At 43.8% G+C, this 144,179-nt stretch overlaps 1 protein-coding gene across 1 annotated transcript; it reads right to left on the reverse strand.

Annotated features, from left to right (window-relative positions):
* Positions 1-16,258: 16,258 nt before the first annotated feature.
* EMB (embigin) lies at positions 16,259-81,430 on the reverse strand. Its single transcript, XM_075575919.1, has 9 exons — positions 81,262-81,430; positions 69,157-69,243; positions 68,014-68,206; positions 42,218-42,306; positions 28,040-28,167; positions 26,815-27,097; positions 20,917-20,950; positions 20,751-20,828; positions 16,259-16,947 (listed from the first exon to the last, which is right to left on the reverse strand). Exons 1-8 carry the CDS (start codon positions 81,350-81,352, stop codon positions 20,771-20,773), a joined length of 963 nt encoding a protein of 320 aa, XP_075432034.1. The 5' UTR covers positions 81,353-81,430; the 3' UTR covers positions 16,259-16,947; positions 20,751-20,770.
* Between the last annotated feature and the right edge of the window lie 62,749 nt (positions 81,431-144,179).

Genomic DNA, 144,179 nt, shown 5'->3' on the forward strand with positions numbered 1-144,179 from the left:
TCACACACTGCATGTGTTGTCTTGTTGAGTCACAGCCACATTCAGGTGTGCCACATCTTCGATTAATGTACCACACATATCCTCTACCAAAAACAACACTTTTTGCAATATGACCACCTTCATGATAACCATTGTGAATGGTCATCTCATGATAGTTATGTACATTATGATACTGATATCACTACACAACATATGATTTTTATGTACTAATTTAATCTATTTATCCTCACGCATTACTGCAGAAACATAGTATGTTGTATGTTAGGGAACTCAAAACTTCTAAGTACACAGGCATGTACAGTGTTATTACAACTATTTATGTTCACTTTCACACACATTTTCGGTTAAGGAACTGATGTTGTTAGTTAATCATAAATACAGAACATACAATAAGTGTTTGTTCAATATTTACACATGTAAATGTAAAACTTATGTTATTGTTATATATAGTTGCCCCTGGAGGACATGTGTCACCTGAGATGGAACAAGTGTCTTCACCTGGGTCAGCCAGCTCAACACAACTAGGAGGTGAGTGTATCATTTGCTGGCCATATAATATGTGCTCTTCTATATGTTATGTTGTCATGTTCATTATTTGTTTTGCACATCTTCTTTAAATAGGATTACTTAGTGTCAGTGCAAATTAAGTGTAAGGCAACATGTATTGTGTTAGTGATGTGAACTATCATGTAGGACTTCTGAGTTTAGAGCAACTTTTCATTCATTCATATTTCATACTGAGTCCAAACATTATTCGTAAGTCAAGGTAGTTTTTAATGTGAGGTTATAAAACGTATGCTAACATGTTAGGTGTTACTTAGGACACAGTACAATTACATAGTAACACAGCATACATTAACATTCCATTTAATAATGTGTACATTTCTTTTTAGAACATCATGGTGATGAGGATGATGAGTATGATGAGGATGACGCCGCAGAAGAGACTGAAATACAATCATGTGACCATGAAGAGGTGCCAATAGAAACTGTTGTACCGCCAAATCGTCCATCAACTTCCACATACGATGCAATTGTAGCTTCAGAGGGAAAAATAGTGGACGCAGAAAATCGTTGCCATTCAGACATGATGACAGTGCTGGAAAGGATGATTGGACTGCAGGAAGAAACAGTATCACAATTGGCACATCTCCACAGAGTCTTCATTGAAGTGCCTAAACAGTTGCAAAAAATCAACACCTCATTCGAAGCATTAGTTGTTCAGCAAACACAAGCTAATTACTGGAGAATGACTAATGTACCACAATTCAACACCTCACAGCCAGGATCTGTTCATGCAGGTCAGTTTTCACCACATTCATCTGATATTCATTCACCAGGCCCAAATGTTACCGGTCAAGTAGCAGACATTGCTGTGCAGGTTCCTGACGACATCCTACCGCTGCCATCTGTACAAATTCAGCAGCTGACACCTACAAAGGAGGCCACAAAAAGAAAACACAAGCAGTTACTACTGACCAGTTTTTGGTCAAAAACAAAAAAAGACTCACATGAAACAGACCGACCATCACTTGTGCAGTGTCTACCAACTTGCTCACATGTGTCAGTGGGCACAAGCTCTGTCGGTGAGTCACTTGCCACAAGCCCTGTCCGTGAACAGTCAGTACCCACAAGCCCTGTAGGTGAGTCACTGCCCAAAAGCCCTGTAGGTGAATCGCTGCCCAAAAGCCCTGTAGGTGAATCGCTGCCCAAAAGCCCTGTAGGTGAATCACTGCCCAAAAGCCCTGTAGGTGAGTCACTGGCCACAAGCCCTGTAGGTGAGTCACTGGCCACAAGCCCTGCCCGTGAAGTGCCAGAGGCCACTCAAAGTGGCTCTGTTGTGCCTAAAGTTGGTGGCAAAAGAAAAAGGAAAATTCAAGAGACAACAAGCAGGCCTGTTACTCGCTCGCAAAAGGAACAAAAAAAATAAATGTTATAATTCAGAAAATATGTCTTTGGCCTTGTTTTGTTGACTTCAGATTATCTAATTACTATTGTATGTATGCTGAAGACTGTGTTGTTTCCAAACTTTCAACTATGTTCTTGTACACGTGAAGTTTTTGAAATGTTAACACTCATAATTAATTGTGTTATAAATATTTATGTTTTAATCGTCTGTTCAGTAATGGTCCACCAGGAGCCAGTTGCTAAGTTTAGAGAAGCTGCCATTGACTTTGCAGCAAAACATTGCATTTGGGTGTGTTAATTGATGTAAGAATTGCATATGCATATTAGTCACATGCAATTATAAAAACACCTAAGTAACTGCAAACATCTTTCTTGTACGTGTACAGCAGGATTATGTGTAAATTATTACTTACCTTTGCCTTGCTTGGCCATTGTAATTTTGTCCTTTAATCATTTGTGTGTTCTTGTTTCAATAACATCTCAGAATGTATAATAATATATATATATACACACACACACACACTCACACACACTCTGAGTGTGTGTGTGTGTGTGTGTGTGTGTGTGTGTGTGTGTATATATATATATATATATATATATATATATATATATATATATATATATATATATATATATATATATATATATATATATAGTACTATATAAACTGGTATACATGTATTTTACAAACTAATACACTTCATGCTTCCTTGTGAAAACACTATTTTAATAATACAGGCCTAATGTTTGAGAAATATCCTAAGTATGAGAATCTAACAGTATTGTGCTTAAACAAATGTTTATTACTTAATTCAATCATGTTTCTCACCATTTAAATAGGTTTCATACAAGGTATACTTAATGCCATCAATGTTGTGTGTACTCCTGCAATATTAAAAAAAATAAAATATAATATATAAATATATATATATTTTTATAAGAGAGATATATTTATATATATATATATATACACACGTATTTAAACTCATGCAGACAGGGAGTTAACCAGACTTTCACATACACACAGAAATGTAAGCGGGGAAAAAACATTTCTTTTTGCAGGTGTGTGTTTTTACTGATATGCCTGGCTAAGAAATATTTTCACACAGTGGTCTTTGTTAGTTTTCAAAAAAACACTATGTGAACGCATTCAAAGTCTAGGGATGTTTTTCACAAACGAGATAAAAGAAGGAGAAATGTTTCTCCCACAGTCCCATATCACGAACCACAACTGTTAACCCAATTAGACAAACAAATCCAATTGGCGTTTGAAATAAGGAGTCAAAGTAGTTAGTTTTGTTGACCTTGACAAGGAAAAACAGGAGTTTGTTAGCCATTCAGCACATTCATTTTGATGAGCAAATAACACAGACCTGCACACAGCTTTTGTGCTACTCAGACATGGCTGATGAATTCGTTAACAATATTAATCCCCTTTTAGGGTATAAGTACATGATCTGTGAAGCCATCTTGAACAGTCGCGGACAGAAAGCAAGCACACGCCAAATCGATGATTTCATTCGAGCAAAATATCCTTATTACCAAGACCGTAAGCATGCACGGAATTTTAATTCCTCAATAAGATTCACTTTATCAAGTAATGACTTTTTTGAACGTGACCAGGATAAGCTACAACACACCTATGGTTTCTGGAAGATTGCCCCGGAAAAACAATTTCTCCTGAAAGACGGCACTTATATTGTCGTGAAAGGCATATTTATTCCTAATGGCAATAGCAATGTATCCGCTACTACTGATCCGTTTGAATCGATACGTGCAGCAATATCTGCAGCCTCCATTCCTGAAACCCACATTGTACAAGAACAAAAGTACTATGATTATGTACCAAGCCTTTCAGCTGAAAATGCATTGGAATGGGAACCCGAAGAAATGAACCTACCTCCCGACCAATTATTTGAAGAAAGCAGTGGCGATTCCTATGAGCGCATCCTGGAGGAGATATGTGTCATACTGGATTCAGCGGTTGGGTCAAGCGTGGATGAAAATGCCTTGCATTTCTGGAGCGACCAGTTGCAGCCAGGCGAAGAGTTAATTCTAGAAGAATGGTAAATATAACAATCGTTATGCGTTGACTCTGCGTTTAAATTTTTTTTTTTTTTGTAACCACCATTTTCACTTTCAATGCGTGGATACAGCGTAACATTGCAGACTGCATAACATGTAGCGATCACAAACAAATTGTTTCCTAATACAATATAGTAGAACCTGAAAGAGTAGTACACATTGCTGACGGAATAAATATACGTACTTTCCTATCCCTTTAAACATATGAGCAACATTTTTCCATTACTCTAACACATACCTGTTTTGTTATCATGCAACATCTACAACATTGAAAACCGGGTCCACCACGTATGACGTGGGACCCTTGTCATGGGCCAAGGCGTCCTTAAAAAGGATTACTGATGTAAGTCCCGCCCCCAAGCGACGTGCGCGCCTCAAAGCCTATTGGCTGTCATGTTTTGTTATAGTAACGGTAACTGCAGTGTGTGATGCGTGCGGCTCAGTGTTTGTAGGCGTACCCTGGGCGTTAGCCGAATGTTAATTGAGTGGGAGGAGTGTTAGCGTGCGTTTCACGCTGGCTTAACATGACGTCACACGTATTGCATTTGCGCATTGTGTTATCGGCCGTGCTTTCTGTTCAAACACGTCTGTTTAAAAAGAATACAGATGTACTCGTTTAGAACGAATGTAGTTTCGTCTTCATTGTATTTGAAATAAAGATGTTATGTTTACTGGTATTTTCAACATGTATTGAACGCACAACGTACGCTTTGTTTTGCGCATGCGCTAACAGTTAGTGGAGCCAAGCGTGAAGTGCGTGCGCACACAAAGATGTGCGCGCACATCTTTCAGTATACAGGCAACGTTCACTTCATATACATAGTTATGCCTGCTACAAATTTAAAGAAACATTACATACTGATGAACACTTTTACTTCTAACATATAAGTGACTGACGTGTGTATCTACACAATCATATAGAGCTGCGTAACGCGTTGTCACGGATACATATCTAGTAAGGTGCCATCTTTGACCATCATGTGTTTGCTGTATTTCAGAGATGTCGGGGAAGATACAATCGGATGAATGTATGATTTCAGAAGAGTCTACCTTTATATGAGATGATTGTGAGGAGGAGCCACCGACTACTATACTACATATGGAACTAATTTTATATTGCTTGCAGCGCTTATTAACAAACAATTAAAAAAGTGATACCCTTATGCCTATATTGCATAAGCACTTAATTAACATAATGATGTTGCAAAATAGTGCCTCTTGAATTTTTCCTGAGTGTTCTTTAATGACTACTAACATTTTATGACATGGTGTGTTTTTTATATAACAACCATTCCCACTCTGCTAACACATTTGTGTATTCTATTGTGTAATGGAACGTATGACTGTCGAAACTATGTAACAATAATAATAATAATAATATGAGCATGTTCATGTACAGGGCTGCTAGTTGTACGCAGCGATTTACAGACACATGTTTCAGCCTGAGGTCCCTGGCCCGTGGAACGTACAAATGTTTTTTTGCCGCATGAGGCACAGGGAGATCAAGTGACTTGGCCAAGGTCACAAGGAGCCCACACCGGGAATTGAACCAGACTCCCCTGCTTCCAACTATCAGTGCCAGTGTGTGTCTTTACTCACTGAGCCACTCCTTCTCCCAATGTAAAGGACACTTACAACCAAGTAGCCATTTATTTTTAAAATCTCTTGTTACATGGGTATGTAGATAAAATGGTTTGGGACTGTAGCAAATAATGTTACTGGCCAGATGTTATGGTCCCCTCCAATGCATGATGTTCTGAATATGACATCACCATCATGTTATGAAGTACGTTTCTGTGTATATTTCATTAACCTAACTAACTATAGTTTACGGTGTTTATTAATCGTTTAAAAATACATAGTACAGTCAATATGATGATATAAGCTACCATAATAAAGCTGGTGTTATCTTTTGTCGGTGTTATACATGGATCCTACACCAATTGATAGAGACACAAACAGTTGTCTTAAAAAGTGTGTCTATGCTAGTGATGAATGTGCTCCCGTAAGTAAACAAATAAGTATAGTTATCCCCTTTTCTCCAAACACCTCTATATTACATTAATGGAAATTATAAGGAAACATACATAAAATGTGATGAAATGTGAGTAATCATTTTCTAATACAATGCACATGAAACCTCAAGAGTAGCTAAATGCATATACAGTACATGATACAGAAAGTACATATATGTAACATTTGTGTTTAAACCAATATGTTGGGTTTTTATTTCCAATAATTATAGGAAGATTGAGGTAGCCACATCTTATGAGAGATGTCAGCAAATATACATACCATGATCAGTCATACTGCAAATATACCTATAATGCAAAGGAAAAATATATAAATTGCAAACATTGACATGCCATCTTCAGTACCGTAAAGAACACATCAAAGTGTGTATTTGGTGTTACATGTGCAACACCATGTATATTTAATGACATTCAAAATGTAAATCAGCCTGGTGTACACATCATCTGGATGTACATGTTACACTGCACCAATAACATAGTATGTAAGCATACTAGAAGCATGAATGATTATGGGCATAATATGTGTTTTGTCTTAGCATAAGGAATAACACAATGCTAAAATATTATTGCTTTGTTACCCCACTTGTATTGACATACACACAACTAAAGTACAATTGAAGAGGGATTCTATAACCTGTGCAACAATAACATACCGGTGCCACATCCCTTTGTGCACACAGCAGAGAAAAGAAAGGTGTGCAACCCATATTCATCTGTGTCCTACCAGAAGGGTATATAAAAACACATTATTGTTAAGATAACATAATGTAAGTATAAAAGTAGAACTTGGAACATATCTGTTTGTACTTACAAGAAAAAAATGAATTGATGAGATTCTGTCGTGTCTGGCCACCACTGGCTGTTTGTTCATTTTCAGCAGCTACATGGGTGGGATGCTCGTCTACCAAAGCCTCAGCTAGGTCTGACTGTACATTGTGCCTGAGTGCAACATTGTGCAAAATGCAACAGGCAAGGATAATATCAGACACTTTTTGAGGCTTGTATAGAAGAGCCCCACCAGTTCTGTCCAGACACCTAAACCTGGTCTTGAGTAGGCCAAATGTCCTCTCTATAACAGATCTTGTAGATATATGGGCTGCATTGTACCTCTCCTCTGCTTCAGTTTGAGGGTTTAGCACCGGAGTCAAGAGCCACGGCCTAATTCCGTATCCTGAGTCACCTATAATGAATGGAGCACACATAAGCTGACATTAGTGATGAAATTGTACAATGCCAACATTCCTAAATACAAATGTGTTTTGTGTTAGAACATGTAAATGTGTACTCACCCAGCAGCCAACCAGGTTCAAAATGTCCCTCTTCGAACGCATGGAAGACTGAAGAGCTCCTCAGGATAGAGGAATCGTGACTGGAACCAGGGAACTTGGGTACCACATGCATTATCCTCATCGTGGCATCACATACCACCTGTACATTGAGTGAATGGTAGTGCTTCCGATTGCGGTACACATGCTCACTCTGACTAGGTGCAATCAAAGCAACATGTGTGCAATCGATTGCACCCAGCACAGATGGTATCCCTGCTATATTATAAAAGCCAGTCCTGACTTCCAGCCACTCTGTTGCCTCTGTAGGAAAATGAATATAATTCCTAGCGCGTCTATTGAGTGCATAGAGAAACTGGGACAAGGCCCGCGAGAATGTAGATTGCGAGACCCCGCCCACTATGCCCACAGTTGTCTGGTATGACGCGGAAGCAAGATAATGTAATGAGCACAGCATTTTAACAAGCCCAGGGACTGCACGACCTCTGGCTGTGAAAAAATCTAAATCCCCCCTTATCTCCTCATAAAGAGATAAGATTGCTGCTGAACTCAAACGATAGCGACTTACAATCTCCTCCTCACTCATCACATCTAACAGGGTTCTCTCCCTGTACAGACGCGGACGAGGCACAAGTTGTCTCCTCTGTCTTCTCCTCTGATCTCCTGTCCCTCTACCTGTCCCTCGGCCTGTCCCTCTCCCTGTCCCTGTCGTATCCGCGTCACTGTCACTGTCCCTCGGTGTGTCCCTACCTTGCCCTATATCATTCTCTTGATCAGCAAGCATGTCATAGAAAAGAATGTTCCTGCGTCTCCTAAACATTCGCAACATTTTGAAATGAGTAGCTGTGAATGAGCAGGTAATGTGCGTCCTTTAAATAGGTATGTGATGATGTCAGGTGACATAGTAAAATGCAAGGTGTTACATTAACATAATAAAGTACTTCTGTGGCAAGCTGTGTGCACTTGTTGTTCTAAGTATTTGTTGTGTGTATTCTGCAGGGAATGATGATATTTGGCAATGATGTGACGTGAAGTTTTGTACAAAGATTGCTTGCAAATAAATAGTTGCATGTGCAATGCATGTAACACTTGTGAACGCAAGAGTCAGTCATGTAATGAGACAAAAAGGCTGAGATTGACGTGGGAAAAGTTTTGTGTAACATGTGTAATTAGCCATGTTATTGTCACATGTTGCCAACAATGAATAGTCGTGTGCATATGCATGCATTTCTGTAAGGAGGATAGTTGCTATAGAATGAGTTTACAAGGTGTCCCAATGATGAATTACTGTACATGTGTGTATAAGTTAGGTTGAAGTGCTTGTAATGCAACGGTTACAATGTAAACATGCAATGTGATTGAGCGTCCAATAAGTGACGTCATGAAAATAGGGAGGACCCAAACGTAGATGTAAACATGAGAATTTAGATGTACATGAAGGTTTAAAGATGCGTGACACATTACAAGCATTGTGTAATGTAAAGGAACATGAATATACGGTGTATGTGTGACATGTGTGACATGTGTGACATCATGTAAATAATTGTCGCTGAGTTGAGTAAAATGTGTGATATGATGTGAGGTTCTCCTTTAAGAGTGGAGTATAGTATTTTCCCTTGCCACATCATCACATGATGAGTAATGTGACCCGCAAATGCTGAAAACATGTAAAAGTCGAATGTTATGCAAATAAGACACATCAGCTGTGACACAATGCAGGGAATGCCCCCACACTGTAATGCAAATCCCCCTTGTATTGTGAGCAATGAAACGTAAACAGTACTATACTGTTATACGTCCCCGCTCCATTGACTTCCATTGATGTACAGAAGATGTTTTTTTTCTAAGTGCCGTTCCGGCAGCCTTAGCGATCGTTCTCCCGTCCAAACTGCCAACTTTAGTTGGCGGGAGAAATCGGCCATAACATCTCAATTTCGTAGTGCCGATCAGCCCCGATAAGCTGTTTTTTTTTGTTGAATCCAGCCGATTTAAAAAAGTGGCGATCAGTGTCGAAAACAGGCTTATCGGCAGGCGACTGGCCATAACCAAATTATCGGCTCCGAAACCTGGCGATATGAAGCACTTATCGGCGCTTACTGAATCTCAAACCCAATTTTGGCTATAAAATGGCCATATTTCCCTTATCAACGCTTACTGCATGAGGCCCTAAGTCTCCAATACATATAGAGTTGCAATGGAAATAGAAGAGAGAAAAGATCATGGCACAATACTGTACATTTATTACAAAAGTCTAGATTAAGAACAATATTGCACTTACAGCCAGTATCATCAAAAGCAGCATTTTTGGATAGCTTCCCAGCGTGTGGTAGTAACTCTTTGCTTGGATGGTAATGTTGCTCACATATTGTAGAGTCCACTGTCCCCTTCCGGTGTGTGTCCGCTGCGCCCGTTACATCCGATTTCCTTGAGGGGGACACTGCACCTCTGCTACTCCCCTGTACCTTGCGAAAAGTCAGGGGTGCTGGGAGGAAATGTTACAGCAGCATTCTCATTCACACTCGTATTTGCATACAAGTAATTGCAGGGCCAGCAGCCAGTAGCTTCAGCAAAGGGGAATCCTCACCACACGTCACACGTTGTAGGGAGCTATGGTGGCTCAGTAAGTCCAAAAATCTAACATGTTTCACCAATGCTTCATCAAAGATATATCTTGGGGCAGGACCACCAGATGTGAGATATGTACCCCACCTGGCCACATCTTCTCCAGCAAAGATTTGGGGATCTCGTGAAGATGTTATGTAACTGGCTGGTGTTACAATAGGAACCACCTAAAGAGGATTTTAAAAATATTCTCTTTAGTGACTGTACATAGCGAGGTTTTTGAGGCAGCCTCCCAGATCTCATCCAAGTTGCCCTGGTCTATTTCTACTTGGAGATGCCTCTCCCATTTCCCCTTATATTCAAGGTCCATGGAAGGGGACCAGGCTTCCAGGTATTTATAAATAGTTGAAATCAGCCCTTTCTGGTACACCCTATTTCTGCACAGGGATTCAAATCTTGTAGAGAGAGGGAAGATCGGGGATAGACACATATGAAGGAAAAAGTGCCTAAAGTGAAGATGCCTAGAAAGCTTACTTCCTGGGAGAGTGTGTTTGAGACATAATTCGTCAAACTTGATGACCTAATCCGTCAATACCAGGTTACCATATTCGAACACCCCCTCTCTCTGCAAATATTGTATGCTTTGGATGCTATCCCAGGAGGGAATACAGGATTATCGAACAATGGCTCCAGTATAGAGGGTGATGCAATCAATTTGTATTTAGATTTTGCGGTGTACCAAACACTTAGAATGAAGTTGATCACTCCCAAATTTTGAGGATGACATATATTTTCCTGATATTCTTGCTTTCTTTTTCTACCAGATACATTGAAAATTTGAGTTTTGTAAATCTTTCAACTGTCTAAGTAGGATCGGGACTGGTAACTTAAGAAAATGATATAGCAATCTTGGCAGAATATTCATTTTTCAGGAGGCTAAAGGACCCAACCAGGAAATCTGAAAATCATTCCATCTTGTCAGAGCTTTTTTGATCTGGGAGAACAGATCTTGATAGTTGTATCTATACAGAGATTTGTAGTTCTTGGTTAGGTGATTCACAGATATTACATAGTTACATAGTTACATGAGCTTATTCAACATAATTATCTTTTCATTTATAGTTGAAATTGAGCTGTAATCATTTTAGTTCATGCTTGGGTAACGTGAGATGTATGTATGCATGTATGTCTTTATTTATATAGCGCCATTAATGTACATAGCGCTTCACAGCAGTAATATACGTGACAATCATAACCCCTGGGACTCGTGGCCTCCACAAATCAGGAAACTCGACAACCAGGCACCCAGCCCCCATCATCCCCAAGACCACAGCCAGCCCAGGAGAAATCCCCCCCTAACCCAGATGGGTGTGTGGGCAACTCTGTGTTGCAGCGAGCTATTAAAGCATGAGCAGGCTTAGTCCTAGTTTGAGGGGCCTCATGTATCTACAGTCTTGAAAGGTGGGTGAAATATTTCTATATACCCTTACTAGTGGCCCTTTTTGTGCTGTGTGTCGGCTCAATAAATCTTCCTGAGTCACCAGGCCAGGTCGCTCCCATTCCATTGAGCCCCATGAACAGTACTTTCTATAAATCCGGGAAGACCGTGGGTCGGCTGGACCCCTGGACTAAACTGCGGTACTCCATGGGCCAGAGTATAGCAGCTGTGGCCACCATCTCACCCCACCCCCCCTCCGCCGCCATAGGAATAGTGTCTTTTGCTGCTGCAGGGGTCGGGCTGGCTAGGATACTTAACGGGCCAGGGAGACCAGGAAGGCCCCCCAGCCCTACCTCATCTCTAGCAGGCAAGTTCCGGGATCGGATTGTGTACGTTTCAGTACAGTATACATTTTACTTACTGTATATAGGAAAATCTTAAACAGAAGTATTTTGATCTCTACTTGTCTTTTAAAACATATTATGTATGCACATACATTACTTGTGAATTACAACATCGTAACTTATGTATTAATGCGCCAATATGTTCCACAGCACAGTAGAAAGGGGGTGAACTACAACAGAATAACATAGAATAACTCAATTGGTGAGCTTACAATCTAAGAGATATATAGGGGAAGGAGGATACAAGGGGTTCAGTGGGGAGAAGATGCTACTGTTTTTAAGATGTACGGAATAATATTATCTTATCCTTTTGTCCATTACTAAAACGATATCAGGAAGCTATTGGATAAGCCTCTTTGTTTGAAGAAAGTAATTATTAGGGAACTTTTTAATGTTTGCAGGGTAAGGTAGAGAGTCTTTGCGTGCGTGGCAGTGAGTTCCATATGTGGAGCATGGTCCAGTCTACGTCTTAAAGGTAGCAAGGGAGGTAGTTATGAGGGAACAGATCATGGGCAGATAACGTGGGGAGGTGTAATTAGAGACAAGTGCAGTGAAATGTACAGTAAGTAGTATAGTGCTGTGACGAGCTTTAATAAGATAGAGAAGGAATCTTGAATATACACTCAGATAATCATTCTGTTTGTAATACTGCATAGGTTTAGATTTATTTCTTAAATAATAACAAAAAATGTTGCATAATTGGGCACAATTCAAATACAAAATATTTAGAACCGTTATTCATTTTACACAATTTGACAACACAATAAGGCAATTTATTATACTGCATCTATCAGAAAATGCTTCACAGCCACATCACCTTAAGTTAGATGTAAAAACACCAAACTGCAAAAGCAGAAACATGATACAGTATCTTGAGATTGTATATTCTAAAACCTCGAGCCAGTTATATGTATATGACGTTAAAAAAACTTAGTATTGACCAGTGGTGCCATAAATCACTGAGCTGCATCTCCCATTAGTCCATGAGGTGGTCCAGCATGCACAGCCTGTCTGTCCGCAAATACATTTGATACTACAATTCAATAGGAACTGTGGAACAGCTGGAATTTTCCAGAGTTTATCTCACCAACTATTCCATCCATGGACAAGAGGGAGAAAGGTCGGACCCTGCAGAGTATTTGGGTTGTTATCTTTTAGCTGTCCACTGACATCTATATCTGGGTGCAGAAGCCCTCTCAGCAGCAGTTCTCATGTGACATCTCTCTCAGCTCTACTGCTGCTGTCTGCTCTTCTTGACTGATGCTGCTGCCTGCTCCCCCTGCTTATTTCTACTGTCAATGAGACCTTGCTGGGTAGCTGGGAAATGAGTGAGCAACTCTCAGAACAGACAGTGTCAGACATTTCAACCCTAAACATAGTGTGTTGAAAAGAGAAGCACAGACTCAATCTAAACCTAATGCCAGAGGACGACAACTGAGAGCCAGATCCTGAGTTCTGCATTATGGATATGGGATAATTCCGCCCAAAATATGTCCTGTGAGGCTGTGACCGCATCAGTAATCCTTTAACAGATCTTCAAGTCTGTGCACTATACCTGTCCAAAGAACGTCTGCCTGATTTCCACAATGGAGATCAACACACATTCATAACGACATTATTGGAAGCGTTTATTCTTCAAAAATTTTAATTTTTCTACTTGTAGCCCTGTTTCCTAGTGAACACAGACTGCTACCATATGCTGTATGACCTGCAGGCTCACAGGGCCTGAGCCTCCGCCACGGAGAGCCTGGGGCACGCAATATAATAGCTAATACCTGATACTTGGTGCAGCGCCTCCACCTGCGACAGCTCCCGCCAGAGGGGGAGTGGTTCTTCGCAGGACACTTATGTACATCAACACACACAGCAGTATAACCAACCAAATAACTTTACTAGCATGAACGGGTTTGCGTGTCTCTCACGTATGAACAGGTGTCCCTCCCTAGAGGGGCACTATCTACGGCGTCTCACAGGACGTTAACTTCCCTCCTTCACCGGGTGATCCCACTCTGTTTCCAATTTCCCCTCAGTCCAATATATATTGCCCCACCCTCAAGTGAGATACTGAGCCTATATGTGTGACTGCGCAGCCACTGTGTCCTGAATAAGAGGTGATATCGTTGGTGCACTTGTGGTTTACCTGCCGGGCACTCCAGTACCCGGGCCTGCAAGGGTCTTCACAAAGGATCAGTGGGGCCGAGGTGACGTCGGCAGTAGACGTCCGGGGCGATCCCACCCAGACGTGCGGCAGCACGGTAGCAGGGTCTGAGCCCAATCCTCCTGCTAGATACACATTGTCTCTTTAAGTAATCACTGAACAGCACAATAAGGGAACCGGAACCTGTCTAGGGCCAGTCCCTATCTCTGCTTCGCACTACAGTGACTCAGGGCCTAACTTGGCCTGGGGTATAAGGCCTAGGTAGGGGCTGAATGAGTCCCTACACCTGGAGCTCAGTCTCCTTCCTCCTCCCGCTAGCTCTGAGCAACGTGCGCGCCCTCCGACCCCTATATCCTCCTTCCTTCCTTCCTCCCAACCACCCGATTGGTCCCCTGGCGTCACCTGGTCCCACGGGGCTGCTGGGACTCGTAGTTCCCTATGCTCCCCCCTATGGGAGCTACTCCTCCTTCGCGGGCTTTGGCTGCTCTGCCCGCGCATGCGCGACCTCCTGCTCCACAACTACTGTGCCTGCGCCAACTCCCAACATGGCGGCGCCCTAACGCGGAACCTCCGATATACTGGAGCGTTCCCTGCCCTGCTGCAACCCTCCCACCCGAAAACTACAAACGCGGGCGAGGGGAGCCCGGCTACATACTCAAGACCAATTCTAAATGAACCTGCTTCAGCTTATGTTGAAGAAACTCAGCGGGAGGAGGTTAGGAATCTTGGAAACAGACGTGGCTATTTTAAAATAGATGCAAATTCTTCCTGTTCCTGCTGCACTAGGCTGACGTGAGTTATCAAGGTAGGCAGTGCTTCCTGCATTTTGTAGGCACACCGTCAGAGTCAATCAGTGCTGGCACTGAGGATCCGCTAAAATGTTAATGAAAGTTTAGTAAATTGAGTTCTATTAGTTTTTACCTAAAAGTACTTGCTAAGCTTTCTTTGTTAACGCCATTAGCAAGGTAACTACCCTCCTAAAAGTTTGCAATGAGATCAAGTGTTGAATGGAACTGGGACAACTCACTGGTACAATATTCCTAGATTTTGCAAAGGCTTTTGATACTGTTGATCTTGTTATCTTGCTAAACAAACTCAAGTTCTCTGGAGTAGGGAAGCAGGCTTTAAACTGGTTTAATTCCTACCTATCAGTAGATCACAACGTGTCTATCTCAGGCACTAACTCCAATCCCTTGGATGTCACCTGTGGTGTCCCGCAAGGCTCTGCTCTGGGGCCCCTACTTTTCTCAGTGTTCATTCATGATCTTCCAACAGCTTGCAAGGGAGCCTCAATATACATGTATGTAGTTGACAGAATCTTATATGCACACAGCCCTAACCTCTCTGGCCTTGGACACATACTTCAATCTGACTTTATGAGACTTGAAAATTGGATTTCCCAAAACAAACTGTTTCTAAACACTGACAAGACTGTAACAATGGTATTTGGGACCAAGGCTAAATTTCTAAAGCTTCCAATGAAGGAGCTACAGATCGCAACCAACTCTAATACTATCCAAGCCCCTGTTACTAATTTCAAATATTTGGGCATATGGTTTGACTCCCATTAAACATTTCGGTTGCCCATTGGTACCCTGACATCCAAAACCTATGCCAAACTAGATGTACTATATAGGAACAAATCCTCCCTAAATCAGCTGGTGAGAAAGCGCATCGGTGACAGTGCAAGCTGAAACCTGACTCCTCAGTAACAGTATTGCTTTTTTATTGCTTATCTATTAAAGGCCCAGATTCATTACCCTAGGCTATTTAACATGACCCTAAATGAGTTAAAGGAGAGAGAGGAGAGGAGAGAAGAGAAGAGAGGAGAAGAGAGTAGAAGAGAGGAGAGGAGGGAGGAAAAAGGAGAGTATTTTTCAAACTTTAAAACAATGTTTGGTGTCTTTTTTTTTCAGTAGTTCTGCGTAAGTTTGAACATGCAAAAAAACATAACACTGTTTGAGCTGAATTTGAACTTTGGAGACACTATTCTAAGCTCCAACATTTACACACTGATTTCATTGCTTTATGCATACTGTATCATACAGAACTGTTCTTGCTCAGCAGCGGGGGAAAGGACACACTAAATATAATTTCTGTACAGTACAGTGGATGATCCACAAAACCACCTGACTGCAGCAATTTGAATTGCCTTTTTTATCATCTTGTCTTAGGACAATTACATTTTCATCAGAGTAATACAATAGTATATTTTATATCCAAAATTATACACATATCCTAGACAAGATAACATCCTAAGAACACAGAAATAAAGTTATTATTTTTATAATTCATTTCCACCAACATTCTAAATATTTCACCTTCATGGCAAATATTATAGGTCAATAAGTGTCTTATTTTGTATATTTATTTATATAGCGCCAACTATGTACTCGTGTTTTAGACAGATATTATAGGACACATAATACAGGAAAAAATAAAACAAACTGGAAAACATCTGTAAATACAAAAATATGCATAAATAAGTATATGCCCAAAACGTTTCCAACCTGAGAGGCATGTTGAGAAAATAGACAGGCGTAAAAACAAGAGCGTAGTTTATAGGACATGATCAAGATGGTGTGTATGTGTGTGTGTGTATGCACTGCGTAATGTGTTCATACAGTATTATAAAGATACTGTATACTGTAGAAATGTTTCCATAGACTGGTCTTGGCAGTAGAGAGAAAGGAATATGGTGAACGCTGTTTCAAAGGGTGTGAGATAAAAGGATTTCAGGTGGGCCAGAGAAGTATAGATGTGATGGACAGAGAGAACAGCATTGACAAGAGCACAAGAGGTAAAGAGATGTAGGCCCATCTTTATTAAACGGTACTACAGTATGCCCCCTTAATACCTTTCCGGTGCCAGAAAACAGCATACAACCCTTTCACTTGGATGGGCTGTATTGTGAGTTGCAGTGCTAGGAGATGTCTTATAACATAGAACAGCTATTAAATATAGGTTGTAAGGAGGATCAGAGGAGTGAACATCCTTTGCGAAGAGGATAATTTTGCAGGTAATATACAATGCATAACATACAGTAGAACGCTGAACTTCGGCCATGTTTTTCCTGCAAAACAATAATTTTCAACTTGTTTAATAATGTTATTTACAATTCAAGAAAAAGGTTAAAAAAAACTGTACTGTTATTTGTTTCAACGTGTAAAGTTAAATCCCTCTGAAACATTCCTAATTCATGTATCAAATAACAGTTTGGTAAGTCTATGTGAAATAAATATCTGTTCATAATATAAGTTCTGTACTAGGGCTTTAAGGGCATATTTACCAAGAATTGGTCCGGAAGGTGTCATATGGTGCAGTATGGCCAACTTGTATGGTATTACATGCTATGCTGCTGTATTTACTAGGTTTTTTAGTGAACCAAACAATGTATTATGGAAATTAGTTCAAGCTTCCGAAAGACGGGCTGTGGCATCTTCAAACATCTTTGACGTATGACATCTTCTGCGTGATGCCTTCTGAAAATCTCCTACTTGTATGTATGTATGTATGTATCTATAAAGTGCCATTAATGTATATAGCACTTTACAGTAGTAATACACGTGACAATCATATAAATGACAAATAATACAAACAACAGATCATGGGAATAAGTGCTTCAGACATAAAAGTAACATTTAGGTTAGAGGAGTCCCTACTCCGAAGAGCTTACAATCTAATTGGTAGGTAGGAAGAACGTACAGAGACAGTAGGAGGGCATTTTGGTAAGTGCGTCTGCAGGTGGCCAAGCTTTATGTATCATGTGTATAGTATTAGCCACAGTGCTACTCATATGCTTCTTTAAGCAAGTGTGTCTTAAGGTGGGTCGTAAAGGTGGATAGAGAGCGTGCTAGTCGGATATAGAGGGAAAGGGCATTCCAGAGGTGTGGGGCAGTCAGTGAGAAAGGTTTAAGATGGGAGAAGGCTTTAGATAAAAAGGGGGGAAGAGAGAAGACATCCTTGAGCAGAACGCAAGAGTCTGGATGGTGCATACTGTAGCGAGAAATTAGTGTTGAGATGTAAGGGGGGGCAGAAGAGTGTAAAGCTTTAAAAGTGAGGAGGGGAATTGAGTGCGAGATGCGGGATTTGATAGGAAGCCAGGAGAGTGATTTCAGCAGGGGAGACGCTGAGACAGATTTAGGAAAGAGTAGAGTGATTCTGGCAGCTTTTAGGATAGAGAGATCGACCGAGGAAGAGGAGGAGGTGTTAGCAGAAGAGACACTTTAAATACGATGGGAGAGGTAAGAGGAGATCCAGGAGAGAGTTTTGTTACGAATACCAAGAGTATGAAGAATGTGAAGGAGAAGAGGGTGGTCCACGGTATCAAATGCTGCAAAGAGGTTGAGTAATATGAGCAGAGTGTAATGACCTCTGTCTTTGGCAGCATGGTGGTCATTAGTTATTTTAGTGAGAGCTATTTCAGTGGAGTGAGCAGTGTGGAAGCCAGATTGTAGAGGGTCTAGGAGAAAATAGGTGTTGAGAAAATGGAGCAAGCAAGAGAAAACAAGACGATCAAGGAGTTTAGAGGCAAAAGGCAGGAGGGAGACAGGTCGATAGTTAGAAAGACAGGTAGGGTCAAGCTTGCTGTTTTTGAGTAATGGTATAACTGCTGCACATTTGAAGGATGAGGGAAATGTACCAGAGTAGAGGGAGGAGTTAAAATGTGTGTGAGCATAGGGAATATAGTAGGAGCAAGAGGTTTTAGGAGATGGGAGGGAATGGGGTCAAGAGGGCAACAGTGACACATCCTCCTCTGAGACAGCGGAAAAAGAGTCCTGGAAGGCAGGAGGAGAGTTAGGAAGCGGTGTTGGATGGGAGAAGGAAACAGAGGGGATGTTCCGATGTATGGATTCCACCTTTTCCTTAAAATAGTCAGCAAAGTCCTGAGGTGAGATGGAGGAAGAAGAAGAGGCAGCTGAGGATGGTATGAGTAGAAAGTCAAAGACAGAGAAGAGTTGGCGTGGGTTAGACTTGTGCATGTTGATTAGTGAAAAAAAGTAGGTTTGTTTAGCCTGAGAGAGGGCAGAGTTAAAACAGGATAGCATACATTTGTAGTGAAGGAAGTCTGCAAGAGTGTGAGAGGGGAACAAGTGGAGGAACGCAGCATGCACGTCTGGGAATTTAGCCAGAGTCTGGGGTTAGAAGGGCGAGGACAGCAGAGAGAAAGCAGGGCATGTAGATCAAGAGAGGAGGATAAGGCAGAGTTGTAGTTCCTGACCAGGTTGTCAGGGTCTGTAGCAGAACTGAGAGAGGAGAGGGAGGAGCGTAAAGTGGAATCAAAAGCTAGTAGGTTAATAGAGTGCAGGTTTCTGCAGAAACGAGGGGTAGATGGAGAAGGGGTGAAGCGAGAGAGAGAGAAAATGAGATGAGGTGATGGTCAGAGAGAGTAAAGGGGGAAATGGAGAAATCAGAGAGAGAAAAGTTTTTAGTGAAAACCAGGTCTATGTAGTGGCCATCCTTGTGGGTGCTGACTGTAGTCCACTGTTGAAGGCCAAAAGAAGAGGTTAGAGAGAGAAAACAGGAAGCCCAAGGGAGAGAGGGGTCATCAATGTGGCAATTGAAGTCCCCAAGGAGAAGAACAGGGGAGCCTGAGGAGAGAAATAAAGAGAGCCAGGATTCAAAGTGTGAGAGAAAGGTAGAAGGGGAATGAGTAGAGGTAGGTGGGCGATAGATGACCGCTACATGGTCAGGGAGAGGAGAGAAGTTCTGGACATTGTGAGCCTCAAAGGAGGGAAAAACAAGAGAGGGAGGAATAGGGATGGAATGGTAATGGGCGAGAGAGGAGAGGAAGAGCCCCACGCCTCCACCACTGCCATCAGGATGTGGAGTCTAGCAGCTTCCAGAGCAGAGTCAGACTGAGTGAGCCAGGTCTCGGTTATAGCAAAGAGGAGCAGAGAGTGAGAGAAAAATAAGTCATGCACAGAGAGAAACATGTTAGAGAGGGAGCGAGCATTCCAAAGGGCACAGGAGAAATGGAGAGAGGAGGAAGGGTGTCAGGGGATGCAACATGTGTAGTTGCCTGTCTTTCTCTGTCTGCACAATTGTACGCAGTGATCCTATTAGAGTTATGATAGCAAAGATTGTGGGCTGGAATTTAGTAAATATGTCTGGAATTTAAAGACTTCACTAATGATCTTATTATCATGTGCATACTGTGTAACCATTAGCCAAAGGGGCCATATTTACTAAGCAGTGCTAGTCCACCGAATGTAAGGTGTCTCCTGACACCAGATGGTGCATTATGGAATAGCATCACTTAATAAATATGGGCCAAGATGTCTCCTTCAGCGCCTCTTATGGAACCATGATACTACTGTTATGTTTTATGGACCTTTAACAAATAGGGTTCTAGCCAAAGTTGGCCTCACAGAGCCAGAAGGGGAGGTATGATCCATTTAGTAATTCTGCCTATTTGTCACAATAGTAATTATTGAAAAGAAAAGCCCTTGTACAAAGGAAAATGCAGGCATTCCTCCCTTATCCGCTGGAATCTGTCCCGCAAACCGCCGTCGGATAACGGACCGTTGTATTGCGGGTCCATGTTAATCTGTGCCGGCGAACGTCAGATAAGCCGTTCCGACGTCAGATAATGCGTCCAGCGGACTGCATTATGCAGCGTCAGATAAGTCGTTTTGATGGCTAACGGACCGTTGGATATAGCGAGGACCACCTGTACACATATCTGCATTGTGTCAGTTAATCGTCTGTATACTACAGTAAATGTAAAAAAAATGTGTTATTGCAATATGCAATAATATATAAAAACACAGCACATTATTGTCATTCATATTGAATGTTTGTGTCTGCATAGTTAAAGATGCAGGACTGAGTCATTTTATGATTTCTGTGTGAAATGGAACACGGTCACATTACCTTTTTCACTTTGTTAGCTCTTAAACCTTACGTTGCCTTGTGGTGTTATTTTCCTGACTGTCACTGGCTTCAGACTTTCTGAAATTAAACAAGACCAAAGGTAAATCAAACTGAAAAAAAAAAGAAAGTATTAATTTAGAGTGCCAGATTTAAAATGAACACTTACAGATTCTCAGTTTGTTCAATGTCCTTTTTATCATCTGAAAAAGAAACAAATACAGACATTTATGTAGATAGCTATTGCAGAATGTTACTGGGGATGTTATTTAATTCAAAATGCAAATGAGCCTTACATGTAAAAACATTGTTAGAAAAGTAAGTTTTACATATACAAACATTATTCGAAAGGTAAGCTTTAATAGAGAGCTAGTCTGTACAAATTGTAAGGAGAGAGGTTTTCTAAAGGAAATCCCATTTTCTATTTCAAAATAAAATCGATGTTTGTATTGTATATAGCCATGGCTGGTCCAGGCTATCTTTCTGCCTTCCTGTCACGTTAGTTCTGAAAGCTACAGACAGTGGCAGGTTATCCTGTGTGTTTACCCGTCCTCATGCGGCCTCTCTGAGTGAAATGGGGTGAAGGTGAACAGGAATCTGTGTACAGCCAATCATGGTGCAGACAAGGCCTCAATATTACCTGTCGGCCAGCACTATCCGGGGTCTGGGACCCATTCTCCACTATGATGCAATCGCTGTGATACCACCAGCAGTGGCTGCACCAATAAAGACCCTTTTTATATACATCTGCTTAAGTCGCAGTCTATTGGGCAGAGTTATAGGAGAAAAGACTGTCATGGTAGGGACTGCCTTCAGCTCTGCTAGAGCCTATTGTGACTTTAGGCGCTGACACCGATGAAGAGAACCTGAGGATCACAAAAGCCTGTCCTGTTCCCCATAACATCGCGGAAGCTCATCTCTTCTGGACCCTCACAGGTAACCAGCACAACACGGACCTGTAGCCTAGGCAAGATCTCCTGGAGGGGGAGGGGGAGGGGGAGGAGGAGGGGGGGGGGAGGAAGCAGCGCTACATGTAAATAAAATAGTAGTGGTATTCTGGTTGTGAAAATAAATCAGTTGCATTACTCCATACTCCTAGCACCATCGCATGTAAACCACTGGTTAGAGAAGTGAAGATGGGACTTTTTTAAATTGTTAATCTACTAATACAAGATATTGTCTTCCGCAACTTTTTACCTCAGAAACAGCAACAACAAAAAAGTCTTCTAAGATTTGGGGTAAAAAACAAATTTGATCATCCCTAGTACTAGTAACAGAGACGTACATGTATCCCTGTGGTTGTGTCTAGCAGTAGAAAATGCTATACATAGCCTATTTAAAAGCGTTATTACAGGGTTTACTTCCAACTTGTCCAAGTATCCCATACTTATTTTAATACCCATTAACATCCTTCAGGGTGAGCACATTATCTTGATTGCCAGGAACAAGATCAGCCAGCTGTTATATGACTCTTAGAAGAAGTATATAGAGGCATTACAGTATAAGACTAGATGATGATCACCTTAACGTTTCGGCTTTAATACTAGTTTAATAGAATACTGATTTAATCTCTATTCCATGTACTGTAGAGTAGGACATGGTGATCCTCTTTAAATTCTGATCTAATCTACAACAAGAACAGCTTTTGTACATGCATGGGACATATAATACTGTACATCTCTAAAAGTCCACATATGTGAGCATGATACTAAATATGTTGGCATGTACCAACTAGAGCCAGGGTGGGCAACCCTTTCGCCATTCGCCACTTGTGGTGTATTGGGAGTCAAAGTATGGCGAATTGAGTAACCATAATATAAGGGCCGCCCTCCCCGATCTGCCCACTCTCCCCCTTCCCGATCAGCCCGCTCTCCCCCCTCCCCGATCAGCCCGCACTCCCCCCATCCCGATCAGGCCGCTCTACCCCCTCCCCGATCAGCCCGCTCCCCCCCCTCCCCGATCATCCCGCTCTCCTCCCTTCCCGATCAGCCCGCTCTCCCCCCTCCCCGATCAGCCCGCTCTCCCCCCTCCCCGATCAGCCCGCTCTCCCCCCTCCCCGATCAGCCCGCTCTCCCCCTCCCCGATCAGCCCGCTCTCCCCCCTCGCCAATCAGCTCGCTCAGAGAACTGCAGGCAGCAGCGCGCTCTAGCATTGAGGCATTTCCGTGCCTGCTAGAGTGTGCGCGTGCAGTCCTGCCTTCACTGGCGACTCCTCCGAGCAAACCGAGGTAGAGAGGGAGGGGGTGTCATTGGAGGTGCAGGGGGGGGTGTCATTGGAGGTGCAGGGGGGGTGTCATTGGAGGTGCAGGGGGGGTGTCATTGGAGGTGCAGAGGGGGGTGATTGGAGGTAGGGGGTGATTGGAGGTGTGGGGTGATGTGAGGTGTGGGGGTGATGTGAGGTGCAGGGAGGGAGAGTGATGTGAGGTGCAGGGAGGGAGAATGATGTGAGGTGCAGGGGGGAGAATGATGTGAGGTGCAGGGGGGAGAATTATGTGAGGTGCAGGGTGGAGAATGATGTGAGGTGCAGGGGGGAGAATGATGTGAGGTGCAGGGGGGGTGAGTGATGTGGGGTGCAAGGATGGAGAGTGATGTGAGGTGCAGGGGGGGAGAATGATGTGAGGTGCAGGGAGGGAGAGTGATGTGAGGTGCAGGGAGGGAGAATGATGTGAGGTGCAGGGGGGGAGAGTGATGTGAGGTGCAGGGGGGGAGAATGATGTGAGGTGCAGGGGGGGGAGAGTGATGTGAGGTGCAGGGGGGGAGAATGATGTGAGGTGCAGGGGGGGGAAATTATGTGAGGTGCAGGGGGGGAGAGTGATGTGAGGTGCAGGGGGGAGAGTGATGTGAGGTGCACGGGGGGAGAGTGATGTGAGGTGCACGGGGGGAGAGTGATGTGAGGTGCACGGGGGGAGAAGGATGTGAGGTGCAGGGGGGGTGGGATGTCTGTGGTGTGCAGGGGGGTATTGTGTGTTTGATGTGGAGAGGGAGTATTGTGTGTGTGGGTGAGGGGGAGAGATGGGGATATGAGATATAGGTGGCTGAGTATCGGAAAGGTTGATAGTGAGGGTACTGGGGGAGATATATGAGGATGATGATGATGATGATGATGATGAGAGGTGCTGGAGGAGAGATGATGATGATGATGATGATTTTTCCCGCGTGGCCCAAATTTTTTTTCCTTGGAGCAGTTTGGCCCGTCTCGCTTTACGAGTTGTGCAGGCCTGCCTTACTTGGTAGGGATGGAGCGCGCTTCGGCTGTGTGGCACGCTCCCCTTCAGTGGTGTGACGCGCTTCCTCCCCTCCAGCACCAGAAGTTGATGCGCTGACACGCTCCTCCCCATCCCCTCCCTCCCCTGGCCAGGCCCGCCACCACCGCTTCCTTCCCTTTCTTTCTCAGCCGCCGCGATCTGGTTAGGAGACGGGGCTGATGCCTGATGCAGAGGACAGGGGCTGATGCCTGATACGGGGGCGACGGGGGCGACGGGGGCTGATGCCTGATATGGGGGCAACGGGGGCTGATGCCTGGGATGGGGGGGAAGGGGGCTGATGCCTGGGATGGGGGGTAGAGGGGCTGATGCCTGGGACGGGGGGAGGGGGGGCTGATGCCTGGGATGGGGGACAGGGGCTGATGCCTGATACAGGGGAGGGGAGCTGATGCCTGATGAGGGGGACGGGGGCTGATGCCTGATACAGGGAAGGGGAGCTGATGCCTGATGAGGGAGATGGGGGCTGATGCCTGATACGGGGGACGGGGGCTGATACTTGATACAGGGGATGGGTGGGGGCTGATGCCTGGGACGGGCGGTAGAGGGCTGCTGCTGCCTGCTGGGGCAGATGATGAAGGGTGCTGTGGCAGATGATGAAGGGTGCTGGGGGAGATGATGAAGGGTGCTGGGGCAGATGATGAAGGGTGCTGGGGCAGATGATGAAGGGTGCTGGGGGAGATGATGAAGGGTGCTGGGGCAGATGATGAAGGGTGCTGGGGGAGATGATGAAGGGTGCTGTGGGAGATGTGGGGGTTTACATGAGATGATGATGGGGGAAATGAGATGAGGAGGAAGATAGTGTGGTGGCATGAGGGCGTGAGAGGAGGAGGGGGTGAGGGAGCTTGAGGGCGTGAGAGGAGGAGGGGGGTGAGGGAGCTTGAGGGGGGTTATGGTCTGAGAATTTATAAACTTTTTCAAACCGTGTGTTTAAAATTTTCGCATGCGCAACATAATACCTACATTTTTACATGGTGTGGCTATTTTCACTTCTAATTCGCCACACTTGTGGCTACATTGAAAAATAGGTTGCCCACCCCTGAACAAGAGATAGGCACATTTTTGCCAAAATTCAAATCCGCCATGGATTGGTAAGTTCCTTTCAGCCGCAGATTTCTGCAAACCAGTCTCAAAAAGGCAGATTCGTTTTCCTTTCGTGGAGGAGTATGCTGTGACATCAGTGCTACCCATCACCTGATTTAGCACACACTGCTAAAGCTGCTGCCCAGAATAGGCCCAGTACCCCATGCCTCACAAGTTAACGTGGATTTGTCAACACAATATCGTTCCTATGGAAATCCTTTTAGGAAGTGTAGGATGTGACTCGTTTAAACATACTTTGCATATTCACTTAGCATATCCCTCAGGTATGCTCCTTTTTTAGCACAGGTTTCTCTCCCTGTGCTATTTGGAGGGAGGATTCAGCTCCCTCTCCCTCGTTACAAAACAAACATCTGCATCTGCAATTTACACAAACAGACTGCACACTCAAAAGTTCTATAAATAATATATAACACAAAGGGAGGGTACCCAGCACTAAAACAAAATAATCAAAGAAAGCTGAAATGTCAAAAAGCAATTTTACTAGAGTATAGCCACAAAATACCAGGGCATGTAGCGTCTAATTTTATGTTACTCAGAGAAGTGTAAATAGCAAAAAGTCAGTTTACAGATATACAGTATACAGATATAGTACAAATATACAATTGATGTGCACAAAGTGGAATTGGAAAACAAATGGTAATAAAGGGAAGGAAATGGAAGAGGAAAAGACAAGGGAAAAGAAAGGAGGAACAAGACAAAGATAAGGGGGGCACCAATTCGGGGCATAATGCCCCTTCTTCTGGCCCATTCCCCAAGATTACAGTGATAAAGGGTACTTCTCCTATGTCTTATAAGGACCGTATCCCTCAACAAGTAAAACATGCAATGGCAAAGAGGTTGAAATGAGTATACATATGGCCAAAGGATAACAATGCAATATCCAAGCTAATGACTAGCAACAGTGCTAATTTGAGTAAAGGCCAATGGGGCAAATGGCTATAAGGTAAGTCAAAAGATGTACCTATGGCAGAAAGGATAATAATGCAATACCAGGCCTAATGACTAGCAGCAGAGCTGATAAGAAAAACACAGATAGTGCTTAGAAACTGTAGAGCTGAGAAGAAAAACACAGCTAGTGCTTAGAAACTCCTGTATTAGGCTGCGTCCATAGCAAGGGAAGACACGCTGAGCCGCCGGACGCTTTGCACTGAGCCCCTGAATCCTCAATGAGGATGTCTTTAGAGGGGGCTCACACGAGCGTCCGCAGGCGTGCTGAGGTGTTGGGATTTTCAGCAGACAGCAGAGCCTGTTTCTCAGCGCGCTGTCGGCTGAAAACCTCCAATCACAGCAAAGCAGCGTCAACGTCACGACGCCATGACGTCTGCGCCATGATGTTGACATCGGTGCGTCATGGGCTATTGGCCCAGCGACGTCACTGCCCCGCCTCCCCCCGCCTCCCGATCGCGCACGCTGGCTAGCCTGCCAGTCCATGGGATCGCTCCTGACCGGGTAGACGAGCCTCAGCGTCAGCGCAGAAGAGCCAAAGCTCAAAGTATAAGCTGCTGTGATCTGCAAAAGCCAATAATGGTGTAACAAAGTCTGTCACGTTCAGGAGTATTGCGTGCACCCAAATCCAGAAATGTCTTTGGCAGCAGCACTAGGAACTCTGCCGGTTTGCACCACAGTCATTTATCTTCATTACACTATTAAAGTGCTGTTTAATCTATATACTTTCTATAAATGATAGTTATACAAATATCTTACCTGAGTCAGTTTGTTTCTTTTTAGTTTGCATCTCATAGATAAGAATAACAGCTACCAGGATAACAACCTCCGCAGCTATTGCAAAGAAAACCTTAAGTGGCACCATGTAACTGAGAACATTAAGTTGAACTCGTCCTTCACGTTCTCCTATTTTAAAAATCGCCGTGCACAAGTAAATCCCGCTGTCATTTTCAGATAGGTCTGATATGTGCAGCTTTGTTTCATTGGCTTGTTTTTGGATAACTTCATATTTAGGTGGTACCAAAGAGTAATTTAGAAGTACCTGTGAGGCAACAGGGAGATCATTTAAAGTAAAGTGATAGAAAAAGACAGATGCTAAATATTGTAATATAAAAACCAAAAGGGATATATGTAAAGACTAGCTTGTATCTAATCCTGAAGTATAAGAAACTAGGGTATATGTACTGAACATTGTTTGTTAGACCTACTAAACAAAATGGCCTGAAACTGTTTAGAATAGCTAACACAAATGTCTGAATGACTCCATAGGAGTCTTAAATAATAACAAGAGCAAAATTACAAGATGTTGATAGCACTAAAGCAGGGGTGCCCAAATCCAGTCCTCAAGTGCCGACAACAGGTCAAGTTTTAAGGATATCCCTGTTTCAGCACAGGCGGCTCAATCAGTGGCTCAGTCGTTGACTGAGCCACCTTTGCTGATGCAGGGATATTCTGAAAACCTGATCTGTTGGTGACCCTAGAGAACTGGAGTTGGCCACTCCTGCACTAAGGTCTACTACAGTAGCTAGTTAATAACTTGACTTAGAAGTTTTAGACTGCTATCTTATCTTTTAGCAGGGAAAATGCAAAAATAGTAATTGTCAAAACAAGCATGGGTTATGCTGTATACAAGGGCAAAATAAGTTTTAGCACAAAACTAAGTCAACCTGCATACAAATTAGTAGAGGCCCTGTTATGCCTGTAAACTAAAGTTTATAGCTCTGGGGTTGTCATAATTTCAAGACTACAGTAGTTTATGCAGGTCAATTCACCGAGAAGAAACTAAGATAAAGGTTAATTATATAAAATGCAAGTTAATTTACTCGTTAAAATGGAAGACTACTCTTCAAGTTAAAAGCATCGTAAATGTCTGTTTCTCATTAGTTAATGAGGGCATTGCGAGTAAAACCTGTGCACACCTGTGCACACCTGTTAAATAAAACCATGTCTTAAAAAAATAAAATAAACCCCCCACACTTGTTACCTGGTCACTTCCATTTGTTTTATACCAAATCCATTCTATGGGATTATACTTGGAGCTATCGCATTTCATGACAATGGAGTCGCTGTTATAACTAACAAGGGGCTTGTCTCCACTCTTAACAGCAGGAACTAAAACGAGAAAGCAAAGTAGAAAACACGTACAGTACCATAGGATATAGGAAATATACCTGTACAAATGGAAAGATACCATCACTTAATGCATTATGTTATTGTTAAAAAGTATTTGGAGTTTGTAATTTTGGTATTTCTCTGTAAACCTGGAGACTTTCTTACTGGTTATGTTCAATGTTTTGGTAATCATATAATAAGCCACTCAAAACAGAACCCCACTGTAATATATTAAATATATGAATTAAATTGGGTGCTGGATGTTGAAACAATTTCAACTGATATATTTCTTGTACAATCAAGATATAAAGGGATTTGTTTTTCATGTTAATTAAAATTATTTCAATTAGGATCTGTAATGCATACTTTGTAGCCACATACAAGAAGTGATTAACAACATTTTAATATTACAGACTTCTAAATATTTTTAAATTGGTTTTATTATTATTATTATTATGTATTTGTGTATAAATAAATTCCTTTTTGATACCCTGAGCAAACCCTTGAAGCCCTTGTAGTTTGTGGGAGCTTTTCTGCCTAGTATTAGGTTTATTTGTTTGGCAGACTTCAAAATCTGTCTCAGTGTATTATAGTGGTTTTGTGTTATACAGTACTTGAAAGCCCAGTATCCAACTCCATCCCACACATTCCACTTTATCCTGTAAAAAGCATCTGCTGTTTGTCATAAAAAGAGCATCAATTCTGTAATGCCGCAAGAAAAACCTGGTAATGGAATCCATGAAATGATCTGTCATATATGGTGTGCTGGTTTGCATGTCATTTCCCAGAATCCCTGGCTGCAGTGGAAGCCCTGTGTGCTAAGAGATAATGGTGAATAGCCGGGTGGCAGACCTGTCTGAGATGTGATTGTGCTCAAAAGTGATATTTGTATTTGCTGTAATCTATTTTGGAAGTTTCCTAATTACAAAGTGATTTGATATCTATGTGGTATATCAATGTTCTCATTATTATTATTTTACTATATGACTCTCCTCTGCTGCTATTTCTAGGCTCTTAGTACTGTACACTGCATCCTGATGGCAAACAACCTGAAGCAGAACTTGTAACGTCATCATTACTGTAGGAGTATGAACATTAAGCTGGATCCACAACAGGAATGGGCATCACGGGGTAGATCCACAGAACTCTGATGTTTTTGCGCTAATGATGTGACGTTGCAAAAATTCGGAACAGACGTTATTTTATTCTTTAATAACGCGTATTCTCAAAGCTAATGAGATGCAAAAATGACGCCCGTTAGCAAAAAAAACATTGTCACGTTATCCTGGATAAACAGGGATTGTTATAGCGCTGAGATGCGTGACAAAATACAGTGCGCATGCGCATTGGAAAAGTTAGTGATGTGTTACTTATTTTTCAGGACCATCACACAGATGGTATTTGGCGGCAGTGGCAAAGTTTGCTGCAGCACAGACTGTGTCCGAGGCTCCCGAGCCTGTGGTTGAGGAAGAGCTGAATGTGACCCTCTTCCTCCTCCTCACAGAGGAGGGCACAGACCATGCTCCAGCTGTCCCAGCTGCTCCCCCTAGCTGCCCCATCCATCCACCACTCCAGCTATACTGAAGAGCCAGAGCGTGAGAGCATAAAATATAAAATTTGCATACAGTCTGCACTATGTTTGGCTCTTTTGTCTAATACTAAGGTTACCAGAGTGTATATCCTCATTAAGAATCTACCATCTACACCGCAACTGGCGGATCATCATCCAAAGATACCATTATGTGTACATATTCCATCTCACATTTGTGAGTATTCTATACATCGATTCTAGAACAAACGTATTCACTTTAATTTAACAATATTGCACAATCAGAATATTTTTTCTGTTTCCACATGTTTGCGCTTCCCAACGATCAACTCTTCATCATGCACAACACGACCAGTAATGACAGAATCTCCCATAGGGTGGGGGAAACACAGTTACAAATGTATGGAGATTTACGGGGGTTATTAATTACACTGCTATAGTAACAAACAGGGCACAGTCTTAAATCAATGGGAGTTTCTGTGCAATAAGACCCCAATCAGCACTACCACAGTTTACTGAATATCCCTCTATGTAAAGTATCAAACGCTGATATTTGTGCAGTCAAATACTCATATTTGAGTATGCATGAAATGTATGAATGCTGTAAATCACATTTTGTACATCGACAATTCATTCTTTGTATCTCAAGACAGACAGAAAGAAAAATAAAAGCTTTGCCAATGAGACACAACATGTAAGTAATCTCATTAAGATATTTAACTATATTTACTAAGCAGTACTATGGAAAAACAATACCAGCGCAAATTTTCATAAAATATATTTTAGTAAAAAAGCATATTGAAATATAAAAATCAACATAATACGAGTGTTGAATAAACACAAAATAAACATCAGTGATACAGTGTTACCGATTCATATTGGCATCAAAAGGTAAGTATTAGTCTCAACCGAGAAACCAGGATTTTGGCAGTGTCCACAGAATGATGTCAGTAGGGAAGGCACCCGCTCCCATCTGCATCAAAACAAACGGTCCCGTTTGAAATAGGAGGAAAGGAGCAATTCTCCTCGGCGTAGCACACACTACTGGTCACCACAGCAGATCCACAGCAGATATATGCACACAGCGCAGTGAGGGCAAATCAGCTCAGGTAGGGACTGCATCCGCTCCAGGTCGCAAGAGGAAAAATTTGCAAGCCTCCATCAGCTGGTACATGGGTGCAATGGAGGCACACTTCACATGTCTCCGTCAGCTAGTTGCAGGTGAATGATTGCCAAATCACCTGAGTTGGTATACAGCTGCAGTTCTTGCAGCAAGCAGTGTCGCAGCTTTGAAATGCTTGTAGCTAATTAAATACGACTCAAAGAACATAGGGAGAGTGAAAATAACACAGAACTTTGACAAGGGTCCAGGTTAAAAAGTAAAAGAATAGCACACAATCTATTCCAACACGTTTTATGGCTGTTTCTACTTCATCAGGGTGGCCCTGATAGATGCACACAGCGCAGTTACACAGAGCTATATTTTCGTACCTCTGTTAAATCCAAAGTGCAAAATCTGGCAGAAATACTCGCAAATGTGATTGCCCCAATAGAAGCGAGACTGGCTGTTTTTGCTCTGTTGGTCAGAAACTCATTCATGTAATGATTTTAATTACATTTTCATGCACTTTTCTAACTTCACCCTGTACTGTCTACCTCAGCGGTGCGCAAACTGGGGGCACGAGACCTTTTTTTTGAGGGGGGGGTGCGTCTCACTTACTCGGCGTCCGTGTCCCTCATGTCCATGACAACACGCTGTCAAAATGACGCCGCAGGGCCATGTGCCATGACGTCACATGACCCCGCGTGTCATTTGACGGTCGTTGCCATGGAGACGCGGCGTCAAATGACGCTGTGGGTCACGTGGCGTCACATGACCTGAGTCGTCATTTGACGTTGCAGGGGAGGCGTGACACAGGGGAAGAGCAGGCGGGGGGCGCAGCGCAGGAAGTTTGCGAACCCTTCATCTACCTGATTAAGTATATTGCAGTACTACAACCCTGTACTACAAGCCATGTCTGGAGGAGTTCAAGGGCCAATGCAAAGCTGAGGGCCTTTAACCCAGTCAGGGTATTAGTGGTCAGTAATTCCCTTTTCTATGTGGATTATTAATATAATAGTTTAAATGTATGTGTATGATTTCTTTCTAACAATAATGAGGAAAACTACCTGCTGTATAGAATCTATCTATCTATCGCCGTGTCCCCCCCTGGGCCCCCTTACCACTGGGAGTGTGCGGAGGCGACTTAGTCACTGGTGGCTCCCCTTGCAGGGCGCCGCCATGTATAGAGTGATCGCGCATGCGCAGAGTAGACGGCCATCCCAGGAAAGGTACCGGTGGGGACTACAGCCTCCCACATGCCCAGGGGTAGAGACCATGTGAATCAGCACAGCCAATGGGGCTACCACCTTCCCCCTGCACACATATAGATACTATTTTCGTGCTTGGAACACGCCAGTCAGAGCTGGAACGAGGAAGGGGTAGGGTGTGCATGTGCAGGGAGGCTGTGACCCCTGCACTAGGCCAGATATCCCTTAGGCCCCAGCTAAGATCCGACTACCACATAGATTGTGTCTGCACTAGGGACATTGCCCTTAGATAGGGACATTGCCCGCTTAGCATTTCAGATAGGGATAAAGTCAGGACGCGGCTGCGGACTGATGCTGCGGCAGTCTGGGATCAGGCCACCATACTGAGAGACACTATCCAAGGTGGAACCCTCCCACCAGAAACCACCCAACGTAGAGGCGGACTTGTCACTGACCGTGTGGGACCGAAGGCCTCTATCTACCGTTGGCTTCACCGGGTGTCGGAGCACCCGGCAGGTACAACAACTATACACACATTAGTGGGGAAGCGCTGTCCACACATTTGGGTGGGAGTTGCTTCTGTGGACACCGGGGTGGTTGGGTGCCCAGGGGCCCCTCAGGACTGTGGAGGAAGGAAGGAGGACTATATCGCCAGTGTGTGGACACCAAGTTGGAGGGTTGTTGGGGAGGGCACTGTCGTGCTTGAACTGGTGAGTGGAACTGTGTACATATATATGTTCAGTATTCTTTTACCTGCAGTAAAACTGTTATACGTACTGTACAAGTGTGTGTTTTATTGCATGGGGTTCCTGTAACGGGGTTATCCCACATAGTATAAAATAAATAAATAAATAGTAGGATCCCGTACAGGTGGAGGCGCTATCAAGTGATTACTCAAGTACACCCCAGGCTCCAAGCAGCGGAAGCTCAGGCCTCCTGTGAGCCGCAGGTGCAGCAACACATCTCCCAGTAGCCACGCAGTAGCCACCATATCTCCCAAAGCGTGGGGGAACATGCGCTACATATATATATATATATATATATATATATATATATATATATATATATATATATATATACTGAGTTAAGTTATGGTGAGTAAAAAAAGTGACAAAAACCCTCCACAGGAAAGCAAATATGCAAATATAGCTGTATGCTCATCTGCATGTCTTAGGCAGGTCTGCAACCCCGCCTTTCCCCATTATCACCCAGCATACAGCACTTCCACTGCAGCAAGGGATTCTGGGAAATGACATGCAAATGAGCACACAGTGTCACTTTTTGCCTCAATAACCATTTTTAACATGGTTCCCTATATGCTTAAGCTTGCTGCATGGTCAACCCCACACTGATGAGACCCATCAAGGTCGAAACAGCTGTCTGTGGGTGGTTTTCTGGGTATGCACCTTAACCCTGGCTGTGCTCAAAGCTGTGACCATGCAGCAAGCTTAAGCCTATAGGGAACCATGTTAAAAATGGTTATTGAGGCAAAAAGTGACACTGTGTGCTCATTTGCATGTCATTTCCCAGAATCCCTTGCTGCAGTGGAAGTGCTGTATGCTGGGTGATAATGGGGAAAGGCGGGGTTGCAGACCTGCCTAAGACATGCAGATGAGCATACAGCTATATTTGCATATATATATATATATATATATATATATATATATATATATATATATATATATATATATATATATATATATACAATTAAGGTCTGCGCTCGTGTGTGAATAGCCAGGAGTCACGGAGGGATTACAGCAGCAAAGCAGCGTTTCCTGGTCCTAGGAGCATGAGTATATCTCATACAATGCTTTTAATTGTTTTATGTTTGTGAGTTCATTTTTATTGAGACTTTTGGGAATTAAATATATCGATTTTTGCACAGTAATGCACTAGGATTTGGCGCTTTTTTTTTTTTTTTCCTTTTATCTTTATATATATATATACAGAACACCTACAAGCTCATATTGAACCCCCAAAATACCCACAACATATATATAAGCATATAAGTTTCACAGAGGAGTGCTACTGAGCATGTTCTGTATGTTTTATAATTCTTGTTCAGCTAGTCTTAGCTGATTGGAGGGTGGCAACCTCCTACCTAATTGAAGCTAACTCCCTCCCACATTTAAATGGTTAAAAGCTCACTCCATGGCATCTCCCACTCTCAGGGGAACTTGCCTGCTTACAGTGTGATTGTGACAAATCTATTACAGAGTGCTTTTCCTGGTAATGTACAGGTTAATAAAAGCTTCAATCAGACTTAGAACTTTTGCAACTAATATTGACAGATTTATTATAAATCATTCTTCCTGGCAAAGCACAGGTTATTAAGAATCTATATTAGTGTAGGGACCCTTGAAACGTGGTCTGCCGTGCAGTTGGCTCAAGGGCTTACAACAATTTGGCCAAAATGTTAAACTAAATGACCATTTTATTTATTAGTTATTTATACATGTATATTTAGGCACTGTACCATATATAAGTTTTTCTGGATGTGCACTGAGCTTTGTCTGTGTTTTATGTTATGTTTCTGGTTTTAAATATATATATATATATATATATATATATATATATATATATATATATATATATATATATACACAGTATATACTTAGTTAAGTTATGGTGGGTAAAAAAAGTGACAAAAACCCTCCACAGTAAAGCATGTAGCAAATGGAAATATTACTTTATGCTCATTTGCATGTCTTAGACAGGTTTGCAGGCCTGCCTTTTACCATTATCACCCAGCACACAGTGCTTCCACTGCAGCAAGAGATTCTAGGAAGTGACACGCAAATGAGCACACAGTGCCACCTTTAGCTTCAAAACCATATAACATGGTTATAGCTTATAGCTTATGCTTGCTGAATTTCACAGCTTTTGAGCACAGCCAGGGTTAAGATGCATAGCCAGGAAACCCACCCACAGACAGCTTTTTTTTTGTTTTGAAAATTCTTTTATTATGCAGTGAATCTTTACAACAAGATTATACAATACATAAATAATTTTCCTAACGGAAAAAAAAACTGCAACGTAAACAACTGCACAATGCATCACCCATACATCTCTCATACTTTTTATTACTGTTTCCCAAAAGTAAAAAAAAAAAAATATGTAGGACACACCAAGACCCTTATGGGTAAGAATATTGGAACATTTAGGAAACATAAAGAAAGGTGTATTGACACATTATGTCTCGAAACATTATCATTTGTTTCACAACTCGGATCCTACTTCATTCATTTACAAGGGCATTGAGCATGTTCCCATCAACTGGAGAGGGGGAGACATGATTAGGCAATTAGCTCAAAGAGAAACATATTGGATACACAAAATGAATACATTGGTCCCTTATGGACTTAATGTTGGCATTGATATCGGGGCTTCTGTTTAATTTCCATATGTTATTATTCAGTCTCTCATATCCTCCACCCATCTCACCAGATGGATGTGTATCTGTTCAATGTCATTAGTAAATAAAGTACAGGTGCCATGTGTTTCTTTCTCTTCTGCCTTCTGCCTAGGTTCATTCATTCACTTATAGATGCATCATATTTTTATTTTGTTTTATGCATTTTATTAAAAATGTATGTAAGTAATATGTTATAAATAGTATATCATAGAGATTACTCTTAGAACATCATGCAGTCTGTCCATATACATTTTTGGGTCATCACTGTGTTGTGAGTGGTGTTCATAAATAAATATCACCATAAGCATACATTGACTAAGAGATAATTTTAACACTGTGTATAATAACCAGTGCGGTATCTACACTTTAATACATCATTAAGTAGAAAGTGTGGTTAATGTGTTTTGTGATATACAGTTCAGATTAGATGATTGATTTGCACCACGCAATTAAATCATCATGAATGTGCCTATATAAACCACAATATGGAACTGAAAGAACAGGATCCTGAGGAAGTCGGTCACGCCGAAACGCGTTGAATCCAGTCCACTGCTGATTACAAGAGATCCTGCCAGCCAGAGTCACAGCCTGATAGCACGTCCGCCTTAAATTCGTCAATGCCGGAAGTGACGCACACAGGAGATCCCAATACACAGGCCTGTATAGAGAACGTTAAGGAAATCGGGATTTCATACCATTCACTGATTTTAAGTGTAAAATGTGAGTGCATTTAAATTTATGTGCCAATGTTCATGAATATATAGCTTTAGAATATACTACTCTATAAGACTCTCTCTCTTTTGTATGGATACGTTCTGGAGAAGAATTTACCTCGTCTCTAGGATCTACATTGAGAGTCTGCAATCATCATTTGCTCCAATCAGAGAGAGACAGAGTGTAAGGAATCAGGGAACATGTCCCCTGCGGAGTGTTCCCTCCTTACCTCCTGCTGCACAGCATCCCGCTGCAAGTGGTCAGAGAGCGCTTTCCTCGCGGCGCGCTTCCTCCTTGCCTCCTGCTGTACAGCCTCCCCCGCACCTTACAGAGCACGTGCGCCCACGGAGGGCTTTCAAGGATCACACGGAGCTTGGCTCCAACCCTCCGCTGGTACTGCACGGATGCCCCACGCGGCGCGCTCCGCTCCCTAGCTGCGCGTCAACACTAATCTCTCTCCCAGCTGTCTCCTGCACCTTGCAGCCTATCCCTGCTTCTGCGGAGGCCGTGCCTCCGCTCCTCCCCTCAGTCCTATTCGTCCAGCTCTCCTATATATGCTCAGCCTTTCCTTTCATTCTTTGGCTGAGCATAGTTCATGGTAGTCTTGTGTTCCACGTCCCTGCCTTGCCTTGTTCCTGTTGTGCTTTAACCCTCTGCTGCTTATCTCTTCTGTGTACCGACCCGGCTTGACTTTAGGACCTCTCTCTGGATTACCGACCCCGGCTTGCCTCTGACCATCTGCTATTCTCCATCCCTGACCATGGCTTTCGAACCAACTACCTTCCAAATGGCTCCAACCCCAGACCACTGCACTCCGGACACTGACTACTCTCCTGGCACCTACCTATGACCTCGGCAAGTATTAAGACTAACCCACTCTCTCCAGCCCAGACCTGGCGATCTTGACTATCTACCCTCCAGGCGTGCCTCCACTGCTGTGGGTGCGCAGTTTCATACTTTCCCACCTCAGTACCGGGGTCCCACCTTGTTTGTGGTGAGTGCGTTACAGTATGCTCAGCCTAACGAACGTGGACCCCACTGAGATGGGCCGAGCAAGCCCTCTAGACCATCTCTATTGGTTAGAGGCGCAGGTCAGCTCTCTAAACCAGGATTTTGCAAACTTTCTCTGCAGCAGCAGCAAAATAGACCTACGAGACTGGCAGTGACTTTCTCACCCTCTTCGGAACTAACCATGTCTGCTGAACCACGTCTCCCTACTATTAACCGCTATGCTAGTGACCCCTATGAATGCAGAGGTTTTCTTAACCAATGTGGAATTCAATTCGAATTATCCCCTTCTCGTTTACCCTCTGCAAGGTCGAAAGTAGCTTATATCATCGCCCTGCAGACCGGTGATGCCCTGGCCTGGGCATCCTCCATTTGGGAACAAAGACTACTCTCGCTTTATAAAAGAATTCAAGCAAGTCTTTGACACCCCGGGTCACAAGATCATGGCAGCATCCTCTCTCTTTCAGATTTCTCAAGGTCTCCGGCCAGTAGCTAAGTACGCTCTTGAGCTCCGGACCATCGCAGCAGAGACAGCCTGGAATGATGAGGCATTGTCTGCGGCCTTCTGCAGGGGTTAGCGCAACTCCTCAAGGATCAACTGGCTGCTCAGGAAAGACTTACTAAATTAGAGGATCTCAGTGTGGTATGTATCCGTGTTGACCAGCGTCTAAAGGAGAGAAAGGTTGAACGCTCTTACTCTCGGCCTCTTCCGACCAGACACTCTAGCCACAATCTTGTTCCTATAGATCCTTTACATTCAGACGATGCTGAACCTATGCAACTGGGAAGCTACCGACTATCTTTCACTGAGAAACAGCACTGGCAGGACAGGGACCTCTGTCACTATTGCGGTCACCCTGGTCATCAATGTACACTAGCGACACACTTTATTCGAGCTCGGCTAGTCCCACGAATTCGGGTATACTCGGGTGTATTGAGGTTTGTGACTGTTTTCTGCCCGAGTGCATTGCGTTATTTTCCAGGCAGGGATTGAAGCATTTTATTCCCGCTGGCTGCAATACTGCACAGTATATATATATATATAATGCATTACAATTCATGAATTTATGCCATCTGGTAGACACGCGAAGCATTGCAGCCTATTAAATCCTAATCATTATCATTTAACAGATCAGCCGCCCGTCAGCCAGGCATGAACCATGGCTGGGAAGGCAAACGCAACGGGGCTTGTCAGAGGTGAGGAGCGGCACATTCCAGGTATCTGCCAGGTACATACTGGGTATTTGCTCGAATAAAGTGTGTCGCAGCAGTACCAAGTCTTGTATCAGTCCGAGACAACAAATCTGCGGTTTAAAGGTTCCTAAAGAAGACAAAACTACTCTTCCTGAAGTTTATGCTGAGTTCAAAGATGTCTTCGACAAGGTACGCTCCGAGGTTCTTCCCCCTCATCGGCCTTTTGATTGCCTGATTGATCGTTTCCCAGACTCTGTTCTTCCCAAAGCCAGATCTTACCCTCTTTCTCTTCCTGAGATCAAAGCTATGTCTGAATATATTAAAAAAAACCTGAAGAGGGGATTTATTCGGAATTCTTCGTACCCAGCTGGGGCTGGCTTTTTCTTTGTTAAAAAGTAAGACGGGTCTCTCCGCCCTTGTATAGACTACAGGGGACTTAATAAGATCACTGTGAAGAACCGTTACCTCCTACCGCTCATCTCTGAGCTTTTTTATCACTTACAAGGGTCCACTATCTTTTCCAAATTGGACCTTCGAGGAGCATATAATCTTGTCTGTATATGCCAAGGCGATGAATGGAAGACGGCCTTCAACACTCGTGATGGGCATTACGAATATTTAGTCATGCCCTTTGGCCTATGTAATGCTCCGGAAGTATTCCAAGAATTCGTAAATTAGATTTTTCGAGATCTTCTCAATCTTTTTGTTATAGTCTATCTTGACGACATTCTCATCTTCTCTAAATCTCTCTCAGAACACATCCATCACACTAAGCTGGTCTTGTCTCGCCTTCGGGAGAATCTCCAATACGCCAAACTAGAGTAGTGCCTATTTCACCAGAATTCCATTTCTTTCCTGGGCTATATTATTTCGGACACCGGATTCTCCATGGACCCTGCCAAACACAAGGTCAGTGCTAGAATGGCCACAGCTGACCTCCTTGAAAGCAATTCAACGATTCTTAGGATTTGCTAATTATTATCGCAAATTCATAAAAAAAAATATTCTACTGTAGCTCCTATCACGGCCTTGACAAAGAAAGGAGCAAACACCTCTTCCTGGCCACCTGCAGCACTTCAAGCCTTCAAATCTCTCAAGAAGCTTTTGGCTCTGCACCTATCCTGTGTCACTCCGATCCCAAACTACCTTTTACTCTGGAGGTAGACGCATCTGACGTTGGCGCAGGCGCTATTCTTTCCCAAAGGCAATTCCTTAGGCCAAGTTTCACCCCTGCGGTTTCTTATCTAAGAAGTTTTACTCGGCGGAACAGAATTCTCTAGATTCAATTATCTTATTTCTTATATTCCCGGATCTAAAAACCTGAAAGCTGATGCACTGTCCCGCCAGTTCGTAGTCGAAGATAAGTCTGAAGATATATCAGAGACTATCCTTTCTTCCAAATAAGTTATTTCTGCCAATTCTTTTGACGTCCTGGATGACATTTTGGCTACTCATACACGCATGCCCGATGGTCTTGAGGTACCCGGATGCTGCTCCTCAATCTCCATCCCTAACCATGGCTATCGGACCAACTACCTTCCTACTGGCTCCAAACCCAGACCACGCCACTCCAGACACTGACTGGCACCTACCTACGACACTGCCTGCTAGAGAACCATGTGGGTAATATACTCCAGGCCTTCGGTTTGGACGATGTATGTTTTTATAAATATATATATTTGTTTTTATTGATTTATCTCATATACGTGCACACACAAATTTACTATTATATATCTCTGTTTTTTTGTATTATTGTATATGCGTTTCGACTCAAACTAACTATTCGCAAGTCTTGAGAAAGGTTCTTGTTTGAGATGAAACATTGATGTGTTAAATATGTAATGGTGCTTACCCCACCCTCTGGGAGATTTGACCATTACTAAACGTGTGGTGCATGATACCTACTGGTAACAGGAGGGCTGAGCTGTCCGCCGGTGGTAGTGGGGACACAGGATCAGGTTTCTGGAGTACTGTCACGCTGTGGTGCCCGCAGACAAGACTGAGGTGGAGAGTGAGTAGCCACGCGCCCGCAGTAGTGAGGGCGTGCCCGGAGTGTGGATTGGTAGAGTGGCCAAGGCCAGGGGTACAAGGGATTGCCGTAGTACTTGCCAGATCCGGGCATAGAGAAGGTACCGTAGTGAAGTCCAAAGCCAAGGGTCGAGGAAAGGAGAGGTCCGAGTCTTAGGGGTCCGTGAGCCGAGTTCGTGGGGTCCGGTAGGTAAGCGAGGTCGAGAGGAAGCCGGGGTCGAGGAGCCAGAGATTGAAGGAAGACAAGCGGGTTCGGTAACAAGATCTGAAACGTAAGAAGGAGCTGGGCACAGAATCCAACAACACAAGGCAAACGAAACTATGCAGAGCGAGGTTGCACAGGAGCCAGAGGGATAATAAAGTGTGGTGGACCAATCAGAGGAGAAGGCAGGGAGAAGGTGAGCAGAGGAGACTCTTGTGATAGGTCAGGGGATGATGAACTCTTTTTCTGCAGCTGGACGGCTGGGGGGGGTGCGCCAGGGTCCTGAGACATCCAGTGGGCGGAGCCAGCCGCCGGGTGCAGTGCATAAATTAACTTCTGTGGAGCGCACCCTGTAAGCGGAACTAGCGTGCCTATTGATAGAGACGGCGGCGTGTGAGAGAGCCGCGGGGGAACGGGGAGGCGGTGCGTGCCGGCATCCGCTGCGTGGAGCAGGAGCAGAGGGACCCGCGGCCGGGCGGGGAGGTAAGGAAGGGCAGCGCCGGGGGCGGTGTGTGCCCTGATTCCTCACAGGTACATTACCCACATGGTTCTCTAGCAGTGCAGTGCCTCCATCTGCTGTAGGCTCCAGATAGATACTTGCCTCTGACCATCTGCTATTTTCCATCCTGACCACGGCAATCGGACAATTGCCTTCCTACTGGCTCCAAACCCAGACCGCGGCACTCTGGAAACTGACTGCTCTCCTGGCACCTACCTATGACCACGGCAAGTATTAACACTAACCCACTCTCTCCAGCCCAGATCCGGCGATCTTGATTATCCACCCTCCAGGCGAGCCTCCGCTGCTGTGGGTGCGCAGTTTCATACTTTCCCACCTCAGTACCGGGGTCCCGCCTTGTTCGTGGTGAGCGCAAGCGTTACTTGAAGAAGACTTGAGAATAGTTATTGTTTGAGTCGAAACGCAAATACAATAATATAAAAAAACAGCGGCACATCACCAGAGATATATAATAGTAAATATGTGTGTGCACGTATATGAGATAAATCAATAAAAACAAATATATATTTATAAAAACATACATCGTCCAAACCGAAGGCCTGAAATAAACTTCCTGTATAGACTGAATTTGGAATTTAATATACGTGTGTGTGTGTATGTATATGTATATGTATATATATATATATACAAGTTTTTTTTATGTGTGTGTGTGTGTGTGTGTACCCACAAAAGTAGAAAACGTTCACAGCACTCCTGTTGAAGTAAAATCAATTAATTTTACTTAATACATAAAAGTACACAACAGTACGTAATGTGCTAAACCAGGTTTATTTGCTAGGAATGTGTGATTTCAATAGATGTGATTAAAGAAGAGCAAAATCGTATAGAATATGGTGAGATCAGAAACAGATTTCCGCTACTTAATGCCTTGTCAAATCCTGTCATCTGACATGTACAATACCGCAGCTACTAGAATAGGCGCCAAGTACATTTCCAAATAGGTCAACTCTAAACCACTGATACTAAGAGCTGATACACAATGAATTTAAGAGAAGGAAATTGCCTAATTTGTCAGAAAAAGAGTTCAATCCTACTTCAGTTTGCAATGTGTTATACATAGTTCTCTAAATTAAAAGGGTGTATTTTATGATTTATAAACTTGATTCTTACCGTCAAAATGAAATTCTGCACTTACTTCTGTTGTACCTTTGAAAACGCAAGTGTAGTTTCCCAAATTGCTCTGGTCTTTCATTACAAATCTACATTAAAAATGAGTAAAGTACTGTTAGGAAATAATAAATGGAAATGTGAATATTATACAGGCTAAGTTGCCCTACTGCATACTCGAGATCAATGTGTAAGTATACTCAAACTTAATGTAAATAATGGGGATAGGTCACAACTGGAAGGGAGATTTATAATTGTGTTAGCGCAGATAAAGCAATGCAAAAGCTGAACTTTCAAGTTTATCACAATTTACAAAACTCGGCTTTTGTGTATTTGTTTACCAATGAAAAATGATATAATGAATATCTAAACATTCATAGTATACCAAGCAACACCTACTTTTCTCTTTGGTCTAGAATGGCAGATTGTGGCTTAGATGTATTCAATGATATTAAGATTCAGTGGGGGCGATTCACTAAGCAGTGATAACTTGTTTTAAGTACGAAAAATTGCTTTTAAGATCGATACTGCCTGCTGCGCGATTCACAAAGCAGTGATAACAGTGCTTTATTGGCCATAAAAGAAATGTTTCAGCCAAAAAAAAATACGTCCAATCAAGAAAAAAACGGTAAAAGTGCAGTTTTTTGCAAGTCAGCGTGATTCACTAAGCAGTGATAAGTGAATCGTACTTTAAAAGCACGCCAGATTTTTGCACCAGCTAAAGGCTGGCGCAAAAGAAATGGATCCATTGTTTACGTTTTTTTCACCACACAATTAATACAACAGGCTGGTGAGTGTCCCCGTGTGATCCCCGCGGGAGTCTGGGGCCCTCGGTGATCCCAGCGGGAGTCTGGGGCCCTCGGGTGATCCCTGCTGGAGTCTGGGGCCCTCGAGTGATCCCCGCGGAAGTCTGGGGCCCTCGGGTGATCCCCGCAGGAGTCCGGTGTCCTCGCTGGCCTGCGGTACCAATCGTGTGCCAAAAAAAATAATATCCAATACTTTGCATTCATACAACCCCTGGCCTCTAACATATACAGTACAACAATGGTCAAAATATTATCCAGATATGGATAATAGTGCATTTGTCCATTACAAATAAAACATTAAGCTGCAGAAATAAAATAAATAAAACTTGCTCTCACCCCTGCCAGGCTGCCACGATAAAGGCCGTCCTCATCCTCATCACTGTCCATGTCCTATTACTAATGCCAATCAAACAATTGAATGGCACAGTGGGTACATCACATGTGACAGATTTTTGGAGGAAAGGATGTGACGGACGTCATCCAAAGGGAGTCACATGGTCTACAACAACCAATCAAATTGGGGATACAGTTCCCACAATCTGATTGACTGAAGTACCATGTGACGGCAGCCATGTTGCTTTTGGTGATGTCATGTTAATGGAAAGGAAGCCAACCATTCTGATTGGCTGGGTTCACTTCCTTTACATGATGTCACCAAATAAAACACATGGTTTTCACAGCCAATCAAAGGCGTGTGAACCATTTGCACTCAAATGTGATGTCACAGGCCTATAAAAGCCTTTGCAACCTCATTTGACGGCAGGAAGCTGAGGAGGGAGGACCTCCTCCTCCAGTAGAATTACAAGGGCGTGGAAGAAGATGAAGAAGAAGAAGCCAAAATTGGATTATAATTTACTGATGAAGGTAAAGAAAGAAGAAAAGGACTTTGGATTTTTTTTTACCTGTGGCCCATTGCTGTTTGGGATCGTGGATTCGTTCGAGAGCTTTCGGTAACCACGGGAATCGGAGGGTGAAGAATCAAAGGTAAGGAAAAAGAATGTATGTTATTTTTCTTTTACAGGTTTTTTTATTTTATTTTATTGGTGATTGCATTTTTTTTTCACGCATGTTCTGTATTCCAAATGTATTTATGTATGGCCCTTTAGGGCTATACATACATACATACAGTAAGAAGCAATGGTAGTTTTGGCAAATGCTTGCTTGTATGTATTTTAAATGTATATTGGTTCTTTGATTTTAAATTTGTATGCTATTTAAATTGCATATTGATGTAGGGTTCAGGCATTTTTGCTGGTGTTTTAAATTGTTTATTTCTGGCTTTTGATTGGTGTTTGCTTTTTAATGTTGGATTTTTTTTGACTTTTGATTTTGAATGATGCAGTTTATTTAGATATTTATTTTATTTATTCATGGTTTTATTTTGGTGGTTTAATTGTTTATTCTGGTCTTTTTTTGGATTGGATTAATTGATTGGTGGTAATTTTGTTCGGTTTACTTCTTTATTTGTTTTTAGTTTGAGATTGTTTTGAATGCATTGGATCTTATTTGTGATTGTTTTTTTAGGTAGACCATTGACTGACATAGTGTTAAATCATGGCCATATTATATGGGCATGATATACCCACTGTGCCATTCAATTGTTTGATTGTCATTAGTAATAAGTTCATTTTGCAATGTAATGTTGTTTTATTTGGGCCTGTTTTTTTTAATTCCTTCACCATTTCTTCCTATAGTGGTAACAGGCCCATATTATATGAGCATGATGTATCCACTGTACCAATGAATGGGTGAAGGGTGGGGGTAGTTGCCCGGGGAGGGTGGTTAGGCCTCCTGGGTTGGCAGTGGGAGAGGGTGGGTTAACCCCTAAATTACTATAGTGGTTACTAACCGCTAAGGTGATTAAGGGGTTAGGGGACATTAGATTGTATTTTTGATTGTACTGCATTGTTTGTGGCAACGGAGGACATGGACGGTGATGAGGATGAGGACAGCCTTCATCGTGGCAGCCTGGCAGTGGTGAGTGCTTTAAAAGTACGATTTTAAACCTGTCGTGCTTTTAAAGTACGATTCACTTATCACTGATTAGTGAATCATGCTGACTTTCAAAAGCGGCGCATTTGTCGTTTTTTTGCTTGATCGGACGTATTTTTTTGGGGGGTTGAACAAATGCCTTTTACGGCCGATAAAGCACTGTTATCACTGCTTAGTGAATCGCGCAGCAGGCAGTATCGGTCTTAAAGGCCATTTATCATACTTAAAAGCAGTTTTCACTGCTCAGTGAATCGCCCCCTGTGTGTGAAACTGAAATCTGGTAAACAGATACTAATTAAACCTGCTAAACACATGCCCTGTACATGTCTACTAAACATTTATAATAAGCATAGAGTACCTATCGTGTGGCCCATTCACTTTAAGGAGAGCTAAATTAGTTAATCTACTTAATATAGGCATTAATGGTTAGTGAAGTCCTTAAAAACACACTATATGACTATTTATTGTATGTTGCAGGTAAAATTTTGAATAAGAAATGAAATTGCAGCAGGAAATACATTGGGTCTCAAGTTGAATTCGGATAAAATTATAAATAACATTTCATGTAAAAAAATAGAAAAAGTGATAGTCTATTCAGAACCAAAATAATCACGAGGCAAATACATTATGAAAAATTACACAGCAAAGGCAAGGAAACAAGTATATCATCTATGTAACCTTTAGACATCAGCAGTGTAGTGTGTGGCTAATGATAGATCAAAATCAAATTAAGATGGCTTAAGATAGATTCTGACATTGTCCTCTAGTAAAACTGTTAAGTTATTGATATTATTTCTTTCAAAATAATTCATTGCAAAATCTATATTCTATGCAGCAGTGTATGAAAGGGCATTTTCATGTTGTTCCATTTATGTCAGAGAGATATATGGTTTGTGGTTATTTTATGCTATAAATTGGACGTTAGAGGAGGAGATATGTGGCATGATACATCTAACAATGTTAGCATTTATAGCTATTTATAGCTATAATTTGTTATTTCTGTACGTCTCTGTTGATTAAACAGATGTTGAACTATTAGACCTGATCTCAACATACTGTAAATATCATCTGTCAAAGAGACCTGCACTGTGTTCAATTTTAAAATAAGTGTGTTGTTTTTAGAAACAGATGACAATTTTAAATAATTTATATAATGAAGATGAAATAAAGATTATGATTATCTGATTACAAAATGCATGTGACAACTAATAGAAAGAAATTCCAGTGTGTCATGTCAGAAATCATGTGAATACAAAACAACGATAAGGTTGTGTCCCTCAATATTGTAGTATACAAAACAATTCATTAACAAACTGTGATGGTAGAGCCAGCATGGCACAGTATGTTAAAGGTTAATCCCACTGATTCCCCCTACGCATCAAGATCGCGACCCATGTATTGGGTCAGAAGGGCTATCTAAGTACCGACAAAATGGCTGCCATCCTTGTTACTGTGTGCCATTCATTTAGTCATCTATAACAGACAGTTTATTTTCAAGGTTGTGCTTACTGTGTGTATTTGGTGGGACTCAATGTGTGCTGGGCCTGTAATTCACTTAACGAGGCTAGCATATAATGAATCCAAGGACTACCCGTTGTTCAGGGCCAGGAGGTTTATCCTCTCCCCGGCAGTGATATGTCTCACCCTGTGGGAGGTATGGAGCTGAAACCAGGGGGCAATGCCTGGGTCCCAGCCCTGTTGGCACGTTCCCTATTGGCCGATTTCGTATTTCCCTCGCCCTTAGGGCTGTCCTACAGCACTGTATCAGGACCCATTCCTTATTGGTCCGACCAGGGCCTCTGATTGGCTCAGCAAAGACAATCTCTTCACTTCTTGATCAGCATCCGGTTTCCCATGCTTTCAGATGGAGGCCGGTGTTCTATGTAAGCTGATGCGATCAGAGTTCCACAGTTGTTCGTCATTAGTTTTTGTGAATGGAGACTAACTGGACATACGAACTGTAACCCGAGAAGTGGTGATCCTGAGTTACTGGGATAACCTGAAATGGACATGGAGGCATCCTAGACAAGCTTGCTTCGGCTAGCATAATGAGCTAGGAGTCCCCCGTACTCCCCTGTATAGGTGAGTTTTGACCGTATTACTTCATTTGTGTTGCTCCCTCTTTGCTCCAGATGAAATAAACCTTATTTACTTAACCTCTTTGTTCTGTCTGGTGCTTGTGATCCCGGTGTAATAGTTTGGACTCCCGTGACACAAATGTAAAATTTCCACAGTATATACTGTGTCATATAATGCTGGCATATACTTATTACTCTTCAATCAGGCACAGTGTTCTGTCTCCTCTTTCAGTTCACTTCCTGGTTTTATTATGTTGTCCTGGAAAACCCCCTTCCCAACTCTCTGACTTGGGCAGCCCCTCCTCCCCTTGTCACTTGGTGCATTCCTACCCCTATCTCCTGCTCTGTCTGGGTAATTCCTACCCTTTGAGAGCTTGCCTCACTGCTGGACAATTCTCCCACCGCTTCCCTAGGAAAAGCTTTACTATTTACCTTTCCCTATTTCTATTACATGTTCCCATCCCCTAGTGTTGTATTTCCTTAGTACCTTTTCCCCTTTTTATTTCTGTTTTTTTCCCCCAATAAAATATTTCAGAGAATAAGAGGCCTAACTTTGTATAGAATAGGAATTGAGTTACGTTGTCTACATCTATTCACTAGCCACAGTGCTGATAACAGTAAATAACAGCTCTACTGGGGGCAGGATTGGACACACAGCAACGGCAGCACAGACAGCTACAGAGTGAGCAGACCCCCTACAGCTCTATACAGATACAGAGTGAGGTAGATTCCCCTCAGATCATCCCTTGCACTACGTTTCCACAACTAGGACTACCAAGGGCCATGTTACGAACATCTGCCAGGACACGGGTAAGAGCAATGAAATCCTGTACGTACAGCTATCCCTATGCTGACCAATGCAGGACACCGACCGGCCCTAGATGAAAGAGTCATCCATCACTGACGCACGTAGCAGACTGCACGCCACACATTTTGGCAAAGGCCTACAGATACCAGCAGCATGTGTAGCCGTGACACCTGATTCACCCCAAGAGATGGGAGGTTGCGCTTGCAGAAAGTAGTTGCAAAAGCCCGCGAAGGAGGAGTGCTTTTGGCGGGAGAGGAGCAGTCCCTTGACCCAGCAGCCCTACGGGGAGGGTCAGGTGAGAGCGTTTAGCCTATGGGCTGAGGAGTTGCCAGCGATATAGGTAGTAGATGCGCCACGTGGCGGCAGAGCTACTTGGAGAGATGAGGAGATGGAGATACTGCGTGGGGAGGTTGTACCCCCAGGCGCAGGCCAGGTGCCCCAGGCCCAGCAAGCCCTGAGTCACCTTAGAGACAAGCTGAGCTAGGGACCGCCTTAGTAAGGGTCTTACCCCCGTATTGTTAGCTTTGCCCGGGACTATTCTGTTGAGAGGGAGATCTGGGCTCAGACCCCTTTGGAGTTACCAGAGTCCGAGAGGGAGCGTCCGGGACCCTAGCGAGGGAAAGAGCGTTGTCAACTCAGAGACTCTTTTCGAAGATCGTGGCAGTTCCGAGCACTGGAGTGCTCGGCAGGTATTTCATCAAGTTCACCAACTGTACCTTTCATTCACCAGAGACATAGTGGCTGTGCAGTCACCCATACACACACATAAGGCTGGTTGTGAGCGGGAGAGCTAAACAGCATGTTTGGACACGGGGTGGGATCACCCGGTGGCGGGATCTGTCGCAGGTGGAGGCGCTGCACCTGACATATATATTGCACGTACCCCAGGCTCTCAGTGGCAGAGGCGCAGGCCCTGTGAGCCAGCAGGTAACACAGCACATAGTAACAGCTTGCTAGTGATAGGAAGCAGGGTTACATTTGGAGGCGCTGCTGAGATTTCAGACCTGGGGTGCCACTCGAACCTAAATTGTGATCACCATGGCTTTGCCCACCCGTCACGAGATACGAGACTGGGCCCGTCAAGTCCGCACGCCTACTCGTCGCGCCGTAGTGCTGGCCGGGGTGCCCATGGCCCTACCCTTAGAGACTTTACAGACGGCCTTGCGACAACTCCCGGGTTTTGCCAAAGCTCGCCTGGTAGATGTAATGGTAGACCACGACTCCAAGTAGAATACCTTACATGTAGACTGTCGGCGTAACCTGTTAGCGCTCGAACCTGCCGTTCCGCAATCCCTGGTTTTGCCCGATGCACCGCCCGGCGGTAGCCCTTTCGTTTACCCCCTCCAAGATCCCCTCGTACGTCCGTTGGATGAGGACGACCCCACCCTCCTGTTGATCCACTATGCCGAGAGTGAGGTCGCTAGTTGCCGCTCCATGTCTAGTGACCCGGGATCCAGCGCATCCATGGAGGCAGGAGTGAGCAGTAACATGCTAAAGAAACTGAATGACAAAATAGACCTGCTATCCAGCCCCCCCAGTTTGCCACCGCTAGTCGAAGCGCTTACCTTAGCCACCCACGTCCAGAACTACAGGAAGCTAAAAGCCTTCTCGGGGACCCTCCCTGTGCCTACCGGGGAAGATGGGGTAGAAACGTCGAAGTAGCACACGCGGGGAGTGATGGAAGAGTGGTCGTGCACCAATGTAGTAAAAGACAGAGACTCATGGAGTGCCTGCGGCCCCCGGCGGCCACTCTGATCGGAATACACCGTGAACAGTACCCCGATCTAACCTCTCGCTTGATGATAGAGTTCCTGGCCGAAGCCTATAGCGCGGATGACGGGGCCTTGTGGGCAAAGTATTATGCCGTAAACCAGAAGGATGGGGAAGAGCTATCCCCCTATATACACCGTGTGCAAATATCTCTCGGACCGCTGCTGCATTATAAATATGTGCTACCCTCCCAGATGAATGAGTATCTTCGGAAGCAGTACCTCCGCGGATCCAGTCCTTCTCACCCAATAGCCAGCATGATTCGTGATCATCTCACCCCCCCCTCGTTAATCCAACTACTGCAACAGGTGAAGGAGCACGAGACGCATCTAATGTTACACTCTCCTCAGCGGCCGAAAAGTAGCGGTGGCGCTAAAACCAGAGGAAATACAGAGAAGAAAGAGGAACCACCGGATCCGCCTGGCTCCGGGAAATCGCCGTTCGCGGGACGGTCGTCCCCTCCACCGGATCGCCGGACTATCCCCAGAGACATGTCCTGCTATAAGTGCGGGAAGCGGGGACATCTATCCTACGATTACCGCCTGGGCACTTCTCGACCCCGGAGCCCCTCACCCCCGAAGTTCCCGTCCCAGGCTATGGTCTGCGGGGTGTATGCGACGGATGCAGATACAGACGGAACCCTGTCCGGAGAGGCCGAATCGGTAGAAGATGGGAATCGAGTGGGACCGGTAGCGCTGATCCAAGTTTTAGTGGATGGGATCTACTCTTCTGCACTACTAGACACGGGATCACAAGTCACCATCATATACAGAGGGTTCTACGATCGTCATCTTCAGAAGTGTCCGCTGCGACCGGCGGACCACATCAAGGTACGCGGGCTGAGCAACGACGACTACCCCATCAACGGGTTAGTGACAGTGGATCTGGAAATACAACAGCTCAACACGGGAAAGTCTCACCCCATGAAGGTGGATGCCTTGGTGTGTCCGGAACCCAGAGACACCCCCAAATACCCTATTATCCTTGGCACCAATGCCGATATTGTACAAGCGGTCATCCGGGCCTATCTACACGAAACTAAAGAGCTCCCTATGTCCAGTCTACAGCTGCAATTGGTCCAATCAGACCCAGCCCAGCCTTCCTCTCCTTCCGATGACTACGGACTACTGTTCTGTGGGTGAAAGGGGTGGCCAAAGCTTTTCCCCGGAGAAACGCAAAGAATCTCCGCTTGGTGTGCTTATGCAGAGCGTCTAGCCGAAGACCAACAATTCTCACTCGAAAGTACTCCCGGAGAAGATGTGAGGCGAGTGTATCGGCTCGTACCCGAATACCGCTATTGGCAGGGCGCCATTCCTAGACGGATTGATGTGATGGTACAGAATCTATCACCCTCCCCCCTGGTCATCGATGTGGGCCAGCAGATAGGAAGAATCTATCCTGTTAGTTCAGTGGAAGAAGCCGTGCAAGTAAATACGACCCGAGTGAAAGAAACAGGGACGGCCCTGGACTTCGATTTCGGCTCAGCCGAATTGCCTGGAACCTGGAAGGACCGGTTACGGGCACAACTAGAAAAACGATGGTCCGTATTCTCTACCGAAGAGATGGATGTAGGGTGTAGCCGCAACGCCCAGCACACCATTTGCATGATGGATGAGAAGCCCTTCAGAGAACGTTCTCGCCAACTCGCTCCCCGGGATGTGGAGGATGTGAGAGCCACCCTCCATGACATGGAGGCCGCAGGGATTGTCACTGAGTCCCGAAGCCCCTACGCCTCCCCTATAGTGGTGGTTAGAAAGAAAAATGGAACTGTGAGGCTGTGTGTAGATTATCGGACGCTGAACAATTGGACGATACCGGATCAGTATAACCTCCCTCGTATAGAAGAGATCTTAGATGCCCTACACGGGAGCAAGTGGTTCAGCATACTGGACCTACGGTCTGGATACTATCAAGTCCCGATGAGCCCAGAGGATCAAGAGAAAACAGCCTTCGTCTGCCCCCTTGGGTTTTATCAGTTCACCCGCATGCCCCAAGGCATATGCGGAGCGCCCACTACCTTCCAGCGATTAATGGAGATGACGTTGGGTGACCTCAACCCCCGCGAATGCCTGGTGTTCCTAGATGACATCATAGTCTTCGGGAAAACTTTGGAGGAGCATGAGAATCGCCTCTTGAAGGTACTAGATAGCCTGTCCGCAGAAGGCCTCAAACTCTCTCTGACAAATGTCGGTTCTGTCGGACCTCAGTAACGTATGTAGGGCACATAGTGTCCGGCGCCGATCCCGCTAAGATAGAAGCTGTCGTTAACTGGCTTCGTCCCGAGAATGTGGGGGAGCTACGCTCATTCCTGGGTTTCTGCGGCTACTATCGGCGACTTGTGGAGGGGTACTCATGAAGGGCCAAAGCCCTCAACAGTCTGCTCCGCATATACCCGTCTGAAACGGGCCAGAAGACCCATGCTGCCAAACAGCCCTTTGGGGATAAATGGACCCCTGAGTGTGACCAAGCCTTCCACGACCTGAAGCAGAGCCTGACAGCTGCTCCGGTCTTGGCCTACGCCAAACCCGAGCAACCCTACATCCTGCACGTGGATGCCAGCCTGAGTTGGCCTAGGAGCCGTGTTGCATCAAAAATATCTCGAGGGGTTGCGACCCGTGGCGTACATCAGCCGCAGCCTCACCACCAGTGAACAGAACTATCTGGTACACAAGCTCGAATTCTTGGCCCTTAAGTGGGCCATAGTGGATAAACTTCGGGACTATCTGTACGGGGTGTCGTTCGAAGTACGCACCGACAATAATTCTCTAACCTACACCATGACCTCAGCCAAACTGGATGCGACTGGACATCGCTGGTTGGCCGCGCTTTTCAATTACAACTTCACCTTGAAATACAAACCTGGGACACCATTAAACATTGGGGCGGACGCCTTGTCGAGACGACCGGGATTGCTCCCTACCAACGACGAAGATCAGTGGGAAGAGACCCCCGGGCCCGGAATAAGAGCCCTCTGTGGCACGGCAGCCAACATAGAAGAGCAAGTAGCCTTTTCAGAATTACGGGTGGCTGACTCCCTAGGGTGCACTCCCACCGCTATACCTGCAGCCTATCGGGACCCGAGTGGGATGCATGTTACCCCAGACCAGATCATTGCTTGGGAAGACATGGTACGTTATCAAGAACAAGATCCGGTCGCAGGAACTATCCGGGATGCCCTTTGACAAAAGCGTTGGGGCCTGCTTCGCCAGACTCCAGGGGATGTCGGAGGTATACTAATGCAGGAAGCGGATAAATGTGAAATTCAAGATCGGCTGTTATACCGAGTGGTGAAGTATCATGACCACCCGGATCGCCGCCAACTAGTGTTGCCAAAACGACTACAGTACTTAGTGCTGAAAGCTCTCCATGATGAACACGGGCATCTGGGGGTAGACAAGACTTTCGGATTAGTAAGAGATAGATTCTTCTGGCCAAAAATGAGAGAATCAGTAGAGCATCACTGTCGTAGGTGTGTGCAGTGTATCCAACGCAAGACTCTGCCCACCCGAACTGCCCCCATGGGTAATCTAAAGAGTACGGGACATATGGATTTAGTCTGCATGGACTTCTTGTGCATCGAGCCCGACACACAGGGTAAAGGGAACATGCTGGTCATCACGGATCATTATACCCGCTATGCTCAGGCCTTTCCGACAAAGGATCAAAAAGCTATTACGGTGGCTAAGATCCTCTGGGAGAAATATTTCATGCATTATGGGCTACCTCAACGTCTGCACTCCGACCAGGGATGGGACTTTGAAAGTAGACTGATAAAAGAATTGCTGAACCTCTTGCACATTAAAAAGTCCCATACTACCCTTTACCACCCGGAAGGGGATGCCTTGCCCGAGCGTTTCAATCGCACTCTGCTGGACATGCTGGGCACGCTAACAGGTGTCCAAAAGACTAAGTGGAGTCGCCATGTGGAAACTCTAGTCCATGCTTATAATTGCACCCGACACGCATCTACCGGGTTCTCACCCTACTCTCTTATGTTTGGCCGTGAGGCCCGTCTGCCCGTGGATATACAGTTAAGAGTCTCCACCGATGGGGTGCACAATTCCAACCATTTTCGCTATGTACAAAGATTACAAGAGATTCTACAGAAGGCCTATGGGCAAGCCGAGAGATCCACCGAAAAATTGAATGCCGGGAACAAAAGGTGCTATGATCACAAAGTAAAACATAGAGACATTAAAATGGGTGATGCCGTACTGCTCCGCAACCTGGGAGTACCGGGAAAACATAAGTTGGCTTACCGTTGGCGAGAAGGGGTGTACGAAGTGGTTTCTCAAATGCCTGGCCTTCCAGTCCACCGGATAAAAGACTCGGAGGGGCGGATAAAGACGTGGCATCGAAATCATCTGCTCCCCATTCCCCAAGTAAAAGAAGGAGTTTTAGAGAGGCCCACATCTCCCCTGAGTGGGGAACGGTCATCAGGACAAGAAAGCCCGGAAGATTCACGGGAAGGAACCTCTCAAAGCGGCCTTCCGGCCGCGGGTGCATCTCCCGAAGGAGCTACGGGCAAAGAGCCCCTTGGCCCAATGACAGAGACACTGACTCCAGTGAGTCCGCCATTAAATACCCAGAGCCCGTGCTTTATGCCACAAAGAGATGTTACAGATCTACCCTGCCCCTCAAGGGCCGAGTTGGAAACACCAGATGAGAATTGCTACTCCCCCAAGGAGGTAGCGGAAGAGCCAATTCGCAGAAGCCAAAGAGCTGGACAACCTCCCACAAGGTTGGCTTATGATCAGTTCGGGGCACCCCATTATGAGTCTCAGCAGTGGGCTCGCAGCCGGGTTAAATCTGTGATTATTATGTTCAGTGAAATGTACAAGTTGATAGAAGAACTAATGTATTAGTGTTTTTCATATTATAAATGGCTTTGTTGTTGTCGTTTTCCAAGCTGGAATGTTGGAATCCACAGGGGGGAGGATGTAGCCGTAACCCCTGATTCACCCCAAGAGATGGGAGGTTGCGCTTGCAGAAAGTAGTTGCAAAAGCCTGTGAAGGAGGAGAGTGCTTTTGGTGGGAGAGGAGCAGTCCCTTGACCCAGCAGCCCTACGGGGAGGGTCAGGTGAGAGCGTTTAGCCTATGGGCTGAGGAGTTGCCAGCGATATAGGTAGTAGATGCGTGCACGTGGCGGCAGAGCTACTTGGAGAGACGAGGAGACGGAGATACTGCGCGGGGAGGTTGTACCCCCAGGCGCAGGCCAGGTGCCCCAGGCCCAGCTAGACCTGAGTCACCTTAGAGACAAGCTGAGCTAGGGACAGCCTTAGTAAGGGTCTTACCTCCGTATTGTTAGCTTTGCCCGGGACTATTCTGTTGAGAGGGTGATCTGGGCTCAGACCCCTTTGGAGTTACCAGAGTCCGAGAGGGAGCGTCCGGGACCCTAGCGAGGGAAAGAGCGTTGTCAACTCAGAGACTCTTTTCAAAGATCGTGGCAGTTCCGAGCACTGGAGTGCTCGGCAGGTATTTCATCAAGTGCACCAACTGTACCTTTCATTCACCCGAGACATAGTGGCTGCGCAGTCACCCATACACACACATAAGGCTGGTTGTGAGTGGGAGAGCTAAACAGCATAATTGGACACGGGGTGGGATCACCCGGTGGCGGGATCTGTTGCAGGTGGAGGCGCTGAACCCGACATATATATTGCGCGCACCCCAGGCTCTCCGTGGCAGAGGCGCAGGCCCTGTGAGCCAGCAGGTAACACAGCACATAGTAACAGCTTGCTAGTGATAGGAAGCAGGGTTACACATGGATAAACTCAAACCCTCACCACACACCACACGCGACAGTGACAATGCAGATGCTGAGACACACAACCGCAAGAGTGAAAAGCCTAAGCAGAGAGTCACACTTACACAGAAGGCCCACAAAATGTATGAATCTGACATCGATGAACACCGTGACAAGTTAGAGAAGGCCTGGGAGAACACTGGACTTCAAATATATAATGTACAAATATTAGTGATCAAAAAAAGCAGATTAAACAGGCTATAGTTCAACTGAGATCATGCCATAGATGTTAACAAATGCTGTCACCGGGATATCTCACCTACCTGACACGGACCAATATATCAGAAAGCCGGCAAAAACGTGACCTGGAGAAAGCAGTTCATCTTGAACGTGATGGCTTAGTGCAGATGGCTATAACAGAAACTGAAAGCCAGAGAAAGGACCTTTTGCTGGAGACTACATCACAGCACTCTGGCGCATCAAGGCATTCAACAAGGTCATTAAACTTAGAGCGATCTAACATATCTAGTGCAAGCACAGGTGCTACCAGGTTGCAAGCTACCTCAGAGGCTGTACGTGCAAAGGCCACTTACAGTTGACAAAAGGTTGCCATGAAATTGGAGAGAGTCTGCATTAAAGAGTAGTAGCAAAGGGACAATGCCGCTTCCACCACCGCAGCAACAAACTCTGCCACAACCACTGCTGCAGCCACCACCCCCAAAGCCACCACCACAACCTCTGAGCATAGGAAGGCCAATTTGGAAGCAAAATTAGAGGCCTTATGTGAAGAAAAGGAAGCAGCCGCCGATGAAGCCCAAGCCAAGATCTTGCAAGCAGCCGCAAGACAAGATGGCATGGAGTACCGGAGCAATTGAATAGCTTCAAAAGCTCCAGCTCAGCGTACCAGAGACTGTGTAATAAGTCACGCCAGTACGAACACCAGTTTATCATCTCTACCCGATGAGGAGGTATCACAGATGCCGAAGCTATGGAGAAACCATGTGAAAAAGATGCTGTTCCTCTAAAGACATACGCTACGTAGGATGGCTACAGCTACCACAGTGAGCCACAAGCTCGCATGAGTACAGATACACTATAACAGGCTCACAATCCAGGTACGCTCGCACAGAGGAACACACTTTCCCATGCTTACACGCAGTCATGCGCAAGAAACAAACAACTGCAAGGCTCTCCTCACCAATAAGCATTGCACATACAGCCGCGGCCGCTTTTATTTTAACACTTCTCGGTTATTTTCCAGTGACTTTTTCTGAATGCCACGCGCTTGACTGCGTTCATGCCACATTCATGTCGTATTCATGTCGGCCGTCACCCTCGCTTGATCTGTTTAATGATAATGGTTCGGATTTTATTGGTTGCAATTCTTCGCATATCCGCCAGGTGGCAGATCTTCATGAATTGTAATGAATTCTAACGTACTGTACATGCGCTTCAAGAATGTGTCGACTTGCAGGTGTTTAAAAAATACCACAGTGGTCCATTGTGAATTGACCTTGGTACTGAAGAAGTTACAACACTGTATCTATTTAGGCGTTTCATATTAAAAACTCAATGCAAAGTGTCTGGTGTTCTATACTGCTGCGACACACTTTATTCGAGCAAATACCCAGTATGTACCTGGCAGATACCTGGAATGCGCCGCTCCTCACCTCTGACAAGCCCCGTTGCGTTTACCTTCCCAGCCTGGGTTCATGCCTGGCTGACGGGCGGCTGATCTGTTAAATGATAATGATTAGGATTTAATAGGCTGCAATGCTTCGTGTGTCTACCAGATGGCATAAATTCATGAATTGTAATGCAGTATATATATATATACTGTGCAGTATTGCAGCCAGCGGGAATAAAATGCTTCAATCCCTGCCTGGAAAATAACGCAATGCACTCGGGCAGAAAACAGTCACAAACCTCAATACACCCGAGTATACCCGAATTCGTGGGACTAGCCGAGCTCGAATAAAGTGTGTCGCCAGTGTAGTCTAGAGAGGTCCAGAGATGAGTACACCACTGCAGTCCGTGTTCAAAAAACCTGACATAACGTACGCTTATTTAATATGGTCAGCAATTAGTGCAGCAGATGATAAGATGGGCACAGTTGGTCACATTTATAAATATTTTATCGAAAATTATGACTTTTACAAATTTTCACCAGATGCTCGTGTGTGGAAGCGTGCAATAAGAAAAAAGTTATGTATCGATCCATGTTTTTTTCATATTGATCCCGCACCCGGTGTTAGAGGAGGGTATTGGTGTGTTGCGTGAATAACTTATAGTTAACCGCTCACCAATCGATAATAATAGGAGCAGCCGGTGCAAAGGAATAGTACTGACAGAACAAACAAACAAGAAGACACAGATAGTCTCCCAAATATCCCTTTTTAACTGCACAGCAAGGCTGCTATATGAAATAGGGGTACAATACTCCCTGACAGATAGTTTAATAAGCTGTATGGGGTACAGAAAGTAACCGCTCCCAGCACTGTGGGAGGACAGTTACCAATAAAAGCCTAGTACAGGCCAAAATAATAAAGTTTTATTAAATGCAAGAAACAACGACGCATACTCAATTAGCATAAAAACAATTAAAACGCAGGGTGATAGGTAACACCAGAGGGAAGTAGAATGAATAGTCTAATAGATAATGGATCTAGTATTCCCTAATGGTGGTAGCTGATTCTAGGTGTGGGGTAAAGTGAGGAGGTATCTACCAAAGGCAAAAGGGGACAAGTAAATGTATATATCATATGCTTGTAAGTCTAAAAAGACTCAGGAACACCTTTATATATGTGTACCATAACGATATATATCTCCCTAGATAGAGCCTCCTCCCAATGTTAATAGCAAGGGTGTGTAATCAAGGTAAGTAACGGTATAGTTAGCAGTGGTAGTGGCAGGATGCAAATGACACAACATAAATGGTAATCTGACGGCCAAACTCCAAATAAAGTCTATGTGTCAGGAAAACAAAAGTAAACCATATTGTAAGTGTGGTAACTTAAAGTCTACTCACGGTGATCAGTGCGCAAAAGGTATATCGGCTGCAATACCTGCCTCTGGTAAAAACACACACCCGCCCCCCAGTACACCAGAATGGTTTCACCCTTGACCTCCGACGTCAACGTGATGACGTTATCCCGACGTACGTTTCGCGATCGGGGCTGGCGCTTTCTCAAGGTGGGACCTCCCACCTTGAGAAAGCGCCAGCCCCGAACGCAAAATGTACGTCGGGATGACGTCATCACGTTGACGTCAGCTACCACCATTAGGGAATACTAGATCCATTATCTATTAGACTATTCATTCTACTTCCCTCTGGTGTTACCTATCACCCTGCGTTTTAATTGTTTTTATGCTAATTGAGTATGCGTCGTTGTTTCTTGCATTTAATAAAACTTTATTATTTTGGCCTGTACTAGGCTTTTATTGGTAACTGTCCTCCCACAGTGCTGGGAGCGGTTACTTTCTGTACCCCATATAGCTTATTAAACTATCTGTCAGGGCGTATTGTACCCCTATTTCATATAGCAGCCTTGCTGTGCAGTTAAAAAATGATCTTTGGGAGACTATCTGTGTCTTCTTGTTTGTTTGGTCTATTGGTGTGTTGCGCCTGAATTTTCCAGTATCTTTGATCATGGAGACTTCACAAGGCGAAAGGTCATGGTAAAACCAACTAAAAATCGTCAGTCCCAGGCAAGCAATGCGCCAGCGCCAGCACCGGCTTCCAATAACGGTCCGACCGTCAGTGAAAAGCAGGTAACCGGCAACCCTTGCTGTCTGTCCCCGCCTAGATACCTGCAGCCTGAGCAGGATTTCACGTACAGATACCAGCAAGCTTGCATGTACCAAAACGATTTCCAGCCTCATCAGCTGCCAGCTACAGGTGTAGCAGGCCCGCTGTCACCTGTCAACTACGTGTATAATCAGGAATCCTGGACTGGCAGTGGCTCGGCTCCATCCGATTGGCAAAGTCTATGGTGAGTACATCTGCCATATTTTATTCTTTTTTTAACATATCAATATCAATGCACAGTCAAGCGATTCTCCTGTAATCAATCGCTTTGCTTATGGTTATTTAGTTCTATTATTTTATTCACAATTTGCGAAAATGTAGTCCAGCAATATCATTGACTGAGCAGCTTCTACAATAGATACTGAACAATTGGTGGACAGCTAGGCGCATGCGCATTGGAATCTTGTTGAAATGCAAATGCACATGCATGTATGAGAACAAGAGACGCCCCCCGAGAAAATTATTGTTGGGACTTACCGAGGGGACTGTGGGGACTGACTGTGGGAACTTTTTTAGGGGACTGACTAATTTGAACCAACCATTACAGTAATACTTTTATTTTTCCTCAAAAAAGAAACTTTGTCATCAGGTGGAGAACACCAAATGGACGGATTTCGATGGATTGCTGAAGCTGCACATTGCTGAATCTGATTTAAAAATCCACGTACTGTACCAGAGGCAACAATTTAGTGGCAGTGCCATTTTTATTGATTAGGATAGAATAACTGTGAGCTTTATAGAAAACCTGAAACAGTATGCTGTTTTTTTTATACAGTATACAATACTTTTTTACATACTGTACTGTATAATAAACCCCAAAAATAAAAAGTATGCATTTATTCTACTTGTATTACAGTGTGTATTCTATACCCGTACAGTACAGTATGTATTGTTTTAATACTGTTTTGATGTAATGCGCATGCCTACAGTATACAGTACAGTACTGTACAGTATGCCTCATGGAACTGTACTGTACAGTATGTTCTAGAAACACTGTTTTTTGTTATAAAAGGAGACACAATGAAACAATTTAAAAGAATCAACATTTTTTTTATTGGTGGAGTAAGTCAAAAAACATTTATGGAGTACTGTAGGTAAAACATTTATTTATGAATGTAATTTAAAACAATCAACATTTTTTTTATTGAAGTACAGCAAGTCAAAACATTTACAGGTGTGTGGTGCAAGTAAAAACATGTATTTATGAATACAATTTACAACAATCAACAAGTAAAAAATGAATCATGCAGCGAATTCGATCCCCATCAGTGAGTCCTTCCAGGGACGATGCCTTGTATGCTGCAAAACGCCATTGATGAAGTTTCTCACGATTTTCATCAAATGATCTGTAATGGAATAATAGCGCCGCAATTCCTCCACAATAGTTTTTCTTAAATTTTCAAGAAGAGCCCTTTTGACTTGATTCCCTTCGTAATTTACATTGTGGACCCATCCGCAGTACATTTCGTAGGTCACGTGGTGCTTGAAAATGTACATGGCATGTTACTGGGCTACACCACCACTTGCAAACCTATACTTCTCCGAGTGGTTGGGACAGCTCGCGCAAGATGATGTCAGGCACCGTCTCAATGCTAGCATGTGTGGGTGGGATTCTGGGAGCGGGTGTGCTTCTGGGAGCGGGTGTGATTCTGGGAGCGGTTGTGCTTGTTGCGGCGGGCGAGGGTAGGTGGTCTGCGAGGATGCTTTCCTCCTCCTATCTTAGTCGCCTTGTCTCCTGGCGTAGTCTTGACGGGGTTGTCATGTCATCCTCGTCAACGGCATACATGAACACATATTCTTCTGATGGAGGGGGTGCGCTTAGTGATGGAAGGATGAAGGTCCCATCCATCCCATCCATGCCACCCTCCTGCTCCTGCGGCCAACATACAGGGACAGGAACTCCAAGCCAATTATGTATCCCCGCTATGTCTGTCTCTATCTTCTCCATGCGCTTATCGATCTTCTCCATCCGTTAATCCATCTTCTCCATCCGTTGATCCATATTTAACATGGTCTCTAAAAGAAGATTTATCTTTACCAGCATACAGTTCTCAGGGATATCGACACTTAACCCATTCAGCATGCGGTCTAACGAGCTGAACGGGCGGGGGGAGGGTGGGTAGCATGTGTAAATTGTGTGAACTGTGTGTATAGTGTATCTACAGTCATGATTTACACAAAACCCCCTATCTCAATGAACTACAGAATGCAATGTGGCCATGACGAAGAAGAGAAAGACTAAAAATTTGTATTACTGTTTTTATTATTATAAATTTGCATTATTCATGATTATTTGTATTTTTCATTCTTCCATGATTATCCCCCGGCCCTCAATTTTCAACAGCAGAACTACAGTAAAGAAGATAAAGACTGAAATTTGTATTATTCATCATTATTTGTATTTTTTATTCCTGATAAAATAAATATTTCTTTACATTCACGATAAACATAATCATTGAAACCCCCCCCCTCCCCTGGCGGGTGGGCCAGAAGGACTAATCAGATTAACATATTAAATTTGGGAATGTGTGGATAAACATTTATATTCACGTTGTAAGACTTATGTGTGAAGTGGTTGGGGGGGAGTGGTTGAAGGGCCCAGAAGGACTAATCAGATTAACATATTAAATTCGGGAAGGGATTACCACATGTGCGCATGCGTTACCGTAAACAAAGCTTCAAAGGGTTGGGGGGGGGGTGGATGGATGAGTCATTCTCATGGTTTGTGAGAGGTGTCGATAAGACGTTGAAATCCTTGAGCCTTCTAATTGAATGGGAAGTTATACATGCATGCGCATTAATAATCAACAAGGTCCCAAAGAGAATTACACGCAGGCGCAGAACTATGAGAGCAGACTCGGGAAGATTAAAGCCACAAAGCCAACCATTTGAAAATGAATGGTTTGTGAGAGGTGTCGATAAGAAGTTGAAATCCTTAAGCCATGTGTGTGTGCGGGGGGGAGGGGGCGGAAGCTGTATGAAGGATTACCTGTAGTTCAAAGGCATATTTTCAACAGTTCAGAATAATGTTTTGATCCCCACACCCCCAAATAAAAATCACAGTACTATGCCACCCACCTCAAAAAGAACGTGCATGACTAGTGTTTAATTAAAAAGCAACAGTACTGATTGATTCTCATAATATCCAGAATTGCTATGCAAGCCCATGTCGATAAACGAAAAAAATAGATATTTGTAAAACTTGATTCTCATAATATCCAGAATTGCTATGCAAGCCCATGTCGATAACCGGAAAAAATATATATTTGTAAAACTTGATTCTCATAATATCAAAAATTGTTATGCAGGCACATGTCGAGAAAAGAAAAAACAAAACAAAAAAAAAAATACTTTTATTTTCAGACTACTGTAGAACTTCTAATTGAATGGGAAGTTATACACGCATGCGCATTAATAATCAACAAGGTCCCATGAGCAGGAATGTAAGGCCACGCTCGGGAAGATTCAAGCCAGAAAGCCATCCATTACAAATGAATGGTGTGGGAGAGGTGTACTATATAAAAGAAGTTGAAATCCTTGAGCCTTGTGTTTGTGCGGGGGCGAGGGGGAGAGCACTGTATAATGGATTATCAGTTCAAATAAATATTTTCAAAATGTCATCATAATGTTTAATGCGCCGAAATGTGATACTGTAACACGCCTATGCGTTTCAACAAAGTTCAAATTAGACATACTGTACAGTACACGCATGCGTAAAATATTAAAACAGTATGAAAAGAAGTAAAAGTGTCGATTACTAAATAATACATATAGAAATGTGATCATTTTATAGTCGAAGAAGACGCGACGTTACATTTTTGTAATACTGTACAAATCTTCCAATTTACAATTACTGCGCGCGCACACAGACAACTAATTATTGCAGTATTGCAGACAGCGCTAAAAATCCGCTCCAGAAAAAACAGACCGCATCTGCCACGGTTATCAGAGCGACGCGGCTACAGCCACATTAGGATAAAGGCGGCCGCAGCTGTATTGCATACTCTACACACACACCAATGGCATTGAATCAACCACACTTTACCTTACAGTTAAACGCTGCAGACCTAAATGGCGGACAGAGTAAAATACCCAAATACGACAACCCACATCTTCTACAACACTCACAGACTGAAGCATCAGGCTTGAAAGACTTAGCTAAGTACTTGGCCCGGCGTGAACTGGTCAACACATGACTTATGAAGTTCGATGACTGTCCTAAGTGCATGGAAGTCTACATTGAACAATGTAATCAGGAGGCAGGAAATCACAGCAACTGAAGAACTTGACCTGACCTGTTAGCCAAATGGTTGGGGAAAGAATCTTCAGAGTACATGAAGAGACTCAGATCAGTAAACGTGAGCAGCCCTCAAGAAGGTCTTAACCCAGTATGGCAAAGACTAGATGAGTGCTATGGCAGCCCAGAGGTAACCAAAGACACTCTTTTCAAAAGAATTGACAACATTCACAGAATCTTGGGCAGGGACAATATAAAGTTATGAGAGCTTGGACATCTTATATTGGCAGATACAATAGATTTGTTCAAAAAAAGGTTGGACATCTTTTTAGATGGGAAAGGTATACAGGGATATACCAAATAAGTATACATGGGAATGATGTTGATCCAGGGATTAATCCGATTGCCAATTCTTGGAGTCAGGAAGGAATTAATTTTTCCCCTTAATGGGGTTTTTTGTTTACCTTCCTCTGGATCAGTAAGTAAGTATAGATATAGGATAAAGTATCTGTTGTCTAAATTTAGCATAGGTTGAACTTGATGGACCTACAGTATGTCTTTTTTCAACCTCATCCACTATGTAACTATGTAACTATCTGCTGCGGGAATTAGTTTGCAAAGGCTGACAATTTCTACCAAGTCTCAACTTTCTAGACACAGTTTGTGGAGTAAGACCCATCTTGGAGAAACTTCCACATAATCTTCAAGAAAGATGGATCTCACAAGGTTTAAGATACAAAAGGAAGAAGCAAGTTTCATGCCCTCCCTTTTCATTCATTTCAAACTTCATTAGTGAATGTGCAAAAACAAGAAATTATCCTAGCTTCTCTCTAAGTACATCAACAGTATCTAGTGCAAGCTACTTAAAGAATGAAGGACCAGGGACAAGATACGGTAACACTAAAACACCTATTTTGGTCAACAGGACAGATGTGTCTCCTACAACATATAAACATCCTAGCCAGTCTATCGCTACAAGTAAGGAAACAGGGGACCCAAACAGGGAATGTCCCATATACAAGAAACCACAACCACTTACCAAGTTTATTGGGTTTAGAGTCAAGCCCATAGAGGAATGCAGGACCCTACTCAAGGAACTTGATGTTTGCTTCCACAAATCACTTGTTCAGAGACTGTAAAGAAGCTCTCAAATGCACAGAGTGTAATAGTGACAAGCAAGTAGCAGCTGTACATCCAGAGACATTTATACCTAACCAACTCAACACCCCCACCCCCATGACAAAGCTTGGCGGGGAGAAGTGAGAAGAGGAAATATCATCACTATCTGTCACATCCAAGTGCACCGAGGTTTGTGGAGGACATGATGGGAGATCCTACTCCAAAATATGTCTTATCGCAGTACACCCCGAGAGACAACCTGAGAGGGCTACAAGAATGTACGCCATCATCGATGATCAAAGCAACTGATCATTAGTCAGGTCAGAGTTCTTTGACTTATACAATATACGAGACAACGCCTACCCATACACACTCAGAACAAGCACAGGATGGATGGAAACAGGGAGTAGAGCAAACAGCTACATCCTGTGTTTCATATATGGTAGAATAAAGCTACCACACCCTATACTTACAAAATGTAATCAGATGGTAGAGAACAGGAGGAAATTTCACACACCAGACACAACATGTAATCACCCGCACCTTAGGGGAATAGCCGATAGCATCACACCGTTAGAACAAGACGCCCATATTTACTACTGCTCGACATGGATACCCTGAGGGTACACAAAATCTGCGAACAGCACAATGGACCCATAACACCCCGTATGCCCAAAGACATGACCTGGGATGGGTAATGGGTGACGTATGCATTGACAAAGTGCACAAATCAGACAACGTTGATGCCCGAAGAATGAACATTATGGAATATGGACATGCATCCCTCTTCAAACCATGTCCTAGCCATATCTATGTGATGGAAAGGCTTTGCAACCGAGAAACAAAATCATATCACTGAAACCCACAAAGACCTCCTTATATCAGAGACGTGTGGCAATAGCCTACAATGTACAGCAGTCCAGATGACTAAAGATGAGGAACCACCTTCGTCAAAGGAGAGAAAAAGATTTCCTGAGGCTGATGGAAAAATAACTATTTAAAGACAAATCAAACATTTGAATGGCTCCGCTTCCATTCTATTCACCCAGTAGACATCTCCTAAAAAGAGTAGAACGAATCAGGAAATCCACATAACCAGATCAGTGGCAATATGTGCCTACAGAACCCTGCAGACCATGCTCGTCATGGCTTTAAGAAACAAAGTCTCTGACACAACCTGATGAGATGCCATCGGTTCCAGCAGACACATTTGAACTAATGAATCCCAAAGTATACACAGAGATCCTCCCTCAAGTCTGTGCTCTGGTCACAAATGTGACATCTAAGAATGCGCTTGGATCAAATTGTTTCTCAAAATTGTCAATGTTCCAGCGAGCGTTTGCCCAACTCAAGTATGTAACCATTTCTTTCCTGCAAACACTTGGTGGTAAAGTAGACAGCTGTCATGATTGGCATCTCTGCAAGAGATTAAGCACAGGCAGTGAAATAACAGACATAGAATATTGTCCCCAGTAGCATCCAGGAAGAAATGCATGACGAGGAGATCAGCTGCATCAGCGGAAAAAGGGATATCTCTAAAGGGAGTTCCCTTTCGGTGTTGAATCCTACAATCAACAAGAACAACCTTATGAGAATAGGTGGTCGCCTTACCAATTTCCAATTGTGCTGGGAAAACATGATTAGAATTGCTCAATGAACCAGACTCCATGATCCTGGAGGCAGGTTCAACCAGACTCTCCCAAGAACCTTGACAACGTTTATGGTTGCATTCTCCACAATTGTCAAAGCCAGAACCTTTATCTGGACAACTACAGAGACATTGTTATGGTGTCTTACCTGAGCTCTAGGAAATCAGAACATTGGGACCTTTAATCTAGGGACTGTAAAGATTTGGGATACCACCCCCTGGGTGTCCCTATTACCATTTATGGGTCCCACCCATTCTATGGCTCCTGAAGCAATATTATGGACCACCTAGCCATCCTTAACTGGTGAACCTACTTTGCACCCATCTCACCAAAGAGACTTTGGAGCCCAGTGGTATCGGCCGGTACCATGGAATTAATGTGGACTATGGACTTTAAAACGGTTGTTTTATTGTATATTTATTATATGTTCACATATGTTATTATAGTTGTATATATTGATACCAGGCAGGGAGTGTTCCGTCTCCTCTTTCAGTTCACTTCCTGGTCTCATTCTGTTACCCTGGCAACCCCCCCCCTCTCCTCTCTGACTTAGGCAGCCCATCCTCCCCTTGTCACTTGGTTCAGTCCTACCCCTATTTCCTGCTCAGTCTGGGTAATTCCTGCCTTTACAGAGCTTGCCTCCCTGCTGGACAGTTCTCCCACTGCTTCCATGTGAGAAGCTTTGTTACTTACCTATCCCTATTTCTATTACATGTTCCCCTCACCTTGTGTTGTATTTCCCTTGTACCTTTGTCACTTTTTATTTCTGTTTTGTTCCCCCAATAAAACATTTCAGAGAATAAGAGGCTTCCCTTTCTATTGAATAGGAATTCATTTAAGCTGTCTGCCTCTACTCACTAGCCACAATGTGCATGAGTCAGAACACACAGTGTTAAGTACAGTAGAACACTATATAATGTTTGAAGAACACGTTTTACAAAAATGTTATTATGTCAGCTTCTTCTAGCTCATACAGATTTGTACTCATAGTAATTGGCCACCCTTACCTCATATCTTTAAAAAATATTTTTGGTTTCAAATGTCACTGAAACGCAACTTTACATTGTTTATACTACATAATTCAATCTACAAAAAGGATAAATATGCTGTATATGAAATGTAATTATGTTATACTTTGTCTTGCTAGCTAATACTACTTAAAATATGAATCACTGGTAACTACTGTAAAATCAAGTTCTTACAGTACATGTAATGACATGCAAATACATTTTTAAATGTACAACAAATACCATACAGTATACACAGCACACAGTAACTTACAGTAAAGAAAAGCAATTTACCTAGTATCAAACTATTAGCTATATAAATTACTAAGGAGTGACACTGTTCTGTGTCACTACCCGTAGCTAAATATATATGATATATATTTACACAATTAAATAGTTTTTGTTTGTACTTACTGTATACCAGTACATTTGTTAATATGTATAAAGCACTCCCTGTGTCTAAATTCTCATTTTTTTTTGCTAATATATTTTGCTAACATAATGGAACCAAAGGCATCCCATCGTTCTCATATAAACATATAATCGTTCTCATATAATCTAGAAGCACCAATGACCTTTGATAATAAGCATGCAAAGAAAAATAGTTGTTATACTAAACATAACAGAAAGTAATAATTATAGATTATAATCAAAATTCTAGGTATTGTTACACATGGTTCTAAATGTTTGTCCTTATATTTTCAGAAATATATATTTCCACTTATATTTTATGTATTATATAACATTATATAAACAAGTTGCAAATACAAAATACTTACTTGTAAAAAGTATCCCATTTATTCTCTGTGTTATTATATGTATAAAGGTTACTGCTTAGTTTTTCATTTCCATGTCTCCAAGTCACGTCATTAATTAGCAAGTTTTTGGAATCACTGATCAGCTCACAAACCAGTTTCAGATTTGTTGGTCTATCAATAATTACATATTTTTTTACTGTTTTTGAGGTTAAATCTGTATAATAGAGAGAACATTTATTACATCTTTGAATAATACCATAGAAACAAATGCGACTTTATATATGATTCAAAAAGCTTAACGAGAATGAGAGGGAACAAATGATAATAACATTTAAAAAAAGCTGAACTTCGAGATAATCGTTAAGAAGTGAAGTACAGAGGCCTGGCACAGTTACAAAAATGACATTAATAGCTGGATCATTAACGGTTGGCAATTAAATTATACACCCTCAAATGTAAAGATAACTGAAACTGCAGGTACCCACTGCTAGGTCAGAAAGACTTTATGCTCAATTATTATCTACTGTATATACATTAGGTGTTAATAAAACCCACAAACAACAGTTAACCTAATGTTTCTGAGGACAACATTTGATGTGAGTGTTCTTGAACATTGTCACTGTAACACTGTAACATTGCCACTGAACAAGTGTCACTGTAAATTTCCAGGTAAGTACATATGCCAGTGGATTGATGATACAGTATTTAACATCCCATTATTTACAAGGAGCAAAAATGTTCTGCAAATAGCAATAATCCCTCAGCTTTTCAAGATGGAAAGACTGAGAGCCCCCACAAGGGGGAAATGGTTTATGCTACTATAGTACTTAAGCTTGATGGAAATACTCATTTAAATTAGTCTTTTATCAGATGGAAGAAAGATGTTCCAGAAAAAGAAAATATGGAAGAAATAATGGAGGGACTAAATAGAACTTACAGGTGCATCAGATCTATATCTTTGAGAGAACCACAACTAAAGATCATTCATTGAGCTATAACCTTTCAATGCAACGTTTTTTGCACTAGTGCAAAACCCTGACACTCTTTTTGTTTCTATGTAAATAAACTATACTGCTTTATTATTGGCCTTATACACTTTTGCTAAACACAGAAGCTAATAAGAACATTGTCTCATTTTAAAGTAAAGTTAAATTACCCCTTTACCTGATAGGAATATGCTATGCTTGATGATTGTGTGGTTAGTAACACTTTCATCATTTTTCTGATCAGTATGTGCAGCCACATCAGGACCTAGGAAAGAATAAAACGGCAAAACAATCTGAATTTATTTTGAACAGTGATAATGGTCAGAATTTAATCTACACCTCTAATCTGATAGTAAATATCACTGCAGGATTCTGCTGTAACAAGCTGTACCGTATTATTTGTACTTTAATAAGCATTTCACCTACTGCGCTACTACAGATGTGTGAACAATTTCCCTAATCGAGAGAGAAAATGAAGGAATAATATATATTTTAGACTCTGGGTGTTATCTGTATATATAGAATATAGATTGTCTGGTGAGATTTGACAATTTCACCAGAACTTTGTGGCTAACCATTTTTGATGAATTTGTAAACATTTTTTAAGTTAAGGTGGGTAAAAAGTGGCAAAAAACTTCCACTGCACCGTGTACAGCTAATTAAAATAGCACATTCATGTCTCGGAAAGGTCTGACACCCTGCTTGTCACCATTATCTCATATCATACAGTGATTCCACTACAGCTAGGGATTCTGGGAAATTACATGTAAATGAGCACACAGTGTGAAAAAGAATTTGCAAACCAAATTTTGCACATCTCCATGTGCTACATAAACTACTCTCAACATCAATCATTTGCATGTAAGTGACTGCACAGTGTACTGTAATGACATACAGATGCAATTACCGTACCTACAAGAACACAATTGAACAAACAAAGCTCATTTCCAGGCAGGTTTGACCAGACACATCACATGATCACTCCAGGAGCAATCATATGACGCTGATGTTCCGGATTTCTGTTGGCACTCTGGTGCTGCCGGGTCACCAGCACTGAAAAAGGTTATCGGCCATCCTTATGGTATATTAGATCATTGAAATATGTGGCTTTCTTGGCCCTCAATCACTAAACAAGGGTTAGAAATAATATTTAAAAGAAAAAAATATTTTATATAGTGCTGATAATGTGCAGAGCTGTACATATAATTATTCAATCAAAATAAGTCCCTGGCGAAGGAGGCGGAGCTACACCGAGGTGAATGGAGTCCTGATCCCAGAGCTCCTCACCCGTCGGCATTCTTAAACATAATAAAAGCGGCAATTTCAATCACTCCCCGGCTCACTATACAGCAAAAGTTTTATAAACCTGCAGAGATGGCCTCAGGCAGAACTGCCCGCACCAAAAGCCAGCCAGTTTCTACATATTTTAAGCGGAAAACAGTGCCCCCAGCAGATAAGCAGAATAAAATGGTGTCTCCCCCCCACCCTGCTATAGATGACCCGGAGGCAGATCCCTTCACGGAAGATGAAGGAGATGAAGAAGTGGTTCGCAGAAAGGACTTAAGAAAGGACTTAAAAGAATTCTGTTCACATATGAAAAAGTTTTTCAAATCTGTACTTTGGGCCCTCAGGAAAGACATTGATGCCCTGGGTGAAAGAACTGACACTCTTGAAACAAAGGCTGATGAATCAATGGCTGCCATCTCCCATACACAAGAACAAATATCCTCTCTGACTGACAAAGTTAAGTTCCTGGAGGATAAAGCAGAAGACGCAGAGAATCGTGACAGGAGATGCAACATTAGATTACGTGGAGTGCCAGAAAGCATCAATAACCCAGAAGATTTCACCCTCAGGTGGCTAGAGCACCTCTTCCCGGACAAACAGGAGGCAGAGTTAAGGCTAGACCGCTGCCACAGAGCTCTCCGTGGGAAACCGCAGAGCGGGGACCCCCCCAGGGATATTGTCACCAGATTTCACCACTTCCGCACAAAGGAAGAAGTGTGCAGAATTGCCCGAGAGGCCAGGTCACTGGAGTTTGAAGGAGTTAAGCTTCAGGTATACCAAGACCTAGCCCCAGCTACCCTTTTGAAGAGAAAAGCCCTGGCCCCCACCACACGTGTAATGAGAGACAACAACATTAAATATAGGTGGCTGTTTCCCTGTGCCCTTCTTAGCATCAAGAACGGAGTAGCCCATACACTAAAGAATCCGGAGGATGGGGAGAGTTTCCTAACCAAATTAGGCATCCCCAGAACCACCCGAAGCACACCGGGTTCCCCATTACCAAACCCCCCTTCCACATCTACCAGCCCCTCCTGGTCCAAAGTGGGAACCAACAAACCTAAGGGGATGACTGCCCCTGAGGCATCAGGATCAGAATAAACCAGCTTCCCTGATTCCTGATACAAATAATGAACTGTTGGCGCAGAATACCCCTCCCCGCCGCTGTCCCGACCTACCTACGCTCTCAAAACCCTGATCGCCGCCTGGAGCTGAGCCGCACACCACTTTCGAGCGGCAGCCATCTTTCCCTGGTCCTCCCTGGTCCGGCGCGGGAGCTGCAGTGAGGATGGCGCGAAGCCAGGTATGACGTCGCCGTCGCGCTGCTCCCTCTCGCGGGATCAGGGTTCCCTTGAGTGATCAGACGCCACCACCAAGATGGCTGCTGCTGGATGCCGCTCACGTCACCGAGGACTCGCGGGATTGGAGTCTCCTTAAGGGATCCGACGCCACCACCAAGATGGCTGCCGCTGACGTCACGAGGTCTCGCGAGATCGGAGTTTCCTTAAGGGATCCGACGCCACCACCAAGATGGCTGCCGCTGGATGCCGCTGACGTCATCGAGGACCCGGATGCAGGAAGAGCCCAAGCTGAAAGGAGGAAGCCGGATGCCAGACGAGCAGAGAGAAGAAGAAATTCAACATAGCAGCATTCTCCCCAGTATCCACCTCACTCACACCTACACTGTACACCACACACTAACAAACTAATAAACTAATAATCTAATACATTACATAGTTATATACATATGAGTGTATATGGGTGTATGTATATATGCGTTCGTATATAAGTATGAGTGCGTGGGTATGTATGCATTTGTACATATGTATGTATATGTATATGTATGAGTATATATGTTTATGTATATGTGCGTATGTATGTATGTATGTGTGCACGTGTATGTTTATGCATATGTATATGTGTGTGTATATATGAGTATATGTGTTTGTATATATGTGCGTGTGTATATATATATGTGCACATATGTGTTTATATGTATGTGTGAGTATATATATACCTGTGTATGTGTGTATGTGTGCATGTATGGATAAGTATATATATATGTATGTACATGAGCGTATATATGCGTTTATATGTCTGTATGTGTATGTATGTGTGAGTATATATGTATATGTGTAGGTGTGCCTATGTATGAATATATATGTACAGATGTATGTATATATGTGTGAGTTTGTATGTTCGGGGATATGTGTGATGTGTGTGATGTATATATGTGGATACGTATGTACGTATATATGTGTGCATGTAAGAGTGCATTTATGCACATATATATGTATAGATATATATTTTGATTCTGGCTCATCACCACAATATAGCCGAAACATCTGGCTTTTACCTAGCAGGGAGAGATCCGAGGAGGCACACTCTCTCTTCGACTGCATCGCAGATGGGTTGGGAATCTCTTCATGAACTATACTCCCCAAGGCTTCCAAAATATATAATCCAATCCTTAACTCATTACTTACACAATAACTACATTTTCTATTGCAGGAAATTTTACTATCTATACTGATCCCACTATAAGCAGCTATCACTATATTCAGTCCTTAGGTGTCCTCCCTCACGTTCGTTCCCCCATACTTTAGTATGTATACACATGCTTGTTTATCCAGCGGTAGGTTTATGTATACTTAGGCGGAGCCAGATGACAGACAATATACTTTAATACATTCTCCAGTTACCTAGGCTATTCTCCCAATCGGGATTAATCATAGCCGTAGGAGGTCTGGGCTCAAAGACTCTGGCGGGATCTGGGCGGTTTTCGCAATACGCTTTATACTCACCTACAGAAAGAGCCAAAATTCTGTACTTACAGTTCACAGTTTAGGGTATATAATCTGTTTAATACCTGTTTAATATGTTCGAGCTATTTGCCGCAAGTTTGATTTGTTTTCCCAGTAGAGGAGTGCCGGCGGGCCCAGCCTCGTCGTGGCATATGCCTTCTCTAACCTGGTCCCCTAGTTTACGGGACCAACCTCAAGACCTAGGGAGATCTGACTCCATTTTTGGAGGCAGGCTCATCCAGGTGATGAGACCTGAAGTCCCTCCCTCTAGGCCCAGGAGCCGTCCTCGGGGGCCCCCGAGGCGAGCTCTTGTCTTCCCTTTTTTCCCCTACCTTTTTTTACTTTGCATATGTTGCACATTACTTAATTTATTTTGCTCTTTCCCCCATGTAGCTTTCCCAGTATGTTCAACCTCTCCCCACCCCCTCCCCCCCCCAACCACACTCCTAAGACTCAAGGATCCAAGGGTCACGCTCCAGACGCGGGCAGAAAAAGACAAAGCTAAGACCACTTCGGGCATTGATAACAGTAAGTACCCATCATACGACACATCGTACCTCCTCCATATTGCACAATGGCATTAAACTTAATCTCACACAACGTTAAAGGCTTTAATAGCCCAATTAAAAGAAGACTAGCCTTCTCTGATTATAGACGAAAACAGGCTGAAATATTGCTCCTCCAGGAGACACACTTTAGTAAAAACAATACACCTAAATTCCTAGACAAGGGCTTCTCCCAGTTCTATACAGCTTCGGCGTCCACCAAAAAAGGCGGTGTAGCTATACTCTTTAGCAATAAAACTCCATTCGTAGCCAAAACAGTGAAAAAAGACGCGGAAGGACGTTTTCTAATCCTTGTAGGTACTATACACGAACAACATATCACCTTAGCATCCTTATATGCCCCATGTGTACAAGATGCTACATTCTTCAATAAATTTTTCCGAATTCTGCGCTCAATATCCCAAGGCAGCATAATCCTCGCAGGTGATTTCAATATAGTAATACAAGCTTCCCTAGATAGATCAGGGGGAAAGGACTCAGACAACAAAAAAGCTCACTCCTCCCTACTTAAAAACCTAAAAGATAACCAATTAGTGGACATTTGGAGAGAGACACATCCGACGAGTAAGGATTATACTTTTTACTCTCATCCACACACAACATATAGCAGAATCGACTACTTCTTCATTTCGGGTCAACTGGTCCCTATGGTCGCTCGTTCTGAGATCTATGATATTTCATGGTCCGACCATGCACCTATAGAGCTACGGTGCACTAAAATTCAGGCCTTTAGACCAGGGGCGAACTGGAAACTAAATGAATCAATCCTAAAGATACCCGCACTCTGTGATGCTATAGGTCAAGATATTGATCAATTCTTTAAACTTAACACAGGCTCTGTGGAATCCCATATTACTCTTTGGGAAGCTCACAAAGCTACACTGAGGGGTCTACTAATCAGCATCACCGCTAAAAGAAAACGGGAGAGAGACGCTAAAATTATTATTCTCCAAGACAAACTCCACTCTCTACTAGTATCTCACAAGTCTCACCCAAACAAACAAACACTTCAGACATTAAAAGATACCAAAATTGAACTAAACATGTTATTAACTTCCAGGGCCGACAACTCACTAAGCTGGTCAAAGAGGAAGTTTTATGAAAAAGCTAACAGGCCGGATACGATGCTAGCCCGCGCGCTAAAAGATAGACAATCTAAGTTTAATATCCAAGCTTTACGCTTAAAATCTGACATCCACACATCCAACCCCCAAAAGATAGTAGAAGAATTTGGCTCTTTCTATGGCTCCTTATATGATGGGAAGAAAGTGGCACATAACAGCAAAACGAGCAAGGCTCTAAGAGATTTCTTAGCCAGCTCAAAACTAGAGAGATTAACAGAGAGCGAAAGCAACAAGCTGTGTACTGACTTCACATTGGAAGAAGTGTCACAGGCTATCAAAGAACTCAAATCTTCAAAGGCACCAGGTCCGGATGGCTTTTCAGGGCTCTACTATAAGAAATTCTCAGAATTACTTGCCCCAAGGCTGCTCCACATGTTCAACGCTATCTTAGCGGGAGCCCCAATCCCCGGAGATATGCTGCGGGCGTCTATATCTCTCATACATAAGCCTGGGAAAGATCCGTTGCATTGTACAAGTTATAGACCTATATCATTAATCAATACAGATATCAAATTATTTGCTAAACTCCTGGCCAACAGATTGAGTACAATCCTACCCAGACTAATACACCCAGATCAAGTCGGCTTCATAAAAGGAAGGTAGGCAGCGGATAATACCCGACGATTTATTGATCTGCTAGAATTGGCAAATAAAAATAACACCCAAAGTATGCTATTAAGTCTGGATGCAGAAAAAGCCTTTGATAGGATTGACTGGCCATATCTTAAGGAAACGCTCGCAGCATTTGGATTCGGGGATCAGGTGAGCAGAGCAATTATGTCTCTATACTCAGGCCGAACAGCCAAGGTTATACATCAGGGTTTCCCCTCTCTCCCATTCCAGATTCAGAGCGGCACGAGACAGGGGTGCCCTTTATCCCCTCTCCTGTTTGCCCTATGTATTGAACCTCTGGCGGCACACATCCGAGACAACCCAGATATCTCAGGGTTAAACGTATATTCACAAACTCATAAGGCGGCCCTGTACGCAGATGATATCTTATTAATAATTTCAAAGCCCCTCACTTCCCTCCCAAACCTATTTGACCTACTTGACAGATTTTCCAAAGTCTCTGGATTCAAAATCAACCAATCCAAATCAGAAGCTCTAAACATTAATCTCCCTAGTCACACCGAGAAATTGTTAAAGCTCAACTTCCAGTTTAATTGGCAAAAGAAATCCATAAAATACCTAGGTATTCAAATTACAAAAAACGCTAAAAATATCTATTCCGCAAATTATCCCAACCTAATTCGTTCCTTAAAAAAAGACCTCTCCAGATGGGCCTCCAAGCAAATTTCATGGATAGGTAGGATACATAGCATCAAAATGAACCTACTACCCTGTATCCTATACCTCTTCCAAACCCTGCCAGTGCCACTCAGACTGAAGGATATACTCTCACTTCAGTCTGAAATATCCAAATTCATCTGGAAGGGGAAAAAACCGAGAGTCAATAAAATAAATATGAAAAGATCTGTGTTAGCGGGAGGCTTGGCGGTACCCTGCCTGTTATCGTATTATAAAGCGGCTCAATTAAGTCATATTATACATTGGCACTCCGACCCTAAATTGAAAAGATGGGTGGAGTTGGAAGGTGCTGCTAGTTCCCCATTGGACCTTAGCAGTTTAATTTGGCTACCTAAAAACTCAAGAAAACACATAGGTCTGCCGCTCACCTCAATGACTAACTCGTTGTCGATCTGGGAAGCTTCCAAAATTAAGAACTCTCTTACATCAGTTAATTCCCTAATGTCCCCCATATGGAATAATCCGAGGTTCGCACCTGGTCTAATAGGCAGTAATTGTTCAGTATGGAGATCAAAAGGATACAATAGGATCAAGGACCTAGAGGGTTTTGATCTTAAAATTAAAACATTCGAACACATCAGATCAGAACAAAATATCCCCCACTCAGAATTCTTTAAATATCTCCAGATAAGAGCATTCTACAACAAATTGGCCCCATACCCCCCCCTGACTAAATTCGAAAAGCTCTGTCGGGCAGAAACCGACACTAAGGGACTTATATCAACGATATATAAAGAAGTAGTCGATCTCTCAGCATCACACCAACACACCCCTGCTTTTAGAAACCAATGGGAGACGGACCTAGGAGAGATTCTAGAGGAGGACGATTGGAACACCATATTTTTAGCCACAGCCAAAAGCTCTATTTGCACCACACTAAAGGAGAACGCATATAAAGTACTCATGAGGTGGTACCTCACCCCACTCAAATTATCTAAGTTCGTGCCAGGTTCCTCCCCCCTATGCCCCAAACAGTGCGGAGGAACGGCCGACTTGTTACATATGCTGTGGTCTTGCCCACGAATAGCCCAAATATGGGACCAGATTAGAAATTGGATACAGAGGATTTTTGACTTCACTATTCCCCCAGATCCTTGGCTGTTCCTCCTGAACAGACCTCTAAAAGATCTAACAAAATCCCAAAATAAATTAATTTCTCATTTTGCAATTGCAACGAGGTGTGAGATCGCAGCACTATGGAAACGCCCCGACATACCAAACATCCCAAAGATTCGAAATCGATTATGGTTTATCTGCCAGATGGAAAAGTTAACGAGTCTGGTTAACGACACTGGTGACAATTATCTAAACGTCTGGCTGCCTTGGTTAGCACAGACAGACATCCCCGGGGTTGAGCGTAACACAATTTGGCATTGATAATGGTAGATGCGTTCTCCTGTAGGAGTGAGCGATTTCAAAGATCCCGCTCTATCTTATATACTTCAACACTCAGGCACCAGCTTACTCATTCTACGACTGACAACTGGAGTATCTCTCGTGACCCGGCGATACCAACATCTAGTAATCAATTACCTCCTTTCCCTATCCCCCCTGCCATTTCCTAACCCTCCTCCCCCTTCCCCACCTCCCCCCCCCCCCCCCTTTTTTTTTTTTTTCTTTTTTTTTTCCCCCCTCTTTTCCCCCCTCAACCCCGGTTCAACCCCATTTTCCACGGCTCAGTAGGGCGCGAAAAGTCGTGGAACCCCCACTTTATATACAGCACAATGTTTCAAAGATTGTATTTATTTTATTACGATGCACAAAGTAACTATGTAATGTATGTTTTATTATATTTCTTACGCAAAAAAATATTTGAATAAAATACAAGTTATAAAAAAAAAAAATAAGTCCCTGGCTAACAATCTAAGGCTAAGTCCCCGCTAGCGCTAGCGCATATATAGATATATGTAAGTCCCCGCGCACGCAGTGCGCACGGCGCTCGTGTGCGGGCACACATGCTCACCCGCGATCGGCGCTTAGGTAAACAAAAAAACTATACTTACCCGCGCGCTCAATTACCCACAATGCTCCTCCCCGCGTACAAGCAGGACACCCGGCACTCATGCTTGGAGCGCTCACCAAGCATGAGCGCACTCAGCGCCAGCGGGGACTCAGCCTAATTTTGGTAACTGAGGCACAGGATTGAAATTGGGTTCACCCACTAGGCAGTGACATTACTACTAAGATATCACTACAGCCCAGGGCTTAGAACCCTGCAATACCACTGAAGTTACTTTGTTTTAAATTACTATTGCTACCACTATTTATTGAATAAAGCCATTATTCAGCGAAGTCTAAAAAAGCACTAATGCAAATCTCCAATAGGTAACCTAATTCCTAGGACTGTTTCATGGATATCTGGAAGCATTACTTCAGTGGTGGACCACATGATATACTGTACTTAAAGGGCCACTGAGTCCTCAAAAGGAACATACATTGCCCACCAATGCATTGGTTCCCCACTAAATAAGTCTGACTGTTATAACTGACTCAGGATGGTTGTGGGAATTCCCATGTAATAATCAAAAAAAGGGTTCAATGAAAAGCAAGCAACTCCTCCCATTTAAGCCCTATCTTTAAAGAAATAGTGATTTCTTAAATCATTAAATAAACTTTAAGGTGTAGATTGCAAATGTCTTTCGCTATACTGTATCTTTATATCCCAGGTGATATACTTTAAACACTAGGAAAGGTTTAGTACACTACTGTGTGTCACATTTAACTATAACATCAAAAATAAATCGATTACCATTGGCTAAATATAGAGAAAATTAACACACATACCTTGACGTTGGTATGCAAGCTTATGACGCTTTGGCCAAAGGGTTTAACTAAATAACCAAGTAAATATTATTATTATTTTTGAAGTATTTAAACTTTATACTTATTACTTTATATGTTTTGTCAATTAGATGTAGCATTGGGCACCCCTGTCTTTTGTTTGTATAAATATTGAGAAATTCCGGTCGAAGTGCGTTAAAGTAGTTGCATTGTGCCTGCTTTCAAGAAATCCTAGACCTACTAAATAAAGGGAAATTACGTCCAACTCATTTTATAGGTGTTTGAGCAATATGTATTCTCTGACAACAGAAAGTGAGAAATTATCTTTAAAAAAAAATACAGTTTCCACTCAAATGTTAAAGTGCAATTGTAGTAGGGGTACGGAGAAGCACTGCTTTATAAAATTATATTTAAACGGTACAGCTGTTTTTATTTACAGTTATTTACAGTTTCAGACCTGTTAACCTGCCACATGTGCAGAAAGAGGCGGAAATAAGGGGGGTCGAGCGGGGCAGCTGTCCCAGGCACAGCCTCTTAGGCTGCGGCTAAGCAGGGAGCGGGCGCGCTGTGCTCTTCTCGGCTGGGCGATTTGTGGCCGGCTAGGTGCACGCACGGGAAGGGGGGCGTGTCGAGGGGCGCGGCCAAGACGTCTCAGAGTTGGTTCGCCCTCATTGGGCGAACCACTCACGTGACGGGCGAGCGAATGCTCAGTCGCTTGTTCACGCTGGCCACACACATTGCCGCAATGTGTTTCATCGCGTCCAGCGTGAGTGCGCCCGCCAACTCAGTGCCACCCTGGACAAGGCCTTAGCAGGTGCAGGTCAGACTGGCTGTGACAGCTGGAGCAGTGGGAAAGTGTGGCGATAAGGCGGAAGTATGGAAGTCAGTCCCAAAGTCTGGTGTCTCAGAGAGAAAGAGAGAGGAGGGGAGAGTTTAAAGTTGGAGAAGAGGGGTGGGACAGAAAGAGGAGAGAGAGAAATGGGGGAACAGAAGGGAGGAGAGGAAGAGAAGGGGGCGGAGAGATAGAGAAAGGGGGGAAGAGAGCGACAAAAGGGATGAGGAGAGAAAGGAGTGGACAGAGAAAGGTGAGAGAGAAAGAAAGAGAGATAGAAAGGGGGGAATAGAGAAAGAGAGAGAGAAGGGGAGAAAGAAGGGGCAGAGAGAGAAAAGAGGAGACAGAGAAGAGCCTCATAGATGAGGGAGAGTGAAGAGGCAAGAGCGGTGGAGTGATGGAAAGGGGAGAGAGGGAGAAAAGATAGAGAAACGGGTTCTATAAATTGGGGGGGAGGGTGCAGTTAGTGGGACTTGCCCCAGGCGCAAAAATACCTAGTTCCACCTGTGTGTGCGGTCCTTGATCCCTCAAATGGGCCTCACTTTATCCACATATATATGTATTAGCTTCTCCCCTCCTGTCAGCTTCTTAATGCTGGCACACTGATTAATACTGTCCCAATCCTCTCCTTACACTGGGAATTATTACACCAACAACATTTCCACACTGCAATGGGGAGAGGGCGAGAGGGCGAGAGGGCGAGAGGGGTGAAAGAGGGAGAGCGGTCTGCTGGGGTGGTCACCGGTTGAGGTCTGCCCACCAATGTTCTAGTACCATTGAACTTCAACCCATGGGTGGAAACAGTGAGTTTAATGAAGGTACACTATTAATTATAACAGTTTGGGGGCCTATGTACAAAGAAACACCATTCAATTGTTTGCAGTGAACTTGTTTTTGGGGGAGTAGTTACAGGAGAAGTTACCTGACACTATATAATGAGAAAATGGGAGGTATATAGTCTACCTTTATTATTTTTTCCACTATATTTACACCAATCTACTCTACTAAATCTAAGGTGATGTGAGTTCCTCTAAATATGTAATAATGCTTTGCGTCTGGATCCTCTTTTACAGTAAGTACCTTGATACATAGCCCCCTTGGTCCTGTGTGAATAGATGAATAATGCAATGTATTCCTAATATCTAATACCAAGACCAGTCCTACAGTACGTGTTCAGCATGAACACGCCAATCACATTTCTATGGTGGAAAAGTAAAAGCTAATTGAGAAACATCATGTACTGTGTCTGCTAAGGTTTCACTTTACATTCTGCACATTTATTAACCTGGTATAAAAAAAATCTAATTTAAACAGACTATGCAGATCCAATAAATACTGATTTCTAACTACTAGGTTAATTTGTATACGATTGATATTAAACTAATTACATTTGTCACAGCCTAATACAAGTACAAATGCACTTTAAATCCGATGATGCCTTTGTCTTGTAGGTTCTGCTGGAAGATGATCATCAGGAACGATAGCAGTGCTCTCCATTCACCTCCCAGCCTTTCAAGGGCAGAAACCCCGCAACAGCGGTCACCGAGCTCGGTGTAGGAGGAAGGAGGACATTTACTGTACCTGCTTTGTTCTCTGTAACGCCCGGGGAAGCCACGGAGAAAAACACCCAAAAGAGCAGCAGAGCAGCTGGGTGCAAGGAACAGAAGCTCATGTTAGCCCAGAATCACAGGGACAGTAAGCGGAAGATGCTACACTGTAGCTCAATAGGACAGAGCCTTGCTGCTGCTGCTGCTGCTGCAGTGCCTGCGCCTCAGTGAATCACCACATAGAGATGGGACGCGCTGGTCTCAGTCACGATTCCACACAGCCCTGTTCTGCACAGAAGTTGCATCAGTCCGACAGCTCGCCCTTTAACACCCGTGTGCTAATAATAACGCATGTGATCTACAGTATCATCGACATAAGTCTATTGATCATTGAAAAGGGCTGTGAGGTGCGCACTGGGATCCAAGTATCACATTGCATTGCAGTTGTACATCTTCGGTATCCTGTTGGCTATATCCCAACACCCAATACCCGTAGAACACCCGCAATGAGTTATACTGTACAGCATGTACATTCATGCATTGCAATAATAGTATGTCATTAAATGTTATAAGTAGACAGGTTACTTTTGTCAGTAAAGGAAACCATGCATACGGGTTATTCAGTTGTGAGGATAACCACACTGCTGCTCGGTGGGTTTTATTTTAAGCTGCACTAAGCACAAGGGATCTAACATAATAATGACTATGTACAGTATTGAAGCAGTGATGTACCATTACTTTGTGCCGTTGTACTTGTATTTTATTCATTCAATACATGTTTCATTAGGTTTGATACATTTACTATATGCAGTAGCAGCTTATATGAAGTCTCCCAGCTGCAAAAGTGGTGCATAAAATGTAGTAACAAACTACACCAGTTGTATTTGAAAAATAATGGTTATTTTTATTAAATAAATCTGGCAGCACTTTTTGGCACTAGTATTGCCACAGGTTTGGTGCTGCGATCCAACGGCAGAGAGTGTCCATAATGTGTGTTTTTAATACAAGCTCAGACCTACAATTTAGCAGATCGGCTTTTATACTTTATGTGCATCAAGTAACTCCTCTTCTTGCTCGTTCTATTGATTCATTAAATCAGACATCATTTCTTAATGCAAGTAGTACAAAAACAACCAAAACCATTGTAAAATACCTTAATATATTGATCTTCCATGTGATGTTTTTCAACATGCTTTTATGAACATGTTATATTAAATACAGATGGGGCACACGTTATAACCCCCATTAACACAAAATAATGTGTGCGTTAACTCAACCACGGTTTTCAATAGTGCTACTGTTAAATAATGCACCAGCGTTAACGCAACACATTACATTAACAGGATCAGTAACATCTGCTACGTCTGTATTTACTGCAGTCATAGACTAATATAACATTTTGATGCGTCTCAATGCATTATATTGAGGAATGTGTATATGCACAAAGCAGGTTCTGCATGCAATAGAGTCCGATAACCAGACTTCGCCTTTACCAAAACATGTCACCACTGTTTGAGCCCAATATTTAAACAAATCTTGCTATATATAGCATGTATATGAATAAGATATACACATGCATGATTGCTGGGCGCAGATATGGCTAGCTGGCATACAGGAACTTTCCAGGTCAGTTGCTACAACCTGCGTCACTTTCCCAGATCTCAGTAATATAAGGAATTAAAGAAGATACCGGATATCTTGGTTAGAGTATTGGCAGGTGTTACCATTTTAGAGCTATGAGCCATACCAGTTATGAAGAAATGAATTGTGTAGGACTTCATGACCACTGTGGCTAATAAAGTGTTAAAATGTTATGTCATGCATGTTTGTTAATGACTATTTTCACATAGTCCAAGCAGGCAGTATTGCCTATTGTATTTGGTTATCTCCATCTTGACCATGAAAGACCAACATACCTTTGTAGCTACCCCGGACTGATAAAAATAGACCAAGAAGAAGGCTGCAATCCCATTATCGCAGACCTTTTTTTTATTGTTTTCAAGAGCATGACCAGAAGTAGTTTGACAATTTATTTCCTGACATAACCGATGCAGCTTCACCTCCCATTCAATACTTTTAGTAGATTGAAGGGATTTTTAACTTAACTTGCCAGTATTTACTTCAGTCTAGCGCCCAAACTACTAGCTTTAGAAAAATACTATTTGTAAAAGTGCACAAAGGAAATGTTCTGTTTATGTCACTATACCCACGAGCAAAAATCCTTCTCAGCAGCCAATGGGGTTACAGAAAGGATTTTATTTCATATTTAAGTAATAATCCCAGAAGAACAGGGCATTATTGGCCAGTAATGCCCTGTTCTGAGAGGATTATTACTACAGAAGATACATTTTTGTAGTCATATTGATTTTTATCAGCATGACTGTCTACATTCTTATGCATTTACTGCAAGTTTATTAACAGGAAATTGTACCTACACACAGCCCACTTTAAACACACACACACACACACACACACACACACACACACACACACACACACACACACACACACACACACACACACACACACACACACTCTGTGCAACCCTCCTATATACACAAACACACTCTGCAGTCCCCCCTACACACTGTGCAGCCCTCCTCCTCTATACCCACAAAACACACCCTCTACACCAGCGGTGCGCAAACTGGGACATGGGACATGGGTGGGGGGGTGGGAGAGTGAGACTGGGACATGGGTGGGGGGTGGGAGAGTGAGACTGGGACATGGGTGGGGGGGTGGCAGAGTGATATTGGGACATTAGAGTGAGACTGGGACATGGGTGGGGGGGTGGGAGAGTGAGACTGGGACATGGGTGGGGGGGTGGGAGAGTGAGACTGGGACATGGGTGGGGGGGTGGGAGAGTGAGACTGGGACATGGGTGGGGGGGTGGGAGAGTGAGACTGGGACATGGGTGGGGGGGTGGGAGAGTGAGACTGGGACATGGGTGGGGGGTGGGAGAGTGAGACTGGGACATGGGTGGGGGGGTGGGAGAGTGAGACTGGGACATGGGTGGGGGGGTGGGAGAGTGAGACTGGGACATGGGTGGGGGGTGGGAGAGTGAGACTGGGACATGGGTGGGGGGGGTGGGAGAGTGAGACTGGGACATGGGGGGGGTGGGAGAGTGAGACTGGGACATGGGGGGGGTGGGAGAGTGAGACTGGGACATGGGGGGGGGGAGAGTGAGACTGGGACATGGGGGGGGGTGGGAGAGTGAGAATGGGACATGGGGAGGGAGTGTGAGACTGGGACATGGGGAGGGAGTGTGAGACTGGGACATGGGGGAGTGAGTGTGAGACTGGGACATGGGGGAGTGAGCGTGAGACTGGGGCATGGGGGACTGAGTGTGAGACTGGGGCATGGGGGAGTGAGTGTGAGACTGGGGCATGGGGGAGTGAGTGTGAGACTGGGGCATGGGGAGGGGTGTGAGTGACATGAGGGGGGTGAGAGTGTGAGATGGGGAGGGGGGTGAGAGTGAGTGTGACATGGGGAGGGGGGGTGAAAGAGCTACATGGGGATGGGGATGAGAGAGACACTGGTGGGAGGGAGGGAGACACTGGCAGGAGGGAGAGAGACACACAATGGCTGGAGGGAGAGTGTGAGAGACACCGGGTGGAGGGAGACAAAATAGCTGGTTGGAAAGTGGAAGAGAGACACTGGGGGGAGGGAGAGGCAATGTCTGGAAGGAGAGTGAGAGACAATGGGGGGGAGGGAGAGAGACACTAGGGGGAGGGAGAAAGAGAGAGAGACACACAGGGGGAGGGAAAGAGAGTGGGGGGAGACACTGAGGGGAGGGATAGAGAGGGACTGGAGGGGGAGTGAGAAATACAGGGAGAGGGAGAGACTGGGAGAGGAGTGTTAGACTGGAAGAGGGGAGAGAGGTCCTGAGAGATTCTAATGTGGCGGAAAGAGAGAGATTAATAATACAGCAGAAATGGGGACGCTATTAGACAAATATCATAATATTTATTTTTATGTTATGTAATTTGTGTTATAAATACTTTTTTTGTAGACGCGTGGTGGGGGCGTTACAAAGCTGGTTCGCCCTCAATGGCTGAACCAGCTCACGTGCGCTGATGTCATGTGATTTTGATTACATCAGTCAGGGGTGGCCCGAAAAATTTCATGGATGAAAAGGGGGGCTCGGCATAAAAAGTTTGCTCACCCCTGCTCTACACTCACAAAACACAAACAGCAGCCCCCCTCTATACCCACAAACACACAAAACAAAGACACACACACACACCCCAAAACACACTCTGCAGCCCTCCTCCGCCATGTACACCCACTGACACACACTGCAGCCCCCTCTACACCCACAAAACACACTGCAGACACACACGCCAACAAAACAGACTGCTACACCATCTACATCCATAAAACACACACCAGCAGCCCCCTCTATACCCACTGCAGCCCCATGTAAACCCACACACTGCAGACACACACAAAACACTCTGCACCCCTCCTCCACCCACAAAACACACACTGCAGCCCTCCTCTGCACCTACAAAACACACACTGCAGAGACACACACAAATCAACAAAACAGACTCTGTCACCTCTACATCCACAAAACACACACCTGTGCCCCCCCCCCTCTACACCCACTGCAACTCGCTGTAAACCCACACACTGCAGACACACACCAACAAAACACTCTACACCCCTCCTCCACCCACAAAATACACACTGAAGACACACACTGCAGCTCCCCCTCTGCATTAACAAATCACACACACACAGCAGACACACACCAACATGACTGCTGCCCTCTCTATACCCACAAACACACACCAACAGAAGACACACACACCAATAAAACACTCTGCTGGCCCCTTTACACCCACAAAACACACACACAGACACACAAACCTTTCCCCTCACTCGCCTGTGCGGAGCACTCTGCAGGCATGGCGGGGGAGGAGTCAGAGCCTTGCTGCTGCCTTCTGTCCAATCACCTCCCCTGTCTAAGAGCAAATTTCACTCTTTGTGAATGAGAACTAAAAGCTGATTGGCTGAAAAACTTGGCAAGCTGCCAAAAATTCCAGCCCATTACTGATTGGATAATGCCTGGAATTTTAACCAATCAGAGAGCAGGGATTTCAATAATGCCCAGAATTGACCAGCTTTAGCCTATAATCAACCATAAGACTTTGAAACAAACAGTGACCTTAAAAAAATCGACCAGCAAGGCAAACAAATCCAAAAATGTTTGACAGAACAAACCTTTAAATAAACTGTAAAAATGAGCATGTAGAGAAGAAATATCAGGGTGCACACCATGGGCAATCTACTGCATTGTAAACCTTTCAGTGATGAAGGGGCTTCCAACCTACTGTATTACAGTTAATATCCTGCTGGCTAAAATGGACAATAATACACAGACTTTGTATTTCATCTTAAAACGTTCCTTATGAAGCTAAACAAAGGTAAAGAAGAAAACAAATCAGAAAATATATATATTAAAAACAAAATGATCACCACATGTATTACTACTGAAGCGCTATGTACATTAATGGGGCTATGAGAAAGGCCAATTGTGGCCGAAATGTCAGTCAATTTTTTGGCAATAAATGTATATTGAAATTTCCGTGGAGCCCTGTTTCTTATACTTTCCATTGCAAGCTGGATCATCACAAATGTAGCCATGTATAAAAATGTCTACAGCTCTTTCTCATGCTGGCAAGAAAGCCTGGTAAGTATGCAGGATTGCCAGCAACAATCATGGAGGTTTGCCCTCACAACCTGGTGAGGTGTCATATGTACACAAGGGGAGTGGTAACATGCTCTGTGTCCACTGTTAGTGACACCAGAGGTGTGGCTGTTTTCTGAGTCTATATAAGACATAGCACTGCCTAAAGTTAGTGTGTTAATTTGGGGGTGTGTTAGGGGTTCAGTTATGACTAAGTTCTGGAGGTCAGCAGCTGTTAAGGCTGTCAGATATAATTAATAGCTGATCTACACCGTGTTCAGGGATCTGACACAGGGGGTGATCTCCCCTAGGGGAGAGGTGATCCAACACTATTAGGAGAGGAGGAACCTTCCTAAGGGAGTGCAGCAAAGAAATGAGCGGCTAGACTGACTGCTATGGGGGGCAGTCTACCTGAACGTGCAATAAAGATGCCCGGTTTCACAAGACCCTTGCTGTGTGAGAGTGAAGTTCTTACACAGAAGGAGGCACCCAGAAGGAGGTACCCATCAGACACTTCTCCCAGCAGCCGCAGAGATCCTGATGGGGTGGAGGCGTTGCATCGGATGTGAGTAGGACTCAGATCACACTACCTCAGATGCCTGTCATGCTGATATCCCCATACCAACCCAGCGGGAGACTCAGGAGTCCTGTAAGCCAGCAGGTGCACCACACACTATACATACATGTAATAAGGCTAGTAGACCACAGGGGCCAATGTGAGATTGGGTGGGGGCCTTTTAAAACGTTACACAGAGAATCCTGAACCAGGTGCACCGGTAGTTGAATCTTTTTTTTTTTATTATTGTCATGTGGTGTGCAGCTTTTCCCCTTTAGTAGCTATATAAATAAAGACATACAATACAATACAAAATCTACAAATCAATGAAAGAGAAATTATTTTCTGGATCCTCCATATTATGGAAATAAAAGGTATATACCACACGTACTTATGCATTGTAATATAAAAAAGGTGCTTAAATCCAATTAAATGCACTACCGTAGAGGCAATTTAAATACATACATTGTTTGCTGTGTGCCTGAGAGGTGGGGGGAGGTTAAAGCTGACATCCATAAATCATTCAATAAGAAAGAAAAAACACGTCCAAGGAAAAAACATATGAATTAGTTTTACAATGTGACAACATGCATGTTTTAATAACCTATTATTTGAATTCATAACACATCAATATATTCAATTTAAACATCATGGAATAAACAGTGTCCACATTGGCACACCAGATACATTCTAGGACACTTGAGAGGCATGATGCAATGCATTCAGTCACCTAACTGACCTTGCCATGGAATTATTCATGGCAAGACATAAATAATGCACATGCTTTCCTTAGTGTGACAATAAAGGTTATGAAACACAGCATCTTATGTTTGTTGTAGGCACCTAAAATCACTTTTTTTAACATGATAAAGATTAACAATTTAATATTACAATTGATTCTCCTGTTCATTTATAGATTTGTTTTTATCTGACTTTCCTCAGCATTTATTTTTTTTATTTTAAATTGCAGATTATTCACAACATTTCCTTGCTGCAAAACTGAATAAACGGAGAGAGGGATTTACAAAAAAAAAACAACCAAACAAAAGTTCCTGTTGAAAGCAATCAGATGCAGAACAGCTTACAAAAAAAAACAATTATAAAGCATTTTATTTAAATATCACAGAGAAAACAAGTGATAGCATTATTTTAAAGGAGAAGGTAAGGCAGATCCAAGTTTACAAATAGTGAAACATTTCAGCATGACATCAATAACGTTAGTAATCAAAGGCATTTGTTTATTAACTTATCTGTTTCATGATCTTAAAGGAGCAATTCATGCACTCTGAACAGGACCAGCTAAAATGAGATAAAAGGTTCAGGGCTGGCGAGGGAGAGTCACATCAAGGGGCACATGTAACATTGGAATTGTACATTATAGATAAACCAAGGTTCCCGTTTTTAGTCTACTGTACATTATTTCTAAGTTAGTTGCTTGCATTATTATCCATTGACATCACAAACCAAATTTTATTTACAACCGACTCCAGAGAGGGAGGACAAGGTTTTCGCCATTTCCTATCAATTTGATATTTGGCAGCATTTGGAATATGAACAATAAGTGACAGTGTATTTTTATTTACCTCTGTAAGGGGTTTACAGAGTATAAGATTCCCAAAATCTCACAGGACTTCATTAACTTCTTCCAAATATTACTGTAGAAATCTCTTTCCAATATTTTCCCATTAAAGGGCAAAACCACCATATGTGAACAAATGAACCTTGTTGGTTACAGTTTCTCCAGCATTTTTAGGAAACGTGTTGTTATGTCAAGTTGGACAAAGTACCATCTGGACAATATTTTATATGTGTTTTCTTTCATTATAACAAGATGTTTGTGCTCTTGACAACATTTGCTTTGGCTGCTGATGCTGCAGCCGTTATTCGAACATTTCACGCGTCATGTACATCGGAATCCTGATTTGAAACCGCGGGATGAATTCCAGCCTTCCCGCACTAAGATGCGAGCGCGGCGAGTGCAGAAAAATGAATTTTAGTGTTCTGGCTTTTAAAAACATGAAATTGACACAGTAGCACAGTAGCACAGTAGCACAGTAGCACAATAGCACAGTGACACAGTAGCACAGTAGCACAGTACTGTACACATTACAATTCATTCATTTTATTGCAAACGAAGAAACAGAATCCATGAAATTCAAACAAAACATCCGCGATAAGAGCGAGTGCCTGGGGCGATTGGCCGCGTTCATGGTGGGCGGGGAACAGCAGAGAACTCAAAATTGGCGCAGTGACTTGTTCGAATAACGGCCGCTGCATCAGTATACTGTATTTCACTGGAATTAAAAAAAAAATTGGAGATTCGCAAAAACGTTTGCTAGAACTTTTTTGCTCAAAAGGTTTGCGTTAATTTGACAGATTGAAGTGAAACTCAACATTTTAAACAAAATATGTTGCATTGAGCGAGAGAAGAATCTACCCTGAATTATGGGGGGGAGAAAGAGAGGGAGGGAGGGAGAGGGAGGGAGAGGGAGAGAGGGAGAGGGAGGGAGGGTGAGGGAGAGGGAGGGGGCAGGAGGGAGAGGGAGGGAGACGGAGGGGGAAGGAGGGATGGAGATGGAGGGAGAGGGAGGGTGGGAGGGGAAGGGAGAGGGTGGGAGGGAGAGGGAGGAGGGAGAGCAAGGGAGAGAAAGGGAGGGAGAGGGAGGGTGAGGGAGAGGGAGGGAGACGGAGGGGAGGGAGGGGAGGGGGGAGAGGGAGGGAGAGGGAGGGAGAAGGAGGGAGGGATAGGGAGGGAAGGAGAGGGAGGCAGAGGGAGTGGGGGGGAGGGGGAGGGAAGGAGGGAGAGGAGGGGGAGAGGGAGGGGGGGAGGGAGGGGGGAGAGGGAGGGATAGGCAGGGAGAGGGAGGGGGAGGAGAGGGAGAGGGAGGGGAGTAGGGAGAGGGAGGGAAGGAGAGAGAGAGAGGGATAGGGAGGGAAGGAGAGGGAGTTTGAGGGAGGGAGAGGGAAGGAGGGAAAGGGAGGGAGGGAGTAAGGGAAGAGAAGGAGGTGGAGGGAGGGAGAGGGAGAGGGAGGGAGAGGGAGGGGGAGGGAGAGGGAGATGGAGGGAGGGAGTGAGAGGGAGGGAGTGAGAGGGAGGGAGTGAGAGTGAGGGAGAGGAAGAGGGAGGGGGGAGAGGGAGGGAGGAGGAGGGAGGGGAAGGGAGAGGGAGGGATGGAGAGGGAGGCAGGGATAGGGAGAGGGAGGGGGAGAGGGAGAGAGGGGGAGGGGAGGGAGGGGGAGGGGAGGGAGGGGGAGGGATGGAGAGGGAGGCAGGGATAGGGAGAGGGAGGGGGGAGAGGGGGAGAGGGGGAGGGGAAGGGAGGAGAGGGAGGGAGAGGGAGGGATAGGGAGAGGGACTGGGAGGGAGAGGAAAGGAGGGAAAGGGAGGGAGGTGGAGGGAGGGGGAGGGGGAGGGAGAGGGAGGGAGAGGGAGGGGGAGTGGAAGGGAGGGAGAGGGAGGGTGAGGGGTGAGGGTGAGGGAGGGGGAGGGGGGAGGGAGAGGGAGGGAAAGGGAGGGAGAGAGAGGTAGGGAGGGGGAGAGGGAGGGAGCGGTAGGGAGAGGGAGCGAGAGGTAGGGAGCGGGAGAGGGGGGAGGGAGAGGAAGGGAGAGGGAGGGAGAGGGAGGGAGGGAGTGGGAGAGAGAGGGAGGGAGGGAGAGGGAGGGGGGGGAGGGGGAGGGAGATGGAGGGAGAGGGAGGGAGGGAGAGGGAGGGAGAGGAAGGGAGAGGGAGGGAGGGTGGGAGAGGGAGGGGGGAGAGTGAGGGAGGGGGAGGGAGGGGGAGGGAGGGGGAGGGAAGGGGAGGGATGGGGAGGGATGAGAGGGAGGCAGGGAGAGGGAGGGAGGAAGGGAGGAGAGGGAGGGAGAGGGAGGGAGAGGGAAGGAGAGGGAGGAAGAGGAGGGGAAAGGAAGGGAGAGGGAGGAAGAGGGAGGGATAGGGAGGGAGAGGGACTGGGAGGGAGGGAGAGGGAAGGAGGGAAAGGGAGGGGGGTGGAGGGAGGGGGAGGGAGAGGGAGGGAGAGAGAGGGCGAGGGAGAGAGGGAGAGGGAGGGTGAGGGGGGAGGGAGATGGAGGGTGAGGGGGAGGGGAGAGGGAGGGAGAGGGGGGGAAAGCGAGGGAGAGAGAGGTAGGGAGGGGGAGAGGGAGGGAGAGGGAGGGAGAGGTAGGGAGAGGGAGCGAGAGGTAGGGAGCGGGAGAGGGAGGGAAGGAGAGGAAGGGAGAGGGAGAGGGAGGGAGAGAGAGGGAGTGGGAGGAAGAGGGAAGGAGAGGGAGGGAGGGGGAGGGAGATGGAGGGAGAGGGAGGGAGAACGAGAGAGGGAGAGGGAGGGAGGGAGGGAGAGGGAGGGAGGGAGAGGGAGGGAGAGGGAGAGAGAGGGATGGAGGGAGAGGGAGGGAGAGGGAGCAAGAGGGAGAGAGGGAGGGAGAGGGAGAGGGGGCGAGAGGGCGGGAGAGGGAGGGAGAGGGAGGGAGAGGGAGATGGAGGGAGACGGAGGGAGAGGGAGAGGGAGAGGGAGGGAGTGGGAGAGGGAGGGAGAAGGAGGGAGAGGGAGGGAGGAAGAGGGAGAGGGAGGGATGGAGAGGGAGGGTTAGGGAGGGAGGGGGAAGGATAGGGAGGGAGAGGGAGGGTTAGGGAGGGAAGGAGAGGGAGGGAGGGGTGGGAGGGAGAGAGTGGGAAGGAGGGAGATGGAGGGATAGGGAGGGAGAGAGAGGGGGAGGGAGGGAGAGGGGGGAGGGAGGGGGAGGAGGGAGGGTGAGGGAGGTGGATGATGGGGGGAGAGGGAGGGAGAGGGAGGGGGAGGGTGAGGGATGGAAATGGAGGGAGGGAGAGGGTGAGAGAGGGAGGGAGAGAGAGGGGGAGGGAGAGGGAGGGAGAGAGAGGGAGGGAGAGAGAGGGAGATAGAGGGAAGGAGGGAGAGGGAGGGTGAAGGAGGGTGAGGGAGGGAGGGAGAGAGCGGGAGGGAGAGGGGGAGAGAGAGACGCGGCGGCTGGGGAGATTTGTACTTGGCAAACTGCTTGTGACCTTTTAAAGAAGTTTAATACTTGAAAGTTCGAAAAAACAGTACATTTCAAAAGGATTATAAATTTGGGTTAAAAATTTCACATCCCTAATTAGAACACAGATTGAGCTTTTAGAGGTACAATATGCAACAACATTTGTTCCCTCTCCAAGATCATTACCGTCTTTCATGTTATTCAAGTGATTCGCCACATTTAGTAAAGAGAAATTTATAAAGGTTGCCCTTTTGCTTTGGAGAGCTTTTGCTTAGGCAGAGAGCTTCAAAAGGGGATATGTCTATAGATTTCTTTTTAAGACGGTTATAAAATGATTAATGTGGATATATCGAAAGAGGACTTGCAGATGGAGAAGGTATCTGTCTCTTAAATCTTCTAAAGTACATGTGATTTGTCATACAGATGTAGCAAGACTCACTATCTGTGGTGCCATGTTTGAAAAGGCAAATGTCTGCAGTGGAGAAAGTGCCTGCCGCATTCGTGGTGTGGAGGTGTCCATGTTTCCTAATGGGACCCACTGCAGTTTTAATACTCCGGTGACAACCACCATGGTCATGTAACCGTAGGTGGCAGCAGCACTGAAGACGGTTAGCTTAGCTACTGTACATCTGTAATATCACAAATTCTGAGATATTGATATTACACTACTGTATGTAACAAATGCAGTAGAAACACAACCTGGATGGAAATGTATTGTTCCAAAGATGGGTCATGGGGGAAGGAAAGGAGAACAAATCATCATTTTTATTGCAGTTGTCTCAGGTGGAAGCCAAAACATGAATAACTGGGAATAATTTAATTTTAGTAGCCCATTGAGGTCAAGTATATTTAGGATTTCTTAGCATCTGCTTCAATTTCAGCCCAAACCTTAGTTCACTGTGGCAAGAAGTAGATTGACTCAAGTGGGAGGCTGGTTAATATTTTTTTAAAGTTTTGCATTCCTAGACCCCTGTGCGGGTTTATTTAAATCACGAGTACAGTTTGACCCTTGGTCTCTTTAGTGCCCATATAAAATGTGAGACATAGCATTAAAGATTTGAATACCTTATCTAGGACTTCAACAGATAGAGATTGGAATAGGTGGACTAGGAAAACTGTTTGTTCATCTTAATTGCAAAAATTCGGCCTAGCCAGGAAATAAAAACGAATTCCAATTATATAAGTCATTCATAGGAGTCGAGATTAGGCATGGGAAATTGGCTTGATATACTGCGGCTGGTTATACTGTATGATTTGGTGATAAAAAGTAAGCCTTTTATTGTGTTATCTTGCCATTTAAAATGAAAATATAACTGTAACCGTTTGACATCTGTATTGTTATTATTGATATCTAGGGCTTCTGATTTGTAACTATTCATTTTATATTCCGAGATTGGACCCATAGTTACGCTTACAGCTCTCTGTGTAAAATTTGCAGCAAAGAGACTTTAATAAATGACTCATAAAAACTATTATTAACATTTTAACATGTATTGCTATATTGTTTAGCTTTTACTAATTCAAAATGGTGCAGATGTGAAATGGAGGCTAAATGAGTTTTTGCTTTGTAGCCCAGAGATCGTAGAGGAGGTGCGACAAGCACTTAAAATACACTTCGAAATAACGATACTAACTCCGTATCGCTAATGACCCTTTGGGACACCCATAAAGTGGTCATTAGGGGTAAACTGATCGCAATTGGCGCAGGGAGGAAGAAGCAAAAACTACAAGAAATTAATAGATTTACCCTGAAACCAGAGCGGGCGGAGAAATTGCACAAAACAAGCCCCTGGGACATACACTTTAACCATGTGACCCAGATTAAGGATCAATTAAATTCCCTATTAATGAGCAGGATAGAGAAGGCCATGCGGTGGACACAACAAAAATGTTATCAAAAGGGGAACAAGGCGTATCGCCTATTAGCAAATAAGATAAATCAGAAAAAGAAAAGGTCAGAAATATTTTCCATCCGCAGTAAAATGGGGCAGGAGATACATTACCTGACCCTGATGGGAGCCGAATTTAGGAAGTATTATGAAACACTTTATAATCTGTCAATAAAAAACAGAAAAACACAGAACCATACAGGTTTCTCCTCTTCCTTTCATAATAAGTGTGATCTACCAAAACTATCTATAGTAGATAGAAACAAAATAGAAGTCCCTATTACAGAGCTAAAGATTGTAGAATTTATTAAAACACTGAAAACGGGAAAACACCTGAACCAGATGGCTTTTTGAATAACTACTGTACTATAAAAAATGTTCTGCAATAATCATCCCCCACCAGACAAACTTATTTAACACATTCCTACAGGGATCGTAGACCTCAAAAGAAATGTCTCAAGCTATTATAGCAGTGATACATAAAGAAGGTAGGAACCGCCATATCTCCCTGCTCAACTCGGAAATATAAATCTATGCCAAGGTCTTAGCTAAAAGGTAAAAATCAATCATGCCTAAAATAATTTATCATGATAAAGTGGGCTTTCTTGAAGGAAGGCAGGCAGGCTTCCAATAATACCAGACGACTAGGTAACATCATGCACATTGCCCAATCATCAAGGTCACCGCTTGTGGTCTGAAACCTAGATACTGAAAAGCCTTTGATAGGCTAGATTAGGATTCTATGTTTAGTACCTTGGGTTTCGCACAACCTTTATGGAAGGCCAGTTAATGGGCAACTCTCAGATCAGTTCCCCATATCGAATGGGACAGACAAGGGTGCCTGCTTTCAACCTTGCTCTCCTTAGAGCCCCTTAGTTGTCTTATAAGAAACTCCATAGATATTTGTGTGTTCAAAATCGCGACAGAATAATTTAAATTGGGTTTATGCGCCGATTATATAATTATAAGAATAACCAAACCCTTGACATCCTTCCCCAATCTTTTTAGCATATTGTCCGAATTTGGCATTTATTCTGGATTTATAATGAATTATTCAAAAACAGAGGCCTTCAGTAGTAATCTTCATCAACAAATGACAAAGCTATTACATATTAACTTCGACTTTAAATGGGATCCAAAATCCTTAAAACACCTGGGCATCAAATTCCCGAAATACAGTTAGGTCCGGAAATAATTGGACACTGATGCAAGTTTTGTTATTTCGGCTGTGTACCAAAATAAATTCAAGTTACAGCTAAATTATTAATATGGGCTTAAAGTGCAGCCTATCAGCTTTAATTTGAGGGTATTCACATCCAAATTGGAGGAAGAGTTTAGGAATTACATCTCTTTAATATGTAGCCCCCTCTTTTTCAAGGGAGCAAAAGTAATTGGACAATTGACTCAAAAGCTTTTTCATGGACAGGTGTGGGCTATTCCTTCATTATTTCTTCATCAATAAAGCAGGTAAAAGGTCTACAGTTGATTCCACGTGTGGCATTCACATTTGAAAGCTGTTGCTGTGAACCCACAACATGCAGTCAAAGAAGCACTCAATGCAAGTGAAACAGGGCATCCTTAGGCTGCAAAAAAAAAGAAAATCCATCAAAGAGATAGCAGGAACATTAGGAGTGGCCAAATCAACAGTTTGGTACATTCTGAGAAAAAAAGAACGTACTGGTGAGCTCTGCAACACAAAAAGGCCTGGACGTCACCGGAAGACAACAGTGGTGGATGATCGTAGGATCCTTTCCATGGAAAAGAAAACCCCTTCACAACATCCAGCCAAGTGAAGAACACTCTCCAGGAGGTAGACATATCATTATCCAAGTCTACCATAAAGAGAAGACTTCACGAGTGCAAATACAGAGGGTTCACCACAAGGTGCAAACCATTTATAAGCTTTGAGAATAGAAAGGCCAGATTAGACTTTGCCAAACAATATCTTAAAAAGCCAGCCGAGTTCTGGAACAGCATTCTTTGGACTGATGAAACTAAGATCAACCTGTACCAGAATGATGGGAAGAAAAAAGTATGGAGAAGGCTGGGAACGGCTCATGATACGAAGCATACCACATCATCTGTAAACACAGTGGAGGCAGTGTGATGGCATGTGCATGCATGGCTTACAATGGCACAGGGTCACTAGTGTTTATTGATGATGTGACAGAAGACAGAAGCAGCCGGATGAATTCTGAAATGTATAGGGATATATTGTCTGCTAAGATTTAGCCAATTTCAGTGAAGTTGATTGGACGGCGCTTCACTTTACAGATGGACAATGAGTCAAAACATACTGCGAAAGCAACCCAGGAGTTTTTTAAGGCAAAGAAGTGGAATATTCTGCAATGGCCAAGTCAATCACCTGATCTCAACCTGATCGAGCATGCATTTCACTTGCTGAAGACAAAACTTAAGGCAGAAAGACCCACGAACAAACAACAACTGAAGACAGCTGCAGTAAAGACCTGGCAAAGCATCACAAAGGAGGAAACCCAGCGTTTGGTGATGTCCATGTGTTCCAGACTTAAAGCAGTCATTGCCTACAAAGGATTCTCGACAAAGTATTAAAAATGAACAATTTATTTATGATTGTGTTAATTTGTCCAATTACATTTGAGCCCCTGAAATAAGGGGACTGTGTATGAAAATGGTTGCAATTCCTAAACGTTTCATATGATATTTTTGTTCAACCCCTTGAATTAAAGCTGAAAGTCTGCACTTCTATTGCATTCGGTTGTTTCATATAAAATCCATTGTGGTGGCATAGAGAGACAAAATAATGAAAATTGTGTCTGTGTCCAATTATTTCCGGACCTAACTTTACATCAACCTTCTATATAGATCCAAATACACCCCTCCGTTCAAAACATTAGAGAGAGAAATCTCACAATGGTTTATTTATCCAATCTCGTGGTTGGGTCGTATTTGGGCAATTAAAATGTATATCCTGTCACATCTTTTATACTTGTTTCATACTCTCCCAGTTCATGTCCCACCTCAGGAGTTGGCTGCTTTCCAAGGGATACTAACAACGTTTATATGCAACAACAAAAGACCCTGAATCAAAAAAGATATAATGTAGCGACCAAAATAATGCGGTGGCCTTGGTATGTCGAATGTTCTTAATTAATATCAAGCAGCTCAACTGGGACAGGTGATGCAATTGCACATCCCACTAAAATCCAAAAGATGGGTCGAACTGGAAGCCAATTTAACATCTCCTGTTCCATTGGTAGATATAATCTGGCTAGACAAGAAGGATTGGCCATAGATATTATCAGATAATTTGGTACTGAGACACTTGTGTACCATCTGGGACACTTGCCAGATAAAGCTGAAACTCACAGAGAAAATCTCTCTGATGACCTCATTAGCCAACAACCATAACTTCCCCCCATGGTACCATGCAACTTAGTTAAATAATTGAAGATCTAGGGGTATTTCAAAAGTTATAGATTTATGCTTAGTCCAAAATGAAATGCTCCCAAATATTGCAACAAGAACGCGACCTACCGAGCACAGATTTTTATAGAGTCTAACAAGTCAGTCATTTTATAGAGCAAAAATTTGATAAGAATAACATTCTTGATCTCATATTCTATGAGAGGATGTGTATACAGGCTTTAGACAAAACCAAAGTAATATCGTTCCTATAGTATCAATTTATCACATTGCAATCCCAAGAAAAAGATGGATATATGTTGGCCTGGGAGAGAGAACTAGGCGAGGAACTTGATTAGGAGACTGGCATGACATTTTGGAAGCAGTGGCAAAATGCTCCACCAATACTCTGATAAAAGAGAATTCATACAAATTACTTTACAGATGGTACAAAACTCTGATTAACTTGAATATAGTCGATCCAAATGTATCCCCATTATGTTGGAGAGGATGTGGACAAAGGGGTACCTTGTCTTATATCTGTCTGGATTGTCGTACGATCCAGCCCCTTTGGGTGAAGATATTTTAATTTATTTTGACACCACTTGGGGTCAGGGTGCCAAGAGATCCATGTTTCTCACATGTTTCTAAACAAACCAATAGAAGGTATGAATAAAAATTAAGGAAATCTAGTTATACAGTACATATTCTCAACACTACCAGATGTCTGCTTGCTAGATGTTGGAGACAGACCAACCCCCCAACATATAGAAAAGTCAGGGAACAGTTATCCCATGTAATGCTTATTGAGAACATAGAAAAAAGAGAATAGGTGCAAAACAGCGCTAGAATTATAAATATAAATGTTCAGGCAGCCAGGTGAAAGACTGGTAGTACAACCAGTCAGGGGAACAAATGAAAAAAAGAGGTTTAACCGGCGCAAAGAGAACATACCAATCTACCTCAAAGACTCTATTAATAGGTTCCATAGCATCTGGTAACCCCTTCTAACATAAGGATGCACGTACCTCTCCATAGAATTGAGAATTACAAATGGAATTGTCCCAATTGGGGACAAGAGTCGGGAGAGACGGTTGGCACATTATGCCTGTCAATCAACAGGAGCATAATATATGGACCCAGTGTATAAAGTGAAAACTGTCATTTGATTCTGTGAGTTCATGGCTAAAAATATGTATATTTGCAAATGTGGTGACATCTCCCCATTTTTCTTCGTCCTCACCCGTATATCCCATAACCACCCCCCTCCAATGTTTTTCTACTTGGTGTCAACATTACTATTTCCCCCCAAAAAAATGTTTGCTGTAAATCGAGATACTATATCTGCTCAAGAATTGAAAACACTAAGAAAATACAAATAAAGAGATATTTTAAAAAAAATTGTGCATGTATTTCAGCTATTCTGATAGCTGCCATACTCATTAACTATAGTATATACTTCACATAATCATGTGTCCTTTACGTCTACAGTATACCCTTTAGCTCCTTCCTTCACATACAGTTGTGTGAAAAAGAAAGTACACCCTCTTTGAATTCTATGGTTTTACATATCAGGACATAATAACAATCATCTGTTCCTTAGCAGGTCTTAATTTTAGGTAAATAAAACCTCAGGTGAACAACAACACATGACATATTACACTGTCATGATTTATTTAACAAAAATAAAGCCAAAATGGAGAAGCTATTTGTGAAAAACTAAGTACACCCTTACTGCTTGCATAGGAATTAAGATACTAAGTAGCAGACAGGTGCTGCTACTGTAATCAAATGCCCTTTATTAATTGATCATCAGCAAGTGTGACCACCTCTATAAAAGCCAAAGTTTTAGCAGTTTGCTGATCTGGAGCATCCAGGTGTGTGTTAACACAATGCCAAGGAGGAAAGACATCAGCAATGATCTTAGAGAAGCAATTGTTGCTGCCCATCAATCTGGGAAGGTTATAAGGCCATTTCCAAACAATTTAAAGTCCATCATTCTAAAGTAAGAAAGATTATTCAAAAGTGGAAAACATTCAAGACAGTTGCCAATCTTTCCAGGAGTGGACGTTCCAGCACATTCTCCCCAAGGTCAGACCGTGCAATGCTCCGAGAAATTGCAAAAAAAACAAGAGTTACAACTCAGAGTCTACAGGCCTCAGTTAGCATGTTAAATGTTAAAGTTCATGACAATACAATTAGAAAAAGACTGAACAAGTATGATTTGTTTGGAAGGGTTGCCAGGAGAAAGCCTCTTTTCTCTAAAAAAAACATGGTAGCATCGCTTAGGTTTGCAAAGTTGCATCTGAACAAACCACAAGACTTCTGGAACATTGTCCTTTGGACAGACGAGACCAAAGTTGAGATGTTTGGCCATAATGCACAGCGCCACGTTTGGCGAAAGCCAAACACAGCATATCAGCACAAACACCTCATACCAACTGTCAAGCACGGTGGTGGAGGGGTGATGATTTGGGCTTGTTTTGCAGCCACAGGACCTGGGAACCTTGCAGTCATTAAGTCGACCATGAACTCCTCTGTATACCAAAGTATTCTAGAGACAAAAGTGAGGCCATCTGTCCGACAGCTAAAGGTTGGCCGAAATTGGGTCATGCAACAGGACAATGATCCCAAGCACACCAGCAAATCTACAACAGAATGGCTGAAAAAGAAAAGAATCAAGGTGTTGCAAAAGGCCCAGTCAAAGTCCAGACCTCAACCCGATTGAAATGCTGTGGTGGGACCTTAAGAGAGCTGTGCATAAACAAATGCACGCAAATCTCAATGAATTGAAGCAACGTTGTAGAGAAGAGTGGGCCAAAATTACTCCACAACGATGTGAGAGACTGATAAAGTCATACAGAAAACTATTACTTCAAGTTATTGCTGCTAAAGGTGGTTCTACAAGCTATTGAATCATAAGGTGTACTTAGTATTTCACACATGGCTTCTCCATTTTGGCTTTATTTTTGTTAAATAAATCATGACACGGTGTAATATGTAATGTGTTGTTCTTCATCTGAGGTTGTATTTACCTAATTTTAAGACCTGCTAAGGATTATTGTTATTATGTCCTGATATGTAAAACCAAAGAATTCAAAGAGGGTGTACTGTATGTGACAGGGTGAATGAACGTCACCAGCTCTATGCCTGGCAGACGTATGTGTAGGTATGCAGTGCATCAGTGACGAGGTTAACTTTCAGCTGGGAAGCTCCTGACAATCAGATTGGTCCCAGCTGCATAATCAAGGTGTTTTAAAACCCCCAGGCTGCACACACATGAAGGCTAACTGGTCAAGAGATAGGACTGAAATTCTGAAGTAAGATTACTGCTATAAGGTCTGTTTTCAAAGTACATGTTTGATGAACTGTCTGTGTCCTGCATGCTGAAAAGAAGCTGTCTTGTTTTTGTATGCTGAAAAGAAGCTGTTTTGTTTTTGTGTGCTGTATTTTTTAAGGCTCAATAAATAAGCCTTATCAAGAGAACCTGCATGTGGTTGCATGTACCCTGTAACATATGGTGTCAGAAGTGCTGGAATTTTGAGAGGCCCCTACAGTTGAAGGGCCACACACAAAAAAAATGGAAGAATTTTTAAAAGCGTTTCTGTGCGAGCAGGCCCAACTACAGGCAGAGATGAAAGACTATTGCAGCAGCAAACCCAGCTCCTAATCCAGCAGCAGGAAGCACAGGATGAGCGGATGGCCAGGTTGCTTACTCAATCCCAGGGGTCTGCCAGTCCAGAACTTCCGAACCAACCCCCGGTCCTCCTGAGGAAAATGGCTCCGAACGAGGATCCAGAGACTTTTCTACTGACGTTTGAAAGAGTTGCCGAAGCCAAGGGCTGGTCTGCAGATTGCTGGGCAACCGCTTTGGCCCCGCTCCTAATAGGAGAAGCCCAGGACTCATATCAGGGACCAGGCAATGGATTACAAACAAGTAAAAGCTGCCATACTGGATTGCTTAGGTCTGACCCCAGAGACCTACCGGCAGCAGTTCCGGAGCCTGAAGTACACTGCTAAGATGAGACCCCGGGTCCTCGCTCAGTGGTTATTGGACTTGTGTACTCGCTGGATACAACCTGAGGAGCGCACTAAGGAGGCAATTCTTGAGCAAGTTGTTTTGGAACAATTCCTACAGGTAATACCCCCTTCCGCACGCTCTTGGGTAAAACGCCATGCTGCTGAAACCCTAGCTTTGGCGGTCCGACTCGTTGAGAACTTCCTTGGGGCTGAGGAGCAGGCGAGTGTCCTGGGCCCGACGGAGCCGACTCCACCGCCACTTGCAGACACCCAAAGAGGGAGGTCGGACAAACGGGGAACCTACGGCCCATCCATATGCAACTGCCAAGTCCCACAGAAGGAGCAGTTGTTCCAGCAAGGGAGGGGTTCAAATGCTGGTCCCTGCCGAGACCCTGATCTACTTCCTGATGTCGGCTCATCGCCAAATGAGAGAAAGTTCAGAGGACGTTGCACACAGAACCCATCGGAGGTCTGGTCTCCAGTATCCGGTCCCACTGAGCGGTATCCACGGCACCTTCCGGCAAGGGAACCCTCTCCATGTTCGGCCTGCGGAGAACAAGGCCACCATCATGTGGACTGTCCACAGATGGAATGCTCCTTCAGCAGGACAGTCGCTTCGGCCTTCCCCAGAGGATGTGGCAAGCCCTGGCTACTTCCAGTCCAGATTGGTGGTAAAACCATCCAGGCCCTTATAAATTCAGGCTCTGGAAAAACTCTGGTCTTCCGGGAACTGTTACCACCTGACGTGCTTTCCTTTGACTCCCCATGGAGTATAGAGTGTATACACGGCGATGTAAAATGGTATCCGACGGCCAAAATCCTGCTACAGGTGAAAGGTCAGGAGGCCAGGATCGAAGTAGGAGTCGCTCCTTAGCTCCCTGCCCCTGTTTTGCTCGGCCGTAACTGGCCTTTCTTTTCAAACCTAATGGCTCCAGTCTCTCAGGAGGAGCCTCATTCTCTGACTCAGAAGAAACCTGGTAAACTGTTCCCCTTTTCGGCCGACCTGTTCCCCAGTAGACACCAGGTTCCAAAGACTCAGAGGCTAAGACGCTGTGACAAACAGGACTGGTTGCAGAAATCAGGGACTCAAGGTGGCCATACAAATAGGCATAAGTCTCAAGTCATGACTGGGGATGGCCAAAAAGAGGGAGATATAGGCCCTGGGGATTTACCAGAGCTTTGTCTCCCTGATTTTCGCCAGAGGCAGAGGGAAGACCCAGTCCTGGCCAAACAATATGATAAAGTGGTAAAGATTGATGACCAGATATTGAATGCACAAGGGGTAATGGTGTTCCCTCATTTTGAATTGTTGAATGATATCCTGTATAGGGTGAACAAGCAGACACAAACAGGGAAGGTCACCATACAAATATTGGTTCCCAAGGCGTTTGATAAAACTGTCTTCACCCTAGCCCATACTGTCCCTTGGGGTGGTCACCTAGGTATAGATAAAACCTTGGACCGTATTTCGTTCCGCTTCTATTGGCCAGGGATGCATAGTGACATTGCTAAGTTATGTGCTGCATGTCCTGAGTGCCAGCTAGCTAGTCCGAAGGGACAAAAACCAGCTCCCTTGGTTCCTCTACCCTTGGTGTCCATTCCCTTTGAGAGGATTGGTGTAGACTTGGACCGCTGGAGCCTTCTGCGAAAGGACACAGGTTTATTCTCGTAATAGTCGACTATGCAACAAGATATCCTGAGACGTTCCCCCTGAGGACAGCAATGGTGAAGCAAGTAGCCAACAAATTGTTGGAGCTGTTCTCACGGGTTGGACTTCCCCAGGTTATGTTGACAGACCAAGGTACAAATTTTATGGCTAAACTGATGCAGGATGTCTTAAAATTACTAGAGGTCAAGTCTGTTCGGACATCGGTCTACCATCCACAGACTGACGGATTGGTGGAAATATTTAACCGAACTCTAAAAGGTTTGCTGAGGAAATTTGTAGATTCAGAGAAGAGAGCCTGGGATGAACTTCTCCCTTTTCTGCTGTTCGCAGTGCCGGAAGTTCTCCAGGCCTCCACAGGGTTCTCTCCATTTGAATTATTGTATGGCCGCCAACCCCGGGGAATCCCAGACCTCCTAAAGGAGTCCTGGGAGGAACAGCAGTCCCCTTCTAAGAATACCCTGCAATATGTACTAGACCTTAGGAAGCGCCTAGATGTGGTCGGCCATTTTGCTAGCGAGAATCTTAGATCAGCCCAGGACAGTCAGGAGAGACATTTCAATCAGAATTCTCTCATGAGAGAGGTTCACCCGGGAGACCAAGTGATGTTATTATTACCCAGTTGTGAGAGTAAACTCCTAGCCAAATGGCAGGGCCCATTTGAAGTACTCCGCCGCACGGGTGATGTGGATTATGAGATCGCTCAACCAGGGTCCAGGAAGGGTAAACAAAGTTACCATGTGAACTTGCTGAAACCCTGGAAGGTGCAGCTGTCTATATTCATCCACCCGGTGGAGGAGGAAACGGACCTGGGTCCTCAGCCCCCACGGGTGAACATCTTGGGTGACGATAAAATCCCAATGGGTAGACAATTGTCATCTGAACAAAAAGGGGACTTGTTAGAAATAATTACACAATTCAATTATGTTTTTTTCTGATTTACCAGGGCAAACTAATTTAGTTTCCCATGTGATAGAGACAGCACCTGGGGTAAAAGTACGTTCTCGTCCTTACAGGTTGCCTGAAAGCCGTAAGGCCCTGGTAGAGAAGGAGGTACAAGAAATGTTACATTTAGGCGTGATTGAGGAATCATGCAGTGAGTGGTGTAGTCCACTAATTATGGTCCCTAAACCCGATGGGACGGTAAGATTTTGTGTGGACCTCCGAAAGGTCTATGCGGTATCCAAGTTTGACGCATATCCGATGCCAAGGGTGGACGAGTTAATTGACGCCCTTGGTAACGCAGAATATATATCCACGCTGGACTTAACAAAAGGATACTGGCAAATACCCTTAGAAGAAAAGTCCAAGTGCAGAACAGCCTTGGCCACTCCCATGGGTTTATACCAGTTTGTGACAATGCCATTTGGACTGCATGGAGCCCCAGCCACATTTCAGAGGCTCATGGATAAAGTACTGAGACCTCATAGGGCTTATGCTGTGGCCAACCTAGATGACATTGTGATTTATAGTAAACACTGGCGGGCCCATCTAAATAGGCTGAAAGAGGTCCTCAAGTCGCTAAGAGAGGCAGGGCTCACAGCCAACCTTAAGACATGTGCCTTAAGTAAGGCGGAAACCAAGTACCTGGGGTATTCAGTGGGTGGTTGAAAAGTAAGGCCACTAGCCAATAAGGTAGCTGCCCTGAAAGAAGTTCAGACCCCCCGAACAAAAATGCAGGTACGCTCCCTGTTGGGTTTAGCAGGGTACTATCGGAGGTTCATCCCCACTACTCGGAAGTTGCAGCCCCACTAACAGACCTCACAAAATGTGTGCCCCTACACTAGTGGTATGGTCAAGGGAGTACCAGAGAGACTTTGAAGAGGTAAAAAGGTGTCTATCAGAGGGTCCCATCCTTAGAAGCCCAGACTTCGAAAAGCCTTTTATTGTACAAACCGATGCCTCAGAGATAGGGCTAGGGGCAGTGCTCTCGCAACAGTTTGAGGGAGTGGAACATCCGATCCTTTATCTGAGTAGGAAATTGTTCCCAAGGGAAAAAAACTACTCAGTAATTGAGAAGGAGTGTCTCGCAGTAAAGTGGGCAATCGAGGCCTTGAGACACTACCTGGCGGGAGCCCATTTTACATTGGTAACAGACCATGCTCCATTAAAATGGTTAAATACTATGAAAGACTCCAATGCTAGGTTGACCAGTTGGTATATGGCCCTCCAACCCTTCTGATTTGAGATTCAGCACAGGCTTGGAAAAGAAAATGCCAATGCTGATTTCTTTTCTAGAGAAGGGGTGGATTGTCGGGGTTCAGCCACACACTAACAGGGGAGGAATGTGACAGGGTGAATGAACGTCACCAGCTCTATGCCTGGCAGACGTATGTGTAGGTATGCAGTGCAGCAGTGACGAGGTTAACTTTTAGCTGGGAAGCTCCTGAAAATTAGAGTGGTCCCAGCTGCATAATCAAGGTGTTTTAAAAACCCCAGGCTGCACACAAATGAAGGCTAGCTGGTCAAGAGAAAGGACTGAAATGCTGAAGTAAGATTACTGCTATAAGGTCTGTTTTAAAAGTACATGTTTGATGAACTGTCTGTGTCCTGCATGCTGAAAAGAAGCTGTCTTGTTTTTGTATGCTGAAAAGAATCTGTTTTGTCTTTGTATGCTGAAAAGAAGCTGTTTTGTTTTTGTGTGCTGTATTTTTTAAGGCTCAATAAATAGCCTTATCAAGAGAACCCGCGTGTGGTTGCATGTACCCTGCAACAGTGTACTTTCTTTTCACACAACTGTATATATATTGGATTTTAACGCTTTTGATTGTATGTAGGCCAAGTCACATAGCCACAGTACAAGGATGTGTTGCAATGTTTGGAAATTAGAAACCACATCACTCAAAGGCAGTTTGCAGACTCGTATTTTTTGACTCAATGGTTATATTATTTATACAAAATATAGATGAGAGACAGCACACTAAAGAAAGTTTAATGTAATGTTATTTGCAGGGTGCAATAAGGAATAAAGAGAGGACCTTAGTTCCTCCCAATACAATATATACACAGAAATGTTCCAGCACTCACTGGTTGTTGGAAGAACGGTAAAAACCGGAGTATGCCAAAAAAAATAAAAAATTTAATGAAGACAGTAGGATAAACAAAAACCTGGAATAATGTCACATTGCCAAGGAGCAAGTGAGCTGGGGGTTTCAGCATGAGCATCGGCGTAGATGGGTGCTGGAGCAGGTGAGCTGGGGGATTCTAGACGAGAATCGGTGGACAAAGGGTCAAAGCGGGCGGATGTTTTGGAATCGGTGGCGGTGGGCAATGGCAGTGAAAAGTCCAGGATGTCCGATTTGGATTCGGTGGTTGCGGATGCACTTCTGGGGCCTGTCCAACAGGTTTTGTGAAGTTGACTTTGGTCATTTTCTTCCTCACATAATAAGGACCAGGATTCTTTGTCTTTGGAGCCTTCGAAACATTTTCTTTATTCTCCTTTAGCGTTGGCTTTTGCATGGAAACAGCTTCCACCTTGCGCTTTTCATGATCGGCACAGCAGAAGAAAGCAGGTTCATGCGTCCGTAGAATTGGGGTTGATCCATGGAAGCAGACGGAAGAATGCACAGTGCAGTATCTGTACAAGAGCTCATTAAGATAGAGATCAGCGTTTGTGAGGCTATGCAATTTGTGCCACCTTTTATGTAGTGTCCATTTGAATTTTTTTGGCGTGGACATGAGCTTCAGGTGTTAAAAGTGGGCGTACAGTGCTTAACCTGTCGAGCGAGGTCCATCTATTTGTATAAATAGACCATTACTTCTGTTGATTCAATACACATCGAATATACATTCCTCTGTGCTTGATTTCTTTCCTAAAGCAGCGATGCCGAGGAAATTTGTTTCAAAGGATCTCAGCATGAGAATAGAGAACATGTACAAGAAAGGACACGGAATGTTACAGATCCAACGCTGGTTACGTACTTCGGGCCTCATTTTAGCAAAAAGCACTGTAAGCTATCATGCCCATAGTATGGCAAAAGGTGTAAAGCGGAGTTCCACAATCACAACAGAGTAAGTATTTTTGTTTTCTTTACTGTATGTAATTACTGTATTACTTGTATATTACTTGTATAAGCTTCTTGCCTATCAAAATGCATTTTTGTGCATTACTTTTTTTTCCTTGCAATTATTGTAGAATTCTGTATATACAGTAGTACTTAATATATATGAGCCTTCAACTCATCCAGCAAGGGCATTATTGGCTAGTAATGCCATGTTCTTCTGGGATTGCTAAATGTAGCCTTTTTTCATAAAATAGACACTTTTATATAGATATATAAATCTGAACTAGGCTGATGCACTAAATAAAAGCAAATTAAAAATTACCTTAGCAGAAGCTATACAAGTAGTGGAAGATATATTACTTTGTTGCAAATAACAAAGTTACAATTTGGGACCCGCCAGCTACTGACATCACTACTGTAGCAGCTGTGAGAGAGAGAGCATGAATACAGTATGCTGCCATGCGGTGTGAGAGGAGAGGTATTTACTGTTAGCATTTTTAAATTTGGCAGTTTTTTATTTCAAATTTTCAGTGCGCTCCACCTGCACCTCTGAAAGGTGAATTTGCAAGTTGCCAAAAATTCCGGGCAGTACTGAATGAATAATGTCCTGAATTCTAACCAAACCGAGAGCAGGGCTTTCAATAATGCCCAGAAATTTAGAACTTTAGCCTATATTGTACAGTATGTCATGTATTTGTGTTGACTTAATTTTGTCCCTACTGTAACAAATTGGTCTCTTTTCCTTTACATTGTAGGGCGACAAAGCGTCTTGTGGACGAAATCAGCGAAGCAAATGATGAGCAACAGTCAAGACTGTTCTAGGGAAAGGTCACAGTATAACAGCATCTGAGACCAGCATCAGGTTCCTGAGACCAGCATCAGGTTCATGAGACCCCAATTGGTATGGAAATATGGACGTATAAAGTTAGTGTTTTACTGTAACAAAGTACAGTACTGTACAGTATATTGTATATAGTACTACATAAAGTATAGAATACAGCAGTATTACCCCCAGCAAATACTTTGTAGTACAATATAGTAATAAGTTCTGTATATAGCAATAGTACTGTATGCAGAGTGCTGTACTGTAGTTAGGACATTACAGGTAAAGTTTTGTACAGTATACTACTGTACTGTACAGTAGGTAAAAGTGTATTTTACTGTACCTGTAAAATTCTTCCTTCTCATTATAGAGCGTATCCAATGATAAGGGATGTCAACAAGGTGAAAAGAGTGGAACAAGCACAGGAGTGGATCAAAAATGATGAGACTTTTCAGGATGTCATATTTTCTGACAAGACAACTGTAGCTCTTGAGAGATTTGCCACTTTTGCATTCACAAAAAAAGACGCCTATCTCGTAAGCCGCGGCCCAAGCACCCACTGAAGATGCATGTGTGGGGTGAAATCTCTAGACGTGGACCAGGATGCATCATCATCTTTGAGGGTAAAATAATGCACAAAGTCACATGCAGTGTACAACTGTAGTGTATTTTGTACCCTAATGTTAAATTTTTCTTCTATTGTTCCAGGAAACATGGATAAAGTATTTTTCCAAGAACAAATAGTCATCCAGATGGTTGAATACATTAGGCATGATTTCCCATCTGGTGGTCACCGTTTCTTCCAGGACAATGACCCTAAACATACCGCCTCTACATGCCTATATTCTTGCAAGCGGTATCAACTGGGTTAAGACGCCACCATTGAAATACAGTATTTTTATAAATGTATGTTCTGCATATGTAACAAATATAAAACTCATATGTAGATTCATGGTACATGTGTAACTAACTGCACTCCAAGAATTAGAGTGCTAGCTCTTTCCTAGCACAAGTTATCCACTTAATTGAATAGGCTCGGTGATGTGGGTTGCGGTTTGACCTAAAATTGGTCTGGGTTACAAGCCGGCATACAATGTATCCATGCTGGCTTTTGATCGGTAGCCGCAGACACACGCCAACAATTCAGCTTAAGTGGATAACGAGACCGCTGGATACATTTTGACAAGACGGCACTTTAGCTAGACCGCAAATCACTTATCCAATTGACTTTGCGGTCTAGAGGTCTACGGCTTATAAAGTGATACCCATCTTCAAAGCAGCCCCTTATTCACAGGCACGCTTTTTCACTTAGCGCTTGGTTCAGCACTAGATGCTCCCCCTTGTGTCACAAATAAAGTTAGCACATTTTCATTCATTCATTTAACTGCAGCTGGATTAAGAGCTACAAAACAGGGACAATAAAGGTAGTGTAGGGGAAAACATAGGATGATGGTTGCAATACATTTTAACTCCTTCTGTTCCAACACGATTTAGGGTTAACCAGCCGGGCATAATACCTTTTTTATTGGCCTGGTTAACCCTCTCACCGCCACAGGTGCCCCAAAGGAATCGTAGGCTACCCGGTTGGGAGGGTACCTCCTTCTTTGGCTTCAGCAAAGCTCTTGTTCTACCGCCTCTGGGAAGTAATGTACATTGTCCTGAGGCTCAGCCTCTCCCATTGAGGGTATAAATGTCTCTGAAAAGTATCTTTGTGGGCGGAAGCATGGGCTTCTGGGATCCAGAGGTTGGCTCATGGGAGCCGCCCTGTGGGGCGTTGTTTGTCGAGGCCATTTACCCGTGGCTCCTCCGGGAGGTGCCTCAGGATTTTGGGGTCCCCTTTGAGAGGGTCCCTCCATAGGATCAGCTATGGTCTCATGGACAGATTCTTGTACAGTCTCTTTGAGGGTGTTGGGCGGTTCCGGCTCACCATCCAGTGGGGTGGCCATTAACTCTAGTTCTTCGACTCCCACCTGTGGAATTGGGAGAAGGTGGTTACGGTGACAGACCTTTACCCTATCATGCGTGTCTTTTATACGGTAAACTGGGAGGCCTGGCATCTGGGACTCAACCTCAAACACACCGTCACGCCAACGGTCTGCGAGTTTATGCTTCCCAGGGATCCCTAAGTTGCGTAGAAGCACTGCATCTCCAGGACGGATTTCCCTGTTTCTAACCTTGTGGTCATATCGCCTCTTGTTACTGGCATTGAGTTGGGCAGCGGACTTCTTAGCTTGTTGTAGGGTTTCCTGAAGCCGTTGCACGTATTCGAAGTGCGTTGCGTTATGTATTCCGTCTGTTGATACTCACAGACGAACATTTACCGGCAGCCTGGCTTCTCGCCCAAACATAAGGAAGTACGGGGAGAATCCTGTGGACTCGTGTCTTGTACAGTTGTATGCATGTACTAGGGCTTCCACATGTCGACTCCACTCTGTCTTATGCACACTTTTCAACGATCTGAGCATGTCCAGCAACGTCCTGTTGAACCGCTCTGGCAGAGCATCACCTTCTGGATGGTACGGGGTTGTCCAAGACTTGGCGATACCCAAAATTTGGAGTAGCTCCCGGATTACCTTACTTTCAAAATCCCTGCCTTGGTCCGAGTGAAGATGGTTGGGAAGACCATAATGCACAAAGTAACTTTCCCAGAGTATCTTCGCCACCGTGATGGCCTCTGGTTGGAAAGGCCTGTGCATATCGGGTATAATGGTCCATGATGACCAGCACGTTACAGACCCCTCAGGCGTCAGGCTCGATGCACAAGAAATCCATGCACACCAAGTCCATGGGACCTGAACTCTTCAGGTGAGCCATTGGCGTAGCTCGGTTAGGAAGCGTCTTTCATTGAATACACCTGGAACATTTCCGACAGTGTCGTTCTACTGACTCATGCATTTTTTGCCAAAAGAAACGGTCTCTGATGAAACCAAAGGTCTTTTCCACACGAGATGTCCATGCTCATCATGCAAAGCCTTCAGGACCATATAGTCTTGGTTCCTTGGAAGAACAAGTTTTCTTCTATCCGGGTGATTAGGATATTTCACCCCCCTATAGAGTAGCCCATTGATGATCTCAAACTTATTAAGAGCAATAGAGTGCTAGCCACACTCTAACTCAAACCAAGAAATACCCAGTGAAAGTGATGTGCTGATGATTAAGTGAACAAATCACTCATATATATATATCTGCAGGAGAATAGTCTGGTCAAGCTTGACTCTCTCAGCCGATGACGTCAGGGTACCCCAAACCGGAAGTGACGTGTAGCGTGCTCCAAGCCGGGAGAATCAAACAAAAATAGAACAAGTAGGCGGTGCTCTGCTGCCGTCAGGGTAAAGGAAATCCAAGTCTACACGCAAAATAAATTAATAAACTACCTTTTTTATTAATTTATTTTGCGTGTGGACTTGGATTTCCTTTACCCTGACGGCAGCAGTGCACCGCCTACTTGTTCTATTTTTGTACTTCAATGTGAACTGGTAGTCGAGAGGGCCACCAGCCAGTGGTGTCCGGCCGTGTCCAGTTTGGTGGACGTCAATATGTATGTCAACGGATTGTTGTCCGTGCGCACTTCGAAGGTAACCCTGTACAGGTAGTCATGGAGTTTGGCCATGATTGCCCACTTGAGAGCAAGGAATTCCAACTTGTGGACAGGATAATTCTGCTCACTGGGAGTTAAACTGCGGCTGACGTTGGCCACTGGGCGGAGGCCAGCCGGGTACTTCTGGTGTAAAACTGTGCCCAGACCATTGAAGCTCAGATCCACATGAAGGATGTAGGGCTGTTTGGGATAGGCGTAAGCGAGAACAGGTTCTTCCGTTAGGCTTTTCTTCAGGCCAATTAATGCCTTTTCACAGGCGTCTGTCCACTTGTTGTTGAACGGTAATCGCAATGAGGTAGCTTTCTGCCCCGTCTCCTCGGGGTATATCTTGAGAAGGTTGTTAAGGACCTTGGCTTTGCTGGAGTACCCCTCTACCAAGTGGCAATAGTACCCGCAGAATCCCAGAAAGGAACGTAACTCCATAACATTCTCGGGTCTTAGCCAGTTCACTACTGATTCAACTTTGGCGGAGTCGGTAGCTATTCCATCTGCAGACACTGTGTGTCCCACATAGGTCACTGAGGTGTGGCAGAATCGTCATTTCTCCAAGGACAGCTTCAAGCCTTCTTGGCCCAATTGATCCAGCACTTTCAGGAACTGTTCTTCGTGTTCCTCCAGGGTCTTCCCAAAGATAATGATATCATCCAGATAGACTAAACACTCCCATGGGTTCATGTCACCGATTGTCTTTTCCATCAAACGCTACAACATTGCGGGGGCACCACAAATGCCTTGGGGCATGCGAGTGAATTAGTAGAAGCCAAGGGGGCATACAAATGCCGTCTTCTCTTGGTCTTCTTCGCTCATTGGTACCAGATAGTACCCAGATCTCAAATCCAATACACTGAACCACTGGCTTCCCGACAGCACGTTTGAGAATTTCTTCAATTCGCGGAAGGGATCAAGCACTGTATGATTGTTCAGGGGCCGATAGTCGACACACAATCGAACCGACCCATTCTTCTTCCGCATAGGGGCTACGGGATTCATTACGATGCCGGCCGTCTCCAACTCTTGTAGGACGCCTCTCACATCCTCCACATCTCGGGGAGCAATACGATGGGACTGTTCCCGAAAGGGAGTGGTATCACTTAATCGGATGGTGTGCTGGGCATACCAGCTGCAACCACGTCCATTTCGCTTGTGGAGAATACTTCTCGTCGTTCTTCCAGCTTAGCCGTTAGCCGATCCTTCCTTTCGGCGGGCAGGGTGGATTCCCCAAAGTTGAATGCCAGTTCAGTAGGTTGAGAAGTTATAGCCTCGGAATTCAGCTAAGTGGTCATGGTCTTGACAGGGGTAACAGGGTATATCCTACCCAAGCATTGTCCTTGGTTGAGGGGCATGGGGTAAGGAGAGAGGTTTTGGATGAACACCTTGACCTTCCTATGTAGTTCGGATTCCCATTCTCGGATCTCGGGTACAAGCCGGTAGCCTCAGTCAGCATCATGTTCCGTGTACTTTCTAGAGATGGTCAGCCTCGTTCCGGTCTGGGTAGCAGCACGCAGCGCACATAACTTCCACTCCCCCTGGTGAAATTATGGTCAATCCCTTGGAGTGATTGAACAATTCACCATAGTCGTATTCGTCCGAGCTCTGACAGCACTCTTCCGTCAGGCTTGAGTGGATTTGTAAAGCCGACAGGGGTAGTTCGCCAGCTTCGTGTAAGTATGCTTTGAACACCGCCCGAACCACATCGGTATTAGTCCCCATTATGACCGGGGCGTTTGGGTGCTCTTGAGGTTCCGGGCAGATCAGCACCTCTACCTCATAGCATGAGACTTGCCAGTGTTCAGCTGTAGTATTTCTAGCCGACATGTGGAGAAGTGATGCTCAAGTGCCTGGTCCCATCCCTATAGAACAATCCATTCATTAGTTGTAATAAGAAAAGGGAAAAACACGCTGGGTATATATCCAATAACAGTGATTCAATCCACTCTAAACCTATAATGGCTCTATAGCACCCTGAAGGTTGGGGGTGGGCAAATGAATACCCCTCCCCTCTTCATACGATTGGCCCTTAGGTATGAGTACTCACATAGGGGACTATGCACTAAGCTCCGTTAAGTCACTTTTAGACCGCAAAGTGCTCTTTGAACGTGATGTTTTTGCTCAACCCGATGCACTAAGCAATGCAAACAGGCACTTTGCACTCTAAAAATGACTTTTTCCCGTTCGTTCCCGTTCGCAATATCTGGATAATAGTTATTTTGCACATTATTGTACTGTATGTGTTGGGGGGGGGGGGTGTATTGGCCCCAATGGTATGTGGGTAGGCCTCCCTTGTGGGTAGTGAGTGAGGGTGGTTAGGCCTCACGGGGTGGGGAGATAGTGGGGGAGGGTATGTAGGCCTCCCGAGTGGTGGGTGAGGGTAGGTTAACCCCTTAATGACTGTAGCGGTTAATAACCGCTATGGTGATTAAGGGGTTAGGGGACATTACATTGGCTATTGTGATTGTTGTGCATGTTTTGCAGCACCGGAGGGGCATGGGCAGAATGAAGATGAGGATGAAGATGGCCTTCATCGTGGGTGCCTGTAAAACGTAAGTGTAAAATATTTTGACTGTATTTATTGTAATTTATATGTATTTAAAATGGGCAAATGCATTATTATCCATATGTGGATAATAGTAATTTTGCCCATTGTTAGGGGGTGGGGGGGATGTGTGTTGTTTTTTGGGGGCAAAAGGTAATGAAGCTGCATTAATGTAAATTTTAATAATAGTGTGCGGGAGCAGGGGGTCCCATGAGCTGAACTGCATTGATTTCTGCCTCAGAGACCCCCTGCTTCCCGAGTTACAGTCCCCGGTTTGGGGCATCGGTGCCAGTGCGGACGCCATCTTTATAGAGCCCACGTCGCATCTTGGACGCTATAAAGATGGCGGCGACATTGGCCTCCGATGCCCCAGACCTGGGCCTGTAACTCAGGAAGCAGGGGGTCTCTGAGGCAGAAATCAATGCGGTTCAGCTCAGGGGACCCCCTGCTCCCACACACTATTATTAAAAATACATTAAAGCAGCTTCATTACCATAGCGTATAGCCGCTATGTTTATTGTTATGTGTGTTTTAATACTAGTGTAGATGTGCAGTGGGTCTCCTGAGCTGAACCGCATTGGTTTCAGGTCCGAGGACCCCCTACTTCAGGAGATATAGGCCCCTTTATGGGGTGCCGGTATCCCCTGCAGAATTTAAATGTTCCGGTCACGTGACGCGGGAGCTTTAAAGTGCAGGGGATACCGGCACCCCATAACGGGGCCTATATCAGTAGGGGGTCCTCGGACCTGAAACCAATGCGGTTCAGCTCCGGACACCCCTCATGTACACTATTATTAAAATGTTTATTTAGTGTACGATCGCCTGTAACAGCCTTGCATGGAGATACAGAATCTCCATGCAAATGTTACATGCGGCTTTTTTTTCTATCAGCTACCGTACGTAAAGGTTAAGAACGCTAGCAGGGGAGGAAAAAGCAACACGTACTGCTGCGGCCAAGTTTATTCGAGCATTTGCCCGTTCTTGGCCGCAGCAGTAGCCTGGCGCGCGCCCGAGAGTGACGGGCGCGCGCCGAAGCAGCGGAAGAGCGCCCTCCGATCGGGGCGCTCTCCCTACCGCTGCCGGGTCCGCCGGGTCCCCCGGAACCCCCTGCCGCTGTCCCGCGATCGCGGGACACCAGGGCTCCCTCGGGGAGCCCCTGGACGCGCGTGCAGGGGGCGCACACTCCCGAAGACGCGTGACCGCGCGTCTATGACGCGCGGCACGCCGAGGGGCGGCCACTAGCAAGCCGGGAAATCTCCCGGCTTGCGGTACCGGCCACACTTTAATAAAGTGTGTCGGTAGTGTATGTTGTGGCTATTTTGAGATATTTTGAGCAGGTACGTTAAAAAATGGCCTCAAGGCCTTAGTGCATCGCGCCCCCGGCTTCACTTTTTAATGAACCTGTTTTTTGGCCAAATCAGAACGCAAAGCCATTGAGCTTAGTGCATAGCCCCCATAGTCCCCAGCAGTCTTCCTTAAGCTTCCAAGGCCAAGGATTCCAAAACAATGTGTGTGCAGCGCACAGCAAGAGAGAAAGAGAAGCAGGTCTGACAAAAATAATGCTTTATTGGGAAGCCATAAAAACGAGGGTTGTGACCCTTCTACGCGTTTCGTGCAGGTTATGCACTTTATCAAGAAGCTCCACACAATAGTACAACACTCCATTTAAATACATCTGACTGCTTGTTTGGCGCCAAACATAGTGACATCACATATCATGATCCTTCAATGTGCTATCGCCTCACCCACGCACGCGCAATAGCAACCAAGAGGAAAAGAGAGTCCCCGCTTCAACAATCAATACACCCCGCAGCATCTGGAGATCTGACTCCTCTCCCTCCCGTCGTGACGCGCATGAGAGGAGTACCAGGAATAACTGGAAACCTCCCCTGATGGTGAGTGCGCGCGCATCCTCACCCAGAACCTCTGCGATTCAGTGGTCTGAAAGAAGAGGAACCGCGCGTGCACACCCCCCAGCGGTGAGAGCCCAGAATTAATTTTAAAAAAAACCAACAAGCCTGCAGTCAAAGTAACACATAATAAAATTATCATTAATGAGCAAGAATTAAAAAATATTAAAAAGAAAAAAAGAGAGACATACATATTAACAAGGAAAATATACAACCTATATGTTCCATTTAAATGTGATAAACACATCCCTCTTGATGATACAGCCGAACCTGCACCACTCCGTCGATGGGGTAGTCCTCATTGCTGAGTCCCCACAGCTTCAACTTGTCTGCCGACTGCAAGGACAGGTGGGTAAGATGTTGATCATAGAACGTGCAATATACAATGGTCACTTGGGTCCCAGTGTCTAGCAAAGCAATGGCGTATACACCGTCCACGAGGATGAGTATGATGGCAGCGGGTCCCACTCGACTGTAAACATCTGAAAGGGGTGTTTCATCGGGGCTTGGCATGGGTGCGCTCTCCGGCGGTGGCGGAGAGGTTTCTGCAGACTGGACATTACCATGATCATAGTCTTAGGGCGGAATGCGCGAATCTTGTTGGGCTCCGAGCAGCTACTAGAGAAGTGGCCCTTTTGGCCGCAGTTGTAGCATTTTATGTCACCCTTATTCGCTTCTCCCCTTTGGGCAAGAAATTCTCTCTTGGGTGACCTGGCCATGGCGGCAGGCACCTTGGGAGCAGGGTGATCCTCTTCACTGTAAGTTTCCTTGACCTTTGGGGTCAACGTCCCTTTTAGCTCAGTTTTGCGGTACCCCTTGGTGGAAGTAGCAGACCTTTCCCCTTTGGCAGAGGCTCTCGGCTGTTTGGACAAGTGCAGCTATAGGGTACTCTTTTGGGCTTGCACTCTATCCATCAAGACTTCAAAGCTTAGAATAAGTGAGGGGAAATGCAGAATCCCTATATTGTGGCACTTTGAGAGTACACCCTAATTAAAACTTAATATTTATTGTGTAATCTTAAAATGAAACTGTTTGGACTAACCATAAATGCAGGACAAATTGTTAATTAAAATAATAAAACACCGGAGAGGGGGGTAGTACATAGGGTAATTATATATAAACCCTATTGTCAGTCTATTTAACCCTTTGATGGTTTATAAGTGTAGGAGAAGTGTCACACAGGTAAGTATGGTAAGGATATTGTTATATCACTAGTCCCTTGCAATCAAATCCTATAAGGAGGCTGAATGGGGATAGCCATAAGCTTACACAGAGTAAGAGGGGGGATAAATGAATCCTAGCTGTATAGATAAATATATATGTCCAGAGCAGCCATGTATACAGCCCTAGCTCTATCTAAGTAGCTAACCTCTTACTCAATGATCCAGAGGAATAATTTCCTCTTACCTCCCTCCCCTCTAGAGGGAGCGTCTACACGTAATGAGCTACAATTGGCCGTCAGCCACCTCCAATGGAAAGATGGCTTCGGTTACCTCGGCAACAAGAGCCATTTCAACAAGAGGAACAAACTCCTCATACCTCCCTCCCCTCTAGAGGGAGTGTCTATGTGCAATGAGCCAGGATTGGCTGAGAGCCATCTCCAATAGAAAGCTGGCATCGATCGGTTACCTCGGCAACAAGTGCGAATAAAAACCTACCAAATTCACTTGGAATCGGCTCCCGATGAAGCCTGTCACGGTGAACGTACGTAGGGTACGTCTGACGTCACCATCACGTGATGTCGGCTCACCGGAGTGGTGAGGGCTTGTGTACCGTCTGGGTGCTTCATAGACTGCATTCGTGGGCAGCAAGAGCACCCAGACTTTAGTGTCAGTTTGTTTCAATAAAGAGTCTGTGTCTATATCCATTGAGTAAGAGGTTAGCTACATAGATCGAGCTAGGGCTGTATACATGGCTGCTCTGGACATATATATATTTATCTATACAGCTAGGATTCGTTTATCCCCCCTCTTACTCTGTGTAAGCTTATGGCTATCCCCATTCAGCCTCCTTATAGGATTTGATTGCAAGGGACTAGTGATATAACAGTATCCTTACAATACTTACCTGTGTGACACTTCTCCTACACTTATAAACCATCAAAGGGTTAAATAGACTGACAATAGGGTTTATATATAATTACCCTATGTACTACCCCACCTCTCCGGTCTTTTATTATTTTAATTAACAATTTGTCCTGCATTTATGGTTACTCCAAAAAGTTTCATTTTTAGATTACACAATTAATATTAAGTTTTAATTAGGGTGTACTCTCTTAGTGCCACAATATAGGGATTCTGCCTTTCCTCTCACTTAGTCTATTATCTATTCCCTGTGAGCACCACCCCTCCTCTATACTGTTTGGTGTACTAATCCCTCTTCATTCGCTTGAGCAGGGTATATCTGCTATACTACAATTGCAGATTGTATTTGTTTACATACTTCAAAGCTTAGAGACTGATCCATTGAGAGGTTGCAACTGACACGTATAGAAACCGGATGCATAGGCAAGGCGCCCCGCATAAGTTGCTGGATGCGCAAACTGTCGGCCTGGGATGCCGAGATAAACTTTTTCTTCACTCGAGGCCACAGGACCAACTGGATCCAATGAAGGAACTCCGACACCTCTTCCACCTCGTCTTGCGTGAGTGCAAAGAACTGGGCAAGCAGAGAGACGGTGTCGTCCGGAACAAAACTGAGCTAAAATGGACGTCGACCCCAAAGGTCAAGGAAACTGACAGTGAAGAGGATCACCCTGCTCCCAAGGTGCCTACCACCATGGCCAGGTCACCCAAGAGAAATCCAACCCTATCCCCAGAGACCTCATCAGCAGTGGGGGAAACATTACCGCAACTAATGGACGCCCTTACTCAGTCATCCCAGTCGCACCAATATCGGAAGCTCAAGGCTTTCTCCGGGACCCGGCCTACTCCCCTTGGCGAGATGGTGTTTAAAGAGTGGAAGGAATATGCGGGACAAGTGCTCACTGAATGGCTCTGGCCTAGTGCAGAGGGTCAAAGACCCCTGCACCTACTTCCTACCCTGTCCTTCTCCCAGCACTGACTGCTAGCGTGGTCCCTGTGCGCGAAATGTATCTTTCCCCAAGCAGGGGAATCCAGATGCGCGATTGGCTCCCTGGCGTCACATGGTTTGCAGCCCTGATGGCTGCTGGGGTTGTAGTCCCCGCAGAGCACTCTCCTTACTCTTTGCCTTGCGCGTCTGCACTGCGCATGCGCGGCATCTCGCGCATGCGCGATGTAATCCAAAAATGCAGCGCCGTGATCGGGAGCCGCCGGCAATCACCAGCAATGTGCTCGCCCGGCGCAGCCCCCCCTTGCAGCAACTACACTCTCCCCAGCTGCAGCGGAGGTAAGGGGGAACCCAGGCCACACTTAGGAGAAAGGAATTGGAATACTGTAGGCCTCTTATTTCTGAGGAGCGGGAAAAGACAGGGATCAAAAAGGTGGGATGCTTAGGGAGGTGTGGAAGAAGGGTCAAGAAGAGACTGATGTTTGAGGAGCAGGCTGTGGGAGAAATGGACCGGAGAAGCCTGGTTCTCTAACTGGGTGGGATCATGTCATATGTGATGTCATTGGTGATGTCTTGTATGATAACATCAGCAATGCTTGGGGGCGAATTAAGGTTGTGTGTCACCTTAACTTAAGGGTTTTCATGTCTTAGACAGGTCTGCAACCTTTCCTTTAACCATTATCACCTAGCATACAGTGCTTCCACTGAAGCAAGGGATTCTGGGAAAGACATGCAAATGGACACACAATGTGTCACATTTTTGCCTGAAATCCATTTTTACATGGAACCCTAATAAGCAAATGCTCTGCTGTTCACACATCTTATTATGAGATTAGATGCAAAGCCAGTCAAACCACACAACAGACAGCTGTTTCGACCTTTATGGTTCTAATCAGTGTGAGGTTGGTTGTACTGGTTTTGCAGTTTTCAAGGATGGGTAGGTCTACCATACACATTTTAAGTGTTTGCAGACCTGTCTAAGACATGTGAATGTGCTCACAAGTGATATTCTTTATTGGCTATATGCTAACGGTGGAGTTTTTTTTGCCACCTTTTTCACCCACCATAACTTAAAATGTATATTGTGTATATATCAGTTTCTCAAACAATCCAGGGGGAGCATATAGGGAAAAGAAAAGAAAACAAAAAATACATATATAAGTGCAGACGTTCCAGAAATCAATTAGATGTGAAATTGTGTCTTGGCTCATATAGTTGATCTACTCACAAGACGTTAGCAAATAAAAGGCAGCTGGCAAATAGGGTTGCCACCCATGTAGGTTGTTGTGATCAGGAACCCCCTTCAAACGCTCCGTCAGCAAGGTTTATGTTACATATAGGATAAGAGAGAAAGCTACATAGTGCGATCAAATTGATAAATAAATCTTTATGTAAAACGAAGGTAAAAAATGCGCACTTACAATGTGCCAATATAAAACAAGCATGTATCACACAAAATGGTGAACTTAGAGGTTTGCCGAACTGCTCACTGCCTCCCTCAGGTGTTTAGCTGGCTTCCACTGCTCGGTGTCTTGAATTAGAGCTCCCCTCTTTGCGCCCGTCAGGATATGTGACGTCACGGCTGCAGGGCTGGTTTGCTACGGGTCGCCTCCAAGTCCAAAATTGATCCACTCAACGCATTTCGCCCAGCCGACAACAGTTCTTGCTAGCTGGGCGAAACGCGTTGAGTGGATCAATTTTGGACTTGGAGGCGACCCGTAGCAAACCAGCCCTGCATCCGTGATGTCACATATCCTGACGGGCGCAAAGAGGGGAGCTCTGATTCAAGACACCGAGCAGTGGAAGCCAGCTAAACACCTGAGGGAGGCAGTGAGCAGTTCGGCAAACCTCTAAGTTCACCATTTTGTGTGATACACGCTTGTTTTATATTGGCACATTGTAAGTGCGCATTTTTTACCTTCGTTTTACATAAAGATTTATTTATCAATTTGATCGCACTATGTAGCTTTCTCTCTTATCCTATATGTAACATAAACCTTGCTGACGGAGCGTTTGAAGGGGGTTCCTGATCACAACAACCTACATGGGTGGCAACCCTATTTGCCAGCTGCCTTTTATTTGCTAACGTCTTGTGAGTAGATCAACTATATGAGCCAAGACACAATTTCACATCTAATTGATTTCTGGAACGTCTGCACTTATATGTGTATTTTTTGTTTTCTTTTCTTTTCCCTATATGCTCCCCCTAGATTGTTTGAGAAACTGCTTTAACCTTGGAACCCGTGAAACAGGTCCCACCAGAGGTTTTTGAGCTGGGTGTTAAGAATCTTATCTTTATTTATCACATATCACTTTAATTTAATATATTCACTTTTTCTTTTTTAGAGTTGTTCGCGCCTTTTATCACTTTTTTCACAATATATTGTGTATATATATCATATATGTGTGGTGTTGTTGACATGGATTTCCAAAATGTTCACCATTTCTCTCATTAGCACAGTACTTACTGGTCTGACATTTCCTACAGTAACTCTCATGATATTTTTATATGATATTAGTAATACCCACTGTTTTTCTTCCAAAAATATTTTCCTTTGATACACCACATATAGAATTGATATTTAATGCTTACTGAGCTATATATTATATAATATGAGTATTTAAACAAAATATAATGCCTTACAGTATGTTGTATTAATAAAGAGATTTGGTGGCAACTGAGAACTATTGTAATTCATTTACATAATTTGGTTTACTTAGTACTAAGTCAATTGGCGCCATCTAGTGACCTAAGGGATTACTTGTACACAAGTCTCAAATGATGGGGTCCATGAAATTGTAAAGTTTTTGTAAGGAAAACATTACAGAATCCTAAGCAAAGGAAAGAATATATATTTGAACAACCATACATGAGGTAGAAAAACTTTTTATAGCTCCTAGTATCCCAGACACCCCATTCCTTATAATTTCACAATCATTATATGGAAATTCTCAGAAAATTTTGTTGGTACCAAGAAACTGAAAGATGGTCAAACTCAGTTTTCCTAAGTTCACTACAAAAATATCCCTTGTCTATGTATTAATGCACACAAAACTGTGTTTTTTTAATATTACATTACATAGTTAAATAGTTACATAGTAGATGAGGTTGAAAAAAGACCATCAAGTTCAACCTATGCTAAATTTAGACGACAGATACTTTATCCTATATCCGTACTTACAATATATTGATCCAGAGGAAGGCAAACAGAAAACGCCAGTGAAATATCATCCAATGATATCTCATAAGGGGAAAATAAATTCCTTTCTGACGCCAAATATTGGCAATCAGATTACTCTCTGGATCAACATCCTTCCCATGTATACTTATTTGGTATATTCCTTTAAACTGTACCTTTCCTTTCTAAAAAAGATGTCCAACATTTTTTTGAAGATTAGAACAAGATAAAAATGCTAGCAATTTTGCTTAAATATTCCCTAGACATAAAGGGGCATATTCTAGTAACTGAGAGTTTGTAATTGCCAAACAACGCAGTTTGACATAACTATACTGTAAGTAGCGATATAAAAATTGACAATAAGCCGTATTCTAGATGAAAAATCATATTGTTTAAACCACGTCTATAACACGTTTAACAGCAAATCTGCACGGGTTGTTCTTTTGTTTCATTTTGAAGCAGAGTGTACCAAATCTTGCGAGACAATGCATAATACATACAATATTATGCGGACATTTTAAGCAGCGTGTCAGTGCTGTGGGGAAGTCAAGGAGAGACAGACTGGGCTAAGAGTTTGGAGATTGTTAATATTGGTGTGGAGTACGTAGTTATCACATTTTTTGGCATTCTTAGTGTGAAAGTTTTCTTGTGTGTCTTTTTTTCCTTCACTGTTTCCTGTGTGAATTTTCTCCTTGAGAAAGCGCAACATTTGCGTAAAACGCCTGGGAGGGCTGTTCCCTATTGAACACCTTTTATATAGTTCCAATAAAGCCTTTTTTCAATTCCTGAATACCTGGTTACCCTATTTTTCTCTTCAATCCATCTGTGGATAGCATGTGAGTGCCCCAATTTCTTCTACATCACTATCTGTCGTTTCCTATTGTCGGCGGCACCCAAAAGGGGGAGAGAGAGGGAGGATTCTCTGAGAGCGCGGATGTGCGACATGGATTGAGACTACCAGCAGCAGGATTTTGAGTCGGACATGAGGTTACACACAGGAGGTGAGAAGATTTCTCCTACCTCCATTACCCTATACCTTGTCCCAGTAAAGCTGCACACATTGGCGGGATCCTGCTTAGGTCCTTATACAGAGCGCAGCCGCAGTGCTACAATTTCCAGGATACACATCTTTTCCGACGGACCACATACCATCTCTCCCCCCGGTTCACATATACAGTAGATAGTAAAGCTATCAATTACGCACCCCGGAACACAAAACGGCGCCATTCTACACTTGAATTTGGGGAGTGCGTGAAATGGAGGAGGGGAGGAGAGGGCATGTGAAAGAGAGGATTTGGCATGTGAGGATTTCTCAGTGACCCCGGACCCCCCTAACTGCCATCTTCCAACGACCCTGACGAGGCTTGCCTACTCCCTCCTGTTCTTGCCACCAGGGTCCTACCCGCTCCTGGAGTATCCTCCGTGACAGATAACAAAGGGGACTTCTAAACCTTGCAGTAACCGATCCATCAGCTGCCTGCTTCAGCAGACCCCTCCCACTTGCATTAGGTTGATGCATCCTGACACTCAGAGAATTGCTTCCGTCTGTCGGCCTTCTGATGGACTTGTACAGCTTGTGCCTGTGGAGTCCCTTCTGCCTGTCAACAAATCACCAGACTTGGGCCACCCCGAATCGGCCTTCCATCAAGTCTCCCTAAAGAGCCTGGAGGGTCGTCCGGAGGACCTCCCTGGAGAGGGGGAAGTTATGTCAGGAATAACCGTGACATATGTTCCTAAATCTCCCTCTCTCCAGTTCCTTTGTCTGTCCACCGGGTGTGCTGCTGTTTCTATATACTCTGAGTTTTCCCTCAACCCTCATGGCCCGCGACCTCACCACCAACTTCACAGACAAGATTAAGTCTATCAGACATGACATCTCGTCTTGTAAATCTCCACATGCAACATCTATCTCCCCTTGCACGCCTAAATTCATTCTTAGCTCATTTCCACGTGTCACCAACGATGAGATCTCCATGCTCCTCTCATCATCTTGCCCAACATCCTGCCCTCTTGATTCTTTTCCCTCACATCTCCTCTGCCCCCTCTATGGCACACTAAGCCCCATCCTAACTCACCTTTTTAATCTCTGTCTCGCTAACGGCACATTCCCATCTTCTTTCAAACATTCACTCATTACACCCATTCTCAAGAAATCCTTGCTTGACTCATCCCCCCCTTCTCTATATCACCCTATCTATCTTCACCCTTTTGCCTCCAAGCTACTTGAAAGACTTGTATACAATCACCTGACTCACATTCAATCCTCCAACTCCCTACTTGACTCTTTACAATGTGAGTTCCATCCTCTACACTCCACCAATACAGCACTAAGAAAAGTGACCAAGGACCTATTCACACACAAAATATACGTGTCATTTCTCTCTATTAATTTTCCTGGATCACAATGCTGCTGTTAACACTGTCGATCACCCCCTTCTCCTAAAAATTCTCACTTTGCAGTGCAGCCTTCTATTGGCTCACCTCCAACCTATCCAACCACTCCTTCAGTGTTTCCATCTCTGGTGTCTCCTCCTCCTCAATTCCTCTTTCTGTTAAATCCCCACAAGGCTCTCTCCTTGGCCCCCTGCTCTTCTCACTCTACACCTCTTCTCTTGGAGAACTAATACAATATTTTGGCTTTCGATATCATGTTTATGCTGATCATACCCAAATCTATCTCTCCTCCCCTGCCCTCTCCCCCCCTCTCCTGTCCTGTGTCTCTAACTGTCTTTCTACAATCTCTTCCTGGATGTCTCACTGCTACCTGAAGCTAAACATGTCCAAAACAGAATTAATATTCTTTCCCCCTTACATTGCCACTGCTAACCAACACTCTCCCTCACTGTCAATAACACCAACATCTCCTCAACATCTGAAGCCCACTGTCTAGAGGTCATCCTTGACTCTGATCTCTCCTTCAATCCTCACATTTAGTTCCTCACGAAGTCCTGCCATCTCCACCAACGAAATATCGCCAAGATACTCCCTTTTCTTACTCATGAGGCAACTAAAATCCTAATCCACTCACTCATGTCCCTCCTCGATTACTGCAATCTTCTTAACAGACATTACCTCGATGAGGACTGTGTTTGTGGGGAAAGTAAAGAAACAGAAGAGGTGATTACACTTTGTACCGACAAAGATCATTTTGCATTATCCGATCTTGAAAGTCGTTTGAATGATCAAGTGGAAGATTCTTTTCAAGGGATCCCTTCTGACAGTAGTTTTATTGGACAACAACATTAAGGGTTAACTAATAAGTACATTTTTTGTACCAATATCTTAAATAATTCTTATATTAAAACATTTGAAACATTGTTAGAGAAAGATCTCAGATTGCTAGCAGGAGGGATTTACTTTTCTCGTAACCTTCCTTCAAAAATTTAACTGGTAATGAGTTTCAAGAGATTTTGACTTTAAAAAAGGATGTCATTGGTTATTAAGAATGCGGATAAAGGAGGAGCTATTGTAGTTCAGGCTGCTATAGAATATCGAACAAATAAAGGTGATGATAACGCTCAATACCACACAAATAATCTAAAGTAAGCACCAGGTGCATAGGGAAAATTAACATAGAATGCAAAAAGATGTTAACCGAGGTCACATAAGTCCCTTTTTAGCACGCACTCATGGTGCAACAATAATGAATAGTAGGGAGGATATAGTAATCCTTAGAGGAGCCTAACTGATGCCAATCACCCACAAAAGGCAGGGCTATATGGCGACAGGACGTCTAACCTGTTAAAATGAAAATAATAAATGTTTATTAGGATATCAATACGCCGAAACAAGTGAAAAGTATGTAAAAGGGAATTAAAACTTAGAATAAAATATTCCCCAATCTGGGAGGTGCTAGTGCGGTTAGTGATAGTGCTGGCTAGTAATGACAGGGTTAAATGCACAGCGAACCAAACGCTCTTGTCACACTCTAATGTAGCCCTCCATAAATCACTATAAAGTAGCTGGATGGTAAATGGTGTCATACAATAAAGTTGCAAAATGTATCACGCCATAATTGGCTCAGTAATGATAGGACAAATAGGCAATAGTAAGCACTGTATGTATAACATCCATATAAATCACACCATCAACCACCGACAGCAGCTCAGTGTAATATGTAACACACTAAAGTAGCAGGCTGAGTACACAATAATACAACTATGTTGCAAATAGTACCAAGGGATCACAGAAAGTGAGTACCAGAGACAAGCTATAAGTAGCCGTGAGTAATACAAACGTATCTGCTGCCTTTGCTGCTGTGAGGATGCGGACGCTACAACCGCTGACTACTAGCAACAGACCTCATGCGGACGCCACCGACGTGACGTCACAGCACCGACGATCGTTTTGTGTCGTGAGATACTTCTTCAGGGGGGAGGAACTACACACTCAAGTGTCCATGCGCCTAATATACCCTCTAGTGAGAGGGAGGAGCAAACAGTAAAGGCTGATCTCTGGTGTTGCCTGTCTGTAATTAACAGACACGGCTTGTTGCTCTGTGCTGTATCAACCCACAAATGGGGAGGAGGGAGGAGGGGGGTTAATCCCACATAGATGAGGGGGTTATTTAAGAGAGACAGTGTATCATGTAATTAGGTAGATATAGCAATACAGTGTGAATGAATGCATAAATAACCAAACAACCAGCTTGGGGAATATTTTATTCTAAGTTTTAATTCACTTTTACATACTTTTCACTTGTTTCGGCGTATTGATATCCTAATAAACATTTATTATTTTCATTTTAACAGTTTAGACGTCCTGTCGCCATATTGCCCTGCTTTTTGTGGGATATTGGCATCAGTTAGGCTCCTCTAAGGATTACTATATCCTCCCTACTATTCATTATTGTTGCACCATGAGTGCGTGCTAAAAAGGGACTTATGTGACCTCGGTCAACATCTTTTTGCATTCTATGCTATAGAATATCAAAAGGAAGCTCCTAGATTATTGGGGGACTAAGATTCCTATCACATTCTGAGACATTTATTTATAAAAATGTTTAACCAGGAAGTAATACATTGAGAGTTACCTCTCGTTTTCAAGTTTCAAGAGTTATGATAACAAATACAGTACATGGTTACAAATACATAGTTACATTAAGTGAACAGTGTTATACATTATATACAAGACTTTGCATGAACAGTTAAGATAATATATATTATAGGCGTACAGTATGTAACAGTTGCAGACCATATCAGAATGTGAGACAGCTTTTGTTTTGAAAGAACTGGTGGCGGATGTGAGAGTCTCCAGTAGATTGTTCAAGTTTTGAGGTGCACGGTAGGACAAGAAGGAGCGGCCGGATACTTTTTGAACCTTGGGACCATGAACAGCCTTTTAGAGTTAGATCTCGGATGATAAGTGCTGCATGTCCCTACAACAGTGTTTTCTCTGGAACTTAAGGAATGACTAGATATGGGCAAAGTGTTGTATGTTCTCAATACTAAGGAATATTAATTCCTACTCACCCCACATCCTATAGTGTCCATTTTCACCACCTCCCAAAGATCCATAAGTCACTAATTTGTCCTCCAGGTCGTCCCATTGTGGCTAGTTTTGGATCTTTTGAAGATGGCCTATAACGTTACACTGATGGTTTTTTACAACCTTTATTGAGGTCCTTGCCTTCTTTTCTGAGAGATATTTCTGATTTGTTGGTCGCTATACAACAAGTTAAATGGCAAAAAAAAAAACATTTGATGGGTAACGATGGATGTTACATATTTGTACAATATTAATAACCTTAGTAAAGGATTAATGGTTGTTAAACTTTTCTTGCAAGCATCATCACTTTCTATGTCACTTTGCCCTTTTCTTTTGGATTCCATTACGTTTCTGTTAACTCACAATTATTTTTCATTTGATTCACAGTTTTATTTGCAAACAAGGGGCAAAGCTATGGGGACCTCGTTTGCACCTTCTTATGCAAACTTATTCATGGGTCTGTGGGAATCCACATTTATTTTTGCTGATTCTATTTAATATCGAGATTATATTATATTTTACAAAGGCTACATTGAGGATTTGATATTCATTTGAAATGGGGATTATTCAACACGTGACATTAATAACTTTGATCTTAAATTCACCTTTGTGCAAAATATTCACCACATTAATTACCTTGATATAGAACTCTACATTGATTTGACGGGAGAGATACAAACAGATAGCTTCAAAAAAACGAATGCAAGGAACACATTTTTGAACTCAGATAACATTCACCTCACATCTCTCATAAAAGGTATACCAAAAGGAGAATTTCTTCAGTTGCGTAGACTCTGTTCTAGTATTGAGTCCTTTGATACACGATATGTTGACCTGGCTTTGAGATTTGCATCCAGGAATTATCTCCAGTCCCCAAACTCTTCTTCCTCTGTGGATGTTGGTAACACGGATGGAGAACAAAAACCCGGGCGCTACCTAGGGAGATGGTAGGTATAGTAAAGGGGGATATAGCAACCTTGGTAGTAGGCAAGGTGTCCCTCTGCTTCTTTTCCACCTGTGACTCTAAAAACCCCAATAAAGGATCTACCCAGGATCCTTCAACAAATGAGACAAGAAAAAAAGGGGGGGGATGGGGGAGCACTGGTGAAAATCTGATAAATAACCTAAAAAGTTTGTGTAATACTCTATGACAATGTCAAGGGTTTTGAGGGTGTAAAATAAATTTTAACACTCACACGGCCTTGTGCGAATGCTGTCGCATCAAGGTATCTTTTGGGCTCCCTTTTCTTTCTTCTCTTTCTTCTTGCGTCTCCTTTCTGTCTTCTGGATTCTTTCGCCGCCTTGCGTCTGTAATTTCCTTCTCCTACTTCTTTGATGTTCGTCACACCCTCGGAATAAAAATACACGCAAAATGTATGAGCAAACTGTGATTGTATCAGGAAGGTATCAGGATGTATAGCAAGAATATAAATAAAACACTCACACGGGCATGTGTGCGTGCGCTCTAGGGGATGGTCTCTTGGTCTTTATGGGGCAGTCCCACTTCTTAATGTGAAGTTAAAGCTCTAAAAACAGAAAGTTAAAAGGCCACACCTCAGTTAAAAGGCAGAAACAAAATAAAATGTTACTACTCACACGGCCAAGTGTGAGTGCACACTTGGATATGGTATCTTTTGGTTCTCCTTCTATGGTCCCAGCTGGGAGAGGTCCACTGGTGCTAGACGTGGGTCCTCACCCCCCCCCCCAAATGGGTCAAAAAGGTCTGAGCCCGAAAGATTCAAGGCTAAAATCTTTATTAAATGGACAATAAAACAACAGAACACAGCTAACTCAGTCCGTGAGTCACTCTGTGGAAAGGTAAAAAAGCCAGTCTTTGGGAAATCGAGCAGGGCTTGTGGTGCTGCAGCTGAACTGCCTCCGCGTCCGGATGTAGCGCTGCACGTCCGCGTGTCCCGCTCCCGACGGTGGCTTGGTAGGACCAAAATTATTGGGGGATTTTGAGCTACGCGTTTCGCCTTTTGGGCTTCCTCAGGCTCCGTAATTCGAATGGTCTGGGCTCGCTGTTCCTGCTTTATATAGTGCGGCCGGCCATTCTACTACACCCCCCAATTACGTTAAGTTTGAAATTTGGAATCGGTATCAGCTGTTCTACACTGATCATGTATACAGTGTGACAGCATTCCGTTCTGCTTCACTATTCTTATATCTTACATAATTTGAGGACCGTAACTTTGTATTGATTGAGGGGTTTTTTGCACCTCATGTGGGTCTTCTTCATTTTGAGCTTTGCAATTACTGTCAGTGATTGGCTATTAGTGCTTTACAATACACAATAAAGATATAAACATATAATTGGTCCTGGAGAGTGTCCCCTCCATCTCTCTGACCTTTACTATTACAGACAACTCTAAGGCTAAGTCTAGATAATGAAATTATTAAAATTATTTAATATAAATAATTACTAAATCATGCATGGTGTAAAAATGTTAACCACTCTATCACCAAAAGATGATGTGATACTATTTCTTGTAACAATGATCGAATACATGTCTATACCCAGCGTTTTTTAAAAACAGGATTATAAAACACATTTTTGACTTTCAATCAAATATCAATATTATACAGGAAGATTAAAAATACATTTAAAATTTTCTAATAAAAATTCTCTTAAAAGATGCCAATCTAAAGTTCAAATCAAGCGTAAATCATTGCTAAAGATATGGGCTCATCTCCTTAAAGATGCTGTGTGAGATGAAACAGATCTATAAAGAAAAGCAAACATGCAATCAGTCCCATGTATGATGGATAGTATACAATATCGCAAAGACCTCCGAATGAAAGGTCTGGGGAGATGAGGGAATCGGGAATAACTGGGACGGGGGAAGGGGGGGGGGGAACGACAGGCGTGGTGGGGAAGGACCGGTGAGGTCCATAGAGTAGTGGATGGAAGATGTGGAAGTTTTTATCTTTAAGGCATTGCTTGAACATATGGGATACTCAGTAAAACGCTCCCAAGTCTATGTCTATATTTAGACCCTTGGGGGCTAAAGTCTGTAATCTATAGATCTAAAAGGTTTCACGTTGTCCCAGTTTAGTAAGTTGATCTCCACCCCTCCAATGTGCCTCTACCTTCTCTATGCCCTTGTAGGTGAGACCCTCTGGGTTCCCTCCGTGGGTCATGCTGAAGTGTCTGGAGACACTATGGGTCATAACCTGCTTGCGTATATTGCCCACGTGTTCCAACACGCGGACCCTCAAAGGTCTAGATGTACGGCCCACGTATTGGAGGCCACACGGACACGCAAGCAGGTATACCACATATTCCGTCCGACATGTGATGAGGTGTTTGATTTTAAAATTTTCCTTCGTGGTATGTGAGGTAAACTCCGTCCTCTCTCCTTTTATTGCCTGTTTGCAGGCTTTGCAATTAAAGCAGCCAAAAATACCTACTGGAGGGGGTAGCCAATGTTGGGCCCTTTGCTCTTTTTCCCTCCTAAATACACTAGGTGCTAATTTGGATTTGATTGTGGGTGCTCTTTTGAAAATCACCTTTGGTACAGATGGAATGTGTTCTTTTAGAACAGGATCCATCTGTACTATATGCCAATGTTTTTTTATAATCTCTGATATTTTCCCGGCATCTGTGCTGTAGTTTGTGATAAAAGCTGAAGCAAAATTTATGTCTTTAGTTTTAATTTTGGATTGTAAAAGCTGTTCTCTGGGGACTAGTTCTGTTCTCTCAAGTGCTGTCTCTATTATTTCTGGTTCATACCCTCTTTCTAGAAATTTGTCTTTTAAAATCTGGGCCTGTTCTTTGTATATCTCTGGGTCTGTACAGTTTCTTTTAATCCTGCGTAGTTGACCATATGGGATGTTTTTAAGCCACTTAGGATGGTGGCAACTTGTGTTTAATAAATAGTTGTTGGCATCGGTAGGTTTAAAAAACGTTTTCGTCTTAATTATGCTGCTTTCCACAAAAATTGTAAGGTCTAAAAAATGTAAAGAAGTTTTGCTGTGTTCGGAAGTGAACTCCAAATTCACTTGATTTGTGTTGATATATGTAATAAAAAGGTCTAGATCAATTTCATTTCCCCTCCATATGAGCAGCACATCATCGATATAGCGATGCCAGGAGACAAGATTTGCTCTAAACGGATGGTCGGACCAGATATGACTGTCCTCCCAATCCGCCATGAAGATGTTCGCAAAACTGGGCGCAAACCTTGTCCCCATCGCAGTGCCGCACAACTGGAGGAAAATGTCTCCATTAAACCAAAAGGAGTTGTGGCGCAAAATGAAGCCTATGCTGTCCAGAATAAACTTACGCTGGTCTACTGGAATAGTTTGGTCTTTTAAAAGTGCTCGCTCTATTGCTCCTTCCCCATCTGTATGTTTTATGCAGGTATATAGAGATTTAACATCGCAGGTGACCAAAATATAGTCCTCCTGCCATTCTATATCTTTTAAGATGCTGAGAACCTGTGTGGTATCTTTCAGATACGATCTACTTGTGGCGGCATATTTTTGTAGAAAAGTGTCTACGTACTCTGAAAGATTTTGGGTAAGGGAGCCTATACCCGATATGATAGGTCTTCCTGGGGGGGGTCTCTAGGCATTTATGAATCTTAGGTAGAAAGTAAAATACAGGAAATATGGGTTTATCACGCTTCAGATAATTCCACTCTTTTTGATTCAAAATGCCCAGGGACTTCCCCCTCTCTAGGATGGTATCCAAAGTTTTTTTATCTTTAATGGTGGGGTCTGCATTCAGTTTTTGATATGTACCTGTGTCTCCTAGTATCCGGCCTGCTTCTTTTAGATAATATTCGGTGTCCATCACCACCACCCCTCCTCCTTTGTCCGCTGGTTTGATGGTGATGGACCTGTCATCCGCTAGTGTTTTCAGGGCTTCCTTTTCTTTTCTACTGAGATTGTCATGTTTCTCCTTTTTCTGTCCTGCAATCTTTTCTAAATCCTCTAGTACCAACTGTGTGTAGACCTCTAAATGGTGTCCCTTACTATTGCTCGGGTAAAATTTGTACCTATCACGTAACCCAGTATGGATAAAATTATTCTCCAGCGCTGGAGCTCCTAGTGTGTTATGTATCACCCCTTGGCTCTCTCCCCTTGATTCTCTCGTTTGGGCGTCTTTGTTTAAAAAGAAGCGTTTCACAGTAAGTTGTCTTAAAAATTTATTGGCGTCAAGGAACATGTTGAAGCCACTAGACTTTGTTGTTGGTGCGAAGTTTAAACCCCTCTCTATTAATCCTAATTGTGTGTGTGTGAGCTCGGTTTTGCTAATGTTGAACACTCCCTTTATTTTGTGTGTTTCTTTGGGAGGCCTCCTTCCTCCTCTTTTTCCTCTCTTTCTCATTTTTTTGAGTGATGTTTCCCTTCTTTTTCTTTCTCTAATGGTGGTTCGAAGCGGTTCTGTGTCGATATGGGGTGCGGGTGACTTTGCTCTAAAAAAGTTACCGCTGCATTTTGCTTGGGCCTATCCCAAACCGGGCTCTTGATAGGGGAACGGCTTTCATGTCTCTGTCTTCCCCTATCACATTCTCTAACTTTAGATGTCTCTCTCCTGCTCCTCGCGTTATATTCTTCCCTCTCCTCTCTCCGATAGGTATTCTGACCTCTCTCCTCTCTTTCTCTCCTATAATCTCTGTCGTAGTTCTGTCTTGATTCCCAACCTCTGGATCTTTCTCGACTCCTATGATTCCTTCTATAATGGAATCCTCTATCACCATAATCATAACCTCTATCTCCCCTATGGTAATATGGTTTGTAAGATGTGTAAGGTTTATGGGTACGGGTATGTTCTCGTTCATAGTGTCTAGTTTCTCTGTCTCCTCTATTTCCATCTATTCTATTTTCTACCTCTTTACTAATTGGTGGGGGTATAAAGGGGGTGGGCGCGGGGTCTTTCTTTTGTGTTTCCTGTTTGGCCTTTCTATCATGTGAAGTGGTTCTATAGCGTTTTGGTGTATTAGCACTTTCATCCCTGCCTCGGTCCTGAGTTTTATACAGGCCGCTTTTATCCCATCTCTTACTGAGGCCTTCCTCATAGTCCTCTCTGTCTCTCTGAAATTTTATATTTTTACTTATCTCTAGGCTTTTTTCAGGCTTCCCCCGTCCCAGTTATTCCCGATTCCCTCATCTCCCCAGACCTTTCATTCGGAGGTCTTTGCGATATTGTATACTATCCATCATACATGGGACTGATTGCATGTTTGCTTTTCTTTATAGATCTGTTTCATCTCACACAGCATCTTTAAGGAGATGAGCCCATATCTTTAGCAATGATTTACGCTTGATTTGAACTTTAGATTGGCATCTTTTAAGAGAATTTTTATTAGAAAATTTTAAATGTATTTTTAATCTTCCTGTATAATATTGATATTTGATTGAAAGTCAAAAATGTGTTTTATAATCCTGTTTTTAAAAAACGCTGGGTATAGACATGTATTCGATCATTGTTACAAGAAATAGTATCACATCATCTTTTGGTGATAGAGTGGTTAACATTTTTACACCATGCATGATTTAGTAATTATTTATATTAAATAATTTTAATAATTTCATTATCTAGACTTAGCCTTAGAGTTGTCTGTAATAGTAAAGGTCAGAGAGATGGAGGGGACACTCTCCAGGACCAATTATATGTTTATATCTTTATTGTGTATTGTAAAGCACTAATAGCCAATCACTGACAGTAATTGCAAAGCTCAAAATGAAGAAGACCCACATGAGGTGCAAAAAACCCCTCAATCAATACAAAGTTACGGTCCTCAAATTATGTAAGATATAAGAATAGTGAAGCAGAACGGAATGCTGTCACACTGTATACATGATCAGTGTAGAACAGCTGATACCGATTCCAAATTTCAAACTTAACGTAATTGGGGGGTGTAGTAGAATGGCCGGCCGCACTATATAAAGCAGGAACAGCGAGCCCAGACCATTCGAATTACGGAGCCTGAGGAAGCCCAAAAGGCGAAACGCGTAGCTCAAAATCCCCCAATAATTTTGGTCCTACCAAGCCACCGTCGGGAGCGGGACACGCGGACGTGCAGCGCTACATCCGGACGCGGAGGCAGTTCAGCTGCAGCACCACAAGCCCTGCTCGATTCCCCATAGACTGGCTTTTTTACCTTTCCACAGAGTGACTCACGGACTGAGTTAGCTGTGTTCTGTTGTTTTATTGTCCATTTAATAAAGACTTTAGCCTTGAATCTTTCGGGCTCAGACCTTTTTGACCCATTTGGGGGGGGGGGGGTGAGGACCCACGTCTAGCACCAGTGGACCTCTCCCAGCTGGGACCATAGAAGGAGAACCAAAAGATACCATATCCAAGTGTGCACTCACACTTGGCCGTGTGAGTAGTAACATTTTATTTTGTTTCTGCCTTTTAACTGAGGTGTGGCCTTTTAACTTTCTGTTTTTAGAGCTTTAACTTCACATTAAGAAGTGGGACTGCCCCATAAAGACCAAGAGACCATCCCCTAGAGCGCACGCACACATGCCCGTGTGAGTGTTTTATTTATATTCTTGCTATACATCCTGATACCTTCCTGATACAATCACAGTTTGCTCATACATTTTGCATGTATTTTTATTCCGATGGTGTGACGAACATCAAAGAAGTAGGAGAAGGAAATTACAGACGCAAGGCAGCGAAAGAATCCAGAAGACAGAAAGGAGACGCAAGAAGAAAGAGAAGAAAGAAAAGGGAGCCCAAAAGATACCTTGATGCGACAGCATTCGCACAAGGCCGTGTGAGTGTTAAAATTTATTTTACAACCTCAAAACCCTTGACATTGTCATAGAGTATTACACAACCTTTTTAGGTTATTTATCAGATGTTGGTAACACCCCAGAGAAAGACTTTAATTTCCGATAGTGATGGGCCTGCGATGACTGCGCTAGATTATCAGCCAGTTGTTTTAGTACTTCTGAGAGCGCCAATTATCCCAATGGGCTGCCGTTTCGACTACCCGATACATGGCACTTAGCTAACTTGGGACTAGCTTTGCCTTCACTGGGTATGGGGCTGGGTTCCTCTGTTTTTACTATTATTTCCAGGTATACCAGGGGACACCAGGCTTGGCTCCATTATGATAGAGGACCCCATGGCTTTCACCCTCCTGTAATTCACGGTCGACTGCAGCTAGGAATGTACTCCATGTCGGGTCAGTGTCTGGTTCTTGGTCTATGACTTGTGTGCCACGTAACCCTGTGGACTGATCCAGCACTAAGCGCACATCGTAGGATAGCGTTTTGGTCGGAACATGGGTGATGGCAACCACGTGGCGTGGAGATAACTGGCAGTTCAGAACCCACTGGCGGATTCTATGCCTGGACAGTAAGGACATGGTTATCTCAAAATGTATTACGCACCTCCAAGTTGGAATCTCAGCAGCACCTCCAAATGTAACACACTTTCCATCTCTCTCCCCCCCCTCCCCCAAGGGAGAATTGCATTCAACTGGCATTATGGTGCTAACCTGCAGGCTTACAAAAGGCCTGCTCATAGGGAGCTTGGGGGTGCCAGGTGCAGCGCCTTCAACCGTGGGGATCCCGGCTTAGACGGGATGGCTCCTCAAGGGAACATATTAGATACACAACAAATAACCACAGACACAATAGTAATAAACAATAACTATTTACCGCAGGCTCCCCCACAGATACACATACACTATACAATACAATACAGTATTATACAACTCCTTCCCCTTATCCCAAAGAGCTGTTGTACCCTCAAGGATCCCAGTTGAACCCCTATCCATTGGGCACCTTAGAACCCCAGATGTTCGCAAGGAATCCCCAAATGTACAAATGTATATGTGAGGTCAGCACTACCCTCCCTTGTGAATTGGTGGTGCACTTGGATACCTTCCTGGTTAATCACTGTTAACCAGGGAAGCCATATGTCAAAAGAAGAACCGCATCCGTGATCCCACGATGCAAGGTCTTCAACAATGTCCCTTCTCGCCTTACGTCTGGCAGCTGCATGGTCGTTCCTCCGGCTTAGGGAATCCTCCCCTGCAGTTCGTCCTGCTCCGCTGCTCCACAAGCAGCGGAGCTAATGGGGAAGTCCCTGAGGTAAGGCCGTCCCTTCAGTACTCAACAAGGGTGGCTAAGAGCCTAATTTGGGCCTATGGGGCATCCTCTGGTCTAGTCCCAGGCAGCCTGACTGGCTCCAAGGACACAACCTTCTTCACCGCAGTCCCAGGCAGCTTTGACCTTGTGGTCTCCAGTCCCCCAGGATATCCTGTTCCCTGTCAGGATATCTTCTGTCTCTAGTCCTTGAAAGTGCCAACATGGCTGCCGCACCTGCGCATAGGAGTCCGAAGAGCTGCCTCAGCTCCCCCTAAAGGTAAGGCGGACTACCCCACTACATATATTACTGGGTGGCAGGGAGGGCTAGACTTTGAATATTTAAAGCATTTGTCTCTAACTCCAGTCTCCACTCCCTCTTGGTTGCAGGAATCATGCTCTCTGTAGGACAAGTCGTCTCTGGGGTGCAATTTACATCGGTGAGTCCAGCAGAATGGGGACCCCTGCAATGCTTCTAGGGGTTTACACCCAATTTCCTGAGGATTCCAATCTCTGAACACCCCGCTCATGGACCCTCGTCATACCTCTCCCATCTCCTATCCTCCTTTCCTTAGGTTCTGTTACTATACTTTTGAGGAACTCAAATAAATAATAATAAATGTTATTTTTGTATTGTGTGTCTTTATTTATATAGCGCCATTAATGTACATAGCGCTTCACAGTTCTGTGTGTCTCTCTGTGTATCTCCCATGTCCTCATTTTTTTTTCTCCCATCCTCTCCTCTCTACCCCATTCTAATTGCCTGCGCGTGTCTCTCTTTTCATTCCTCTCCTCTTGGGTAAGGTCCTGGCCTGCGGATTACCTAAGTTTAGGGAAGATATATATTTGAAATGTTTTTTTCTGCAAAAACAAGATTATTAGGGTGGGGGAGGGGATTGAAAATACATAATAGAGGATTTTTGGATCTCTGAGTCACACAACTTCTGGCACTCAGAAGGAACTGGTGTATCAACACCCCAGTGCCAGGGGCTTCAGGGTCGCTGACACCCACTGCACTTACTTCTTCCCCCTTACTCCTTCCCCTACTGTCTCCAAACATATCATTTAGATTGTAAGCTCTGCATATCAACTGGCCATTTTTATATTGTGTGTTTGATGCATTCCCTGTGGTCTAATGTAAATTTGGTAAAATGCTCCCTACATTATTGATGCAATATAGAGCCAAGGGCAGAGTTATTGTAGGGTGACCCTGGGAGTTGAAAAAAGGATGCCTCTGTGGTGTAAGGGGCATGGGTGGAGAGCGGCCCTTAAGCCTCAAATAGGACTAATTGCTTGTTTTGGAACCTGAAGAAATGTCGCTGTCTCTCTTTTTCCTGTAATTAAATTAAAATATTCTGCAATAATTTTTGTAAGTAGTGATTTACTTTCAACATTGGGGAATGCTAGTATACCTTTTTTGTGTATATCTCTTTGCTGATTCTTGTTTTTGCAATACAATAATGATGTGGATGATGGTACGGTATGATGGTTCATGAATCATCACCATATTGCAGAGGGTGAGATCACATAAGTAACTCTAGGCTAGCCAAGGAGATAATTAACACTGCATTGTGTGGTGCCAGCAGCCGGCAAGCTGTGGTAATTCCAGCTCCAGCGGTGCATATTAATACCAGGTAGTAATTACATACTCTTACTCGTGTCAACCCCATGGATTACCGAGGGGTCCCAAATGGGGCTTGTGGGTGGCCAAACTAGCATGTCTGATCCTGTATTTTTAAGCACCAGGATCTTCTCTCAGGAGGGTGACATTACTAGGAACTCGAGACCAGTGAATCAGGGATCTGGAGGGTAGGGGATGTGCCTCCTATTCCCGCATAGAAATGAAAGGAGAATACCAGTCTCTCTTTGGGTCTAATAAAATGTCCTGGTGTTTGCGCATGTCTGATAAAAATCATTCCATTATACACGTCACTATACAAACACAGATATATTCCTGAGCCTCCCTTGCAGAGATTATGAATATACCTGGACTATGATGAGGCTGGGCAGATGTCCTTCTTTCAACTGTGTGACCCGATCAGACACACGCCTTCACTTCTTTGCAATGCAGTGTAGAAAGTGAGACCACACAATTATCCACTCTTACCCATGACAAGCAATGTTCTAATGATGTATTGGCTACTCCAGCAAAAATCCTAAAAGCAGAAAAAAGTTTTGCTTTCAAACACCTCAATCAAGAGATTAAAGGTGCAGCTTGAAATACACACTGTAGCATTTCAATTACTCACTTGGCTCATTATTAAAGCAGCTGGCATTTACCATAAAAGATTCATGCCAATAATTGTAGCTGTGACTTATTCACAGATTTCTAGGTGGTTTACATTTATCCGATAAAACGGAACTGTTTGTGTTTATTTGTTGTGCAGAAATTCTTTGTGTTGCTAACATTGAAACTGTGCACTGTTTGCTTTGGATCTTTTTCACCGTTCATTAAATATACCACGTCTATCATCTAATTTTAATAAATTAGATCACAATATTTCTATGTGTCTGAATATTGTATATAAATGTGTCAGTTATCGAAATTGAACTCTGCCACTGAATTTTTTTGGTCCTACGATGGACTACATCTTTAGAGTCTTGTGGGTTTAAAATATAATATCTGATAGTCTTGTCAACCTTGTCACTTCTCAGTGAGTTTTTAAACTGTTGCTCCATTCTCTCGTGTTGAAGGAATCACCCTCTCTGGAAAGAAATATTGTTGCAATACAAATCTGACAGCAATTACCTTTCTGTGACAGAGACAAAACAAGAAAATTGGGAGTATATAGTTTATATCTAAGTTATCAAATGTACAAAGTACAATATACAATAAAAATTAAATAAAAAACGAAAACTTTGCCTGTAAGTTTTTTCTGATGTGCAGTCCAATGTGGACGATGGTGTTTTAAACACTCTGGGATACCGTCTGACATCCTTCTTTTGGTGCCTGGAGTGGGAACTGCCTAGGAAGCCGATGTCTTTACCGCTGTAGGTCTCCTCCTTCTGTAGCGTTCGTCCCTTGGGTTGGCTACTCAGGGGGTGTCCTGCTTCTTCGGGGGGTAGTGCTGTGTTGTGGCTGGCCTCTTGGTAGTCCACGACTCATCCTCATATGCTCCCCAAAATACAGAGAGATTGTTGTAGTACTGTATATAGTACTGTACTGTACAGTATATACATACTGTACATTCGACAAGAGTCCGATCAGTGTTTCAAAGCCCTGTACTTAAAATCCCTTAACAAGGATCTATGGAGGGCAAGTGTTGAATTCATTTCAGCTCCTATATTTTATATTAAAGTTCATGCAGTTAAAAAGCTTTTATTTGTGTCTTGGAATTGAGCTATTTTATATTTATTTATTTTTATGCCTCTGTCCCCAAAAGTCCCAACAATTCCCCAAAGCATATACTGTACACCATTGTAAGCAAAGAAGTGGTGTCATTTGCGTGTGAATCCAGGATTGTGGTGTCTGTACTGTCCCAACTCCTTTCCTTCCCTGCTCATGGGTTTACGCTGGGAAACACTGGCTCTGCTATCCATGCACTTTGTTTTTATTGTACAGGTCTGTGGTTTTATGTTTATGGGTAACTCACTTCTGGAGCTGTAGTTCAAATCCCTTAATGATGATCTATGGAGGGCAAGTGTAGTGCCAGCAGCCGTGCTAAATAATTTAAATTCCAATATTGTATATTAAATTTCCTGCAGTTAAGAAGCTTGTACTTCAATTTTGGTATTTAGCTGTTGGTTCACCATCAGCCGATACCACCTGTCACGACTCCTGAGAGTTTGGAAGTCTGCCCTATCAACTATTAATGGTCGTTTCTGTGACCACACCACAGTCTTTGGCAAAGACATTGCGTAGGCCGTTTGAGATATGACACACTTTGGTGACTATTAACCTCGGCCCAACTAAATTCAGCAGGAGCCCGTCATGCTAGGCTCAGTGGACCCAAGAATAGGGACTCCAAGTTTCTCAGGTCTCACATTACAAGTGGTGTGAAAGAGTAATTGGACCACTTCTTATCAATTAAATAATGAATGGGAGGACAAAAGGAGTTAGGAACAGGACAAAGTCAAGGAAAGGCAGAATGATGATTTAAAGTAAGAAAAGGAAAATATATTTTGAGATAGAAAACAATAGAAAAGTTGGGGAAAATTGTTTTTTTTGCGGGGTTATTAATTATTTAGTTAATTTTATTGGCACCTGTTAAGCTAACTGAGCATCAAATTAATAGAAGCTGTGGGAGGAATGTCCTCCAAGTTCAGTGCATCTGAGTGTGGGGTCTTGAAATAATGAATAACAAATCTTGAGCTGATCCTGGGACAGGTCAGTGAAAACAAACAGCTGAGTATACCTTGATTATAGAGCTCATTGACTTGCTGCCAATATTGTCAAGTGAACCCTGCCTGAACTAGCCGGTGTAGATGTACATCAGTGTATTCGGCACGTCCCTGTATAGCTGGCCGCAACCTTAGAGCATAACGTAATCCTCCAAAAATATCATAGTAGAATTTTTACTCACATGAAGGCTGTTTGTATGCTGTCCCGAAGGCGTGCGTCCAGCTGAGATGCAATGCAGGCGAAGATCCACTTGGGGTGAGCGAAGCACAGCCGGTCCAGGAAAAAACAATCCTCGGCTAGGCAAATTAACTAAAAATAGTATTTATTGTGGGTGTACACATGGTGGTGCAAAGATATACCTATTAGGTTTGTTTATACATGTATACATATACACATGTATACATGTTTTTGCAATGTATACATGTTCACTACTGACTCTTCCTCCCTCGTGGAGTACTGGAAGGTTTTGTTTGAACCATAGAGTATAGCGTCATTCATGCAACAATGTATCCGGTTGTTGTAAGGTATTTGTGGTAACATCATTACCTGTGATAGGATACTCTTTGAAAAAGCGCTACTCCATTGCGAAATGCTTCAGAGGTATATCCTTGCGCCACGATGTTGTACACCCACAATAAATAAAATTTTCATTCATTTGCCTAGCCCCGGATTGTTTTTTCCTGGACCGGCTGTGCTTTGCTCCCCCCACGTGGATCTTCGCCTGAGCATCAAATTATAAGGGAAAAGGCATTGAAGGACTGTACATCATATAAACAGGGGTACTTTAGAGACTAGCTAGCAGGACTTCTATGGACTCTGGAATGGAGAACTGGCCAAGTCCGAGTGTACACAACATTGGGGCTTAGTGGTATGGTGCATGGCGTCTTCTGATCTGAGAGAGGAGCTAAAATGCTCTATCTGCCTGAACTTTTATAAATATTCTGTAAGGCAGAGATGTGGATGAACATATAACTTATGCAAAGACAGTATTGGGAGTGTGTTGTTGGATTCCCAGTAGGGATATATAGTTTATATCTGTCTTGAATGAAGGGCACTGTTTCAGGAGCATCCTGCACTGCAGAGGAACCTGAAGCTGTGTAACATAAACGAGACATCTGTGAGACAGTGACAAATTATGCTGCTGCAATATTTTGCTATTTTGAGTTCATTTCAGACACAGTCAGCCTCTCTGACTCTCAGGTTGTGTTCATTATTATTTTCTGAGTCAGAAAGTCACTCAATGCTATTAGACTTATAGGGCTTCATGCAGTAAGCGTCTGGTTTTCTTGGCTAGTTTTTGTTGTTGTTGTAATGTATTGTAATTTGCATTTTATTTCATTGTGTATTTTTTTTATTTAGGCATCATAAATGGGCAAAAATGCTATTAGCCATATTTGGCTACTAGGAATTTCGCTAATTTGTGTTTATGGTGATAAGGTTAGAGAGGGTGGAGGATGGTGGTAGTTGCCCCATGGAGTATCGTTAGGCCTCCTGGGTGGGTAGGGTGGGGGTTAACTCCTTTATTAATTATTTATTAAGCTAATTAAAGTATTATAGGCCAGTAGCTTCTGTAGTGTTTTAATGTAAATGTTGGTGCCACGGAAGGAGGAGGAGGACAAGGATGGCCTTCATTCTGGCATGGGTAAGTACAACTTTTATTTACTATAGAATAGCTACTATTAATTTATTTTGAATGGGTGCTATTAGCCATAAATGTGGTGTTTAATGTTCTAATAGGGCTTTTTCTCATTAATGTATGTTGTGTTTGTGGTAGAGGGGGGGGGGGGGTTGAAGGGGTTTTTTGCCCCGGGGTGGTTGGTTTGGCCTCATTGGAGGGGTTAACCCCATTATTACCATAGCAATTGTAACCACTAAGGTAAGAGAGGGTTTACTCCTCCCGGGAGGCCTAACCACCCACCATGTGGCAACGATGAAGTTTGTATTTGACCAAAGGTGGGTGATTGGCCTCCCAGGTGGGTAGCAGGAGGGGTTAACCCTTTCATTGCTTTAGTGGTAGTAACCACTAAGGCAATTAAGTGCTTAACCCCTCCCGAAACTCTCCCGGGAGGCCTAACTACCCACACTGGGGCAATTACAAGTTTCACCCACATCCTCTGCCACTGCTATTTAACCCCTTCATTACCTTAGCAGTTAACCACTACGGTATTAAGCTGGGCTGTAATTTTATTTTTATTACCTAGATGGAAGCAGGGTGTCTCCAGAGCTGAAAGTAATATGGGTCAGCTTCAAGCCTATGTAGTAAAAATAAAATATATTCTTTCCTATGCCCATTGCGATCCTGATATTGCCCCCTTTAGGTAAGGGAAACAAAATATGCGCGTTTAAGGTACGATGGTCATACAGTATCGAATCTTCCTGAATAGCAGTTACTGACTAAAAAGGCAAGTTTGGGCATTTTTTGAGCTACCGCTGTCATACCAAGGGTGCTAACACTTGTTTAAAAGCTGTTTCCAAGCAATTTTTACATGTTATTGAAGTTTTCTGAATTCGGTAGCTATACATGCAAAATCACTTGGAAAGTACACTTAACAAGCGTTAAGTCACTTATTGAAGCCACGTGAATACTGCTAGCTTAGTATTTAAACAGGTTAATCATTTTTATGATCCTACCAAAAAAGGTATGTGCTCCCTCCAACATGTTTGTTACTGAGAGATGTTACAGTAACTGTGGTTTAAATTAGGACATACATAAACAACGCAACAAGCAAAGAACTGTACCATTGCCAATATAGAAGCTATGGAATTGTTGGCTAGTCATCCTGCATTGT

This window comes from Ascaphus truei, chromosome 1 (genome assembly GCF_040206685.1).
Source record: "Ascaphus truei isolate aAscTru1 chromosome 1, aAscTru1.hap1, whole genome shotgun sequence".
NCBI classification, from domain to species: Eukaryota; Metazoa; Chordata; class Amphibia; order Anura; family Ascaphidae; genus Ascaphus; species Ascaphus truei.

Bases quoted from the DNA above. Each gene is read 5' to 3' on its own strand.
- EMB (XM_075575919.1), bottom strand. From the start codon at position 81,352: ATGAGCTTCTGTTCCTTGCACCCAGCTGCTCTGCTGCTCTTTTGGGTG. The intron at 69,244-81,261 runs GTACAGTAAATG...ATTCTTTCCTAG, and splicing joins CGTTACAGAGAACAAAGCAG to GTCCTGATGTGGCTGCACAT. The intron at 27,098-28,039 runs GTAACAAGTGTG...GTTGCCTCACAG, and splicing joins AAACAAATGGAAGTGACCAG to GTACTTCTAAATTACTCTTT.